General features: G+C 40.9%; 2 protein-coding genes and 1 long non-coding RNA gene across 3 annotated transcripts; 1 reads left to right on the top strand and 2 right to left on the bottom strand.

Annotated features, from left to right (window-relative positions):
* Window positions 1-62,472: 62,472 nt before the first annotated feature.
* On the bottom strand, window positions 62,473-65,351 carry LOC149983262 (uncharacterized). The gene is made up of 3 exons (XR_016496044.1): window positions 65,216-65,351; window positions 63,694-64,410; window positions 62,473-63,559 (listed from the first exon to the last, which is right to left on the bottom strand). It is a non-coding gene; the product is annotated as an uncharacterized LOC149983262 (long non-coding RNA).
* A 65-nt stretch (window positions 65,352-65,416) lies between these two features.
* On the top strand, window positions 65,417-83,126 carry tescb (tescalcin b). The gene is made up of 8 exons (XM_036977428.2): window positions 65,417-66,505; window positions 70,830-70,899; window positions 71,154-71,234; window positions 71,684-71,823; window positions 81,290-81,351; window positions 81,449-81,556; window positions 81,665-81,712; window positions 82,029-83,126. Exons 1-8 carry the CDS (start codon window positions 66,442-66,444, stop codon window positions 82,104-82,106), a joined length of 651 nt encoding a protein of 216 aa, XP_036833323.1. The 5' UTR covers window positions 65,417-66,441; the 3' UTR covers window positions 82,107-83,126.
* Window positions 83,127-100,435: 17,309 nt separating this feature from the next.
* On the bottom strand, window positions 100,436-102,804 carry m17 (IL-6 subfamily cytokine M17). Its single transcript, NM_001195170.1, has 3 exons — window positions 102,702-102,804; window positions 102,138-102,286; window positions 100,436-101,423 (listed from the first exon to the last, which is right to left on the bottom strand). The coding sequence occupies exons 1-3, from the start codon at window positions 102,757-102,759 to the stop codon at window positions 100,947-100,949; spliced, it is 684 nt and encodes a 227-aa protein (NP_001182099.1). The 5' UTR covers window positions 102,760-102,804; the 3' UTR covers window positions 100,436-100,946.
* Window positions 102,805-105,001: the final 2,197 nt, after the last annotated feature.

Below are 105,001 nucleotides of genomic sequence, written 5' to 3'. Positions count from 1 at the left end.
GCAGCGTGCCCAGGAGGAGGAAGTATCCTGAACTTGGGAAGAGATCCTGGATGGGAAGGGATCCTGGACTTGGGAGGAAATCCTGCAGGACAGGATCGCCTTTCTTGGCGGGAGTCGCCTAGGAGCATGAGAGGACAGCAATGTCGTCGACGGAAGCCCGAGAGGCAGCCCCAAGAAAATTCTTTAGGGGGGCACACGGGTTGGTCGGCCAAGCCGAGGGGTGAGTCAGAGACTGTCGATGAGTTATTGGACAAATTGGAGGAGAGTGAACGGAGGGGAGAGTTAGAAACCTTCGAGGAACTGTTGGACAAATTGGAGGAGAGTGAAGAGAGAGAGCTGTTGGTTTGGCGTAGTATGCATGGCATTTGCCCTGAGGAGCGTGTTTGCCGTCCGATGCCACCTGAGTCAGTTCCCCGCACTTGCCCTGAGATGCGTGTCCCCAGCCCGGTACCACCAGTGCCGGCACCACGCATCAGACCTCCAGTGCGCCTCCACAGTCCAGTACGTCCTGTGCCTCCTCCCCACATTCGCCCTGAGGTGCGTGTCATCAGCCCGGTACCATCAGTACCGGTGCCACACATCAGGCCTCCAGTGCGCCTCCACAGTCCAGAGCTTCCGGCGACAGTTCCCAGTCCAGAGCTTCCGGCGACAGTTCCCAGTCCAGAGCTTCCGGCGACAGTTCCCAGTCCAGAGCTTCCGGCGACAGTTCCCAGTCCAGAGCTTCCGGCGACAGTTCCCAGTCCAGAGCTTCTGTCGACGGTCCACAGTCCAGAACCTCCGACGACAGTCCCCGGTCCGGAACCTCCAGCGACGGTCCACCGGTCCGGAACCTCCAGTGACGGTCCCTCGGTCCGGAACCTCCAGCGACGGTCCCCGGTCCGGAACCTCCAGCGACGGTCCCCGGTCAAGGCTCTCTGGCGACGATCCCCGGTCCGGGGTTGTCGCTGATGATTCGCGGTCCGCATCCACAAAAGCGGCGGGATCAGCGTAAGGAGGGGGGACTGCGTCCAGAACCAGAGCCGCCACCGAAGGTAGAAGCCGGGAGTCCGCACCTTTGGGGGGGGGGGGGTACTGTCATGCCCTGACCTTAGATATCTCTGTTTTCTATATATTTTGGTTAGGTCAGGGTGTGACTAGGGTGGGTACTCTAGTGTTGTATGTCTAGGGTTTTGTATGTCTGCGCCTTGGTCCGATCCTTATAACGAACGTGACAATGAGGGAAATTAGTTATGCCTTAATATGGTGAAATAGGGCTCTCTCTCTCACACACACACACACACTTACTGGACTTGTACAATACCAGGTAGTATATATTACTATATAATAATTTAATACTATTACTATACTATGCTATACACAGTACCAGTCAAACGTATAGACACACCTACTCATTCCAGGGTTTTTCTTAATTTGTGCTATTTTCTACATTGTAGAAAGTAGCCACCCTTTGCCTTGATGACAGCTTTGCACACGCTTGGCATTCTCTCAGCCAGCTTCATCAGGTAGTCACCTGGAATGTATTTAAATTAACAGGTGTGCCTTGTTAAAAGTTAATTTGTGGAATTTCTTTCCTTCTTAATGCGTTTGAGCCAACCAGTTGTATTGTGACAAGGTAGGAGTTCTATACAGAAGATAGCACTAGATTATTGCAAGAACAGCTCAAATAAGCAAAGAGAAATGACAGTCCATCATTACTTTAAAACATGAAGGTCATTCAATGCTGTCGTGACTTGACTTTAACATCAATCTGAAGACTGCTATTTATCCAATTAAAACCTCTCTGGGATATGTGGGACAGTAGCGTCCCACTTGGCCAAAAGCCAGATAAAATGCATAGCGCCAAATTCAAATAAATTCCTATAAAAATCTAACTTTCATGAAATCACACATGTAAGATACCAAATTAAAGCTACACTTGTTGTGAATCCAGCCAACATGTCAGATTTCAAAAAGGCTTTTCAGCGTAATCAAACAATGCTATTATCTGAGGATAGCACCATAGTAAACAAAAGTGAGAACACATTTCAACCCTGCAACACAAAACGCAGAAATAAAAATATAAATCATTCCTTACCTTTGACGAGCTTCTTCTGTTGGCACTCCAATACGTGCTTCTACACCTGCATTGCTTGCTGTTTGGGGTTTTAGGCTGGGTTTCTGTGCAGCACTTTGTGATATCAGCTGATGTACGAAGGGCTATATAAATACGTTTGATTTGATTTGATGTCCCATAAACATCACAAATGGTCCTTTTCTTTGATTAATTCCATCCATATATATCCAAAATGTCCATTTATTTGGCGCGTTTGATCCAGAAAAACACCGGTTCCAACTTGCGCAACGTGACAACAAAATATCACAAAAGTTACCTGTAAACTTTGCCAAAACATTTCAAACTACTTTTGTAATACAACTTTAGGTATTTTTTAAAGTAAATAATCGATAAAATTGAAGACTGGATGATCTGTGTTCAATACAGGAAGAAAACAAACTCAAGCATGCTTTCTGGTCTTGCGCCTCTATCAAACAGTACACATGAAGTGACACTCGTTCAAGATGGCCGTACTTCTTCATTACACAAAGGAATAATCTCAACTAATTTCTAAAGACTGGTGACACCCAGTGGAAGCGGTAGGAACTGCAAGCAAGTCCCTTAGAAATCCGGATTCCCAATGAAACCTAATTGAAAAGATGGTGACTTCAAAAAAACAAATCTGAATGGTTTGTCCTCGGGGTTTCGCCTGCTACATAAGTTCTGTTATACTCACAGACATGATTCAAACAGTTTTAGAAACTCCAGAGTGTTTTCTATCCAAATATACTAATAACATGCATATACAGTGCCTTGCGAAAGTATTCGGCCCCCTTGAACTTTGCGACCTTTTGCCACATTTCAGGCTTCAAACATAAAGATATAAAACTGTATTTTTTTGTGAAGAATCAACAACAAGTGGGACACAATCATGAAGTGGAACGACATTTATTGGATATTTCAAACTTTTTTAACAAATCAAAAACTGAAAAATTGGGCGTGCAAAATTATTCAGCCCCCTTAAGTTAATACTTTGTAGCGCCACCTTTTGCTGCGATTACAGCTGTAAGTCACTTGGGGTATGTCTCTATCAGTTTTGCACATCGAGAGACTGACATTTTTTCCCACTCCTCCTTGCAAAACAGCTCGAGCTCAGTGAGGTTGGATGGAGAGCATTTGTGAACAGCAGTTTTCAGTTCTTTCCACAGATTCTCGATTGGATTCAGGTCTGGACTTTGACTTGGCCATTCTAACACCTGGATATGTTTATTTTTGAACCATTCCATTGTAGATTTTGCTTTATGTTTTGGATCATTGTCTTGTTGGAAGACAAATCTCCGTCCCAGTCTCAGGTCTTTTGCAGACTCCATCAGGTTTTCTTCCAGAATGGTCCTGTATTTGGCTCCATCCATCTTCCCATCAATTTTAACCATCTTCCCTGTCCCTGCTGAAGAAAAGCAGGCCCAAACCATGATGCTGCCACCACCATGTTTGACAGTGGGGATGGTGTGTTCATGGTGATGAGCTGTGTTGCTTTTACGCCAAACATAATGTTTTGCATTGTTGCCAAAAAGTTCAATTTTGGTTTCATCTGACCAGAGCACCTTCTTCCACATGTTTGGTGTGTCTCCCAGGTGGCTTGTGGCAAACTTTAAACGCCACTTTTTATGGATATCTTTAAGAAATGGCTTTCTTCTTGCCACTCTTCCATAAAGGCCAGATTTGTGCAATATACGACTGATTGTTGTCCTATGGACAGAGTCTCCCACCTCAGCTGTAGATCTCTGCAGTTCATCCAGAGTGATCATGGGACTCTTGGCTGCATGTCTGATCAGTCTTCTCCTTGTATGAGCTGAAGGTTTAGAGGGACGGCCAGGTCTTGGTAGATTTGCAGTGGTCTGATACTCCTTCCATTTCAATATTATCGCTTGCACAGTGCTCCTTGGGATGTTTAAAGCTTGGGAAATCTTTTTGTATCCAAATCCGGCTTTAAACTTCTTCACAACAGTATCTCGGACCTGCCTGGTGTGTTCCTTGTTCTTCATGATGCTCGCTGCGCTTTTAACGGACCTCTGAGACTATCACAGTGCAGGTGCATTTATACGGCGACTTGATTACACACAGGTGGATTGTATTTATCATCATTAGTCATTTAGGTCAACATTGGATCATTCAGAGATCCTCACTGAACTTCTGGAGAGAGTTTGATGCACTGAAAGTAAAGGGGCTGAATAATTTTGCACGCCCAATTTTTCAGTTTTTGATTTGTTAAAAAAGTTTGAAATATCCAATAAATGTCGTTCCACTTCATGATTGTGTCCCACTTGTTGTTGATTCTTCACAAAAAAATACAGTTTTATATTTTTATGTTTGAAGCCTGAAATGTGGCAAAAGGTCGCAAAGTTCAAGGGGGCCGAATACTTTCGCAAGGCACTGTATTAGCAACGGGGCCTGAGTAGCAGTCAGTTTACCTTATTCATCCAAGCTACTCAATACTGCCCCCCAGTCCAAAAGAAGTTCAAGCATTTATTACTCGACATGAAAAATACATACTATGGCATATCTTATCTTCTGGGGATGAGTAGCAGGCAGTTGAAATTGGGCATGCTTTTCATCCAAAATTCCAAATGCTGCCCCCTATCCTCGAGAAGTTTGAACTAACTATGTTTAATTGTTACGCGATTAAATTAATAATGTAACAATTAATTCATAAGTATCTGGGGCACCACGAGAGCGGTTCTTTAAAGAGTTATCTTCTCCCGAATTAAACTCTAAAAGGGCATTACCTATCACATCTATAAACAGTCAACTTATTAATCATAACCTCGTATCATATGACCATTCTGAACAGTCGTAACCTCCATGGATCTGCAAAAACCAGAGCCTTACTTATGATTCACTACATACACACTCTGCACTAGCTATTGACTGTAATACACTGAAAACAGGTCCCTAGCGGAATGACAACAGTATTGATGCTTTTTAAAGGAGCGATGGAGAGGGAGAGAGAGGTACAGAGAACTTAACATTGGTACACTCAGAAACCACTCTCGTCTACAGTAACCACATACTTTGAACACGAACTGCTGCCCACTGAGTAAGAAATCATGAATGTTTTTACGTGAAATGCCTGAGTTTGCTGGGGGTCTCTTGGTGAACAGGGCAGCCTTGGAAAGGGGGTTGGGCCTTTTCGTGGCACACTTGTAAGGTTCTAATTGAACGAAATGGTTACAACAAGTCTTCTACTGTTATCCTTCTTTGTAGTTGTCTGGTAGCCGGGGACTTGTTGTGTAGTCCTGAACCGAACTACAGAGTTGACTTTCCTTCCATTCACTCTTGAAGAGGCTTCTTTGAAGATAGGCTAGCCAAACGTATTGATGGTTTGAGCAGAGTAACAGGATGATCCTACTTAAATTTTGCTTTCAAACAGCTAATCAGCCGTATCAATGGTTGTCTGGGAGGTGAGTTTATTGTCTCCACCTTGTGTTGAGATTCAAAATTCAAACCACTTTAAATGTGCAGCTGCAGCCTCACTCTTTTCTGGTCTTTTCTTAACCAATTATGTATATGCTCAAAAGGGGCTCCCTGGCCTCACTCCAGGCGGTAACTACTCACTGTGCAAAGTTAGGTTAAAAAAATAATCTTATAGCTTCTCAAATCACATCTGACTCTCTTAACAAAAACACGTTCATAATTTGTCATTATTACATGCACAACACAGAGTATGGAAACTTCATATATGTAGTGTCTATACTTTCCAAGTTACAGTATTTCCTTTATAACATTTTTAATAACATCACAAAATTACAAACAAAATGACATTAGTGTTCTATTTATCACCTCTGACCATTCCTCACGATTTAAGTCAGAAATATTGTTCCAGTATTCGCTTATTCTCTTACGAGTTAGAGTTTCAGTGGGAAAAAGTTTGCTTTGGTGAATCTTGACAGCGCAGATCTGAATCTTCTCCCTTGATTTACAACAGGCCGGTTGTTAACCCGCCTAGTTCTTTCCTTCCCGCTCTAGGGTGAGAGGGGGTCTGATTGAAGTTATTCATTGCATACCTGATTTGACCCATTTGTATTCTCGTGGACAGTCAAGACAATGCGGAACATTTCAAGAACTTTTAAAGTTTCTTCAAGTGCAGAATAGGTTCATGAGAGTTACCAGCCCCAGAAGTTGCAGCCTATACAAATTCTTCACATCTCAACATCAACTGTTCAGAGGAGACTGCGTGAATCAGGCCTTCATGGTTGAATTGCTGCAAAGAAACCACTAATAAAGGACACCAATAATAAGAAGAGACTTGATTGGGCAAAGAAACACAAGCAATGGACATTAGACCGGTGGAAATCTGTCCTTTGGTCTAATGAGTCCAAATTTGAGATATTTGGTTCCAACTGCCGTGTCTTTGTGAGATGCAGAGTAGGTGAATGGATGATGTCCGCATGTGTGGTTTGTACTGTGAAGCATGGAGGAGGAGGTGTGATGGTGTGGGGGTCCTTTATTGGTGACACTGTCTGTGATTTATTTAGAATTCAAGGCACACTTAATCAGCATGGCTACCACAGCATTTGTCAGCGATACACCATCCCATCTGGTTTGCACTTAGTGGGACTATCATTTGTTTTTAACAGGACATTGGCCCAACACACCTCCAGGCTGTATACGGGCTATTTCACCAAGAAGGGGAGCGATGGAGTGCTGCATCAGATGACCTGGCCTCCACAATCACCCGACCTCAACCAAGTTGAGATGGTTTGGGATGAGTTGGACCTCAGAGTGAAGGAAAAGTAGCCAACAATAGCTCAAAATATGTGGGAACTCCAGAATGCGAAGCTGCCATCAATGCGAAGGGTGGCTACTTTGAATAATCTAAAATCTAAAATATATTTTGATTTGTTTAATAACACTTTTTTGGTTACTACATGATTCCATATGTGTTATCTCATAGTTTTGATGTCTTCACTACAATGTACACTACCGTTCAAAAGTTTGGGGTCACTTCAAGATGTCCTTGTTTTAGAAAGAAAATATCATTTTTTGTCCATTAAAATAATATCAAATTGATCAGAAATACAGTGTAGACATTGCAAATGTTGTAAATGACTATTGTTATCATTTTAAAAGGTAAATTGATCATTAGAAAACCTTTTTGCAATTATGTTAGCACAGCTGAAAACTGATGTTCTGATTAAAGAATCAATAAATCTGACCTTCTTTAGACTAATTGAGTGTCTGGAGCATCAGCATTTGTGGGTTCGATTTCAGGCTCAAAATGGCCAGAAACAAATAACTTTATTCTGAAACTAGTCAATCTATTCTTGTTCTGAGAAATTAAGGCCATTCCATGTGAGAAATTGCCAAGAAACTGAAGCTCTTGTACAACGCTGTGTACTACTCCCTTCACAGAACAGTGCAAACTGGCTCTAATCAGAATAGAAAGAGGAGTGGGAGGCCCCAGTGCACAACTGAGCAGGAGGACAAGTACATTAGAGTGTCCAGTTTGAGAAATAGACTCCTCACAAGTCCTCAACTGGCAGCTTCATGAAATTGTACCCGCAAATACTCCAGGATGCTGGCCTTCTAGGCAGAGTTCCTCTGTCCAGTGTCTGTGCTTTTGCCCATCTTAATCTTAATTTTTCTATTGGCCAGTCTGAGATGTGGCTTTTTCTTTGCAACTCTGCCTAGAAGGCCAGCGTCCCGTAGTCGCCTCTTCACTGTTGACGTTGAGACTGGTGTTTTGCGGGTACTATTTAATGAAGCTAACATAATTGCAAAAGGATTTTATAATGATCAATTAGCATTTTAAAATGATGAACTTGGATTAGCTAACACAACGTGCCATTGGAACACAGGAGTGATGGTTGCTGATAATGGGCCTCTGTACGCCTATGTAGATATTCCATTAAAAACCAGCCGTTTCCAGCTACAATAGTCATTTACAACATTAACAATGTCTACACTGTTTCTGATCAATTTCATGTTATTTTATGTTGTTTTCTATCAAAAACAAGGACATTTCTAAGTGACCCCAAACTTTTGAACAGTAATAACAATATTTAATTTGTAGAGCGTATATCCCACACTCAATGCAGTATTGTACCCACAAATTGGTTCCCATGATTGAGTCAAAACTTATCAATAACTGATCAGCGGTCATAACAAGAAAATCCACTGTGTGTTTGAACTTTTGACTGGTACTGTACATATATATACACGGGACAGTACCTGGCTGTATTGCAAAGTGTTGGTTTGTATTATTTAGATTAATAACGACAGGAAGTTGATGTGTGATATTCCGAATGTTAGCACACATAATGAGACTGGAATTACATTAATATTTAATCAACTAGGTGATGAAGGGAAGTACAGCATGAGTTGTGTGTATCCAATGTCAAACAGATCGTTACCTTGAATTTGACAGAAGATATTTGTCTCACTGTCTGTGGCAGACAGGTATAAACACTGCAACCTAATCCGTAACCCAGGGTTCCCCAACTGGCGGATTGCGGGCTGTATTTGGCCCACAGGTGGTTTTATTTGCCCTCCCAAGTTTTCTGAGCAAAAAAATAAACATTTTTTATATTTTTTATTGTTGGACATAAAAGACTGTTAAACCACAGGAAATCAGCTCCAACGCATAATAGAGAGACATTTGATCGTATACAAACGTAAGCAAGGTTTGAATTGATTATGTTTTAGTCAAACATTGTATCTGTTTGGGCACCATTGGTCAATTTGCAGTCGACAAATTATTTGCAAGCATGTTCCAGCCCCCCGACCATCCACTCAAGAAAAAAATGGCCCGCGGCTCAATCTAGTTGATGTTCCCTGCCCTAACCCTTCTCTTTTATTAGTGCAAAACACGACAAAATATGATTTGTGTGCCTGTGCCTGTGTGGATTTATATGTTGCTTGAAAAACTCCAAACATGCCTTCTCTATCTGTGTTCTACAGAGTAGAGCATCTAGCAGTGTAGCCTGTTTTTCTGTTTGTGAAGGGCACACAGACACTCTGTATCCAATTAGGTTACCTTCTGGAGCTTTCCAGTACGCTCACTGGGAAAGTCAAAACAGCATAGATACATAAATTACACAGTCCTTTTCTGCTGCGCTCCTGGCACTTGCCAGCAATGCACAGCCATCAGAAATGTCTTCGACAGTGCAATGGAGTGTTCAGTCTATTCAAAACAATGACCTTCTAGATTCAAAACACTAATACACTTGAATGTCAGCTAATAATTCACGCCGTTTATTTGCAGGATGGACCAACATGAGTATAGTGGACTACATTTTAAGCAATATTATCACTACTGTTTTTCGATTTTGGCATGATGACTTTCACAGACTAGTCTGGGATGAATTATTAAAGTCTAGCATCAGTGGGTGAAACTCAGGGTAAAATCCATTGACTGGTGCAGCCAGAAGACAAGCATGTCTTGTTTGTGCTGTTTCAATGATCTAAGTATTTTGTCACAGATCTTAGACACAAGATAGTGTCTTTACCATCAATGCAACTTAGATAATTAACGAAAATGTATCATCAATGAGGTGGTGTAGAATGCTCCAAGTTAATGAGCAGGTTTGTAAATCTTTGAAGAACAACAGAAGACTTTCAATTGAGATTCCTGATGAAGACCGGTCATTATCCTATGAGGAGAAATGATAACTGAGGATAAGCAAGCACAAGTTATTCTTTTCACCACACTCTCATTTGGAGTGAGGAAGGAAATTGTCAGTTCAAGATGACCTAGAAATGTTAAAAAAGTGACATATGTTCAAAAATGTCATTGCATGTATGTTTGGACCTATCAGCATTATAATTCAAATACATTTCACACTTATCATGCGTAGTCATTATGAGTCTGTGAACAATATAGTAATGACCCATTCAGTTGTTTTACTTTTTGATGGTTAAATCTTGTGACAATGGTCCTTGATAATACCTTTAGCAGAGCCTGACAATCTGATTGAAATCTGATTGGAATGTAAAAATTACCATGAGTAATAAACCAAAGGGCAAAACTTGATTAATTCCAAATTATTCAGAAAGACAGTGGAGTGCCTCTGGTGAACAAGCCATCGTGAACTGAAATTGTTCAATGTAGGCTTATAGCAGGTGTTAAAATATTCATGTTTTTTTTAAAGGCAATCAAAAAGTGTTCCATTATTTCCTGAGGTGACAGGAGCTGCCACACCGAGAGGCATCTCTATTACTGTGACTGCTAATAGGGCAGTCTCCTCTTTGACATGCCAATGGGGCCATAGAATGACAAGCGTTGGCATTTGTGACAAAGAGGAAAAATTATTTTGGAGAGAAGCAAAAAGACAGGAAGGGAAGAATGAAAGAATGAAAACAGGACAGATGAAGATATGTCACTTCCTTCCAGTCTGACCGACATAAGGGAAAATGACACCTCAAGGGCATCCTTGTGGGTTTCTTTATGAAAGTGCTGTTACTTGTCAACAAATCTCATCCAAACAATTATATTTCCACACAATTGGTTTTCAAACGTTAGTCCCCTCTCTGCAGTCTCATGCAGTGACTCATACTGGTAAGATTCCATGGTGACTTTAGTAGTAATTCCAGGTAAAGGCTCTCAGTCAGGTCAGTGTTATAGTTCTATTATTACAGTACAGTTATTCAGTACAGTGTGTCTCCAGCGGTTTCTACTATTATTCATTCACTGGGAGAAGAAAGAGGACACTCCACTCTTCCACACTTTTGTGTTCTGACATGACTATTTTTCACCATCAGCAAGGATGACTGATGCAGAGTTGAATGTGCGTGGTATGAGTGTTTGAGTTCCCACTTAAAATGGCCACCTTATCTGGTTTGACTCATCCTGAAATCCATTGTCTATCAAATGGATTTGCATGATAAACAGGCTTTGGCACCAGCTTATGTTACAGCATAAGTATTGATTTTCATTCTGCAGACCCTCTGTGTGAAGAAAGAGATGATACGCCTGGTTTTACATTAGTTTGAGATGCACAATCTGTCACTGAGCATTATCCTAGGGTGGAGCATAATCACAGGATATCTGGCTACAGTGCCTTGCAAAAGTATTCACTCCCCTTGGTGTTTTTCCTATTTTGTTGCATTACAACCTGTAATTTAAATGGATTTTTATTTGGATTTCAAGCAATGGACATACACAAAATAGTCCAAATTGGTGAAGTGAAATGAAAAAAAAACAATGTTTCAAAAAATTTAACAAATAAAATAAAAAAGGAAAAGTGGTGAGTGCGTATGTATTCACCCCCTTTGCTATGAAGCCCCTTAATATGATCTGGTGCAACCAATTACCTTCGGAAGTCACATAATTAGTTAAATAAAGTCCACCTGTGTACAATCAAAGTGTCACATGATCTGTCACATGATCTCAGTATATATACACCTGTTCTGAAATGCCCCAGAGTCTGCAACACCACTAAGCAAGGGGCACCATGAAGACCAAGGAGCTCTCCAAACAGGTGAGGGACAAAGTTGTGGAGAAGTACAGATCAGGGTTGGGTTATTAAAAAATATCCAGAACTTTGAACATCCCATGGAGCACCATTATTAAAACATTGAAAGAATATGGCACCACAACAAACCTGCCAAGAGAGGCCCATCAAAACTCACGGACCAGGCAAGGAGGGCATTAATCAGAGAGGCAACAAAGAGACCAAAGATAACACTGAAGGAGCTGTAAAGCTCCACAGCTGAGATTGGAATATCTGTCCATAGGACCACTTTAAGCCAAACACTCCACAGAGCTCGGCTTTGAGGAAGAGTGGCCAGAAAAAAAAGCCATTGCTTAAAGAAGAAATATGTGAACACGTTTAGTGTTCGCCAAAAGGCGTGTGGGAGACTCCCCAAACATATGGAAGAAGGTATTCTGGTCAGATGAGACTAAAATTGAGCTTTTTGGCCATCAAGTAAAACGCTATGTCTGGCGCAAACCCAACACCTCTCATCACCAAGAGAACACCATCACCGCAGTGAAGCATGGTGGTGGCAGCATCATTCTGTGGGGGTGTTTTTCATCGGCAGGGACTGGGAAACTGGTCAGAATTGAAGGGATGATGGATGGCGCTAAATACAGGGAAATTCTTGAGGGAAACCTGTTTCAGTCTTCCAGAGATTTGAGACTAGGACGGAGGTTCACCTTCCAGCAGGACAATGACCCTAAGCATACTGCTAAAGCAACACTCGAGTGGTTTAAGGGGAAACAATTAAATGGCCTAGTCAAAGCCCAGACCTCAATCCAATTGAGAATCTGTGGCATGACAAAGATTTCTGTACACCAGCAGAACTCATCCATCGTGAAGGAGCTGGAGCAGTTTTGCCTTGAAGAATGGGCAAAAATCCCAGTGGCTAGATGTGCCAAGCTTATAGAGACATAGCCCAAGAGACTTGCAGCTGTAATCGATGCAAAAGGTTCCTCTCCAATGTATTGACTTTGGGGGGGTGAATAGTTACGCACGGTCAAGTTTTCAGTTTTTGTTTTGTATTATTACTTGTTTGTTTCACAATAAAAAATATTTTGCATCTTCAAAGTGGTAGGCATGTTGTGTAAATCAAATTATACAAACACCCCAAAAAAATCTATTTTATTTCCAGGTTGTAAAGGCAACAAAATAGAAAAATGCCAAGGGGGGCTGAATACTTTCATAAGCCACTATATATCCAATCTGCAGTATTCCTGTTTCATTTCAACCCTACTTACATACACTTCATCAACCCAGGAAGATGTATCCTCATGCCAGTACAATACTTGGAAAACATTCCTATTTTATCTCTTTTTATAAGCAAATTTTTTTGACAATTGCTTTTTCATTCTGTTGCATCCTACATTACAAGCTGTTATCTTCATTGCTCCGTTTATCAGCTCAGAGTTGTTTTTTCAGTGGGTGGTAGATTTGTTTTTTGTTATGATATTGTTATTCACTTCTAAGGAACTCTTGCAGTCCTTTCAACCTCGACAGCTGGTTTACACACTGACCAACTCATCAACCATTAGCCTGGGTTCCTGTCATGCACTGAAGGATTGTCCCTGTTCCTATAAAATAATGTGTTAAGCCCTATTTAAACCACATGAGTGATTTTATTAATTATATCCTGACAATAGAATGATAGTAATGTTTGACTGTAATCTCTTGGAAAAAAAAACAAGCTATTATCACAGACAAAACAGTCTGTCGTTAGGTCCCGTTGTCATTGAGCTCACACCTAATCAACTTTGCTGTTTGCTCAAGGTGCGTAAAGATACAATCCGTCCTATCCATCAGCCAGAAGTCAAGTAATAGTGTCATCCTCTTGCATGTCCTTCATGTCACCACGTGAGAATTACCATTTACATTAATTTGCTGATGGTGAAGAGGCATCCTTCCTACTAGCCCCTCTTACCAGAGGAGGGCCAGGCTCAGGCAGAGTAACATAATTACTGGAGACCCAGACTGCACTTCGCCTTGAGCGTGGGGCAAACAGCCCAGTCACTGCCTGCACTCTGCAGCACAGATACACACACAGACAGGCATACACACATAGAGGCACACATACAGTACAAATGCATATGAGCACACACACATTCATGAATAATCTCTTTTGAACGGGCACACAGGAACTTCATAAAGGTTGAAGAGTTGGTGGCTTCAGCTGGGAATACCAAAAGAATACTAATAGGCCCCTTAGCTTACATAGTTTGAGAGCAACCTGAAGAAGGGATGGGAGGGTCAGTAGCCATAGGAGAGGCCATAAGGGAAACTCCAATAATGTTTTGTGATGGCATTTGAATCATGTCACGCTCCTCACTTCACACTCCCAATTGCAATTAGGTCTTATTCATTTACTATTCATTCAGTTCTCTCCTATATCTCCTCAGCATGCATTATTCAGAGGTCAGTAAAACTGTCTAATGGTGCCACAATAGCCTCCTCATGTACACATGGGACTGATGGGAAGCTATCTGCATTCCCATCATCAGCCACACTGACTGCTCTCTCATTGTCTTTAAATCTAAAAAGTAGCATGGACCTCCTTTCAGTTAGGCAAATGACCTTGGACACAGTTCCATTGAACTATTCATACACATTGATTCCCACATGCTGTTAGCCTGGTTCAGTCAATGAAGTCAAGTGGGTGTATCAGCTATATGACGGCTCATCTCTTCACATTCACAGATCATGCCAAGGCAACAGCATGTGCCAAGAGGTGGTGGCGAAACGTAACTCTTAAATGACCTGTTGCTGCAGCAGATGCCAGGCTTTGTCAGTAACATAAACGCAGGGAAATAACATGGCTTCCGGATTAGACATTCAACATGGATGTTCATGACTAATGGCTGTGTAATGAATGTGTTCCTCCATCCTGTGAGGACAGATAAAAGGCCAACAGAGACAGATAGAGCTTCCAGTGTTAAAGTGTTGTACATATAAAAACATTTCTGAACGCTTTAAAGTAAAACACAGGCACATCTGTATTTACCTCAATCTGGACATTATCTTCTTTATTTTCATGAAATTGTCTTACCATCTCTTCTGTAAAGTGAGGTTTTTGAAACAGGAAATGAGAATAAATAAATGGTTCTGGTTTCTCTAATGTGGTTGACAAGATGGTTTCACACACATACTGTATGATGATATGTCAAGACATGGCTATGTGGATGACACTCAACTACTCTTCTCCTTCCCTCCTTCTGACACCCAGGTGGCGACATGCATCTCTGCGTGCCTGGCAGATATCTCAGCTTGGATGTCAGCCCACCACCTCAATCTCAACCTAGACAAGACAGAGCTGCTCTTACTACCAGGGAAGGCCTGCCCGATCCAAGACCTCTCCATCACGGTTGACAACTCCACAGTGTCCCCCTCCCAGAGTGCAAAGAACGTGTGACCCTGGGCAACACCCTGTCGTTCTCTGCAAACATCAAAGTAGTGACTCGGTCCTGCAGGTTCATGCTCTACAACATCCGTAGAGTACGACCCTACCTCACACAGGAAGCAGCACAGGTTCTAATCCAGGCACTTGTCATCTCCCGTCTGGACTACTACAACTTGTTGTTGGCTTGTGCCATCAAAAACCTGCAACTTATCCATAACTCTGCTTCGCGCCTGGTGTTGAACCTTCCCAAGTTCTTCAATGTCACGTTGCTCGTGTGCACATTCCACTGGCTTCCAGTCGAAGCTCTCATCCACTACAATACCATGGTTCTTGTCTATGGAGCAGCAAGAGAAACTGCCCATCCCTACCTTCAGGCTATGTTCAAACCCTACACCTCTAGTTTCTTGGCCCTCCCACCCCTACGGGAGGGCAGCTCCCGCTCAGCCCAGACTTAGCTTTTCTCTGTTCTGGCACCCCAATGGTGGAACCAGTTTCCCCCTGAAGCTAAAACCTGCCCTGTCCCTGCCCATCTTCCCGAAAACATCTGAAACCCTTTATAGAGTATCTTAAATAATCCCACAGCACCCCACCCCCTCGCATCCCCTCTTCACCCCTCCCCACCTGAAAAGTAAAAGTATTTTGTGAACTAACACTCTCATTTGTCTTTTTCCCCCCTTACTGGCACTGACTTTTCTGATAGTTACTTTATTGAGGGAAAATATATTTACAATCACTGAGATATGTGGTTGTCTAACCTAGCTATCTGAACTAACTGTAAGTTGCTCTGGATAAGAGTGGGATCTCCGCCATCATGTTGTCTGCAAGGCCCACGCGGCAGTTGCATACCGCAGTTTCACGGAGCCCCCGGCGAGTGTCACGCTGGTCATGAAAGTGCACATGCTATCCCTCTGCTTTGTCTCTCCATCAAGAATGCATGCCTGGTACAGGCAGCCTGGACATGAAAACTTCCTGACAGGTGGAAAAGAGCTCTAAGGGGACCCTTCATGTTCAATGGCCAGCCCCTCATGGAAGACTAGTCTCGTCGGGGCACTTGGAGAGTCTGCCTGGAATAAGAAACATGTTCCTGCATCTCTACCATTCTCTCTCCCTCTCTCTATCTCCCTCAATCTCTCTGAGCATTTCACCCTCAAGCCTGACAGGCTTTATGGAATACATTCCACATTCAGACACTCGTCTGGTGCTGCCAGATTACCCTCAAGGTAACACCGTCCTGTTTCACATGGTATTTACCTGATATTTCACATAAATTACTTGGCAACCATGGTTACTTTGCCTTAAAAATATATACAATACATTTGTAAACCATAGAATTAGGAATTCAAAATAATTGAATAGGATATCTATGACGGTAACTACTTGGTAGGGAGTTGAATGTAATGTTTCTTGTTTTAATACAAAAGTGACATCATTACTGTAGGTAAGATTTATGGCATTACCATTTTGCTGTGTAATTGAACAACAAGTAAATAGGGATATCAAAATAAGGATCAGTCAAAATTGAGTAGGTTCTTTGAGGGAACGTTTTGGTAACCTGCCTCAAGGTATAGACACCTCAAAGTTAAATTGTTAGTTTTCATTTGACGAGGGCCATGAGTGTTATTTTCTCTAGCTCAGTTTGTTTTGCTTCTCTGAGATAAAAATATATTGTTCAGAGGCCAACAGCCATGATGTAGCTTGTTTATCTCACTTTGTTGGTTGGTGTATGAACCCTACATTAAGTGTGTGTGTGTGTGTGTGTGTGTGTGTGCGTGGGTGCTTCCTTGCGTGCGTGCGTGTGTGTGTTTCCGTCATCTCTATCTAGCTGTAGCATATAAGCAGCTGTTTTCCCCTCTTTTCCTGCAATGGTGCAGCTCTTCCATCCCTGCCTTTCTCTCAGGTTATGTCAGTCGTAATGGAGGTGTAATGGAAAATCCCCACCTGCCATATACTTTCCACTGAAATTCCTCTTGTGACCTTCTCTGTGAATCCATGTGAAATCCATGGGAGGGAGGGGGGCATCTCTCGGTGGTGAATCCTTGGAGGGAGAGAAGAGAGAGATAGGGGTCTCAACCAGAGGGGATTACGGAACAGGGCAGGCTCTAACGAATGCCCTGACAGATTTGTGTGTGACCCCTGCAGTTGATCTCCACAGCCTCGCCTCTCATCACTACCATGTCACACAGCTCACACTCAGTCTCATCAGTTTTGCATGGCAGCATGCTGGACATTAGGGCCTTGTAAAGTCTCTCAATGCCTCTCCTCCTCTTATGGATCGTGGCTAATGAGTGTGTAGGAGACTCCACGTGCTTTATGAAACTAACCCAGCACATTCAATGAATAGAGGCATATTGATGCAACACAGACAGTGTCTATACTATGAGTTATTGAGACGTTCAGCAATATAAAGTCTCCAGTTCATTCCGGGAAATGATTGTGTCAATAGCTGAGGCAACGAAACATCAACAGTCAGTGACCTTGACCAGTGTGTGTGTCACAAAGCGGCAGCATTAAGTTGCAGACGGCACACTCATCGTTAGGTCTCAGGATGCTCAGAAAGCACCAAGGCTTTTTCAGAACAAAAACTGTTCAATAACTCCTTATGTCTACTGCTGGGTTGTGTGGCACCGTGGAATCCCAGGGTACTTCAGTTTATAGGACTGGAATACACTACACATTATACAGATGTGTTTGTCCGTGTGTCTCCATGGAGGAACCATCGTCCTTTGTCACACAGCGGAAGAAAATCAAAATATTTAAGTCATGAATGCACAATGTGGCGGACATAATTTGCCCATTTGACACAGATATTAGAGACAACAAAACTGCCACAAGGATTTAAAGGATTTCTCTAGTACTGTTTGTGTTAGTGTTTCCGTGGGGATGCTCATATGCAACCAAGGGTCAGGCTGGACATTCAACTAGTATTCCTGTCACATCCCTTGAGGGGACCGTTAACCACTGAGAGTGACACAGTGGTAGGCTGTCTCTGTCGAGTCACTGAACGAACGCCTGTGTGTGACAATCCGTCATGGTAAGAGACACAGCAGACCGGCAGATGCTTGATGGGTGCTGACACTAAATACGCTGTCATTGGGCCAGGAAAGAGAGTCAAGCTCAATTAACCAGCCTCGCCAAAGAGTCAGAGCCAAGTTCACTTCTCCTTGGTTCCTGCCTCTTTGTTTTCTGATAGACTGGAGGAATACTCTGAGTTTACAACACATTAAGAACACCTGCTCATTCCATGACATAGACTGACCAGGTTAATTCAGGTGAAAGCTATGTTCCCTTATTGATGTCACTTGTTAAACCCAATTCAATCAGTATAGGTGACGGGGAGGAGACAGGTTAGAAGAAGGATTTTTAAGCTTTGAGACATTTGAGACATGGATTGTGTATGTGTGCCATTCCGGGGGTGAATGGGCAAGACAAAAGATTTCAGTGCCTTTGAAAGGGGTATGGTAGTAGATGCCAGGTGCCAAGAACTGCAACGCTGCTGGGTTTTTTACACTCAACAGTTTCCAACAGTGATTCAAGAATGGTCCACCACCCAAAGGACATCCAGCCAACTTCACACAACAGTGAGAAGCATTGGAGTCAACATGGGCCAACATCCCTGTTGATCCATGCTCTGACGAATTGAGACTGTTCTGAAGGCGAGGGGGGGGTGTTCCTAGTGTTTGGTATACTCACTGTATGTGCCTGGAGTGTTAGCTACTAACTAAATTGCCTCCAGTGGGTTATATTCCCTGTGTGTTATGTTGTTTATCACTTTTCACATTTTCAAGTGTTTTAATGAGTTAGAGAAGGAAAAGTTGTCACAACTTGAGGTGTTTGGCGAAGCACACTGAATAACTTAAAACAGAAACTCCTGCACACTGGCTGGCATCACTTAAAAACAATATTTTGGTCAGTAGACCTTCATAAGGGTTTACAAGTGTTAGCTTTTCAAGTTTAAGAGAACATGCAGAACTGTGGGCCAAATTCAATTAATCCTGTAGTAGGCTATGTCCCGTATAAATCATTTAGTGCTTGTTGCACATTTCGATGAATGTACTCACCAAAACCATGTCTACAAGGTGAAACAAATAAAGCATGAACAGCAGGACAATATAAACTTGAATTCTCGTAACACAGGGAGAACAGTCATTGACTTTTAACGTTACAGGTTACAGTTTTTAATTGAAGAGGGCCCTGGGTTAGTGAGAGTGTTGGCCTCTGACAGATCCTACTCTACACAAGGTCATGGATAATGGCTTTACCTTTTTTACCTTTTGATCTGCATATTGGGACGTCTTGACATGAACATCCTCATAAGAATGTTGCTTCCTGCGCAAAAAAAAGTGATATTGTGGATAAACCGTTAGCCCTTGGGGATCTTGTCTGCCACTAAAGTCAATTATGTAGCAGTAATGCAACATGTATGGTTGCATTCCCCAGGCAATCAGTCATTGTCCGCAAGAACCGGTTGCACTGTCGGCCTCATTCCACACATCTACCATCCCATTACATCCCAGCCTAGGTGGATATATGCGTAGGGACCATCCCCGCTTCTCCGCTTCCTCCAAGGTGACCCTGTGGAGACGTAGCCAAGGCAACAAGACAGTCCCGTGTTTATTTTTACGATTACACAACTCGATATTATTGATGGAAGCTGAGTCCAAGCACTCATGTGGGATTTCCTGAAGCCAGCATACCTTCGCAGGGGTATAATTGTCTGCATGTGTCCAACTCGTGTAATCCCATGTCCACTCAAATTAGCATTACAGTTGTTATGTTCTTCCTCGAAAATATCAGTTTGTTTCAATGGACGAATATTAAATCATGCCATGTCTGCTGCTCCAACACCATCACGATAGCAGACAGGACATTCTGCTTCCGATATTTGACTTTCAATCTTCATCCATTGCTCACGACTGAGAGAACTTGCACAATACCAGCGCAAAATATTTCAGATAGTTGTGTACGGGACAGTTGGGCTATGTGAGATCCATCCTAGATGAATGCAGACAGATATTCTAATAATGGCGCCGGAAAAGATGGTAGTTAGTTTTATGGGCTCCGAACCAGTTGTGCTATTGTGTGTATTTTCTTTTGCATTATTTGTAACTTATTTTTGTATGTAATGTTTCCATCACATCTCTTATGACTGAAAAGAGCTTCTGGATATCAGAACAGCGATTACTCACCGCGTACTGGACGAAGATTTTTTCTTTAACAAGTCGGACGCAAAGGATTTAGTTCAGACACCCGACAAGGCCCTCATCCCTGTCATTCGCAGGAGAAAGAGAAGGAGATATAGGGGACGTAGGTCGGGGTGCCTTGTAAGGATACGACGGCCTGTGTGTAAGCTACCTCTACTATCAGTCCTATTAGCCAACGTACAATCGTTGGATAACAAAATAGGCAAGCTATGATCACAAATATCCTACCAACGGAACATTAAAAACTGTAATATCTTATGTTTCACCGAGTTGTGGCTGAACGATAACACAGATAACATACAGATGGCGGGGTTTACGCTGCATTGGCAAGATAGAACAGACGCCTCCAGTAAGACAAGGGGTGGCGGTCTGTGTATATTTGCAAACAACAGCTGGTGCAAGAAATCTGATATTAAGCAAGTCTCAAGGTTTTGCTCACCTGAGGTAGAGTATCTCATGATAAGCTGTAGACCGCACTATTTACCAAAATATTTTTCATCTATATTTTTCGTAGCTGTCTATTTACCACCACAAACCGATGCTGGCACTAAGACCATACTCAATGAGCTATATAAGGCCATAAGCAAACAGGAAAATGCTCATCCAGAGGCGGCGCTCTTGGAGGCTGGGGACTTAAACCAGCATGTTAAATGTGCAACCAGAGGGGAAAAAAAACTCTAGACCACCTTTACTCCACACATAGAGAAGCTTACAAAGCTCTCCCTCACCTCCATTTGGCAAATCTGACCACAATTCTATCCCCCTGATTCCAGCTTACACACAAAAACTAAAGCAGGAAGCACCAGTGACTCGGTCAATAAAGAATTGGTCAGATGACACAGATGCTAAGCTACAGGACTGTTTAGCTTGCACAGACTGGAATATGTTCCGGGATTCTTCCGCGTGGCATTGAGGAGTACACCACATCAGTCACTGGCTTCATCAATGAGTGCATTGATGATGTCATCCCCACATTGACCGTACGTACATATCCCAACCGGAAGCCATGGATTACAGGCAACATCCGCACTGAGCTAAAGGGTAGAGCTTCAAGGAGTGGGACTCTAACCCGGACGCTGATAAGACATCCCGCTGTGCCCTCCGACAAGCCATCAAACAGGCAAAGCATCGATACAGGACTAAGATCGAATGCAGTCCACACTGCCCTTTCCCACCTGGACAAAAGGTAAACTTACGTGAGAATGCTATTCATTGACTACAGCTCAGCGTTCAATACCAGAGTGACCTCAAAGCTCATCAATAAGCTAAGGACCCTGGGACAAAACACTTCCCTCTGCAACTGGATCCTGGACTTCCTGACGGGCTGCCCCCAGGTAGTAAGGCTAGGTAACAACACATCTGCCACGCTGATCCTCAACACTGGGCCCCTCAGGGTTGCATGCTCAGTCCCCTCCTCTACTCCCTGTTCACCCATGACTGCCTGATGACACGACAGTGGTATGCCTGATCACGGACAACAATGAGACAGCCTATAGGGAGGAGGTCAGAGACCTTGCCGTTTGGATACAGGATAACAACCTCTCCCTCAACATGATCAATACAAAGGAGATGATTTTGGACTACGGTAAAAAGAGGACTGAGCATGCCCCCATTCTCATCGACGGGGTTGTAGTGGAGCAGGTTGAGAGCTCAAGTTCCTTGGTGATCACATCAGCATCAAACTATCATGGTCCAAACACACCAAGACGGTCGTGAAGAGGGCACAACAAAGCCTATTCCCCTTCAAGGAGACTGAAAATATTTACAATGGGTCCTCAGATCCTCAAAATGATCTACAGCTGCACCATCGAGAGCATCCTGACTGGTTGCATCACTGCCTTCCATAAGACTCCTGAACAGCTAATCACATGGCTGCCCAGACTATTTGCTTTGCCCCCCCCACCCCCTCTTTCACGCTGCTACTTCACCCTGTTTATTACAGTGCCTTGCGAAAGTATTCGGCCCCCTTGAACTTTGCGACCTTTTGCCACATTTCAGGCTTCAAACATAAAGATATAAAACTGTATTTTTTTGTGAAGAATCAACAACAAGTGGGACACAATCATGAAGTGGAACAACATTTATTGGATATTTCAAACTTTTTTAACAAATCAAAAACTGAAAAATTGGGCGTGCTAAATTATTCAGCCCCCTTAAGTTAATACTTTGTAGCGTCACCTTTTGCTGCGATTACAGCTGTAAGTCGCTTGGGGTATGTCTATATCAGTTTTGCACATCGAGAGACTGAAATTTCTTCCCATTCCTCCTTGCAAAACAGCTCGAGCTCAGTGAGGTTGGATGGAGAGCATTTGTGAACAGCAGTTTTCAGTTCTTTCCACAGATTCTCGATTGGATTCAGGTCTGGACTTTGACTTGGCCATTCTAACACCTGGATATGTTTATTTTTGAACCATTCCATTGTAGATTTTGCTTTATGTTTTGGATCATTGTCTTGTTGGAAGACAAATCTCCGTCCCAGTCTCAGGTCTTTTGCAGACTCCATCAGGTTTTCTTCCAGAATGGTCCTGTATTTGGCTCCATCCATCTTCCCATCAATTTTAACCATCTTCCCTGTCCCTGCTGAAGAAAAGCAGGCCCAAACCATGATGCTGCCACCACCATGTTTGACAGTGGGGATGGTGTGTTCATGGTGATGAGCTGTGTTGCTTTTACGCCAAACATAATGTTTTGCATTGTTGCCAAAAAGTTCAATTTTGGTTTCATCTGACCAGAGCACCTTCTTCCACATGTTTGGTGTCTCTCCCAGGTGGCTTGAGGCAAACTTTAAATGACACTTTTTATGGATATCTTTAAGAAATGGCTTTCTTCTTGCCACTCTTCCATAAAGGCCAGATTTGTGCAATATACGACTGATTGTTGTCCTATGGACAGAGTTTCCCACCTCAGCTGTAGATCTCTGCAGTTCATCCAGAGTGATCATGGGCCTCTTGGCTGCATCTCTGATCAGTCTTCTCCTTGTATGAGCTGAAAGTTTAGAGGGACGGCCAGGTCTTGGTAGATTTGCAGTGGTCTGATACTCCTTCCATTTCAATATTATCGCTTGCACAGTGCTCCTTAGGATGTTTAAAGCTTGGGAAATCTTTTTGTATCCAAATCCGGCTTTAAACTTCTTCACAACAGTATCTCGAACCTGCCTGGCGTGTACCTTGCTCTCTGCGCTTTTAACGGACCTCTGAGACTATCACAGTGCAGGTGCATTTATACGGAGACTTGATTACACACAGGTGGATTGTTTTTATCATCATTAGTCATTTAGGTCAACATTGGATCATTCAGAGATTCTCACTGAACTTCTGGAGAGAGTTTGCTGCACTGAAAGTAAAGGGGCTGAATAATTTTGCACGCCCAATTTTTCGGTTTTTGATTTGTTAAAAAAGTTTGAAATATCCAATAAATGTTGTTCCACTTCATGATTGTGTCCCACTTGTTGTTGATTCTTCACAAAAAAATACAGTTTTATATCTTTATGTTTGAAGCCTGAAATGTGGCAAAAGGTTGCAAAGTTCAAGGGGGCCGAATACTTTCGCAAGGCACTGTATCTGTGCATAGTCACTTTAACTCTACCTACATGTATATATTACCACAAATACCTGTGCCCCTCCACATTGACTCTGTACCGGATCCCCCTGTATATATAGCCTTGTTACTGTTATTTTACCGCTTCTCTTTAATTATTAGTTATTTACTATTTTATTTTTTACTTATCACTCATTTTTCTTAAAAATTTAAATTTAAATTTAAATTTAAAATTGTTGGTTAAGGGCTTGTGATGCAGTGAGGGTCTGGAGTCTTGGTTCAGAGAACAGCAGCAGGATAGCACAGAGGAACTATCACACAGAGATGTTTGAGAGTCTGGTCACAACTGTGCTGCTTTGAGTGGCTGGATCAATACCATTTTTGAGACCAATTTTACAGTTCTGTGGGTAGTCAGCCTCTCAAGTAATGAAGCTGTTCACTTCTATGCGGGCTCAACCTCCACTATAGAGAGGAAACAGCATTAATGGCAAAATATTACACAACACTGATCTTTAAGATACAGTTGAAGTCGGAAGTTTACATACACTTAGGGTGGAGTCATTAAAACTTGTTTTTCAACCACTCTACAAATTTCTTGTTAACAAACTATAGCTTTGACAAGTCTGTTAGGACATCTACTGTGTGCATGACACAAGTAATTTTTCCAACAATTGTTTACAGACAGATAATTTCACTTATAATTCACTGTATCACAATTACAGTTGGTCAGAAGTTTACATACACTAAATTGACTGCCTTTCAACAGCTTAGAAAATTCCAGAAAATGAGGTCTTGGCTTTAGAAGCTTCTGACAGGCTAATTGACATCATTTGAGTCAATTAGAGGTGAACCTGTAGATTATATTTGAAAGGCCTACCTTTAAACTCAGTGCCTCTTTGCTTGACATCATGGGAAAATCAAAATAAATCAGCCAAGACCTCAGAAAAATAATTGTAGCCCTCCACAGGTCTGGTTCATCCTTGGGAGAAATGTCCAAACTCCTGAAGGTACCACGTTCATCTGTACAAACAATAGTACGCAAGTATAAACACCATGAGACCACGTAGCCGTCATACCGCTCAGGAAGGAGACGCGTTCTGTCTCCCAGAGATGAACGTACTTTGGTGTGAAAAGTGCAAATCAATCCCAGAACAACAGCAATTAACCTTGTGAAGATGCTGAAGGAAGCAGGTGCAAAAGTATCAATATCCACAGTAAAACGAGTCCTATATCGACATAACCTGAAAGGCCGCTCAGCAAGGAATAAGCCACTGCTCCAAAACCGCCATAAAAAAAGCCAGACTGCGGTTTGAAACTGCACATGGGGACAAAGATCATACTTTTTGAAGAAATGTCCTCTGGTCTGATGAAACAAAAATAGAACTGTTTGGCCATAATGACCATCGTTATGTTTGGATGAAAAAGGGGGAGGCTTGCAAAGCCAAAGAACTCCATCCCAACAGTGAAGCACGGGGGCGGCAGCATCATGTTGTCGGGGTGCTTTGCTGCAGGAGGGACTGGTGCACTTCACAAAATAGATGGCATCATGAGGAGGTAGGAAATTATGTGGATATATTGAAGCAACATCTCAAGACATCAGTCAGGAAGTTAAAGCTTGATCGCAAATGGGTCTTCCAAATGGACATTGACCCCAAGCATACTTCCAAAGTTGTGGCAAAATGGCTTAAGGACAACAAAGTCAAGGTATTGGAGTTGCCATCACAAAGCCCTGACCTCAATCCTGTAGAAGATTTGTGAGCTGAACTGAAAAAGCGTGTGCGAGCAAGGAGGTTTACAAACCTGACTCAGTTACACCAGCTCTGTCAGGAGGAATGGGCCAAAATTCACCCAACTTATTGTGGGAAGCTTGTGGAAGACTACCTGAAATATTTGACCAAAGTTAAACAGTTTAAAGGCAATGCTAACAAATACTAATTGAGTGTATGTAAACTTCTGACCCAGTGGGACTGTGATGAAAAAAATAAAAGCAAAAATAAATCATTATCTCTACTTTTATTCTGACATTTCACATTCTTAAAATAAAGTGGTTATCCTAACTGATCTAAGACAGGGAATTTTTACTATGATTAAATGTCAGTAAATGTGAAAAACTGAGTTTAAATGTATTTGGCTGTTTTATGTAAACTTCCGACTTCAACTGTATATTCATATTTCGATCAAGTTTGCATTTCATGAATTGTATCATTAACTTACTTTGTGTGTATGAATGAGCAACATAAAAAGTGGGTGTGGGTTAGGGGTTGGGTACTAGAGCTAGAGGTTAGTGATAGAAAATGAAGTTAACAGTGAAATGGTTTTAGGTTGGAATTTAAGGTCAAAGCTTTACTCAAAGCCATTAAATCATCAGACAAAACCAGTGAGTTGGAAGAGCTAAGGGCACGCAACATTGCCAGCCCGAAGTATTGATTTCAGTAATGATGACTGGGAGTCAGGCTGGGAGTCACAGAGCAAACTTTTTCTTGCAGCCAAGCAGCCGCTGTAGCAAATCTCAGCCAGTCAAGATTTCAAGAGCAGAAGTGAACCAGATGATCACACTAATGTCAGAGCAGATTTAAAAGCCACTGTCGATGAAGTTCTGCTCCGTAGCTCGTGGTTGCTGAATATTGTTTTGAAGTGCAAACTTCATTGCTTGAAGACTGTATGATTATAATTTTGGTTTGTTTTGCCCTGAACATGTTTACCAACTTCGTTTCCCAAAAGCATCTTAAGGCTAAATTTATCGTTAGAACAATAGGGTCCTATGGTTCTCAGATTAACTTAGCCTTAAGAGGCTTTTGGGGAAACCCGGCCCTCGTCTGATTTAATTAACGTGAAGTCACATAACCCTGAATAAAGTTTTGAATTCCCTCTGGGTCAGGGAATTTGGTCTGTTAGGTCATGTCCTGTCCTTGTCATTGTGTATTCCTGGGAGCGTGTCTAGTGTCTACATCCAACCTGGTCTCAGAGCATTTTGTATTGTTCTGTAAGTAAATCCAAGACACTCCATTTAGTTCATTACGATTAAGGTTAGGAGTTAGGTGAAAGGGTTAAGGTTAGGTTTAGGGGAAGGGTTAGGTAAAAGGGTTAAGGTTATGGTTAAGGTTAGGGTTAGCTAACATGCTAAGTAGTTGCAAAGTAGATACAAGTAGTAAGTAGTTGCAAAATTGTCCATGATGACATTCGAACACGCAACCTTCGGGTTGCTAGACGTTCCTGTTATACGCCTTCCCATCCACCTCAACCAACTACCCTCCTTTTGTTTTTTGCCTTAAGTAAACTTCTATCTTATGTTACCATACCAAATGTAACATATAATTTTAACTTGAGTGTCCTGGATGTACATATACTATGTTACATTTAGTCTGTGAGACCAGGCTGCAACATCATGTCACCTGGATGTCCATCAGAGTGTAATAGGAAGTGACATGGCCTTGACATTGTCTGTCCTAGGGCTATGGAGATGAGAGGCCATGTCATGGGACACTGAACATTGCAGCTACTTTACAAACGGTCAATAAAGGATTCGGTTCAGCTGGTAAGATTCCAGTGTATGGGGTTTTCGCGATCTAAAACAAATTAAAAATATAGAGGAATGTACCCGCACATACATGCACTGAAAAGATGTACAGTAATGGAGAATTGCAAAATCCTCATCACCAGACATCACATGCATGGGTCACCAAAATATACAGGGGTTTAGAATATGACGTTTTTAAATAACATGAGTCAGGTAAGCTATTCGGATATGGATATGATTTGAAAGCTAACAATTACTTAAGAGGGAAGTTATCCACCACAGCAATCTTTCTGATGATTTCCCATGTGTAATGTCCCCCGAGTGAAAATCATATTGGACCTATTTTCTTGTTCCATGTATCCGACTCTCTCTCTAATACACACCCAATTTCATGGAAATTAAAGGGCTGGGTGCCTTTTGAAATGTAAATTGGGTATGCAGATTTGGACTGAATCAAAGTCTATCTCCCCTGTTGACACCGAGTGGAATAAGCTTTTCATGACCCATTATGCCTGTGCCAGTTGCAGACTCCGCACTAATTAACGATGGGTTACAACTCCAGGACATTTTTTTTAGGGAGGAGGTAGCATAGTTGACAGTTATGGCCAAACAGAAAATCAAACCAAGTTCCCCGTTTTGAATACTAATGTTGACCCAACTTTTCCATTAGCTGTAGAGAGGTTTATGAAAGGGCAAAACCTCCTGCTGGAAAGCCAAACTCAATGGGGTAAACCTAATCCGACATAGTGTTAATAAAAAGAGTGGCTTTGTTTTGCAGACCTGTTGTGCTCCCAACAGGTTACGTGACAGGCATCATAAAGCCATGCCATTTGAAAATTGATGTGTCTCCTAATTTGTATGCACACATGCATGTATTCTATTTGTGTCATGTCAATGACGAGCGCGATAATGAGATGCTGACATTTGATGTTGAATTTAATAAGGAGTGACACTAATATTCATGGAACATAATCGCTTCATGAAGTTCATCCTCATCAATGTTCATTTTTCAATATACCACATAATAGAAACTCATTAACATTCAAGACCAGGTTAGTCTCGTGGGGATGTTTGGACACTATGGTGAAAGGGCAAGAGAAGTTGCCCTGTCCCTCATGTCAGACAGGAGCAGAGTGTTGGGAGGCGTGTTATTGAAGCTAGCCGCCACACCAGAGTCACACATAAACCTCCAACCTGCCCTTTGCAGTCAAACATGAAGTGGAAACAAACAGCCAAACACAAGGTCAATGTCAATCCAGTTCACATTGTCAGTGTGAAAGAATGCAGCCGTAAATCTTATCCCGTTAATGAAATCTCCATCTTACGTGACTTGTTAAGATGTTTGATTTGCTAAGATGTTTCCTAATGAATGGTCTGTGATTAATTTAGCAGAGTGTAGTGGTTGCGATAGTCACTGAGAGTGCCGGCGGTATGTCAGTTTGACACTTGATATTCCACTCACGCCACTCTGTTTCCTTCCCCTAAGTGGAGAGAGTTGGCTCCGAGGCACAGAGATATCCAAACTACACAACTCAATGCTTCCCTGCATCTATCAGCAGATATGGCCTGGCCATGGTCTCTGTGTGTTCGCGTGAGCTTATTGGCACAACACAACAGTAAAATCCAGCTCAAATTACAGTTCTTCCACTCATTTTCCTTAGGAGGGAGAAATCAGTAGGCCAATATAGGCATAGGGAGGTACCGCAAGTTAATTACTAAGGCCAGTCGCCTCCTCTGCATTTCAAACATAAATGAGCTAGACAGCTCATTGTTCAGAGAAGAAAAGGCAACTTTACTTTAAGACTGTCCCCCCCTCCAGTCTGGTCTCATAGACTAGACGTAAAATAATACATGTAAATCTGGGACACTAAATATATTATGTTTGGTAAATAAATATATATATATATATATATATATTATGTTTGGTATGGTTACATAAGACCGGTGGTTACTTAAGGCAAAAACAAACAACATTATGTGTGTATCACCTCATGACAGAGTAATTGAGGATCATTGCTATGTGTGTGTGAGCTACGACTGAATCGCTTTTAAAAAGGCTGTTCTCTGTCAACATCTTACACCATGCTCATAAAACCTCACCTGCCTCAATAGTGAAATAAAATTCCTCTCTAATTAGATTATAATATTGTCTTCTTTTTTTAAAGACCTAGGCCAGATTACTTTCAAATTTGACACTTGTGAACTGTTCTTGAAATAAATCCCTTTTTTTCCACCTTTAAACAATGATTCCACGAATGCATTATTCATCTGTTGTTATTAAATGTTTTGTTTAGTTTAGCTACTCCTCTAGGTCTGGTCTGGACATTATACAAACACAAACATTACACGTCAATGATTTTACTCCTTGCTTGAACTAACTCATTTTTAGCTCTTTTGTCTAACTGTTTTGTCTTCCCAGACAAGTCCTGCCCTGCCCTCAGTGGAAATGTTGAGCTCTTCTCCAACACCATCCATCCATGATGAGCCTGTCCTGCACTTAAATCAATTCTCTGAACACCTCAACGCATGCCTCATACCCTCATTCAATCACTGCTGTGATCCCTTGTGAACACTTTGTAAGTAGACCTCTCATTCCCATTCTCCATAATATTGTAACATAAATGTCTTTATTAAATGCTTTAGGTTAAAATAATGCATCTTTGATTACCGCCTCCATGCGGTCCGCGCCTATACCGTGAGTCTCCCATCCTCCTCAATTAAGTCACCAGCCTCCACTGGTCGGGACATTACTCCTCTAGGTCTGAACATTACTCCTCTAGGTCTGGACATTATTCCTCTAGGTCTGAACATTACTACTCTAGGTCTGAACATTACCCCTCTAGGTCTGAACATTACTCCTCTAGGTCTGGACATTACTCCTCTAGGTCTGAACATTACTCCTCTAGGTCTGAACATTACTCCTCTAGGTCTGGACATTATCCAACGAGGGAGAATGAGGACTCTTGAGGGACTTAACTATCATGGTACCGAATCGATCAGCCACTCCCTTATTTCCAAATGGCTTCCAGAACGCTCCAATAAGTCTGTACCATGGAAGGTATACCAGAAGTAGGTCAGGTAAAATCTCTCCTCTGTACCAATGAATTCCCCAGCATTGAGTTACTGTTACTGTTTTAGACCCGAACAATTTCAATTACTGGGTAAAGCAGGATGGGAATTCCCAACTGCCGCCTGTCGCACCACTGCTCCAGCTGGGGAGACAGAGTATCACTCTGGGAGACAGAGGACGAGAGATTACCTTAAGAGAGGCGTTCTAAGAAACTAATCTGCCTCCGCATGCCAAACAAGCCTTGCGATGCCAGGCACAGAGGGATGAATGTGCAAAGAGGAGATTAATATGGCAGTCCCAAGGAAAGACCAGAGCAGTATTTTAATAGCCCACATATATCTAATTCAGGCAGCTGCTGTCCAGTAATAAATCTTCATCCTTGGCTTAAACAATGTCACATCTTAATTGGAAGGGCATTATGGGGAGAATGTAAACATCTGCAAGTCCGAAAATCCCTCTGCTGCACAGTGCTAAATAGCATTGTGGGTATATGACTGAGAAATATGTACAGTGCCTTACGAAAGTATTCGGCCCCCTTGAACTTTGCAACCTTTTGCCACATTTCAGGCTTCAAACATAAAGATATAAAACTGTATTTTTTTGTGAAGAATCAACAACAAGTGGGACACAATCATGAAGTGGAACGACATTTATTGGATATTTCAAACTTTTTTAACAATTCAAAAACTGAAAAATTGGGAGTGCAAAATTATTCAGCCCCTTTACTTTCAGTGCAGCAAACTCTCTCCAGAAGTTCAGTGAGGATCTCTGAATGATCCAATGTTGACCTAAATGACTAATGATGATAAATACAATCCACCTGTGTGTAATCAAGTCTCCGTATAAATGCACCTGCACTGTGATAGTCTCAGAGGTCCGTTAAAAGCGCAGAGAGCATCATGAAGAACAAGGAACACACCAGGCAGGTCCGAGATACTGTTGTGAAGAAGTTTAAAGCCGGATTTGGATACAAAAAGATTTCCCAAGCTTTAAACATCCCAAGGAGCACTGTGCAAGCGATAATATTGAAATGGAAGGAGTATCAGACCACTGCAAATCTACCAAGACCTGGCCGTCCCTCTAAACTTTCAGCTCATACAAGGAGAAGACTGATCAGAGATGCAGCCAAGAGGCCCATGATCACTCTGGATGAACTGCAGAGATCTACAGCTGAGGTGGGAGACTCTGTCCATAGGACAACAATCAGTCGTATATTGCACAAATCTGGCCTTAATGGAAGAGTGGCAAGAAGAAAGCCATTTCTTAAAGATATCCATAAAAAGTGGTGTTTAAAGTTTGCCACAAGCCACCTGGGAGACACACCAAACATGTGGAAGAAGGTGCTCTGGTCAGATGAAACCAAAATTGAACTTTTTGGCAACAATGCAAAACGTTATGTTTGGCGTAAAAGCAACACAGCTCATCACCCTGAACACACCATCCCCACTGTCAAACATGGTGGTGGCAGCATCATGGTTTGGGCCTGCTTTTCTTCAGCAGGGACAGGGAAGATGGTTAAAATTGATGGGAAGATGGATGGAGCCAAATACAGGACCATTCTGGAAGAAAACCTGATGGAGTCTGCAAAAGACCTGAGACTGGGACGGAGATTTGTCTTCCAACAAGACAATGATCCAAAACATAAAGCAAAATCTACAATGGAATGGTTCAAAAATAAACATATCCAGGTGTTAGAATGGCCAAGTCAAAGTCCAGACCTGAATCCAATCGAGAATCTGTGGAAAGAACTGAAAACTGCTGTTCACAAATGCTCTCCATCCAACCTCACTGAGCTCGAGCTGTTTTGCAAGGAGGAATGGGAAAAATGTTCAGTCTCTCGATGTGCAAAACTGATAGAGACATACCCCAAGCGATTTACAGCTGTAATCGCAGCAAAAGGTGGCGCTAAAGTATTAACTTAAGGGGGCTGAATAATTTTGCACGCCCAATTTTTCAGTTTTTGATTTGTTAAAAAAGTTTGAAATATCCAATAAATGTTGTTCCACTTCATGATTGCGTCTCACTTGTTGTTGATTCTTCACAAAAAAATACAGTTTTATATCTTTATGTTTGAAGCCTGAAATGTGGCAAAAGGTCGCAAAGTTCAAGGGGGCCGAATACTTTCGCAAGGCACTGTATATGTGACTTAAATGCAACATATCTGGTACAAAGAAAGAAAGAAAAAAAACAGAATGCAGAAGAACAATTGGTCCCAATTTATTTGGATAATCCGGATTTAAATGCGCTACAGATGGTCATACTACACTATAAGAACCAAAGTATGTGGACACGCCTTCAAATTATTGGATGTGGCTATTTCCACCACACCTGATTCTGACATGTGTATAAAATTGAGCACACAGCATGCATTCTCCATAGACAAACATTGGCAGTAGAGTGGCCTTACTGAAGTTACTGAAGTGCTCAGTGACTTTCAATGTGGCACTGTTTGTCAGTTTGTAAAATTTCTGCCTTGTTAGAGCTGCCCGGTCAACTGTAAGTGCTGTTATTGTGAAGTAGAAACATCTAGGAGCAACAATGGCTCAGACGCAAAATGGTAGGCCTCACAAACTCACCGAACGGGACCGCCGAGTGCTGAATCACATAAAAATCGTCTGTCCTCGGGTTGCAACACTCTCTACCGAGTTCCAAACTGCCTCTGGAAGCAATGTTAGCACCTGTTCGTTGGGAGCTTCATAAAATGGGTTTCCATGGCCAAGCATCCACACATAAGCCTAAGACCACCATGTGCAATGCCAAGCATCGGCTGGAGTGGTGTAAAGCTCGCCGCCATTGGACTCTGGAGCAGTGGAAATGCGCTCTCTGAAGTAATGAATCACGCTTCACCATCTGGCAGTCCGATGAAGGAATCTGAGTTTGGCGGATGCCAGGAGAACGCTACCTGCCCGAATACATAGTGCCAACTTTAAAGTTTGGTGGAGGAGGAATAATGTTCTGGGGCTGTTTTTCATGGTTCGGGCTAGCCCCATTTAGTTCCAGTGAAGGGAAATCTTAACGCTAAAGCATACAATGAAATTCCAGAAAATTCTAACTTTGTGGCAACAGTTTGGGGGAGGCCATTTCCTGTTTAGGTATGACAATGCCCCTGTGCACAAAGCGAGGTAGATGCAGAAATTACTTGCATTTGGCCTGCATATAGCCCTGACCTCAATCCCATGAAACACCTTTGGGATGAATTAGAATTGCGACTGCGAGCCAGTCCTAATCACCAAACATCAGTGCCCGACTTCACTAATGCTCTTGTGGCTGAATAGAAGCAAGTCCCTGCAGCAATGTTCCAACATTTAGTGGAAAGCCTCCCCAGAAGAGTGGAGGCTGTTACAGCAGCAAAGGGGGGGACAAACTCCATATTAATGCCTATGATTTTGGAATGATATGTTCGACAAGCAGGTGTCCACATACTTGTGTCATGTAGTGTATCAACAAACTATCTGTTCATAAGCAACTGCTTACTAAGGTTACGGATAGGTCAAGGGTTAGGTTTCCAATAAGGGTTAGGGTTAGTGTAGAGGTTAAGGTTAAGGTTGGGGCTAGGGTTAGGATAAGGGTTAAGGTTAGGATTAGAGCTAGTTAGTAGATTGTCAGTTGAAATGGTTAGGATAAGGGTTAAGGTTAGGATTAGAGCTAGTTAGTAGATTGTCAGTTGAAATGTTTCTGAAAGTCGGTAGATAGTCTGTATGGCATCTAGAGATGGACTATCCAAATAAGGTGTCATCGAACAATTTGTAAGCTGGTCCAGAGAAAGACAGATCGAGAAAGAGAAAGAGAGAGACGAGTATTCTAATAGGACAGCCGTGATGGTGGTTCCAGCCTCCAGCATTGTTATTCATGGTCTGGAGTGATTGAGGTACAGGGAGGCATCTCACCAAGACCACATGCCCACGTCCTGAACCTGAAATTGCCATTTGATTCAATGACAGTGGAACGAGATGAGAGTGTAATTAGAAACAACAACGGGAGCACAGCTCGGCAAGGAGATGGGATGGCACAGGCACAGGGACGTCTGCACTCTGCAGAGGTTTGCCACAGGAATGGAATGTGTGTACTCTATCAAATTGCAGATGATTGTATATACCGGCATGTGGCTGAGAGGCTGATGAGGAATTCCATTCAATTCTATCTAAATTCCCCTTCAATGTAATCAGACTACAACACTCACAGGTCCTGAGTAACCAACGTAAATTGTCAGAGAAAACCTTATGCAGTAGCCAATGTCTTATTTCTTACCTAAAGGTAATCATTTGGTGATATTTTACTCTCATCACATAAAATCATCTTGCCGTCTACTAACCAAATGTCCACTACTGTAGAAGAAGTATACTGGAACTAGTATAAATTGAAGCAATGTACTTATTGAGCCATGAAATGGTCACTGGGATTTTCTCCCACACTCCTTCTCACCTAGTGCTGCTGCACCATAATGAGCAGTAAACTATAATCTGGATTTCACAGGTGGTCTACGGTACACAGCGAGAGACAAGGAACTTGGTGACTTGCAGACAGTGACCTGTCAGGGACTTGCATGTTCGGGAGATAAAGACCTAACACAGAGAGTAAAGTAGCAGAGGAGCAGTGAGATGCTGTGATGCTGTTAGAGCCGATTTAGACATATTTGTATAAAATACAGAAAATATAGCTCCATGTATGAGTGTGCATATACATGAAATAGGAATGTATGTAATTAAATATTAGGTACGTACCTTTATGATTTATATTTACCAGATATATTCCTTTGTTATTAGTGTACTTTAGTTTTTGTCTCCCCCTCTTTCCCATTCATTGTATTGTGGTAAGTGTGTTAGTGATAGGAAAAAGGCAGGAAGTTGGGCCTTCGGGGAGAGGGAAGTCCTAGCTAGATGCGAGAGCGGTATAGTCTTTTGAGCATACATACATATACATGCAAACATACATACATAGAGTACCAGTCAAAAGCCACACCTGTTCATAAAAAAAAGCCACACCTGATCATTCAATGGTTTTTCTTTATTTTTACTATATTCTACATTGTAGAATAATAGTGAAGATATCAAAACTATGAAATAACACATATGGAATCATGTTGTAACCAAAAACGTGTTAAAGTATTTATTACTTGACAAGAAAAATACATACTATGGCCTCTTTGTATGTACAGTACCAGTCAAAGTTTGGACACACCTACTGATTCAAGAGTTTCTTTTAATTTGTACTATTTTCTACATTGCATAATAATAGTGAAGACATCAAAACAATGAAATAACACATATGGAATCATGTAGTAACCAAACAAGTGCAAAAGAAATCACCACATTTTTTATATTTGAGATTCTTCCAAGTAGCCACCCTTTGCCTTGATGACAGTTTTGCACACTCTTGGTATTCTCTCAACCAGCTTCATGATGTAGTCACCTGGAATGTATTTCAATGAACAGCTGTGCCAAGTTAAAAGTTAATTTATGGAATTTCTTTACTTCTTAATGCATTTGAACCAATCAGTTGTGTTGTGACAAGGTAGGGGTGGCATACAGAAGACCTCCCTATTTGGTAAAAGACAAAGTCCATATTATGGCAAGAACAGCTCAAATAAGCGAAGACAAACGATAGTCCATCATTACTTTAAGACAATGAAGGTCAGTCAATGCAGAACATTTCAAGAACTTTGAAAGTTTCTTCAAGTGTAGTTGCAAAAATCATAAATCGCTATGAATCGAAACCGGCTGAATCGAAACTGGCTCTCATGAGGACCGCCAAGGAAAGGAAGACCCAGAGTTACATCTGCTGCAAAGAATAAGTTCATTAGAGTTACCAGCCTCAGAATTTGCAGCCCAAATAAATGCTTCACAGAGTTCAAGTAACAGACACATCTCAACATCAACTGTTCAGAGGCGACTGTGTGAATCAGGCCTTCATGGTCGAATTGCTGCAAAGAAACCATTTGTAAAGGACACCAATAATAAGAAGAGACTTGCTTGGGCCAAGAAGCAAGAGCAATGGACATTAGACCGGTGGAAATCTGTCCTTTTGTTTGATGAGAAAATTGAAAATAAGCGTCCGATCCTTATGAGATTAACTTCTTTGGGACTGGGGGGCAGTATTGAGTAGCTTGGATGAATAAGGTGCCCAGAGTAAACTGCCTGCTACTCAGGCCCAGTTGCTAATATATGCATAGTATTAGTAGATTTGGATAGAAAACACTCTGAAGTTTCTAGAACTGTTTGAATGATGTCTGTGAGTATAACAGAAGTCATATGGCAGGCAAAATAATGAGAAAAAAATCCAACCAGGAAGTGGGAAATCTGAGGTTTGTAGTTTTCAAGTCATTGCCTATCGGATATACAGTGTCTATAGGGTCATATTGCACTTCCTAAGGCTTCCACTAGATGCCAACAGTCTTTAGAACCTTGTTTGTGGCTTCTACTGAGATTTTTGGATATAAATATCAACTTTAACTTTAACTTTATCGAACAAAACGTACATGTATTGTGTAACATGAAGTCCTATGAGTGTCATCTAATGAAGATCATCAAAGGTAATTAATGATTAATTTTATCTCTATTTCTGCTTTTTGTGACTCCTCTCTTTGGCTGGAAAAATTGCTCTTTTTCTGTGACTAGGTACTGACCTAACAATCATTTGGTGTGCTTTCGTCGGTAAAAGTCTTTTTGAAATCTGACACGTTGGCTGGATTCACAACAAGTGTAGCTTTAATTTGGTGTATTGCATGTGTGATTTTAATATTTTAATATTCACAGTAATTGCATGTGTAATTTTAATATCTTAATATTCATAGTAATTTATTTGAATTTGGCGCTCTGCATTTACACTGGATGTTGGCCAGGTGGGACGCTAGCGTCCCTCATATCCCAGAGAAGTTAAGTTGATTGGAGAATAAAGTTTGTCAGAAATAAGAAGAATACACTTTTTTTCTCCACCATATCCCTGGATCTCATTGAATGTTTTTGCCGTTTGGGAACATTGAATGTGGACTGTATGCATCTGAAACAACCCCGCTTCAGGCTTGGGCAGTGGCTATGGTCAATTGATAAGGAAGCCACTAGAGGACTCAGAGGACCAGCCTACTAGAGAATCCTCCCTGGAAACCCCAGGAGATACTAATGGTTAGTTTACTACTTTGTTCACACTAACTTCTCTCTCCATTTCTGTGTGTGTATCTCTGTGTATCTCTGTTTAACTGTGTGTGTCTCAACACCTACAGTATGTATTCTCATAAATATAGTCTTTCTATGAATGAAAGTAATATTTCATGAAGAACCACATAACATTTCCTTCGTTCCTCTGACTCAATCTATAAAGCCATACCAAAAGCGACATTCTATTTTAAGCTTTCTTTGATTTTGCAGTGAGAAGGTTTGCTCTTTCCTCGAGGCAGCCCTTCAGGCTGGCTTACTCTTAGAGCCCATTTGAGAAGTGATTACCTTTTTACAGCTCTGCCCTGGTGGGAGAGTGGAGCTGGGATACAGCAGGGTGAACATCGTGTAGGCAGGGGCTCAGTGGTGTAAAGTACTTAAGTAGTACTTTAAAGTATTTTTACCTAAGTAGTTTTGGGGGTGTATCTGAACTTTACTATTTACATTTTTTCTAACTTGTACTTTTAAGCCACTACATTCCTAAAGAAAATAATGTACTTTTTACTCCATACATTTTCCCTGACACCCAAAAGTGCTCATTACATTTCAAATGCTTGGCAAAACAGGAATGGTCCAATTCAAGTACTTATCAAGAGAACATCCTTGGTCATCCCTGCTGCCTCTGATCTGGCAGACTCACTAAACACAATGCTTGGTTAGTAAATGATGTCTGAGTGTTGGAGTGTGGCCCTGGTTATCCCTAAAAAAAATGTTTAAATTGTGCGGTCTGGTTTGCCTAATATAAAGAATGTGAAATGATTTATACTTTTACTTTTGATACTTAAAGGTGTAATATGCATAGTTTGCCTAATTTCAGATGTCACAAAAGAAGCAGTCATTGTGTAGAGAATCATTGTGCCATCTAAACGAATGTGAAATACAAAATATTGTTTGTATTTTCAGCAGTTTGAAGCTAGTGTACAAAAGTAAGACACAAAAACGTAACTTACGAACTGAAAGTATAGAAATAGAGCACCTAGAACAGATCTACCACTTCTTAGACTTGCTTTCAACGAGAATGAAAGATCTATAAACACACATGTATATGTGAATTTGGTCAGGTTGACCAAAAAGTTACATATTGCAGCTTTTTAAGTATATTTTAGGAATTACATTTACTTTTGATACTTATGTATATTTAAAACCAAAAACCTGTAGTATTTTTCTGGGTGACTTTCACTTTTACTTCAGTCATTTTCTATTAAGATATCTTTACTTTTTCTCAAGGTACTTTTTCCACCACCACAGGGGAGTGGTGACAGGTTGGAGCTGGAGCCCTGACACTCTGTAGAGGGCTTTCACTCCTCCATAATTACCCCAAACTCCATTACAGGTGTCTGCAGGAAGGGCAGCAGGAAGCCCCCTAACTCATCTCCTCTCAGGTCACCTGTGAGTGTGGGGAAAGTATCTGGCTGCATTAGTAGGGCTGAGAGGCAGAATCAGAACAGGGAGCACGACTTGCACATTACATAACACCAGAAGCAGCTGCAGTCACCCCTACTGATTTTCAATGCTTACTTTAATACGCACTGAGGAGAACATGCTTTTTAGCTGAATATTTCCTTCCCAAAGCTATTTATGTGGCCGGAAATGTCACGTCTTTAATTTGCACAGTTGGGTTCTGGTGGAGTTGAGATTAGGAGTTTCATTCACATTGCTACAACAGTAGCTATGCTTCGACTAAGGCTATGAGTCAGAAACTCTCATCAAATAGCAGAAGGTATATAGAGAACTCGTATCATCTGCACAGCATTCCCATGTCAGACACAAAAGAATGGTCCTCATTCCTCTCCCCACTCTGTCCCGTTGTCTCTTTTGCGTTGACAGGCTGTCACTGTCTGACAGCTTCCCAACAAGCAGCTCTCTCTGTGTGCTATCAGGGGTTTGTGGTGCATCTAGGGAAGGCTGCTGAGGAGGCAATGGTGTGTGAGCATCTGATTCGGATGTATACCATGGAAACGCAGTGACGTCTGTGGCTAAGTATACAGGTGTTGAAAGTCTCCTCTCCTACCTTCTCCTGCCAGACAGGAGCTCTTATTGGCTCAACAGGAAGGAAGTGATTGGACTTTTTCAGTCTTGTATCTGCTGTCAGCAACAGGCAGAGGTGCTTCTTTGACTGAAAGGCAATGTGTGTGTGCGTGCCTGTGTATGTGTGGGTATGCCTGTGAGTGAAAGTTTGAGTATATCAATTCATTATCCATCAGTAGGGCCAGCTCAGAACAGTGCATCACCATTGTAACGTCTCATAGCTGTCTACCACCCATGTTCCTGCCAGTTATAATAAATTAATTATACATTAGCCAATAATACAAGTGAACAGGGCATGAATATTTGACGATGTTCATCCCTGCTGTGCTGCTATTTAGTGGCATAATGTCGGCAGTTTCATGTGCGGTAAACAATTTCATCTTGCCCCATGCTGGTTATGCACCCCCCATGCTGTTGATAATTGCAGACAATGTGTGATGCCTCTGCACCCACAGCTCAGGAGAGAGGCTGGATACCAGTGCTTGATACTCATTCCCAGTCTCTTTGCTTTGATCTCTTGCTTTCAAGTAGTCAGTACAATAGAGCCCCACAGTGGAGGTGCCATAATACCCATAAAAACTAGTGATCAAACAGGGAAATGGTTTCAATCATTTTTTCCACCATACATTTTTCCCTTTGTGAATTTTTAGAAACAGTTCAAATAAGGGCTGTGTTTCGCGTTGGCTTACCTTGGCGTGACGTTTTGATAACCATGTAAATCTCTCTTGGACAAGGTGACATTCATCAATATATTCGTCTCTATTTACTCTTAAATTTGAAAATGTTAATTAGCATCAAAGTACACCTCATGCAAGACTACAAATCCCTGCAAGCTCCTGCATGTCACCTCTAGCTGACACCTTTGCTAACAGGTATTGTGTCAATTCACAGAATTGCCTATTTAAACATTACTAAATTTAGCTAACATTAGATAGTTAATACAGAGATTCTTACCTTTCCCTTGATTCGGCAGTCTCGTCCAGATCATCATGGCATTTGTAGTTCTTTATGATAGCCACATTAGAAGCTAAGTAGCATTTAATTTTGGGGGGTAAATACAGGTGAATATATTGATACAAATGGAGCTAGGTTTTTTGGTTTGGTATATTGTTACCTGAATTCCTTCCTTTCCTGAATAAAAGTTCTGGTTCATTTTCTTGGAGAAAGGTCCATCTTGGTCTAAACTTTCGTCACTTGTGGGTCATTGGAGTCCCCCTGTGGTAAATTCAATTGATTGGACATGACTTGGAAAGGCACACACACGTGTCTATATAAGGTCCATTAGTTGACAGTGCATGTCAGAGCAAAAACCAAGCCATGAGGTTGAAGGAGGCACAGATCTGGGGGAGGGTGCCAAAACATTTCTGCAGCATTGAATGTCCCTAAGAACACAGTGGCCTCCATCATTCTTAAATGAAAGAAGTTTGGAACCACCAAGACTCTTCCTAGAGCTGGCCGCCGAGCCAAACTGAGCAATCGGGTGAGAAGGTCATTGGTCAGGGACGTGACCAAGAACCCCATGGTCACTCTGACAGAGCTCTAGAGTTCCTCTGTGGAGATGAGAGAACCTTCCAGAAGGACAACCATCTCCGCAGCACTCCACCAATTAGGCCTTTATGGTAGAGTTGCCAGATGGAAGCCACACCTCAGTAAAAAGCACATGACAGCCCGCTTGGAGTTTGCCAAAAGACTCTCAGACCATGAGAAACAAGATTCTCTGGTCTGATGAATCCAAGATCGAACTCTCTGGCCTGAAGGCCAAGCGTCACGTCTGGAAGAAACCTGGCACTATCCCTATGTTGAAGCATGAGGGTGGCAGCATCATGCTGTGGGGATGTTTTTCAGCGGCAGGGACTGGGAGACTAGTCAGGATCTAAGCAAAGATGAATGGAGAAAAGTACAGAGATTCTTGATGACTTAGGACCTCAGGCTGGAGCGAAGGTTCACCTTCCAACCAGACATCTACCCTTAAGCACACAGCTAAGATGCAGGAGTGGCCTCAAGACAAGTCTCTGAATGTCCTTGAGTGGCCCAGGCAGAGCCCGGAATTGAACACGATCAAACATCTCTGGAGAGACCTGAAAATAGCTGTGCAGCAACGCTCCCCATCCAACCTGATTGAGTTTGAGAGGATCTGCAGAAAAGAATGGGAGAAACTCCCCAAATACAGGTGTGCCAAGTTGGTACAGTCATACCCAAGAAGACTCAAGGCTGTAATTGTTGCAAAAGGTACTTCAGCAAAGTACTGAGTAAAGGGTCTGAATACTTATGTAAATGTGATATTTCAGTTGTTGTTTTTTAATACATTAAAATACAAAAATGTCTAAAAACCTGGTTTTGCTTTGTCATTTAATCAATTTTAGAATAAGGCTGTAACGTAACAAAATGTAGAAAAAGTCAAGGGGTCTGAATACTTTCTGAAGGCATCGTACATGTATACACAAATGTGAGTATTCAAAAAGTAAACTACAACAGTGAATATGGGGTATTTATTGTTGCAGTGTGAACATCCCTTATGCATTCGCTATGACTGAAATAAAAAGATTGACAGTCAATTTAAACTGTCCTTGAGCCAAATTCAGTCAGTGGCATCTACATAGGGAACTATACGTACACTTCGTTGTTTCTAGTTCATGATATTATTGAAATCCTTGACTTGATTATTTAGGAGAAAAACACCTGTTAAACAGCATCACGGTATGGACATTCATTAAAAACATACTGTATACAGTGCATCTGTGTTGTATTACACCTATTTGCTTGAATTTACACTTTTCATTTCTAAATACAAAGTTGCCTTGTTATAATATTTCACTTGCAATACTCAAAAGTCTGTTTTGCTATCTATTACACTAGTTTTGGGAGGCGGCCAAGGGAATTGGCAGCTGTTGGTGCTGCGGATTATGGACATAATGTAAAGTACAGACTTAACAGGTGGATATGAAAACGGCACGTTTGTGGCAAGAATCATTTTGAAGGCTAAAGATACGATTCATTTTAAATGAGAGGACGCAGACTCTCACCTACTGACATTACAAATGGCTGCTTCAAATCCTGAGTAATGGGTCTGCAGCGGTAAGCACAGACATGGAGTCGGGGGAGAGTAAGGAACAGGTGGTGTATATTGTGGGCACCTGCCTTCTGTCGGTTTTGATTTGATAAGGGCTTGACAGTGGCCTACCCATGGGGCTCGAAGTCAGGGCTGTAGAGGGGAAGAGGTGAAGGCTACAGACGGACCCAGCAGGGTTCATCGGCCATCTGTACCTTTCCTCCATCACAGGAGTGACAGATCTAGAGGAAGAAGGCAGGTGTAAATCTATGGAAGGGTGAGAGGCCAGGGTAGAGGAAAGAGACACAAAATAAACAGGGAGAATATCTGGGAAATAGAAGGTTAAAGGTCGTAAGTTAAAAGTGTATATGTTCCTTAGTAACTTGTGCTGCAGTGCTATTTTAGCAAAGAACAATCGTATCTTCCCCTATCTTTCACTTCAAGCATGTTTTACTGCCATTTATCATCACTTGCCGTACAAAAGCGGTGCAAAACATTTAATCAGTGCTACTGAATACATTGACATGATTAAATCATAGTTGATGATAGTATTTTTCATTAACTGGGAGTGTTTCCAGGAGCTTGAAATATGATACGGGCCTCAAAAACCAGCATCATAATAAATAGATAATAGTTCCTCAACAATGCACCATGCTTCAACGCATCAATGATGAAAATGACGATTACTAACTTCTTGACCCACTTTTTATTTAATGCTTGAACATTCTTCGATTTATTTAGCTGTTATGTGAAAGATGAGTTGCTATCGATGAGAATCCACTAACTTTATTCTTCCCCAGAGTTAGACTCCCTAATTATAATGTCCTGTCAGTAATATAGCTGATGCTACAGTAAAACACCCACAGAAGACCACTATTAAGTTTCAACAATAGCCACACTTCAAGTGCAACTGCAATATAACATTTTAGTACACAGGCGATGGAGTGTAATGGCCAGACTGAATATGTGAATGTGACATATCCCCAATGTGTCTGTTTATGGAGATAAATTATGCCATTCTCACTGCTTTCATGTTTCCATTGGCAGCATTCTAGGAAGAAAATCCCTTCCTGCACAGGTTGGATTAGCCTGAGCAACAAAACATTTCTAACTCAAATGAAAAATGAGTTTCTAATTGTTTTCCCACATCACGCTTCTCCAGGTCTGCCTTGCCCTATAAGAATTCAATTCCTTTCTGTATAAAATGGGAAATGAACAGTGACGCATGGAATGAAATATGCCAGTTACATACCAGGAAGGTTTAATCCGTCTGTACATTACTGCACACAGAGGTACACAAGCCACCATGAGTCATATTTTACACACTGTGGGTTCCCTCTGCACATCATTGAGGACATTCTCACAAACCCGCCATTCTTAAAATGCAGCTATTTAATCGCATTGTTAGGAGACCTTTGCTGACAGCCTAATGGAATCTCTTTCTCTCCCTTTGTGACACTGAGCAACGAGCTGTAGAACCATGCAAATGCATCTGTATACCACAAACAGCCTTTGGATTGAGTCATTTTCATTTTCCCTCTTTGATGTGACGGAGCAGGGAAATCAACCCGTGGCTGCCTACATATAGTACATTAGGTTGTGAAGGTCATTCCTATACATTATATTGCTTACTGACTAAGCCAAGCATACTGTACTTCAGCGCTATTGCACAACACTATGGCTAATACAGCATGAAAATAGTAGGCTACGTAAATAATGAACCTTCTATGAATGCATTTCCAAGCAATCAAATGAATCATTGTTTATCCCCCAACCAGTCCCCCCTCGGATATTGTTGTCGAGGTGAATTAATTTGGCATGGAGAAAACACTAGTTTGTCAGGCAGAGCTCATCTGGGTATCATGGGGGAAAACTGCAGTTTGTAGAACAAGATCAATGCCATTGTGTGTGTGCATACGTGTGTGCGTGTGTGTTTGAGTTAACTGCTTTCACCCCGGAAACCCTGGAATAGTCAAACCTGATATTTTCCTGCTATTTCAATCACAGGGAAGAGGGTCAGAGAGGGTCTGCTGCTGTCTTACACCATCTCTCTCTCATTTGTCTATCTTTCATCTCACCCTCCCTTGCCCTCTCTCCCTCACTCTCTTTTCCTCCCTCTTTAGTAAGGAATAGAGTTTAACTGGGCAAACTATTTGCATTGAAAAATTCCAGTGATAACCTTAGAAAGACTTAATTTAAGATAATTAAACACAAATCTGGATATACCTATGTAATCATATTCATGTACTATTAATGTACTATTAATGTTAAATCTGTATTATGTTCGAGTTGTCATTGAGATAATCACATTCGGAGATGTTTTTGAGCTGTCAAATGTCCTGTATGGCCATGTCTAGACTTGACAATTAAGTATTCTGTTCATTGAGATCTGATAAAGGAATTCCGAACCAGTTATGCATCTACACCTACGTTTAAATGTGTCTACCGTGTCAACAGCGTGTCCGGATTGCCTTTTACAGCTCTATATTCAAATACCAGTATGCATTCTAAAAACAGTAGCTAACCTCTGCAGCTAGCCAGCAAGCTAGCAAGCAATGCTAAAGGGATTACAAACGGGTTAGCATAACTTTAGCCAAAGAAAAAAAATGTTATTCTAAATATTAGCTAGGTGGCTTGCATTTATGAGGCCAGCAAATGCGTTCCTCACAGGCTAGGGACATATTTCCTCCAGTGTTATCATGAAAAGGTGCCTATCGGTTCCAAAACACACATCTTCTGGAGACTTGTGCTGATGATGTCGCCCACTGTATGTGCTTTCAGTAACCTGCTAGCATCCAGACTGAGGAGAAATCCACACACAATGCATCCCTGACCACCTCCTGAAGTGGTCAGCCAGATCTGAACACAAAGCGACTTTTGTGCATCTAAACATGTCTTTTCAATGCAACATTCGTATTGAAGTGTCAAGTGTAGACACAACCTATGTGAGTAATTTAAAAAAAATGTTAACTTTATTTAACTAGGCAAGTCAGTTAAGAACAAATTCTTATTTATAATGATGGCTTACCCCGGCCAAACCCAGACAACGCTGTGCCAATTGTGCATCGCCCTATGGGAGTCCCAATCACAGCCGGATGTGATAGAGCCTGGATTTGAACCAGCGACTGTAGTGATGCCTCTTGCACTGAGATGCAGTGCCTTAGATCGCTGCGACACTCGGGAGCCCAGCTTACATTAGATGATTGATAGTCATGCACATTGTGTAGTAAGCACTGACACCGTGATTGCAAACACTATCCAATCATGTTCTAGAGAGGGTGACTGGAAGGTTAAAGTCATTAATAACTGTAACGTTACCCATCCCCTACTCCCAACTCATTCAGTTACTAGTCATGGCTCAGTGCTCTGGTCACTACTTTGAGGAGAGGCCAGTGTGATCAGGTAATTTAACACCCCCAGGCTTCACCCTTTAATGAGTTTTCAATCTGATCTCCCAGGCTGGTTAGAGGGAAAGTCATTTTGTAACTTTTAAGTTCCAGTACAGCTCTTGACATTTTTCTATCACGTCAGGATCTCTAAGATATTAATAGGCTTTACACAGTCAGCTTAAATTCTGAGATGAATAAATTGTGTTAGCTGAGATGCTTACATTGCAATTGCAGCTTTACTCGTATTACATTTGCAAGCCTAAAACCCCTATCAATATCACAACACAGTAGAGTTTTTTTCAGTGAGCATTGCATATACTTACTTCTAATCCCCACTGATGCATATTACAGTAGTGTAGTGGAGATATACGCCGAATCAATTAATAAGGCTCATGGAACAGATCAGAATGTTTAGCTGAAAATGTTGATACAATATTATTTCTTCACATTTTAAGTTCAGCTATGCGCACACGGCGGAAGGTCTACCCATGAATGTTCCAAAATGCAATTTTCAGGAAAACGCAGTTCTAAAATGTGCACCACACATGTGAGTGGGTATGGAAATATCTGTTAGAAATTTAGAAAACCAATACAAAAGAAGAGCACATATGAGGAAGTATTTAAAAAAGATTTCCCTCAACAATTATACTGTACTACAGCGCTATTGCATAACCTGGTTGGATTTTGTCTTTGCTATTTTAAAGTAAGGTAAGACATGGCTCATAATATGAAGTAAAACGTCCAGGTATCAAACAATTAAGCAACAGAAAAAAATATAGTGATGCTAATAATAGACCTAACTGTCTTCTGGTAGATGGAAAGGCTTTCCCAAAATCTTCTCAATTAAATGTCAACTAGCTACAAAGTAGAATGATACAATTATTATTTGTATCAATCCAGTGGCCATTTGTTTTGCAAACTCCATCTCATGTTCACTACAGTCCTAGATTTTTCCCACTTTATGGGGGGAATAAAATCTGAAAACTATGAATTTCTGACTCAGTTGAAAGCCTCATCCATCTTTTTCTATAGTAGACCTACCATAAGCCCACGTGGACAGTGCAGCTTGGGTTGGCATGACTGTGAAAGACTAATATGGGATTTACCATTTTAGGTCATTCAGAGTATCCCACTGTTCTCATACAACTTTTCACACAGGCAGCCTTTACTTCGCTAGGCGGGCCATTTGGAAAATTTTCAGGCCTCAGAATTATACCTTCATTAAATTTCTCCAAGACATTTATTTCCCAACTCTGAACAACAAACAAAGGATTTGACCTCAATTATAAAAAACAATCTGCTCAACCTGCCTCATTTTGGGTGTTCACAACTGGCCATCGGTCAACTTTCCATGCGTCTCACACCACACCTGTTCCTGTATGGGATGAAGTGAGAAGGAGAGAGGGAGAGACAGAAAAGGACAGAGAGAGATAGACACAGATAACGAGAGAGATGTTCTGTTCCTCGGCACCCCCAGGATGTCCTCTCTCTCTCTCTCTGAGCAGCTGTTGTCTGAGAGCTAGAGGCAGGGCTGCGGCGCCCTGTCAACTTATTTTCCTGTGAAAGCCTTATGCATGCAAAACAGTTACACACTGCCCCCCCCTCCCTCTCTCTCTCTCTCTCTTGCATGATGTCACATTCTCTCATTATACACACAAGCAAAACATAGGACATTATTTAGTGCATGAGCCAGACACAAAAGCAAATAGGTGAAACCACTCATTTATCAGAACAAATTGACTATGTATTAAATAGACAGCACCTCTAAGACATTTCCCGAAAAATAAGAAAATGAATGAATATGTTCGAAATTGATTGATCTGTGCAGCTTGTAATGTTCTCTGCTCCCCTCAGCTGTCAGAAGCCATTTGCAAGAGGAGAATTAAACCATGTCAAACTATTCTCCGGGCTTCAAGGTACCAATTTAAATGGAGTCTCTCATTGGTACGAACTACACCAGTCATGCATATGTATGAAGTTAAAATACAAGGCACCAGATATTGACTATAACCACTATTGTGTCCATTTCACCATTTGTTTTTACACGTTTGGGGACTTTTCCGTTTTTGTTTTGTTTTTACGAACAGGTGGTGTGTTTAGTGTGTATATCCATACGAGTGATAGGTTACTGCATGGAATTTGTAAGGAGTGCTTTATAAAGGCACTGTGAGCAACAAGTGGTGTAGTTGCAGTAGAATATGAACTCGTGATTTCACGAGGTTGGATATGTTCAGAGCTCATACACTGTGTGAAAAGCTGAGTTTCTGGGTGAAATCGGATCTGCTATATTTCTATGAAATTTCCTACCCATTCCTGCAAACTCCCGCGTATCCCCAAACACTTGCGTGATAGGGGAATTTCGGGGATAATTTCCAATTATGCATTAATACATTTCCGAAAATTTCCAGACTTTGCTAGTCACGTAAATGTTCAACGGCTACAGGCGCGTGACTCCCTATTTCGTCATGTGTTGGAAGAGAAGCCAACTCTCAGTATCTGCATATTTATCCTGTTTTCAGGTTTGTAACATTTATAAGCATAGTTTAGTTCTCAAAATCAAACGGTTATGAGTATTCTAGACATTTTGATGTATAATTTAAGTGCTTTTACCAAGTGAAAAACTAGTGAGCTAGCTAAGCTAGCTAACTTTGTATGTAGTTAAGTTAATGAGAACAAGATGGCGTCTTGGGTGATTTTTATTTCTGTTATAAATATTTTGGTTCTTAAAATGTTTTATTTCTTACAAAGAATGGCTCAAATTAAGTGTAATGACATGTGTACATATGAACCATGCAAATTCTATGTATTTTAAAAGTTTACTTTTCATATATTTTTTTCATCTTAGTCACATGCGAATTGCTAAACACAAATGTTAGCTAGCTCAGCGCCAGGTGCTAGTTAGCCTACATTTTCCCCTATTAGCTAGCTTGTGTTGTTACTAGCTAGCTGTTCATATTTTTATATTACATTTAATACACAACACTCATATAATTTGCTTGTACAATTAGTACTGTATAGAGTGAATGAGATGTACTGTTTTTGCCCACAATGCATGGGTGTGATAGCTGCATACACATCTACTTAGACAAGGCTGTGTTTATGCATGAGAAAAAGAGTGAAACTCTCAAAGTTATGTTTAATGGCCTTTTTACATTCGATAGCAACAACATAAAATGTACCTTTTACTTATACCCATTGCACTGTCTTGTGCCACTTATTATGAATATGTGAGGTGGGCATATGTCTCAGGCTTACATGAGAACATAGGGGACACAATATTGGAGAAACATGCAAAGAAGTGTTGCCAGAGAAAAAGGCAGGTAAGCCTTTTTGTACATTTACATTTAATTAATTTAGCAGATGCTCTTATCCAGAGCGATTTACAGTAGTGAATGCATTCATTTTCGTACTATGTCTTACTGGTCCCGCCGTGGGAAACTAACCCAAAACCCTGGTTTTGCAAGCGCCATACTCTACCAACTGAGCAAGTAGCTTCTGTGCACCTCTAGGTCTATTACTCCTGGTCTTAGGAATGCAAAGTGGCCCTATTACATTTTTTGAAGTTATATATTTGAGTCTCAAGAGAAGAATGAAAACAGACGTTGCTATTGCCCCCCGTTCCATTAATAATCATTGATTGGTGTACTTGTTGGAACACTAATTGCCTCTGTATCAAAACTATATTGACGGTTTTACTGAAAATAGCAGAAATCATAAGCTAGGTACAAGTTTTGGAAAAGATTATGTTTACTACTCTAGTCTACATGCCTGTAGCTCTGTGCACTGCCAGTATCATATGCATAACTTTTTGCATATCTTGTTTGATTATAATGACCTTTTGGTAGGTGTTTGTGGGGGATACATCCAGTGCAGAGCCAAAGGCATGTGGAGCCCCTTTCAGCTTTTGTTTTCAAAATAGTCCAATAATCTCAGTAGTTCCACAAGATATCAAAAGTTGTTTGGGTGAACTACCATCAAGGCCAGAGTGATATATGTCAAAGGTTGGAATTCCTCATTATCTCTCAATCTGGGGTTGGTGGGGCTTTAAAGTTCAGACTTGAATTTTATGAACATGCATGACTTGAGACTGATGCATTTGTTTACTATGTTCTGTTGTTTTCTCCATTTTTTGCTTCTAGAGGCACGGTTGAGAGCGCTTGCAGAGGATGAGAGAGACATTTGGACGGGAGTTAATGTTGACCTGATGAGTGATGAGGAGCCTGAAACTCTTTCTAAAGACTGTTGACATCTAGTGGAAGCCCAAGGAACTGCAATCGGAGAGGTTTTCCCTTCATATTAAACATGATAGCCATTGGAATCAGTGGTGGGCTGAAACTTTTTTTTCTGGATGGTTCGTCCAGGTTTTCACCTGCCATATCAGATGTTATACTCACAGACAAACTTTTGAGTGTTTTCTATCCAAATCTACCAATTATATGCATATCCTAGCTTCTGGGCCCGAGTAACAGCCAGTTTACTTTGGGCATGCTTTTCATCCAGACGTCAAAATACTGCCCCCTAGCCCAAAGAGGTTAAAGAGATGGGTGGGACTAAAGCTTAAGACGGTGTACACAATTCCGAATGGGTGTAGACAAAGGAGAGCTCTCAAGTAGTTGTACCAAAACATTCAAAAGCCATTTTTTCAAAAGTGAGGTGACAAGTTTATCAACTTTCAAAGCAGAATGACTTTCCCATTATTCCTCAACTGTAGTGTATGATATACAATTTTCTAGCTCTGAGTGTCTACTTTTATCCAATGTAAAAAATCACCATTTACAATTTTGCCTGTCAGTCACCCTATGTGTTTGAATAAAATCAACTATATGCAATGAACTTGTCTGATGCTTAAAGCTTACGGTTTGATGAAATAAAGCAAATGCATCACGAGGGCACCAGAGATCTAGATAACAAGAAGAAAAAAACCTTAACCTGACCCAACTACTCTCCTCCAGCTCCTGCTAGCTTTCACAGATTCTGCCATTACTCTCCTGAAGTTGCCGTGGCAACCTGTCTCATGCTGAATGCCAATTTATCTTACCATTTATACCAATCTGTGTGCCAGTTATGGTTTATGCACATTTTCTTGAAGATCTCAAAATCATTGTCATGTGGTTAATCAAAATCTAAATGAAAATCTTAAAAGTAACTTTTATTGCCGTTGCCAATAAATAAATAAAAATCCTACATAAAGCCAACAAAAAAAACATTACAGCCTGCAGGTAGAAAATGTGCTTTGGCAACGTGGGTGGGGTTATATCCTGCCTTTTTGGCCCTGTAAGGGGGATATCATCGGATGGGGCCAGTAGTTTATGTGTCGGGGGGCTAGGGTCAATCTGTTATATCTGGAGTATTTCTCCTGTCTTATCCGGTGTCCTGTATGAATTTAAGTATGCCATCTCTAATTCTCTCGTTTCTTTCTTTCTCTCTCTCAGTGGACCTGAGCCCTAGGACAATGCCTCAGGACTACCTGACATGATCACTCCTTGCTGTCCCCGGTCCACCTGGACGTGCTGCTGCTCCCATTTCAACTGTTCTGCCTGCGGCTATGGAATCCTGACCTGTTTACCGAACGTGCTACCTGTCCCAGACCTGCTGTTTTCAACTCTCTAGAGACAGCAGGAGCGGTAGAGGTGCTGACCTGTTGCACCCTCGACAACTACTGTGATTATTATTAATTGACCATGCTGGTCATTTATGAACATTTGAACATCTTGGCCATGTTCTGTTATAATCTCCACCCGGCACAGCCAGAAGAGGACTGGTCACCCTTCATAGCCTGGTTCCTCTCTAGGTTTCTTCCTAGGTTTTGGGCTTTCTAGGGAGTTTTTCCTAGCCACCGTGCTTCTACACCTGTTTGGGGTTTTAGGCTGGGTTTCTGTACAGCACTTAGATGTCAGCTGATCTAAGAAGGGCTATATAAATCAATTTGATTTGATTTGAAAAAAATGTACATCCTATAAATCACATTGGCTACACATGTCCTGTCGGCAACAAACTTGAAACATTGTATCAACTATTAAGTTGGGTCCAACCCTGAGCTAGCGAACTTGCAACATTGTATAAAAAAAAAATTGTGCCCTGTTCTACTGCTTGAGCTCCTGAATATTAACTCAAAAGTATTGTGGAGCTCCTGCACCTAAATATAAAACAGTATCTGCACCACAAATGAGTACCGGAACATATTTTCGTCCAAGTCAAGCACTGATAAGAAGTAATCAGGTAGGCCTATTTTACGACGTTTCCACTGGATCAGAGCATGACATTTTTCGCTTTCACACTGAGTTGTTATCAAAAGTCAAAAAGCTGGAAAGATTTCTCAGGTAGCCAATAGGCCTATTTCTATGCGTTCTTACTCAACATTGACAGGAGCGCTCAAAACAAAAGAAAATGACTAAATTCACAAAACTTTTAAACGGAATGAAATAAACCAAAACGTGTTTCTCACAAGTGTAGCATAGGTTGTGCACTCTGCAAACAATGTGTCCACTCAGACAATGAGAACGGGAAGACTAGAATAATAGTATTGAATGCATTAAAATAATTACAGTAACCAATTTAACAAACATTGTAGATTAGAAATGATAAGAATTAACGGTAAATGTACTACTGGTGATATATGTAATACACTAACTATCAAACGCAAACAATTCACAGAAGTTGTGAAACAATGAATGTGAACAAATTGGTGGGAGCAGTGGTGATTTTAGCATCTAAAATGTTTTTTTAGATGCATGCCAGCAAACCCACTACACAACGCAACACTAAACAATACATGAATTGCACTTTAACGGTGAAAAAAGGTGCCCACACTTTTAGGGCCTACATAAAGCTGTCGACCAGTCAACTAATTGGGGTCAGTCCTAAAGCAGAGTACTGGCAGAAGTCGTCCAGCTTGGCCCAGGTCATGTCTCCATGTTGGATAATTTAGTTTCAGGCCCTGCTTAGCCTAAATTATCATCCTTCAAGAAGTGATTAAGTGGATTTGTATGTTTTATTCAAGGAAATAAGAGATGTTTAGCGATAGCATAGTATAGCGATGTTGTGAGATGCTGGGAAAACTTTGATAGTGGTGGGGAAAAAAATCTGAAAAGGTGTAGGCACCCTGATATGGTATTTTAATAATACTAAAATAAAATAACAATTATTCCTTTATCCATAATTCACTGTAATTAATGCATTCAATAATTCATTGTGTATTTAATATACCAGTGACAGCCACTAAGGCAAGCTAGCAGTGACTAGCATTCAGTGGGGGTGAATAAGCATGCGCAGCCTTGAGCAATCAAACAGTAATTGACTGACATTTCGAGTGTAGCGAAATGCTTGTGATTCTAGTTCCGACAATGCAGTAATAACCAACAAGTAATCTAACTAACAATTCCAAAACGACTGTCTTGTACACAGTGTAAGGGGATAAAGAATATGTACATAAGGATATATGAATGAGTGATGGTACAGAGCAGCATAGGCAAGATACAGTAGATGGTATCGAGTACAGTATATACAGTGCCTTGCGAAAGTATTCGGCCCCCTTGAACTTTGCGACCTTTCGCCACATTTCAGGCTTCAAACATAAAGATATAAAACTGTATTTTTTTGTGAAGAATCAACAACAAGTGGGACACAATCATGAAGTGGAACGACATTTATTGGATATTTCAAACTTTTTTAACAAATCAAAAACTGAAAAATTGGGCGTGCAAAATTATTCAGCCCCTTAAGTTAATACTTTGTAGCGCCACCTTTTGCTGCGATTACAGCTGTAAGTCGCTTGGGGTATGTCTCTATCAGTTTTGCACATCGAGAGACTGAATTTTTTCCCATTCCTCCTTGCAAAACAGCTCGAGCTCAGTGAGGTTGGATGGAGAGCATTTGTGAACAGCAGTTTTCAGTTCTTTCCACAGATTCTCGATTGGATTCAGGTCTGGACTTTGACTTGGCCATTCTAACACTTGGATATGTTTATTTTTGAACCATTCCATTGTAGATTTTGCTTTATGTTTTGGATCATTGTCTTGTTGGAAGACAAATCTCCGTCCCAGTCTCAGGTCTTTTGCAGACTCCATCAGGTTTTCTTCCAGAATGGTCCTGTATTTGGCTCCATCCATCTTCCCATCAATTTTAACCATCTTCCCTGTCCCTGCTGAAGAAAATCAGGCCCAAACCATGATGCTGCCACCACCATGTTTGACAGTGGGGATGGTGTGTTCAGCTGTGTTGCTTTTACGCCAAACATAACGTTTTGCATTGTTGCCAAAAAGTTCAATTTTGGTTTCATCTGACCAGAGCACCTTCTTCCACATGTTTGGTGTGTCTCCCAGGTGGCTTGTAGCAAACTTTAAACTACACTTTTTATGGATATCTTTAAGAAATGGCTTTCTTGCCACTCTTCCATAAAGGCCAGATTTGTGCAATATACAACTGATTGTTGTCCTATGGACAGAGTCTCCCACCTCAGCTGTAGATCTCTGCAGTTCATCCAGAGTGATCATGGGCCTCTTGGCTGCATCTCTGATCAGTCTTCTCCTTGTATGAGCTGAAAGTTTAGAGGGACGGCCAGGTCTTGGTAGATTTGCAGTGGTCTGATACTCCTTCCATTTCAATATTATCGCTTGCACAGTGCTCCTTGGGATGTTTAAAGCTTGGGAAATCTTTTTGTATCCAAATCCGGCTTTAAACTTCTTCACAACAGTATCTCGGACCTGCCTGGTGTGTTCCTTGTTCTTCATGATGCTCTCTGCGCTTTTAACGGACCTCTGAGACTATCACAGTGCAGGTGCATTTATACGGAGACTTGATTACACACAGGTGGATTGTATTTATCATCATTAGTCATTTAGGTCAACATTGGATCATTCAGAGATCCTCACTGAACTTCTGGAGAGAGTTTGCTGCACTGAAAGTAAAGGGGCTGAATAATTTTGCACGCCCAATTTTTCAGTTTTTGATTTGTTAAAAAAGTTTGAAATATCCAATAAATGTCGTTCCACTTCATGATTGTGTCCCACTTGTTGTTGATTCTTCACAAAAAAATACAGTTTTATATCTTTATGTTTGAAGCCTGAAATGTGGCAAAAGGTCGCAAAGTTCAAGGGGGCCGAATACTTTCGCAAGACACTGTACATATGAGATGAGTATGTAAACAAAGTGGCATAGTTAAAGTGGCTAGTGATACATGTATTACATAAGGATACAGTCGATGATATAGAGTACAGTATATACATATGCATATGAGATGAATAATGTCGGGTAAGTAACATTATATAAGGTAGCATTGTTTAAAGTGGCTAGTGATATATTTGCATAATTTCCCATCAATTCCCATTATTAAAGTGTCTGGAGTTGAGTCAGTGTGTTAGCAGCAGCCACTCAATGTTAGTGGTGGCTGTTTAACAGTCTGATGGCCTTGAGATAGAAGCTGTTTTTCAGTCTCTCGGTCCCAACTTTGATGCACCTGTACTGACCTCGCCTTCTGGATGATAGCGGGGTGAACAGGCAGTGGCTCGGGTGGTTGATGTCCTTGATGATCTTTATGGCCTTCCTGTGACATCGGGTGGTGTAGGTGTCCTGGAGGGCAGGTAGTTTGCCCCCGGTGATAAGTTGTGCAGACCTCACTACCCTCTGGAGAGCCTTACGGTTGAGGGCGGAGCAGTTGCCGTACCAGGCGGTGATACAGCCCGCCAGGATGCTCTCGATTGTGCATCTGTAGAAGTTTGTGAGTGCTTTTGGTGACAAGCCGAATTTCTTCAGCCTCCTGAGGTTGAAGAGGCGCTGCTGCGCCTTCTTCACAATGCTGTCTGTGTGAGTGGACCAATTCAGTTTGTCTGTGATGTGTATGCCGAGGAACTTAAAACTTGCTACCCTCTCCACTACTGTTCCATCGATGTGGATAGGGGGGTGTTCCCTCTGCTGTTTCCTGAAGTCCACAATCATCTCCTTAGTTTTGTTGACGTTGAGTGTGAGGTTATTTTCCTGACACCACACTCCGAGGGCCCTCACCCCCTCCCTGTAGGCCGTCTCGTCGTTGTTGGTAATCAAGCCTACCACTGTTGTGTCGTCCGCAAACTTGATGATTGAGTTGGAGGCGTGCGTGGCCACGCAGTCGTGGGTGAACAGAGAGTACAGGAGAGGGCTCAGAACGCACCCTTGTGGGGCCCCAGTGTTGAGGATCAACGGGGAGGAGATGTTGTTGCCTACCCTCACCACCTGGGGGCGGCCCGTCAGGAAGTCCAGTACCCAGTTGCACAGGGCGGGGTCGAGACCCAGGGTCTCGAGCTTGATGACGAGCTTGGAGGGTACTATGGTGTTGAATGCCGAGCTGTAGTCAATGAACAGCATTCTCACATAGGTATTCCTCTTGTCCAGATGGGTTAGGGCAGTGTGCAGTGTGGTTGAGATTGCATTGTCTGTGGACCTATTTGGGCGGTAAGCAAATTGGAGTGGGTCTAGGGTGTCAGGTAGGGTGGAGGTGATATGGTCCTTGACTAGTCTCTCAAAGCACTTCATGATGACGGAAGTGAGTGCTACGGGGCGGTAGTCGTTTAGCTCAGTTACCTTAGCTTTCTTGGGAACAGGAACAATGGTGGCCCTCTTGAAGCATGTGGGAACAGCAGACTGGTATAGGGATTGATTGAATATGTCCGTAAACACACCGGCCAGCTGGTCTGCGCATGCTCTGAGGGCGCGGCTGGGGATGCCGTCTGGGCCTGCAGCCTTGCGAGGGTTAACACGTTTAAATGTCTTACTCACCTCGGCTGCCGTGAAGGAGAGACCGCATATTTTCGTTGCAGGCCGTGTCAGTGGCACTGTATTGTCCTCAAAGCGGGCAAAAAAGTGATTTAGTCTGCCTGGGAGCAGGACATCCTGGTCCGTGACTGGGCTGGATTTCTTCCTGTAGTCCGTGATTGACTGTAGACCCTGCCACATGCCTCTTGTGTCTGAGCCGTTGAATTGAGATTCTACTTTGTCTCTGTACTGACGCTTAGATTGTTTGATAGCCTTGTGCAGGGAATAGCTGCACTGTTTGTATTCGGTCATGTTACCAGACACCTTGCCCTGATTAAAAGCAGTGGTTCGCGCTTTCAGTTTCACGCGAATGCTGCCATCAATCCACGGTTTCTGGTTAGGGAATGTTTTAATCGTTGCTATGGGAACGACATCTTCAACGCACGTTCTAATGAACTCGCACACCGAATCAGCGTATTCGTCAATGTTGTTGTCTGACGCAATACGAAACATGTCCCAGTCCACGTGATGGAAGCAGTCTTGGAGTGTGGAGTCAGCTTGGTCGGACCAGCGTTGGACAGACCTCAGCGTGGGAGCCTCTTGTTTTAGTTTCTGTCTGTAGGCAGGGATCAACAAAATGGAGTCGTGGTCAGCTTTTCCGAAAGGGGGGGGGCAGGGCCTTATATGCGTCGCGGAAGTTAGAGTAACAATGATCCAAGGTCTTTCCACCCCTGGTTGCGCAATCGATATGCTGATAAAATTTAGGGAGTCTTGTTTTCAGATTAGCCTTGTTAAAATCCCCAGCTACAATGAATGCAGCCTCCGGATAAATGGTTTCCAGTTTGCAAAGAGTCAAATAAAGTTCATTCAGAGCCATCGATGTGTCTGCTTGGGGGGGGGATATATACGGCTGTGATTATAATCGAAGATAATTCTCTTGGTAGATAATGCGGTCTACATTTGATTGTGAGGAATTCTAAATCAGGTGAACAGAAGGATTTGAGTTCCTGTATGTTTCCTTCATCACACCATGTCACGTTAGCCATAAGGCATACGCCCCCACCCCTCTTCTTACCAGAAAGATGTTTGTTTCTGTCTGCGCGATGCGTGGAGAAACCCGTTGGCTGCACCGCCTCGGATAGCGTCTCTCCAGTGAGCCACGTTTCCGGGAAGCAAAGAACGTTACAGTCTCTGATGTCCCTCTGGAATGCTACCCTTGCTCGGATTTCATCAACCTTGTTGTCAAGAGACTGGACATTGGCAAGAAGAATGCTAGGGAGTGGTGCACGGTGTGCCCGTCCCTCTTTTTCGGAGTCGCTTTTTTGGGTCGCTGCATGGGATCCACTCCATTGTCCTGTTTGTAAGGCAGAACACAGGATCCGCGTCGCGAAAAACATATTCTTGGTCGTACTGATGGTGAGTTGACGCTGATCTTATATTCAGTAGTTCTTTTCGACTGTATGTAATGAAACCTAAGATGACCTGGGGTACTAATGTAAGAAATAACACGTAAAAAAACAAAAAACTGCACAGTTTCCTAGGAACGCGAAGCGAGGCGGCCATCTCTGTTTGTGATGCCTCTGCTGGTTTGGAAAATGTTTTTAATGGTTTTGTATGCGGGGTGCTGTCCTCAGATAATCGCATGGTATGCTTTCGCCGTAAAGCCTTTTTGAAATCGGACAAAGCGGGTGGATTAACAAGTTAAGCTTTTAAATGATGTAAGACAATTGTATTTTCATGAATGTTTAATATTACCATTTTTGTATTTTGAATTTCGCGCTCTGCAATTTCACCAGATGTTGTCGAGGTGGGGCGCTAGCGGCACGTCTAGCCCAAAAACTGTTTACAGGTATATACACGCCCATGCAGGTCCTCGCACAAAAGTGGTCCGTTATCGGAGACATACGGGACATGTTTCCGATGCCGTACACGGCTGGACACTTGCCACAAATTTTCAGAAATTGCATGTTTTTGGAAAAGTGCACCGGATTGTTCAACCCGTAAATGTGCCTTTTCATGCAGTGATACTCTCCACTCTTTGACCTGCCCCCTCTAATGTGTTCTCTGTTCCACTGAGAGTATAGGCTAATTTAAAAAAACATTTGCCAACAGGGGGGCATCCATAAATGACTGAGGAATATAATAAAGAACCTGTTCAAACGGACATAGGAGCTAAATATTTAAACGGTAACCCACTGTAAAATTCATATGTGCTTGCATACTGAATTACTTATTGCTTACATTCTCCTGCATAACATACTGTGCTATGATTGGTTAAGACCAATCATGAGGTCATTGCAGTTCTTCATGGCCTGAGACAGGAACATGCCTGAGTCTAGCTAATAAAGTATAGCGAGCTTATAAAGATCCTGTCATCCTGCATTTTATTATTATGTACCATGTTGCAATAACAAGACATCCGCCTCTGTCTCAGAATGAGATGGGAGATGGTGAAAATATGGATTTGTAAACTTTCTGTTATTAAGCAACCAAGGAGATGTCAGTGTTGGGTGCCTGTCGGCTGAGGGGATTGCAGTCTTGAGCCAGGCTGTAATCTCAGAACCATGACATTGTGTAATAGCTCCCACTATTGAGCTTTCAGATTTTTCAGATTGGCTTTTTAATTTCAAGTAAATAAGTGTATGAGATTCTAGATAGCGAGCAGGCAGAGTTATCTTGTCAGAAGCACAACATTTACAATGCACTCACGCTGTCTGTGGCAGGTTTGGATTGGTTATTTGCTGTTTGTACAACATTTCCCCATCTACATTCAACATGCACACAACAGCAATGGATATGTATTTTTTTTTGAAGTTCAAAATCTCCTTCATACAGAATTACAATCTTACCTTTCCCTGTGGGTAAACTGTTGCCAAATAAGCTAGACACAACATGGCACTTAGTGTGCACCTGTTCCTTAGTTAAGTGGCAGCTAGACTCATTCATTTAATATTTGTTAATGTGCATAAGAAAAAAGTGTCTGTTTAAACTGTCATGAATGATCATAGATGCGTCAGTGACTAAAACCATCAGCATCAGTAGCCATTATGTAAAACCCACACACTGCTTTCTATTTGACACTAACATGTTACAACAGTGTAACAATAGCTCACAACATGCTTATAACGCAACATACTGTATGTATAGTGCTCTTGTATAATAAACAATGTCTTTATAAAGGTATAAAATACATACACAAAACCTGATGTGCCTCTGTGAAAATGGCTGAGGGTCCAACAATGCCATCTACTGTACATGTAATTACTTTTCAGGTCATTTGGTGAGATGGGTTCCAGAAAATGCTTTCTATAGTTAAATAACTGCTGCCACCATGTGGTATCTCTCAATAAATACATGTTGAAACAGAGAATACAGAGAAAAGTGTGGTATATTTTTGCTCTCCCTATTACTAAAGAATAAAAAACGAATTAATTTTGTGAAACACTTCACATCTATTGTAAATACTTCTAAAATAAAATATTATGTTATAAGGGGTTAATGGTTTATTTTATAAACTATCCTACAAGTGCATCTTGTATCTGTTCCAAAGATGATGCATTATGAATGATGACTGCAGCATGTCAAGGTCACCACAGTTCCCTCATTCACTGTGACAGTGCATTTTGTGGCGTAAGCTTGAGTAATAGAAAACATTGTGGTTTCACTGAAAAAAAATAATTCATCAGATTTTGTTCAATAGTGGTAACATACGTTTATGTAGGCTATAGGCCATAATGGCTACTGCATATTTCACCCCAAATAGTCAAGTAACAAGTAATCAGTCAGTCCAAGTCTCAACCACCCCAATAGCCTACTCTGTCTAGATAACAATGTGAAGAAGTGTTTTACTCACCAATCCTTCAACTGGGGCCTACTTATGTTGTCTTTAATCATGACGTTATTTTGGGCAATTATTTGGCAATTAAAAAAAGGCTGTAACTTTATTAGTACTTCCTCTGTAATCCGCCATGGTCCTCTTTTTCTTCTATTTTCAGTTTCTTAATTTTTTCTGCTTTCTATTTTCCTGGTTTCAACCTGGTCTCAGAGCATTTTGTATTATTCTGTATGTAAATCTGAGATACTTCATATAGTATGTTATGTTATTAATTTGTGGATGTCCATGACCTATTACGTATTACAACTCGTAATACAGTACCAGTCAAAATTTTGGACACACCTACTCATTCAAGGGTTTTTCTGTATTTTACTATTTTCTACATTGCAGAATAATAGTGAAGACATCACAACTAAGAAATAACACATATGGAATCATGTAGTAACCCAAAAAGTGTTAAACAAATCAAAAGATATTTTATATTTGAGATTCTTCAAAGTAGCTACCCTTTACCTTGATGGCAGCTTTGCCCCACTCTTGGCATTCTCTCAACCAGCTTCATGAGGTAGGCACCTCCAATGCATTTCAATTAACAGGTGGGCCTTCTTAAAAGTTAATTTGTGGAATTTCTTTCCTTCTTAATGCATTTGAGCCAATCAGTTGTATTGTGACAAGGTATACAGAAGATACTGTAGCCTATTTGGTAAAATGCCAAGTCCATATTATGGAAAGAACAGCTCAAATAAGCAAAGAGAAATGACAGTCCATCATTACTTTAAGACATGAAGGTCAGTCAATCTGGAACATTTCAAGAACTTTTAAAGTTTCTTCAAGTACAGTCGCAAAAACCATCAAGCGCCATGATGAAACTGGCTCTCATGAGGACCGCCACAGGAAAGGAAGACCCAAAGTTACCTCCGCTGCAGAGGATATGTTCATTAGAATAACTGCACCTTAGATTGCAGCCCAAATAAATGCTTCACTGAGTTCAAGTAACAGACACATCTCAACATCAACTGTTCAAAGGGGACTGCGTCAATCAGGCCTTCATGGTCGGCTTGCTGCAAATAAACTACTGCTAATGGACACAAATAAGAAGAAGAGACTTGCTTGGGCCAAGAAACACGGCCAATGGAAATTAGACTGTTGGAAATCTGTCTGTTGAGTCCAAATTTGGCATTTTTGGTTCCTACCGCCGTGTCTTTGTGAGACGCTGAGTAGGTGAACAGATGATCTCTGCATGTGTGGTTCCCAGCGTGAAGCATGGAGGAGGTTTGATGGTGCTTTGCTGTTGACTGTCAGTGATTTATTTAGAATTCAAGGCACACTTAACCAGCATGGCTACCACAGAATTCTGCAGCGATACGCCATCCCATCTGGTTTCAGTTTTTCAACAGGACAATTTAACCAAAGAGAGTGAAGGAGTGCTGCATCAGATGGCCTGGCCTCCACAATCACCTGACCTCAACCCAATTGAGATGATTTGGGATGAGTTGGACCACAGAGTGAAGAATAAGTAGCCAAGAAGTGCTCATCATATGTGGGAACTCCTTCAAGACTGTTGGAAAATCATTCCAGGTGAAACTGGTTGAGAGAATGCCGAGATTGTGCAAAGCTGTCATAAAGGCAAAGGGTGGCTACTTTGATTTGTTAACACTTTTTTGGTTACTACATGAATCCATGTGTTATTTCATTGTTTTAATGTCTTCAATTTTATTCTACAATGTAGAAAATAGTAGAATAAAGAAAACCCCTTGAATGAGTAGGTGTGTCCACATTTTTGATTGGTACTGTATATATGAATTTGCTAAATGTGCAATATAATAAGAATTTGCTAAATGTACAATATGTTACGAATTTGCAAATCGTACGATATGTCGAATTCTAGCTAGGTGGCTAACATTAGCTAGCTCGCTAACGTTAACTAGGTTAGGGGTTACAGTTAAGTTTAGGAGTTAGGTTAAGGTGACCAGATTTCTGAAATTAAAACCGGGGACATTTCCAGTTCGGCGGTCAATATATCATTAAAATATCCAATGTTATTATCTATGAAATAAAAAAAGGGAGACAATTCCGGTTTCATGTATTTAGTCTAACAGGCACACTGTGATAGAAAAAACAACTATATTACAGAAACATTACAGACAAGACAGAACTGTCCAATCTGAACTACCAGTGGTCCTGGTAGTCTGGGTAGAATAAGAGCAGAAGAGAACATGAGCAAAATTGAAAGAAAAAAAACAGACAATAGTATATGTGAAATACTTAACAAAATAAAGAAATAAGATGAGATTGGTAACTACGTAATATACTTATACCAACCTAATCTGAATATTTCTCAGCAGAATGTATCTTCTTCAGGATTGCTATGTCTTTGGCCAGCTTCTCCATGAACTCCTGGCAGAGGAGGTTGAAGTTTATCTTCACAATAAGCATAGCCTTGATGGTAGGAACAGTGAACCTATTTCTTGCTGCTGTCCATAGATCATTCATTTGGGAGAACACTCTCTCGACTGGTGCACAACTTCCAGGTAAGCACATGACAACAGACGCTAATCTAGCCAGGTTAGTGTGTGGGATGTTGTTCTCTTTAAAGTGGGTAACCACCGTGCTCCATCTCTGACTAAGCTATGTCTCAGATGTTTTCCATTCTTCAAGCGATCCTGCCTTTAGGAACTTTTGCTGGCCAGTAATCTCGTCAAACAATGCATCCTCATTGATGGTCACATTTGGGCATTTTCCCTGCAGTGTGCCTGCTGCCTTCTGGAGCTCTTCACGCTAAGGTTGCCTTTTTAAAAAGGAGACAATGTAAATCTTTTAGATTATCGGTGTGCTTTCACCATGCTTGCAAGTAGTTCACAGCCGTAGTGAAGAATGATTGGGATGTTTTGAGAAAGCTCTCTTTAGACATTGCTCCAGTTTCCTCTAGCTCTCTCAGAAGTCCTCTGACCAAAACTGGAATAAGTTGTCATCACGTCTTGCAGTCAATTTTGCCTTAATGTTTCTCAGAATTGCAGCTGACTCCACAGCACAGCAGTCCTGGCCTTCAAGCATCTTGATTGTGTCACTGAATACGGTCAGGTTTCCATGGACAAAGGCCAGCCACAGTTCAGTCAGTGGATCTTTGAACATTGTTCGCAGGACAACAGGGCATTTGTCTTCAGAAAGAAAAAAGGATTTCAATAGCACATACATTTTCAGCACTCTTTCTAGAGCCGGGAACATGGACAGCCAGCGAACATTTCTGTGTCCTAAAAAAAGCTCTTCAGTCTTTCTACTCCAAGGTACTCACCATCAAGGGGAATCATATCCAAAGCTGTTCTGGCCATGTTATGAATGATGCGGGCAGGATAACCTAAGCCAATCACCTCCCACTTCAGAGCATTTTTAACTTTGGTATGGACATTGACCCTCCCCAGCCTATTCAGTCCTCCAAAGTTGGTATTTGTGTTGTCGGCAGAGAATGCCACGACTTTGTTTTCCAGGTTACATTTTTGGATGACCACCAGGACCTCAGCTGCAATTTCCTCTGCTATTTCTCCTTTCAATTCAACCAAATCAAGCAGGTTTGTTTTCACAGATGTGTTGCCATCATATATCTTACAATATCTGACTAGTATTGGCAGCAGCTTTACATGTCCATGATTGGACGCATCAATGGACAGGGACACAAATTCAACCTGGTCTAGGTCCTGTGTTACCAAAGTAGTTTGCCATGGTGTAAACACGTTACTCGCTATGGCTTCACATTTTGTCCTAGCACATGTAAACTTCGGCTCATAAAGCTTCCGTATCAGTTGTGCTGTGCAGCCCAGAGATCTGTAACTATGATTGTGTTGCATAGTGTGGTATGCAAAGACATCCCTCCTGCACAGTTAAATCATACTCTTCTTGGGAAGGCTCTACCTTCTTGAAGAATGTGGTGACAGAGAGCATACCAACACGGGCAATCAGAGAAGATTTATGCTTTTTTGTCTGTTGATGTTCTACCACTGCCGTTCTTCCCCCGCTGCCAATTGAAAAAGAGGAATTACAAAGGGTGCAGTTAACCATTCTATCGTCTTGACCTGAGCATATAAATGGACATTCTCTCATGTTGTCATTAAAATGGCATTTCAGTTTCTTGGAACGAGCCATTGTACCTCCTCTGTCTGCTCTTCTTCACTCTCCTTGTGTCACTCTTCTTACTCTCTTAACTTTTTCTTCTCCTCCAATCTTTCTCCTCCTCTTTTCTTCACTCCTCTTCCTGCTCTTTTTTCCTTACCTTCTCTTTACCTTTCCACATCACTCTTCCATACTCTCCTCGCTTCACTCTTTTTACTCCCTTAATCTTTCCTTCTCCAATCTTTAATAATAAATTGTACACTATTAGATAAAATACTTTGGTTAACAGATTCCCATTGCATGCCTCATTTTTGTATTTTATCTCAAAAACATTGGTTGGAATAATACATTGGCAGTCTCTGTAATCATATCTTATCTTTCCTCTAACTCTTTCACGCTTCTTCCTATCCAGTCTTTGTCCTCTCCACTCTCTAACAGTAAACATTATGCTAATGTTAACCATGAAAATTTCAAAATATATTTTCACACTACTTATTATAATGCCAAACCATTAAAATTGTAATCTACAAACGTTTTTTAACCTAGCTACTATGACAGTAGCTAGCTAACCTAACTAGATAACTTAGTCGACATAGCTAATGTTAGCTAACATAACCTATTTAAAACCTTATAAAGCAGATCATCTATCTATATAATAAATTGTGACATTATAACCTAATTAGCTAGTATCTCAAATGATTGTAACTTACCTGGCTTGAAAAGACGTTTGTGGTGATGTTGTCGATTCACTTGACACTTGCTAGCTTCTGGCTGAGTTTTCCACATCAGTTTTCTCTAAAACTAGCGCGAGCAAGTAGTTAGTAGAAGAAGAGGGAATGAAGATGATATGGTGAGCAGCCCCCTCTGCTGGATAAAATAAGCATAACGCGATTGAGACGTCAACCGACAGACTCTGCTGTCCGGTCTTTCTTGCCACGTAAAATATTATTTCACTTTGCAGTCTGTTTTTAGCGCAGTTCCAGTCGGGGACAGGCCACCAAAAACGGGGACGTCAGGTCACCCTAAATTAGGTTAAAGTGTTAAGGTTGGAGTTGGGGGAAGGATTAGCTAACATGCTGAGTAGTTGCAAAGTAGCTAAATAGTAGTAAGTAGTTGAAAAGTTGCTAATTAGCTAAAATGCTAAAGTTGTCAGTGATGAGATTCGAACTCGCAAAATTTGAGTTGCTAGACGTTCGCATTATATGCCTACCCATCCACCCTGACCAACCACCCTACTTTCATTTTTGCCTTAAGTAACCATCTGCCTTATGTAACTACACAAAACATAACATATCATACATACTAAATGTAATGTCTCAAATTTACTCACAGAATAACACAAAATGCTCTGAGTCTTCTCCCCAAGAAAACAGAACTGCTATATATTCCTTTTAGGAAGGTTTGGCTTAAAGGTAGACTTTAGAGGCACAACATTGGTCAATTTCAACAAACGTTTGGAATATGGAAAAATATGGAATATTGCAGGGTATTTTATATGACTGGGTTACATTACAGAGGACTGCAGGGCAAGTGATATGAATGCAGCTCATGTAATAAAGCGTTAAACATTGAATGTCGTACTGTACTACAATGTAGCCTAAGTAGGACACTGCTGACTGTAGTATGAGAACTAGATCACAGGAATCTAAATAATGCACTGTTGAAGAAAGTGTTGTGTCGTTGGATAGCCAAGTTGCGGAAGTGCGCGCTCAGCAGAGGCTGGCAGCTTGAAATGCATTTACATTAGGACCTTGCGCAGCCTACAGTACATATCGACCTGTAACATGATTTGTTGTTGGGGATATGATAATGAAAGAATATCTATTCCACTGAACTGACACCGTTTCGAGTTCAGTAGCCTACCTGCGTTGTCCTGAGCGAGACCAATCGTTATTTTCATGCGTCTGGATTGGTCGGCTGGCGCGTTTACAGAGTTATGGGTGCATTACAGTCGTTACCTGATGAACCCGAATACAGAGATCTCTCAGAAAAGACCGGCTGTGAGTATTACGTTGTTTTCCTGTAGGATACGATTATAATTGTTGAGAATAATCATATTTCTGGGTTTATGTAATCCTGCGCTAAAGTGTTTCATTATTGTGAAATGAAACGCCCCACAGTACAGGATCCCCATAACAACGTCATCTTGTGTGGTAGGTGTTCTGGGGGCTATTTACAGAGCAAAACAGCATGAGTTATAGATTGCTGTAGGCGACAGCACTACTGGATGAGAATCTTTACAAGTAGCCTATTACAGTGTTTTCCCGAATGCCTTGCTAGGAGAAGAGCTACTGTTATACCCCTGAAAGGGGGGGAATATAGAAATGAATCACACAGAGGTTGCTTCAGCTTCACATCAGTGTAATTCATATTTTGCATAAAATCATCAACAATTTACAATTCACATGCATTTCTCAAGTGCACAACTAAATATATTCTTTACATTTGTATAGCTTTTACTATTGTTCAGTAAACCAGCATGCTACATTTATGCTACATATGTATTCTTATTTATTATCCCTTTTTAAAATGACATTATCAAATGCAATGGCAAACCTTTCAACATTTTTAAATGCATGACACATGCCTTTATGAATTATCACTATTAACTATCCTTGTACCGTTTCTATCTTTATACCATTGTTATACATTTTATCCCTATATAAACTCACTTCAATAAACAAAGACAACATGTATGAGCATGTATAAATTCATCTTAGTGCTCTACTTTGCAATAACAACATAATTCATCTTCACATTTCCCAAAAGTTCTCTCTCTCACCCATTCACTAACACACACACACACAGGAGATGAGCATGGTCCTTCCCAGCTAGGTAGTTTATGCTTGTGGCTAGAAACTTCAGCGAGAATTTGAAACTTGGCTACCATAATTGGGACTTGGGAGAGTGTTCAGAATCATTCCGTAATTCTTCAACTAAAATGTAGACGTTAATGCCTTAGTTGTACATTTTCAGTGAAAATCACTGCAATAAATGTGCTTTAGCTGTCACCCAGGCCTTATATTGGCTACTCTATCTAGCTACTTCCCTCTCTTTACTGCTGGACAGCAGTTCTTGAACAAGTAAGTGGAAGTGAAGAACACTGTGCCCTGTGTTGTTGCGGTGCCGGCTTGCAGCACAAACTCTCCCCAATGTAGTTGTGACATCGAGATGGTTACAAATTATTTATTGTGTAGGCTGCTATCCTATTCTAAATCAAATCAGTGGGATGGACAAATTGGCCACGTTAGCTACTGCCGGCGACATGTGATACAGTTGCCCAGTGGGAAGCAGCTCACGTTGGCAAGTACCTTGATACACCGTTGCACTGGTCATTCTCATCGGCTTGTTGTTACATTAGCTAATTGGCAGGTCAAGGTGACAAATACTACAAGTTATTTCTCCCATTGAAATAAGCATAATTTTATTTTAACTAGTGCCATGCTGCTGTTCTTGCCAGCATAAACTATACTGAACAAAAATATAAACGCAACATGGAACAATTTCAGTTACAGTACATATGAGGAAATCAGTCAATTGAAATAAATTAATTTGGCCCAAATCTATGGATTTCACATGACTGGGAATACTGATATGCATCTATAGGTCACAGATACCTTAAATAAAGGTAGGGGCGTAGATTAGACAACCAGTCAGTATCTGGTGTGACCACAATTTGCCTCATGCAGCGCACCACATCTAATTTGCATAGAGGTGATCAGGCTGTTGATTGTGGCCTGTGGAATGTTGTCCCACTCCTCTTCAGTGGCTGTGCGAAGTTCCTGGATATTGGCGGGAATTGGAATACACTGTCGTACACATCGATTCAGAGTCAATGGGTGACATGTCTGGTGAGTATGCAGACCATGGAAGAACTGGGACATTTTCAGCTTCCAGGAATTGTGTACAGATCCTTGTGACATGGGGCTGTGCATTATCATGCTGAAACATGAGGTGATGTCGGCAAATGAATGGCACGACAATGGGCCTCAAGAGCTCGTCACGGTATCTCTGTGCATTGCAATTCCCATCGATAAAATGTAATTGTGTTCGTTGTCCATAGCTTATGCCTGCCCATACCATAACCCCACCGCCACCATGGAGCACTCTGTTCACCATGTTGACATCAGCAAACCACTTGCCCACACAATGCGATACACATGATCTGTGGTTATGAGGCTGGTTGAATGTACTGCCAAATTCTCTAAAACTGTGCTGTGTCACGACTTCCACCAAAGTCGGTTCCTCTCCTTGTGATTGATTAGCATATTGCTTGCTGGTACACATTATGATACTATATTATTATTTTCGTTACGGCACTAAGGCACATTTCATTATATCACACTATCATGTCTAAATTAAAAGCAGAACAAGGAGAAGACTGTTTGTGTCACGACTTCCACCGAAGTCGTTTCCTCTCCTTGTTCGGGCGGCGTTCGGCAGTCGGCGTCACCGGTCTTCTAGACATCGTCAATCCACTTTTCATTTTTCATTTGTTTTGTCTTTGTTTTGTCATTTGTTTTCCTACACACCTGGTTTTCATTTCCCTCATTATTTGTTGTGTATTTAACCCTCTGTTCCCCCCATGTTTTTGTGTGGAATTGTTAGTTGTAAGTGCTTGTGCACTTGTTTACTGGTGCGCGACAGGTTTTTTGTACCCATATTCTGTTGTATTTTTATGCTGTTGGTTTTTGGATTAAACTGCTCCGGCTACTACCTAGTTCTGCTCTCCTGCGTCTGACTTCCCTGCCACCAGTTATGTACCCCTTTACAGTTTGAGCAACTATGGAATGTCCTTGTGACTAAAGTCAGATGAAAGAAATGAAACTTGGTAATGGTATTAGACCAGATGAATCTCCTATATTTATTTAAGGGCTGTATTCTGACATGATGATAGAAAGACACTAGTGTAGGCCAGATACTGTATCTCCATGCAGTGGCTATAAAATATTCAAACTGCAAATTGCATGTGTAGTAGCAACGTTTTTCTCCGGGTATCTTATGTACGTTTACAGTGTAGGCTTGATTGAACCACCATGAATAATATATTAGATATTGTGTTTACAGCTTCAGAAAAACCTTGCAAGCAATGAGGCCATGAACAAAGAGGCTTTTTTTTCTCTGTTTCTAACATTGTCTGAAATCCCCACCCTCAGTGAGTTTCCTCATACCACTGGTAATCCAATATTAGCTCATACTAGTTTGCCCATACAATAACCTGAGGAATGTATTGTTTGTACACACTGAAAAACACTCACTCACTCACTTTGTCTCAATCACTCGCTCACTGATAAACACTCACTCGCTCTCAACTCAAATATTGTGGCGATTGTTCGACATCAGTCCTTATTTGAATTAATTTAAATACTTTGAGCTTATCCCTACTGTTCAGCCAGAACATTTTTTTTTCTCTCAGACTACATGTAATATATAGTTTATTTAAGTTACATTAGAAATACACATTTAATAACAATGTATTTCTCTATACTCTATGCACTCACATAGACAATGACTGTCACGTTCTGACCTTAGTTCCTTTGTTATGTCTTTGTTTTAGTTGGGTCAGGGCGTGAGTTGGGGTGGGTAGTCTGTTCTTTTTTCTATGTTGTGTTTATGTGTTTGGCCTGGTATGGTTCTCAATCAGAGGCAGGTGTCGCTCGTTGTCTCTGATTGAGAATCATACTTAGGTTGTCTTTTCCCACCTGTGTTTTGTGGGTGATTGTTTTCTGTTTAGGTTGTTTTCCCTGACAGAACTGTGCGTGTTCATTTTCTCCGTTTTGTCATTTTGTTTGAGTGTTTTTTTGTGAACATTAAATATGAACAATTTCCACGCAGCGCTTTGGTCTCATTCTAACGACGATCGTTACAATGACAATGGGAGAATGCAAAGTGAAATAGTTTTTACATCTGAATATATACTTTTCACATGAGGAAAGATGGCATCAACTGAAAATAGAAGCTGAATAGACATTCAGCACTGGACTCTGCTTACACCGTGTGTATAATGTGTTAGGCCTGAGGATGTCAAATCAGGCAGCCTGAATGATACATTAGAGATCAGAACAGGACACAAACATAAATTGTAATTGCAAAGATTATAAAACAATTGTGTTCCATTAACAGCATTACTGTGCAGTTTGTCATGGTTTCCTGCCCATTCAGTGGTAACTGATGTGCTGCCTGGCATTTTGCTAATTGGAGATGCCTCTTGAAGATGCACATAATTTCCGCTCCATCCATCTAGGCCTCTAACCTGCTGTGGTAGGTTGGCAGGATGTACCTCTCTGTCTTGGACTCACGACAGTCCCTTTTTTTGTTCCTCAGTTTCCTTCGAGCAGATTGGAATCCTGCATAAAAGATTCAAGCAGTTGAGCCACAATGAAGACACGCTGAGGTAGGACTCTCATTTTTGGCATACATACACATCCTAACACACTTTATTTTTTAACTTGTGCTGTTGTTACTTTTGGTTTTTTAGACACACATGGGTGTAATCCTGGCATAATGCATTTCTGATTAAGTGGTTCTTCCCATCTCTTTAGCATAAACCAGCCTAACAGGTTTTGTTTTGCCTTTTGTTTAGCGGGTGTTATAATTGACCCGCTTCCTGCTGCAAACCTAATTATCTTCTTGTCTTTTCACTTGTAGACGTGATGACCTCAACACAATTCCAGACCTGTCATGCAACCCGATCCGAACCCAAATTATAGAGGCCTTCTTTGACAAAAGGTTGGTGTTTATCATGTTTATGTTAAGTACCTCATCAAGAACAAGACTTAAGGTTAACTGCTCTCAATATGCCCACAGCTTTAACCTACATAGTATGATTTTCATTATACAGTAAGTTTGGTGGTTCCTCACAGGATTAGTCAAATGTGAGCCTGGTCCAGAAACAACCCCTAGCTACCCCTATCCACTAGCATTTGTGTAGATCGGAAAGGATGGAATATATATAATCTATATGGCAGTCATACAACCTAAGATATCAATATACAAGTTGGAGCTATTACCATATTGTATACGGTATCCATTTCTTTCACATTTATGTGACGTGCCTAGGATGTAGTGCCTGTGGGTTGTTTCTAGAATGACACATGGTTACTTTCTAATGAACATTACAGAAAATATATGTTTACACAATGAAGATATTTATGTTCCTTGCTCGTATGCCTCTATAGAAACTTCCATCAGAATGGTGAGGGGACTGTCCAGGAGATCAGCTTTGAGGAGTTCCTGGTGGTCATGTCCCACTTCAGACCTCCAGCACTGGACATGACAGAGGAACAGAGAGAGATTATCAGGAGGGAAAAACTCCGCTGTGAGTGCCATCATTAAAATGTTACTGTATGGTGGTGTTAAGATAGATGTATTGCAGATCAGTATCATTGGAAAATGTTACACTACATTGAAATGGATACTCAACATTATTGTTAGCGTGTGTACTTACTACAATGACATTGAAATCATTGGTTGTACAAGATACTGTACACGTTTGAGGTGTACTATGGCTCACACTGTGACTGGAATCAATAATGGGCACAATAATCTGTCAACTTTCTGACCTTTACAAAATGGATTCAGCAACTTCTCATGGAACAATAGGGACTGTGAGGGCATACACACACACAGATACACTCGAACGCGCACATTATTTTATAGTTGTATTGTTGGTGTCATTTTGTTGTTGTATTGTTTGTATAGCGTTGTATTTTACATTTGTGTGACTCTCCTTGTCTATTAGTTGTCGTGGAAATTCAACACAGGGACACTCAAAGTCAATATTAAATGAATCACTCTTTATTGTCAGCGAGCTGGGCGTTCTGCCAAAAGGTCTGAGGAGGGGGTCATGACTGTCTCCCCCTCTTATCTCTACCCAGCACCTATAGGAACCAATGATTGAGTGAGACAAGATGTACAATTCAAGGCTGTCCCCCCCAGTCTATAAATTTTTCCTCCACATTCCCTACTTTTATCACTTCTATGATAATAATTGTTAAACATGTAATGAGAGACACTTTCTAACCCTTCATTCAGGGTTATGCAATCTAATTAGTATGGTCATACTATCATCATAATAACGGTTATATTTTTATTAACAGGATTGAATTTATAAAAAATACACACACATACACACCATGTTAATAACACAATTATGCAAACTTTTTAGCAATTTGGGATCCTCAACTCCTGAACAGGGATTCCAACCAAGTTGCAAGCTACCATTCTGGTTGTGGGGAATTATTCTTAGCTACAGTGGCAATGTATTCGGTGAGGTCAGTCATATTAGAAGAGTGATCTGGGACAAAAGTACAGCATTCATCGCAAATGATTGGACGAGTGCCCCCTTGACCTGCCAAAAGATAGTCAAGAGCCTCTCTGTTTTTCAGAGCCAATTTACGCAATTCTTTTAGTTCCCCATTCAATTGTTCCAGGGCAATTTGGTCATCCCTATATCCATCACGACTGGTCTGCCGACGTAATCGTCCGAGATGGTTTCAACAGGCTCTTCCATTGCGACGTCTCCGGCCCGCTAGCTGTCTGAATCGCTGTGTCTCCAGCTCGCCTAGCATAGTAGCGACTACTAAACGGCTCCCTGACTCGCCTATTGCTACTCTTTGGACCCTATGATCACTTGGCTACACATGCCTCTCCCTAATGTCAGTATGCCTTGTCTATTGCTGTTTTGGTTAGTGATTATTGTCTTATTTCCCTGTAGAGCCCCCAGCCCTGCCAAATATGCCTTAGATAGCCATTTTGTTCTACCCCCCCCCCACACATGCGGTGACGTCACCTGGCTTAACTGATGCCTCTAGAGACAAAACCTCTCTCATCGTCACTCAATGCCTAGGTTTACCTCCACTGTACTCACATCCTACCATACCCTTGTCTGTACATTATTCCTTGAATCTATTCTTCCACACCCAGAAATCTGCTCCTTTTACTCTCTGTTCCGAACGCACTAGACGACCAGTTCTTATAGCCTTTAGCTGTACCCTTATCCTACTCCTACTCTGTTCCTCTGGTGATGTAGAGGTTAACCCGGGCCCTGCAGCCCCCAGCACCACTCCCATTCCCCAGGCACTCTCATTTGTTGACTTCTGTAACTGTAAAAGCGTTGGTTTCATGCATGTTAACATTAGAAGCCTCCTCCCTAAGTTTGTTTTATTCACTGCTTTAGCACACTCCACCAATAAAGGTTTCCATCCCCAACTACAACATTTTCCTTCAAGATAGAACTGCCAAAGGGGGAGGAGTTGCAATTTACTGCAGAGATAGCCTGCAGAGTTCTGTCATACTATCCAGGTCTGTGCCCCAAAAAATATAACTTCTACTTTTAAATCCACCTTTCTAGAAACAAGTCTCTCACCGTTGCTGCTTGTTATGGACCCCACTCAGCCCCAAGCTGTGCCCTGGACACCATAGGTGAATTGATTGCCCCCCATCTATCTTCAGAGTTCGTACTGTTAGGTGACCTAAACTGGGATATGCTTAACACCCTGGCCGTCCTACAATCTAAGCCCTCATTCTCACACAAATTATCAAGGAACCTACCAGGTACAACCCTAAATCCGTAACCATAGGCACCCTCTTAGATATCATCCTGACCAACTTGCCCTCTAAATACACCTCTGCTGTCTTCAACAAGGCTCTCAGCAACCACTGCCTCATTGCCTGCGTCCGTAATGGTTCTACGATCAAACGACCACCCCTCATTACTGTCAAACGCCCCCGCTTCTCCTTCACCCAAATTCAGACAGCTGATGTTCTGAAAGAGCTGCAAAATCTGGATCCCTACAAATCAGCTGGGCTAGACAATCTGGACCCTCTCTTTCTAAAATTATCCGCCAAAATTGTTGCAACCCCTATTACTAGCCTGTTCAACCTGTTCGACCTCAGGCAGTCTCAATGGGGGTGCCACAGTGTTCAATTCTTGGGCCGACTCTTTTCTCTGCAATTATCAATGATGTCGCTCTTGCTGCTGGTGATTCTCTGATCCACCTCTATGCAGATGACACCATTCTGTGTACATCTGGCCCTTCTTTGGAAACTTTGTTAACAGACCTTCGAACAAGCTTCAATGCCATACAACGCTCCTTCCGTGGCCTCCAACTGCTTTGAAATGCTAGTAAAACTAAATGCATGCTCTTCAACCGATTGCTGCCCGCACCCGCCCGCCCGTCTAGTATCACTACTCTGGACGGTTGAATATGAATATATGAATATTGAATATGTGGACAACTGCAAATACCTAGGTGACTGTAATCTCTCCTTCCAGACTCACATTAAGCATCTCCAATCCAAAATTAAATCTAGAATCGGCTTCCTATTTCGCAAACAAAGCCTCCTTCACTCATGCTGCCAAACATACCCTCGTAAAACTGACTATCCTACTGATCCTTGACTTCGGCGATGTCATTTACAAAATAGCCTCCAACACTCTACTCAGCAAACTGGATGTAGTCTATCACAGTGCCATTCGTTTTGTCACCAACGCCCCATATACTACCCTCCAATGCGACCTGTATGCTCTCGTTGGCTGGCCCTCGCTACAGATTTGTCACCAAACCCACTGGCTCCAGGTCATCTATAAGTCATTGCTAGATAAAGCCCTGCCTTATCTCAGCCCACTGGTCACCATAGCAACACCCACCCATAGCACTCGCTCCAGCAGGTATATTTCACTGGTCATCCCCAAAGCCAACACTTCCTTTGGCCGCCTTTCCTTCCAATTCTCTGCTGCCAATGACGGGAACCAATTGCAAAAATCACTGAAGCTGGAGACTTATATCTCCCTCTCTAACTTTAAGCATCAGCTGTCAGAGCAGCTTACCCATCACTGTACCTGTACACAGCCAATCTGTAAATAGCACACCCAACTACCTCATCCCCATATTGTTATTTATCTTCTTTCACTTTTGCACCCCAGTATCTCTACTTGCACATCATCACCATCTGCATGTCTATCACTCCAGTGTTAATGCTAAATTGTAATTATTTCACCTCTATGGCGTATTTATTGCCTTACCTCCCTACTCTTCTACACACACTGTACGTATATTTTTTCTATTGACTGTGCGTTTGTTTATGTGTATCTCTGTGTTGTTGTTTTTGTCGCACTGCTTTGCTTTATTTTGGCCAGGTCGCAGTTGTAAATGAGAACTTGTTCTCAACTGGCCTACCTGGTTAAATAAATGTGAAATAAATAAATAAAAATTCCAGGAGGTTTGTAGTCTTAAATAAAGCCTTCAGAAGTTCTCATTATTTGGAACGGTTATCATAGCTGTCACCACAAACCCAACAGGGCAAGCATTTGATCCATTAAGATTCATAGTACATTATTGGTCATAATCTTAAAAGTCATTTTTCCTACCAATAACTTTTGGAGCACTCAAGGCCTGCGTTGGTCCCTTTGGCTCAGGACTCCTTCTACAATTACCATCTTCTGGGCCACTACTCCAGGCCTGCGTTGGTCCCTTTGGCTCGGGACTTATCTCAGCCTTATAGAAACATTCTGTCTCAGAGACAGGCCCATACCGACACTGTATGTACGTTTATATTGACATACAGTACACAGTGCATTCGGAAAGTATTCAGAGCCCTTGACTTTCCCACATTCTGATACGTTACAGCCTTATTCTAAAATTAATTGGATCGTTTTTACCCCCCCAACAATCTACCCACAATAATGACAAGGCAAACAGATTTGTAGACTTGTCCCTCCTACGTTGTCTTGGCTGTGTGCTTAAGTTCGTTGTCCTGTTGGAAGGAGAACCTTCGCCCCAGTCAGAGGTCCGGAGTGCTCTGGAGCAGATTTTCAACAATGATCTCTCTGTGCATTGCTCTGTTCATCTTTCTCTTCGATCCTGACTAGTTTCCCAGTAACAGCTGCCGAAAAGAAATCCCACGTGATGCTTGCCATTCAGGCCAAAGAGTTCATTCTTGGTTTCATCAGACCAGAGAATCTTGTTTCTCATGGTCTAATTGTCTTTAGGTGCCTTTTGGCAAACTCCAAGAGAGCTGTCATGTGCCTTTTACTGAGAAGTGACTTCCATCTGGCAACTCTATCATAAAGGCCTAATTGGTGGAGTGCTGATTGGTGAAGATTCTCCCATCTCCACAGAGGAACTCTGGAGCTCTGTCAGAGTGACCATCGGCTTCTTGGTCACCTCTCTGACCAAGGCCCTTCTCCCCCGATTGATCAGTTTGACCGGGTGGCCAGCTCTAGGAAGAGTCTTGGTGGTTCCAAACATCTTCAACCTCATAGCTTGGTTTTTGCTCTGACATGCACTGTCAACTGTTGGACCTTTATATAGGCAGGTGTGTGCCTTTCCAAATCATGTCCAATCAATTGAATTTATCAAGTTATCAATCAAGTTGTAGAAACATCTCAAGGACATTTGAACATCTTGGCATCTTGGCCATGTTCTGTTATAATCTCCACCCAGCTCAGCCAGAAGAGGACTGGCCACCCCTCATAGCCTGGTTCCTCTCTAGGTTTCTTCCTAGGTTTCAGCCTTTCTAGGGAGTTTTCCTAGCCACCATGCTTCTACACCTGCATTGCTTGCTGTTTGGGGTTTTAGGCTGGGTTTCTGTACAGCACTTTGTGACATCAGCTGATGTAAGAAGGGCTTTACAAATAAATGTAATTGATTGATTGATGATCAATGGAAACAGGATCCACCTGAGCTCAATCAAGTCTCATAGCAAAGGGTCTGAATACATATGTAAATAAGGTATTTCTGTTTTCTATTTTAAAATACATTTGCTAAATTTCTAAAAAACGTTTTTTGCTTTGTCATCATAGGGTATTGTGTGTAGAGTGATGAGGAAAACATTCTATTTAATACATTTTAGGATAAGGCTGTAAGTAACAATGTGGAAAAAGTCAAGGGGTCTGAATACTTTCTGAATGCACTGTATTACTTCTACCAATATTCTTAATGCAAATGTCAAGACAAATGTCAATGGGAATAACAGCACACAGTTGAATCCATTTTTGCAAATTGGCTTATACTCCCATATCATCTTACCGATCTCACTGCAGAGTTACATTGTCAACGAGTTAGAGGGCTAATCCTTAGGGAGAAGTCCCGACCATCCAGCAGACCCAATGTGGTGAGATTTGTGTTGACAACACAAACAACAATGCACACAAAACAAACAAAACAACAACAACAATACACTTCTACCCTTTTGAAACGACTCACATCATGATTCATGCATCTCAAAAAAACAACAACAATGCCGGTTAAATCAAAATAACAAATACAATTTGAATTACAACCCTTGGTTACTCCATCTTAAAATAATTGTATCCCATAAGGTAATTCAAGGAATAGTAAAATAGACTAGAGAAAGGTTTCCCTCGTTCAGGGGCAGTGCTCTCGCCCTATCTCTCTCTTTATCGTGGTTCGAATCGCACATAAGACTATTGATAAATTAAAAACTTCTTTGTAATTACCAGTTTTTACATATTACATTTAAATATCACCCAATGTATCTAGCCTTTCTAGTGGGGGTGATCAGGCCTCACCAGAAAGTCAGAACAGACGTCAAAGGTCATTAACCTCTCTGGGATATGTGGGGGCTAGCGTCCCACCTCGCCAACAGCCAGTGAAATTGCAGTGCGCCAAATTCAAAACAACAGAAATCCTATAATTAAAATTCCTCAAACATACAAGTATTTTACACCATTTTAAAGATAAACTTGTTGTAAATCCAGCCACAGTGCCCGATTTCAAATAGGCTTTACGGCGTAAGCACACCAAACGATTATGTTAGGTCAGCACCTAGTCACAGAAAACCATAAAGCCATTTTCCAGCCAAGGAGAGCCCTCACAAAAGTCAGAAATAGCAATTAAATTAATCACTAACCTTTGATCTTCAACAGATGGCACTCACAAGACTTCATGTTACACAATAAATGTGTGTTCTGTACGATAAAGTAAATCTTTATGTCCAACAACCTCATTTGAAATTGGTGTGTTATGTTCAGAGATGCATTGTCTCAAACAAACATCCGGTGAAAGTGCAGAGAGCCACATCAAATTACAGAAATACTCATAATACACATTGCTAAAAGATACAAGTGTTATGCATGGAATTTTAGATCCACTTCTCCTTAATGCAACCGCTGTGTCAGATTTCAAAAAAGATTTACGGAAAAAGTACACCATGCAATAATCTGAGTACAGCGCTGAGACAACAAAACAAGCCATACAGATATCCGCCATGTTGTGGAGTCAACAGAAGTCAGAAATAGCATTATAAATATTCACTTATCTTTGATGATCTTCATCAGAATGCACTCCCAGGAATCCCAGTTCCACAATAAATTTTGATTTGTTCATTAAGTCCATCATTTATGTCCAAATACCTCCTTTTTGTTTGGGCGTTTAGTACACAATCCAAACTCACAGCGCGCAGGCAAGTCCAGGTGAAATTTCAGACGAAAAGTCATATTTCAGTTCATAGTAACATGTCAAACGAATAATAGAATCAATCTTTAGGATGTTTTTAACATTAATCTTCTATAATGTTTCAACCGGATAATTTCTTTGTCTGTCGAAATGCGATGGAACGCAGCTAACTCTCACGTGTGCGCGCGTGATCAGCTCATGGCATTCTGCCAGACCCATGACTCAATCAGCTCTCATTCCCCCCTCCTTCACAGTAGAAGCATCAAACACGGTTCTAAATACTGTTGACATCTAGTGGAAGCCTTAGGAATTGCAATATGACCCCATAGACACTGTATATCATTCAAACTGTTTTAGAAACTTCAGAGTGTTTTCTATCCAAATATACTAATTATATGCATATTCTAACTTTGAGGACTGAGTAGCAGGCAGTTTACTCTGGGCACCTTTTTATCCAAGCTACTCAATATTGCCCCCCAGTCCCAAAGAAGTTAAGGTGCATCCTTTCTAACCAATTAAAAACCCACTAAAACCTAAATATAAAGACCCCACACAATAAATCAAACACAGTTTTAACGCCACTAACAAATATTCATAACAGGTGGGCTGTGTGTGGGTGCTGGTGTGTGGTAAAATGTATGGTAAAAACAAACAAAATGTCCAGGCCTTACTTAATTTGGGAACTCCTTTAACAGCCAGATCCGGGTACCTTTTATATTGTATAGTACACGGTCTCAATAACAGCTCTCCTAAGGCACCTGCCTCAGGAAGCCTTTCAAGGGGAGAGATACAGAATCATTGGTAAACATGTATATAAAAAAAACTTGTTAGCGCACATTCCTTCAGTCCTGGAAGAAAGAAAATAAACATTTACTTAGTTTTCACTATGCTACATTTTAATCTGTCCTACAAATTCTTAGTCCTAATCAAGTTTACTGCATTTTGGGCAGGAAGTCTTGATAAAACCATGTGTGTACAGAATTATACTTCAGACACATCAGATGATACAGTGTCCTGTTAAGCTGAATAGACACCTTCTAAAGTAAACAATCCAAAACCCCCTTTTTTGTAGTCTTATCATTTTGACCTGTTGCATTGACATATGTCCTGTACTGACTGTCCCTGTAACATCAACTAGTCAAAATATGAAATCTGTTGTTTAACAAATCTGCTAGGACATTCAAACTTTGGTGCTGGCTTATCAGCTCAATATTCGGTACTAAAACTCGGTAATCTCCCTTATTACTTCATTTGCATCTTGAATGATTCTTGTCATTACTTCCTATGCACCATATGTATCTTCAACATTTTTCTTTCTGCTACTTCCTATACATAAACAAATTACACCTCATGCTCAATAACACCTCGTGCTATTAGTAGTGGCTGCAGACCATGTAGACACTTCTCTTATAAATGCCTACAGACAGCTGTCAGCGGGGCTTTATTGTGGTACCGTTACTTGCCCTCACTCTAGTCTTCTCTTAAGACTAGTTCTAGCCTCAAGACTAGTGGTACAATTTTGTTTAGTTTTATTTTATTTTTAATTATACAAATTAATTTAAATTGACTTACTAAAATTCAGATGACATGTCCCTCAGAGGTTCACAGATCAGGTATCTTCTCCCGGGCAGCTCTCAATAAAAGTCTGGTCTGGGAGGGTCCACGTTGTCTTTGGTCAGACGGGAAATTCAGTTACGCTTTCTCACTGTCTCCCTTGTAGACCTTCACTGGGATGCTCCACAGGTGGAATCACTGATCAAATTGTCATCGAAATTCAACACAGGGACACTCAAAGTCAATTTTAAATGAATCACTATTTGCTTTGCCGGGGCAGTCCCGTTACTTCTCTTATATACTTCTTACACAGACAAGCTACATAGGCATGGTACATAGGGTTGGTTCCTGCGTGTGTCTGGCACCGTCTCATATCTTAACTTATAGAACATATTCTGTGCATTCTTCCAAAGGGGCTGGGGGGGGGGGGGGTTCATGACAGTCTCCCCCTCATATCTCTACCCAGCACCTACAGGAACCAATGATTGTATGAGACAAGACGTACAATTCAAGGCTGTCCCTCCAGGCTATACATTTTTCCTCCACACAGTGTATCAGTGTTTTGTTACTTGTCATGTTTTGTGTTTTTTGTGGATCTCAGGAACAATGCACAATGCACACAGAAGCTGCTGCTTCTGCAAAAGATAAATCAACAAACAATAACAAATACTGTATATCCCATAATATACAGCATTACTCAGCAAATGCATTACAGCGATGCCTCGTGACACCTGCAGACCTTTGTTAAGGAAATATTTGTAAAGACAGACCAACAGAAAAGAGTTTAACACTTTCTTATTTTTCCCCCAGTCCTATTTAACATGCACGACACAGACAATGATGGAACAATCACTCTGGAGGAGTACCGACATGTAAGCCACTGCCTAGGCCTATCTCTCAAGTACAAACATACACTATCTGCCTATCACTGTTGTAACCATGACTGCCTTGCCCCTGTATGTACTGTAGGTAGTGGAGGAGCTGCTGTCTCGGAGTGGAGCCCTGGGGAAGGAAACGGCTAAAGGCATAGCAGACGCTGCCATGCTGGAGGTAGCCAGTATCTCCATGGGTCACATGGTACGGCTGCTTTATAAACATTATATTCCTCACTCTGAGTGTTAGACCTGGAACCTATTATTAGTGTTTTTATTATTATATTCAATTAATCTCATTCTTCATTCTCAGGAACCAGATGAGTTTTATGAGGGGATCACTTTTGAACATTTCCTAAAGGTTTGTAATACAACATTATTTTGAGTCTAAAAGAAGTCATGGCTTTAGCTTTTCTTTTTCAATGGTTTTGCAAACGAACACTGTATAGCTTCAAAATATGGTTAAAACTTTCATTTTGATATGATGGATGGTCTGTCCTTGCATCCATTGCTCTGTCTTAGAATTTTAAAGTGGTTACATTTCGCCAGCCCCATCCCTCTGCTGTTTGCCAATAGCAGCACAATTGTTGTCTTGTTATTAGAGTACACATAGTTGAAGGCATCATAAGAGTTTAGTAACTATGTAATATACTGGTAGTAAAACAATTTATTTTCAGATACTGAAAGATATTGAGATTGAGACAAGAATGAACATTCGCTTTTTGAATATGGACACGACGAACCTGTGCAAGTGAGGATCTTCCACCTTTTTTATTACTATGCAGCACCAGCACTCTTTTATGGTTTTTATTTAGTGGCCAGTTAGGGCACACTTTAAGCAGTGACGTGCGGTTGGTGTCTGGGTAAGCACTGGCTGTTATCAAAGCCAGATTTACTCACAAATAAACCTTCATGAAACCCAAGTTCACCATACAACAGATAGCTCCAACAACCAGTTGTGACACAGGCTATTAACCAAAATTGACAACAATGTTCACCAAAATGTGACCAACCGGCTCGATTCGGTCTTATGTATCAACATTTTAAATGGTGTTTTTTACATTGGATAAAAGTAGAGACTCAGAGATCTAGAAAATTGTATATCATACACTCCAGTTGAGGAACAATGGGAAAGTAATTCTGCTTAGAAAGTTGTTAAACTTATAACCCCACTTTTGAGAAAATGTCCCTTGAATGTTTTGGTACACCTACTGGAGAGCTCATCTTTGTCTACACCAATTCAGAATCGTTCACACCCTCTTAATCCTCAGCCCCACCCATCTCTTTAAGGATTCACATGTGAGGCCATGTGCTAAGCAGAGTGAGTAGGGTAGTGTACTAAACAACCAAAGCTTTCAAGACTTAAGGCTGGTTTACACTACGTCTAGCGTCATGCCTGTAGACAGTTGTCGCAGTGACATCATGGACATTCTATTGTCGTCCCACAACAAACTTGTCATTGTTGTTATGAAAAAGTATAAGGACAAAACTGACAGGCTGCATGATATCAGCAGCCTGGTGGTCCAAAATAGCATAACTGGTGTATTTTAACACCAATAAATCCATCCGCTTAAAAATTTATTTAGTATATGTCAATCTAGCAAACCAGACAACTAAAACCAACTTTCTAAACAATGTTGTGGTTTGTTTCTTGCTTGTTAGCCAGCTATCTATCGTTGAGTTAGCTGGCTAGCCAGTTCAAATAATGACCATATCATATTGCTGACAATGTCTTTACTTTAACTAATTTATATTCTTTATTACAGGAAAATAAACTCACAACAAGATCATTATTTGCAAGTTAATGGTGAGCAGAAAATAGCTTAACCAGTTAGAGCTCTAGGGGCGCTATTTCATTTTTGGATAAAAAACGTTCCCGTTTTAAGCGCAATATTTTGTCACGAAAAGATGCTCGACTATGCATATTCTTGACAGTTTTGGAAAGAAAACACTCTGAAGTTTCAGAATCTGCAAAGATTTTGTCTGTAAGTGCCCCAGAACTCATTCTACAGGCGAAACCAAGATGATGCATCACCCAGGAATTAGCAGAATTTCTGAAGCTCTGTTTTCCATTCTCTCCTTATATGGCTGTGATTGCGCAAGGAATGAGCCTACACTTTCTGTCGTTCGCCCAAGGTCTTAGCAGCATTGTGACGTATTTGTAGGCATATCATTGGAAGATTGGCCATAAGAGACTACATTTTCCAGAGGTCCGCCCGGTGTCCTTTGTCTAAATTTGTGCGTAATCTTCAGGTGCAGGCATTTTCTCCTGGGATTCAGGAGAGAAAGCATGTTTCCAAGAACGATGTATCAATGAAGAGATATGTGAAAAACACCTTGAGGATTGATTCTAAACAACGTTTGCCATGTTTTCAGTCGATATTATGGAGTTAATTTGGAAAAAAGTTTGCGTTTTGAGGACTGAATTTATGGATTTTTTTTGGTAGCCAAATGTGATGTATAAAACGGAGCTATTTCTAATACACAAGGAATCTTTTTGGAAAAACTGAGCATCTGCTATCTAACTGAGAGTATCCTCATTGAAAACATCAGAAGTTCTTCAAAGGTAAATGATTTTATTTGAAGGCTTTTATGTTTTTGTTAATGTTGCGTGCTGGATGCTAACGCTAATGCTAACGCTAAATGCTAACGCGAAATGCTAACTCTAGCTAGCTACTTTTACACAAATGATTGTTTTCCTATGGTTGAGAAGCATATTTTGAAAATCTGAGATGACAGTGTTGTTTACAAAAGGCTAAGCTTGAGAGATGGCATATTTATTTCATTTCATTTGCGATTTTCATAAATAGTTAACGTTGTGTTATGCTAATGAGCTTGCTGATAGATTTACACAATCCTGGATACAGGGGTTTTTTCATAGCTAAACGTGACGCAGAAAACGGGGCGATTTGTCCTAAACAAATAATCTTTCAGGAAAAACTGAACATTTGCTATCTGAGAGTCTCCTCAATGAAAACATCTGAAGTTCTTCAAAGGTAAATGATTTTTTTGAATGCTTTTCTGTTTTTTTGTGTAAATGTTGCCAGCTGAATGCTAATGCTAAATGCTACGTTAGCCATCAATACTGTTACACAAATGATTGTTTTGCAATGGTTGAGAAGCATATTTTGAAAATCTGAGATGACAGTGTTGTTAACAAAAGGCTAAGCTTGAGAGCTAGCATATTTATTTCATTTCATTTGCGATTTTCATGAATAGTTAACGTTGCGTTATGGTAATGAGCTTGAGTCTGTATTCACGAACCCGGATCCGGGATGGGGAGATCAGAAAGGTTAAGGTTGTGAGTGTGACAAAATAAAAGCAGGGCATTCTACTGGAGAATTTTAGAACTCGAACACTGTCTCATTGGCCTAATGTTATATCCTAATTTGACTTTGGTGCAGGTCATTTTGTTCTTCACCTTACCGTCTCTTGTAAACGCACACTTTATCAAATAAAATCAAAGTTTACTTGTCACATGCACAGGATACAGAAGGTGTAAACGGTACAGTGAAATGATTACTTGCATAGTGGAGTTTTTTGTTTAGACATGTAGCTAACTAGTTAAACAATAAACCATAATCCCAACTCATAACGTTACTACCCTGCATGAATCTGCTGGTAGCTAAAAACTAGCCAACTAGGTTCAATATTAGTTAGCTCGCTAACATTAGGCTATAACTAGCGATGCAAATGGCTCTTAGATACAAATAATATTACTACACAGATCATACATGTAACGTAACCTAGTGAGCCAGCCAGCTAACGTTAGCTAGCTAGCTAACAGTACACTTTAACTTGCAATGAAAATTACTTTCTGACAAAATTAGAAACAGTTCATTTCTGAAAATGTAGCTAGCTAGACTCTCTTACCCATGTACATGGATGAATGCTTCTCCCTCTCACGAATGCCATAGTTTCTCTTAGTTTGAAGATGTAATCCGGATACTGGTGTTTTATACAACATCCTTCTGTGTGTTCTATTTTTGACTCCCTCCGCATATTTGCTATCAAACGGCAGAATTTCCTTCTCCTTAGCTATCATACTCTGCATTCACCGGACATTCCACTGATTTCAAAACGTGGTCCTCCAGAAAGTGGAGCGCATTAGCAACACTTTTGTAGTTCTTCGTGATATCTTTAAAAAAAGTTGCGTTAGAAAGGATTACCTACACATACTGAGCAGCTTATGTTATAGACAGAAGTGTGCTACATGGCAGAACAATCTGAACTCATCTCTCGGAATGTCCAGTCCATCCATTATCTCAGCCAATCCTGGCTAGCGGGAAGGTTCCTGGCTTTTTCCGTGGCTAAACCAACTAAGCTCGTAATTTAACAATTGTATTTCGTATTTACAGATTGCATACAAGTTTGTTATTAAGGCACATGAAAGTTCACATGTCCCAGAAGGCATTTCTGCCCAAAAACACATTTTGATTAAAAAAATGTAAACATTCAAATGCCACTCCTGTGAAGTAGTGACACACAACATACGCCTAGTTAACTGAAACGAGTCACAAATGTAAATACCTATGTAGCCAAGATACGATTGCGACATATTTCATATCATCTGACAAAATGATGCACTGCTCAACTCAAAAATAGACCTATCTAGCATCCACAGTTACAACTGGTAGGTGGCACTAAAAGACCAATATATGGACACATTTCATCCGATTAATTTGCAACACTAACTCCATCGCCTTTCACAATGGATTTACAATTCTTCCAATGTGCTTCTCGCACAAACACACACACACACACAATAATATTACCATGTGAAATATTATTACACACACACACGTATATAATAAATAATAAATAACAAAATGTTTATATCAACAATCGAAATGACTGAAAAATGCATTCAAACGGTCGTGTGGGATACACATCTCCAAGGCCTCCTTCGGTTCCAATTTCACATTGACTCAAAAAGTAATTCCCATTACGTCCACAAAGCTAAAGCAAATGTCCAAGATGTCTAAAAGTCGGGGTAAAACGTCCTAATTGGTACAGCCCAGTACTCACTTTTCGCCTGCCTGACACATGACACCTGTCATGCCACGTCTTGTAGAGATCATGTATGCTGCCTCTATATGGTCTTAACTTTCATTTTAGTTGACATTCCACTCTTTGAACCCTCTAAACAGTGCGTTCCATTATTTCAAATTGTTTGAGGCGCAGTAGAGTGTCAATTTGTCAGGTTATTTTTGCTAGTTAGCTAGCTTTGTTCAGTTCAAGCGGTGTGAGCGTCAAATTATGTAGACATGTCCAAATGCACAGTTTACCCCAGGCAATACCCACACAACATGTTTAGGCAATACGCATCCGTAAAATATGAAATCGGCTCAATACAACACATGAAGATACTTCAAGCTAGGCAAAGCAGCGATGCCTAAGCTGACCCTGTCTATTAACAGTGACTGGAGGAAGGCATGAATATCCTAGCGCCTTTCCTGGGTTTTGCATAAAAAACACCAGATTCACTGAGAAAAAACATGAACAAAAAAAAGAATGAAAATGTTTTATACAATTAGTTTTTTTTATTTGGCTTTTCATTATCACAGGGTCAACAGGGCCTACCCTGACTGCACGTCGCTGACTAAGTACACTGACAAACTATTAGAAAGCTCTGTTTGTGGTTTGGTTTTGGGTTGTTATGAGCTTTTGATCGGGGGAAGATTTAAGCTTCTACTGTCTAGTAGCTTCTGACACTGTTATGTTTTTACAAATGGACTGCATTGAAAATATGAATGAGTAACTATGCAAATATACACAGATTAACAGTTGGTATGTTATGAATTTAGCATGCAGTTTTAATGACAACCTGTATCTGTCACAACATACCTTTTTATGCAAGAATATAAACAATGCACTAAATGTTATCAAACAATAATCAATTCAATAGCAAAGCAATAAACCAGTAATAATATCGCAATAAAGCAATAGCCAATCATGCAGCGCTATGATTAAAGTGCATGCAATTCATCTCCTATTATACTGTATCTATGGCACTGTGTGGAATGAGCAAAAACAAATTGCACAAGGAAAACCAAGAGCATGCGGCTTCTGTCTATACCATCATGCACACCAAAATTGTTGTGCTGCCACTGCCATCAATTTGGAATCAAAGGTTAGATTTCCATATGCATTAACAAGTTACTGACCAATAGAAACAAAGTACTTATTGCCGTTGTGATGTTTGACTGACCAGCCTAGCATACTGGTATACAGTATAGCATACTGCAAATGTACTTGAGCTATGGCAACACCCTCCTGATATTGAAGATTGTTCTTTCAAGTCAAATGTGCATCCGACTTTTACAAAGAATGAAACTTACACAGACAAGCATTTGTTGACTGTTAGAAATGGGAACAATGTTATCCCCCATATATGAATGTTAGCTACGCATGTTAGCTGTCTTTGTATTTGAATATACATACATCCATATACTGTATGTTTGTACTGTAAAATAAAATATTTTCATTCCTTTTTTGGGATGTTATTGTAGCGAGGAATAACGTAAATGATGTGACCTTCTCTTTTTATTGGGATAACATTAAAATAGAACATGTGTATGATTTTGGTATTAATTTGAATGATGATGTAGGAATTGCAGCATTTTTTTTAAACTCTCGTACATCCTTGGAGAGAGATCAAGAATGAAACTTGAATTTGCTTTGAGCTTAATCAACATCAAAGTGCATTTATGTAATTAACCTTCTCACAAACCATCAACTTTCACATACCTCATATACTGTTTTTCCCAGACATCAGTTAAATCATTACTCCCTCAGTCATAGTGTTTATGCTGTGGTGAGGGTGGTCACCCTTACCTTAGCCAAACATGACAAACACACCACAGACCTCACTGCCCATCTAAACTAGTTTCCATTCAACTCAGGTTGTACTCTCATGGTCATCATGCTCTTGCAGCGACCAGCCGCAAAGTGTTTCCCTGTCTGTGTTTGTTATTTTGCATTTGACCAGTTTTAGATCATCTGTTTTAAATCACTGAATACAATGACCTAGTAGATCAATGAAATAGAAAGAGCAGTGTTGAACTCTTCCTCTATTTCCTTTCGGGAACATGGCGTTAGCAGCGTTGTTTTTATAGTGGACGGGGTTTCACCTGGCACAAATTTTTCAAGAACTTCCCCATTCTTAATCAATGGATCCAGTACAGCAGGAAGTGTTCTTCTCCAATGGAATAATCCCCAGAATGCCAATCCTCCCTTGGATCTAATCTACCCAAACCTTGATGCATTTGATTATAATAATGGTCAATGGGATTCTACCAGCAGGCTGCTGGCGGGCTACACCGCAACATGAGAAAGCAGGGGAAGAGTGGAGTCCGGGAAAGGGCAAAGCGCCAATCTGTCACGCATTCTCCTGCCTTCTATCATTCTAGAAAATGCCCAGTCTCTTCGCAAAACTGATGAACTGCAAGCCCATGTTAGTTTCCAACATGAATTCAGAAATGCCTGTATTCTGTCTCTTACACAGACATGGTTTAAGAATATGGACTTGGACTGTGAGTTGGTGATTGACTGGTTTGGGGCACCTATATGCTTGGACCGAGAGGCCCGAGGTTACCGAGGTTACCGGTAAGACACTGGGTGGTGGAGTGTCTTTATGTGAATGAGCGCTGGTACAAAACTGTAGCCTACTGTTTAGGGGAAAACTATGCACGAAGGATGACGAACTGCTATACGTGTGTTTGGGCCGCCACCATCTGCCCCAGGAATTTCCTTAAATATTTCTCACTGTTGTTTGCATTCACCCGAAGGCAAATGAGAGTAATACTCCAGGCGACGCAGAAATTACAAACTAAATTTCCAGATGACCCGAACATCATCCTTGGGGACTTTTCATCAGTACGTCACATGCCCATCAGAAATAACAACATCCTGGTCTTATGTTACGGTTATTTTAAGGGAGCGTATAAATCCCCCCCTACCCCAGTAATGGGCACAGCTGACAACAACTGCATTGCCCTTATGCCGGTGTATCGCACAGCCCTGTGGAGGGGTAAAGTGCTTACATAGCGGATTAAGAACTGAACTGAGATTCCTCCCTGACCCTTCAGGGGTGTATTGAATGAGTGTACAGACTGGGACATGCTTAAAGAGTCGTGCTGATATTGACGATCTCACTGATGCTGTTAGCTCCTGGGTTTCATATTGTGAAGATGTAGTCATCCCAGATAATGTTGTGAAGGTTTACGTACCCCAATATTAAGTCCTGGATTAGAAAGTCTGTTAAACAGTAAGATAAATGTTAGTATGGAAACCTTCAGGAGAGCTAAACAGGTGTACAAGGAAACAATTGAAAGAGAACTTGGTAACAATTTAGTCTCTGCCTGGGATAGTATGAAAACTATTGTGGGGATAATAACATTTTTTTTAAAGGTGTCACTAGATGGCTTTAATTCTGACAATCAACTGGCACAGGAGTTTTACCCCGGACCAGACAATATAGGCAGCCGTCTGCTCACCTCCTGTGCAGAGAAACTAGGCCCTATCTTTAATTATGTCTTTAAGTCGCTCAGCCAGCAGAGGGTGCCAAATCTATGGAAACAGTCTACTGTGATACCAGTCGCCAAGAACAACCACCCAAAGGTTTTTAACGACTACAGACCAGTCACCTTGACTTCCTTGGTCATTACGTCCTTTGAGAAACTGATTAAGAAAGCGCTTCTGGACAAGACACAGCACCTTCTTGATCTGTTTCAGTTTGCATATAAGGCTAAGTGGGGTGTACAGGATGCTACTGTCACCCTAACTGACCTTCTGTGCAAACATCTAGGGTAGGAAAAAAAAAACGAATGGAAATGTTTTATTTGTTGATTTCTCATCTGCTTTTAACACCATTCATCCCCATCTGTTTGTGAACCAACTCACTAATGCTTTTGGTGTAGACTCTCATGTAGTGGGTTGGACCTCAACTTTCTAACCAGCAGAACCCAGAGCGTGAGGGTGAATGGATGCCTGTCAGGGGAGCTGTCATCATCAACAGGCTCACCCCAGGGATCTGTCTTCTCATCACTCCTCTATACCCTGTACACTGATGGTTGTCGTAGCCAGTACGAGAACTGACACGGAAGTCCCCCTACCTACAGAACATTATCATCAAAGGACAGGACAGTGTAGACAACTACAAGTATCTTGGCACAATGATAGCTAAAAGTGGGCAGGAAAGTCCAGCAGAGTAGTCTGTCTGACCTGTACAAGAGAACAGATAAGTGGTGATGAAGGCAGAATCCATCCTGTCTGACTGTGCCCATCCCCTACACCTTGAGTTCCAGGTCCTACCCTCTGTCTCCCGGTGTAGATTCCCCACTGTTAATACTAATAGGTACAAGCACTCTGTCACCACAATAGCCATTTCCCTTGTGAATATAGGGAAGATAATGAGGTAGGCTAGGGGTGATTTTGAGGATGATGATGGTAAAATGTTGTTGATGATGATGAAGGTGATGTTGCCGTTGTTTTTGGGGTTTTGTCAGCACAAGATGTTGACATGATGACCTAATATAGGGAATATAGAACACTTTACTTATTAGACAACTTTGGCTCACTGTACTTTTGTGCTTCTGATAATGTTGGTCACTAGTAGGCCTACTGTATATATTAGAATTGATGGCTATTAGTATTGATGGACCAGCTAGACCATTGTATTCACTAGAACTGTCTGTCATTGTAATCCATGTGGATTTTATATTGTTTGTTCAATGTTGTTTTTAATTCTCCTTTGCTGCAAAACCAATTTCCCTCTGGGACAATTAAAGTTGAAACTTGAACATACTGACCTAATTGTATTGTGCATGCATTCTTGTAAATGAACAATGATTTACCATCGTTGACTGTAATTTGCTTTTATTTGTTTTCAGCACAGTACATTACATTTACATAAACAACTCCCAAAGGGGAATACTCCTGCAGACTTCCTGGTTCTCCCATAAAATTTGCCAAATTTATCTGAAGGGAGTTTTTCTGTCTGTTCTTTGTGAGCTGACTGACTTTTAGCTGACTGTAGCAGCTTTCATCATCCTCCCATTTTCCCTGTATATATATATGACCTTTCACCTCATCTTGGATATAGAAAATAACATGATAAATAGAAAGCTTAGGTTCACCTAAAAAGGATGATTATCAAGTCTGTTTCAATCCCAAAGGGAATCTATGTTAATGACCTTTTATTCCAATGATGTTTTAGGATTTCAGATGTTGCTCAGACTTACCCACTTGTCTCTTTAAATAAAGTTCTGGGTTAAAACAGGGAACTTGATTCATGACCTAGAGTGTATCCCTCCTCAACTTCCAGTTTTGCATGAGCTCGTGATCTAAGGAAAGCCTAGAATATTTCTGATGGTATTTGTCTGTACTGCTTATTTGGATTGTTTTCGACATATGCTCACTGTTACCAAACTGTTACATTCATTCATTCATTCATGTCAACTGCCAACACGTTTACTTAACAACCGTTATCCACCCAAGTAACACTCACAACATACTTTGGTTGTAATTGGCACCTGATCATGTAAACTGACAGTCCATTGATAATTAGTTTGACATCGAATGTTTGAATAATCATGGAACTCTTGTATTGCGCGCCAGTACAGATCTCCCTCATATGCTGTAATGCAGATTATCATTACATCTATATGAACACATCACCCCAGAACACACAGATAATCTGACCCATACACACCCACACCTTGTGACTGGCCAGACAGAAGCCCGCCAGTTTCACAGAATCTTTCCAATCAGATGCTGTGCTGTCTTCAAGACATGCGTCATTGTGAGATGAGATCACAGACTCAGTGTCTCAATTGCTTCCTGGTTTAGAATAATCTCTCATGTTTGGACCACTGGGTTGAATTTTTGCAGTGTAAGGTTAACATCATAGACTTTACTTGAGCACATCCTGTGAAAAGCATTATGTGAAATTAGCTTACAAAACTATAAAAGTGACTCAGATTTTATCAAAAGAAATTCATTTTAAAATCTCACAGTATTTATGACCCTATTGTACAAAAATACTGCAGAGCAATATTAACACGAGTTAATACATTCTCCACACAAACATAATATACAGTGGGGCAAAAAAGTATTTAGTCAGCCACCAATTGTGCAAGTTCTCCAACTTAAAAAGATGAGAGAGGCCTGTAATTTTCATCATAGGTACACTTCAACTATGACAGACAAAATGAGAAGAAAAAAAATCCAGAAAATCACATTGTAGGATTTTTAATGAATTTATTTGCAAATTATTGTGGAAAATAAGTATTTGGTCAATAACAAAAGTTTATCTCAATACTTTGTTATATACTCTTTGTTGGCAATGACAGAGGTCACACGTTTTCTGTAAGTCTTCACAAGGTTTTCACACACTGTTGCTGGTATTTTGGCCCATTCCTCCATGCAGATCTCCTCTAGAGCAGTGATGTTTTGGGGCTGTTGCTGGGCAACACAGACTTTCAACTCCCTCCAAAGATTTTCTATGGGGTTGAGATCTGGAGACTGGCTAGGCCACTCCAGGACCTTGAAATGCATCTTACGAAGCCACTAATTTGTTGCCCGGGCGTTGTGTTTGGGATCATTATCATGCTGAAAGACCCAGCCACGTTTCATCTTCAATGCCCTTGCTGATGGAAGGAGGTTTTCACTCAAAATCTCACGATACATGGCCCCATTCTTTCTTTCCTTTACACAGATCAGTCGTCCTGGTCCCTTTGCAGAAAAACAGCCCCAAAGGATGATGTTTCCACCCCCATGCTTCACAGTAGGTATGGTGTTCTTTGGATGCTACTCAGCATTCTTTGTCCTCCAAACACGACGAGTTGAGTTTTTACCAAAAAGTTATATTTTGGTTTCATCTGACCATATGACATTCTCCCAATCTTCTCCTGGATCATCCAAATGCTCTCTAGCAAACTACAGACGGGCCTGGACATGTACTGGCTTAAGCAGGGGGACACGTCTGGCACTGCAGGATTTGAGTCCCTGGCGGCGTAGTGTGTTACTGATGGTAGGCTTTGTTACTTTGCTCCCAGCTCTCTGCAGGTCATTCACTAGGTCCCCCCGTGTGGTTCTGGGATTTTTGCTCACCGTTCTTGTGATTATTTTGACCCCATGGGGTAAGATCTTGCGTGGAGTCCCAGATCGAGGGAGATTATCAGTTGTCTGGTATGTCTTCAATTTCCCAATAATTGCTCCCACAGTGGATTTCTTCAAACCAAGCTGCTTACCTATTGCAGGTTCAGTCTTCCCAGCCTGGTGCAGGTCTACAATTTTGTTTCTTGTGTCCTTTGACAGCTCTTTGGTCTTGGCCATAGTGGAGTTTGGAGTGTGACTGTTTGAGGTTGTGGACAGGTGTCTTTTATACTGATAACAAGTTCAAACAGGTGCCATTAATACAGGTAACGAGTGGAGGACAGAGGAGCCTCTTAAAGAAGAAGTTACAGGTCTGTGAGAGCCAGAAATCTTGCTTGTTTGTAGGTGACCAAATACTTATTTTCCACCATAATTTGCAAATCAATTCATTAAAAATCCTACAATGTGATTTTCTGGATTTTTTCCCTCATTTTGTCTGTCATAGTTGAAGTGTACCTATGATGAAAATTACAGGCATCTCTCATCTTTTTAAGTGGGAGAACTTGCACAATTGGTGGCTGACTAAAAACTTTTTTGCCCCACTGTAACTGCGTACATTAATTATACTCCCAATGGAAGTTTCCTACTTGGCACAAACTGGTTGGATCAACTTTGTCCAACTTAATTTGTCAACGTATAGTGACGTGGGATCTACATGGAAAATACATTACATTTGAAAAAAAAAATCAACATAAACTGTTGTTTTAAGGGTGAAATTTCAACTACAGGATTATGTCATCATGGTAACCAATTTTCAGCATAGGCAACCTTGTATAAAATATGTTGAATTTATACCTTTGAAACAATGTCAGATCTTCAACGTTATATCCACTATCAGAATGAAATAATACATCTGGGCAGCACATAGTAGTTAATTTATCTACAGCTATCAATCTGGTCTCCCTTCCAGGGTTTTAACTTAGGCTGTCCCTGCTTAGCTTTGATATTTGTCACTGACTATTACCAATGTGCTATTGTGAGAATAATTATTAAGAGATCTCTTAACAACTAAATAGATTCACTGTTGCTTGAAGTCATTCCAAAGGGTAGGTTTAACAGAGCAAATTAAATGTAACCGTACTTTGTTATACACTGAGTGTACGAAATATTAGGAACGCCTTCGTAATATTGAGTTTCACCTCATTTTGCCCTCAGAACAGGCTCAATTTGTCAGGGCATGGACTCGACAAGGTGTCGAAAGCATTCCACAGGGATGCTGACCCATGTTGACTCCAATGCTTCCCACAGTTGTGTCAAGTTGGCTGGATGTCATTTGGGTGGTAGACCATTCTTGATACACACGAGAAACTGTTGAGCGTGAAAAACCCAGCGGCGTTGCAGTGCTTGACACACTCAAACCAGTACGCCTGGCACCTACTACCACACTCCGTTCAAAGACACCTAAATATTTTGTCTTGCCCATTCCCCCTCTGAATGGTACATATACACAATCCATGTCTCAATTGTCTCAAGGCTTAAAAATCATTCTTTAACCTGTCTCCTCCCCTTAGTCTACACTGATTGAAGTTGATTTAACAAGTGACATCAATAGGGGATCATAGCTTTAATCTGGATTCACCTGGTCAGTCTATGTCATGCGGTGTTCCTAATGTTTTTTATTTTATTTAGTGTATATCACTAATGACACTATTTGCAAAACATTAAGAACGTTGTAGAGTCCATTCCTCCGCGACTAGAAAGTGTTCTTAATGTTTTGTACACTCAGTGTAACATGTGCGAAGTCTTCAACAGCTATTGCTTAAATTCAACCCAGGGTTCAGCTAAAAATAGACAATAGATATACACCTAGGGTTTCAAGCTTTGGCAGATTTAAAATGTAACCTTAAAGTCAATAATTCATATGTTGGATTCACGTCGCCAGCTCAACCAAAAATCTAAGTTAAAGAATAGGACTTAATCAGGTCAAACTTGATTTAAAATGCATTTGAAGTTTGATTTGATTTAATCCTAATCTTTAACTTAGATTTTTGGTTACGATGGAGACGTGAATCCAACATATCATTTATTAATTTGTAGACAAACTGGATATTGAATTATGTTTAGCTGTCAGTGCCACAAAATATAAACATTTTAAGGAGATGTATCTTCTGCTTGGATAGCTCCATCTGTGTAGTTTGATGTTATTTAGTGCTATTCTTTAACTTCGATTTTTGGTTCAAATGGAGATGTGAATCCAACATACAGTGGGGAGAACAAGTATTTGATACACTGCCGATTTTGCAGGTTTTCCTACTTACAAAGCATGTAGAGGTCTGTAATTTTTATCATAGGTACACTTCAACTGTGAGAGACGGAATCTAAAACAAAAATACAGAAAATCACATTGTATGATTTTTAAGTAATTAATTTGCATTTTATTCTATTACATAAGTATTTGATCACCTACCAACCAGTAAGAATTCCGGCTCTCACAGACCTGTTAGTTTTTCTTTAAGAAGCCTTCCTGTTCTCCACTCATTACCTGTATTAACTGCACCTGTTTGAACTTGTTACCTGTATAACAGACACCTGTCCACACACTGAATCAAACAGACTCCAACCTCTCCACAATGGCAAAGACCAGAGAGCTGTGTAAGGACATCAGGGATAAAATTGTAGACATGCACAAGGCTGGGATGGGCTACAGGACAATAGGCAAGCAGCTTGGTGAGAAGACAAGAACTGTTGGCGCAATTATTAGAAAATGGAAGAAGTTCAAGATGACGGTCAATCACCCTCGGTCTGGGGCTCCATGCAAGATCTCACCTCGTGGGGCATCAATGATGATGAAGAAGATGAGGGATCAGCCCAGAACTACATGGCAGGACCTGGTCAATGACCTGAAGAGACCTGGGACCACAGTCTCAAAGAAAAGCATTAGTAGCACACTACCCGTCATGTCCAGGCCCATCTGAAGTTTGTCAATGACCATCTGGATGATCCAGAGGAGGAATGGGAGAAGGTCATGTGGTCTGATGAGACAAAAATAGAGCTTTTTTGTCTAAACTCCACTCGCCGTGTTTGGAGGAAGAAGAAGGATGAGTACAACCCCAAGAACACTATCCCAACCGTGAAGCATGGAGGTGTTAACATCATTCTTTGGGGATGTTTTTCTGCAAAGGGGACAGGACTACTGCACCATATTGAGGGGAGGATGGATGGGGCCATGTATCGCGAGATCTTGGCCAACAACCTCATTCCCTCAGTAAGAGCATTGAAGATGGGTTGTGGCTGGGTCTTCCAGCATGACAACGACCCGAAACACACAGCCAGGGCAACTAAGGAGTGGCTCCGTAAGAAGCATCTCAAGGTCCTGGAGTGGCCTAGCCAGTCTCCAGACCTGAACCCAATAGAAAATCTTTGGAGGGAGCTGAAAGTCTGTATTGCCCAGCGACAGCCCCGAAACCTGAAGGATCTGGAGAAGGTCTGTATGGAGGAGTGGGCCAAAATCCCTACTGCAGTGTGTACAAATCTGGTCAAGAACTACAGGAAATGTATGATCTCTGTAATTGCAAACAAAGGGTTCTGTACCAAATATTAAGTTCTGCTTTTCTAATGTATCAAATACTTATGTAATGCAATAAAATGCTAATTAATTCTTTCAAAATCATACAATGTGATTTTCTGGATTTTTGTTTTAGATTCCCGCCTCTCACAGTTGATATATACCTATGATAAAAATACAGACCTCTACATGCTTTGTAAGTAGGACAACCTGCAAAATCGGCAGTGTATCAAATACTTGTTCTCCGCACTGTACACTACCGGTCAAAAGTTTTAGAACACCTACTCATTCAAGGGTTTTTCTTAATTGTTGTACTATTTTCTACATGTAGAATGATAGTGAAGACATCAAAACTATGAAATAACACATGGAATCATGTTGTAAGCAAAAAAGTGTTAAACAAATCTAAATATATTTTATATTTGAGATTCTTCAAATAGCCACCCTTTGCCTTGATGACAGCTTGGCACACTCTTGGCATTATCTCAACCAGCTTTACCTGGAATTATTTTCCAACAGTTTTGAAGAAGTTCCCACATATGCTGAGCACTTGCTTGCTGCTTTTCTGTGGTCTGACTCATCCCAAACCATATAAATATGGTTGAGGTCCGGGGATTGTGGAGGCCAAGGTCATCTGATAGAGCACTCCGTCACACTCGTTCTTGGTAAAATACAGTGTCTTGCGAAAGTATTCGGCCCCCTTGAACTTTGCGACCTTTTGCCACATTTCAGGCTTCAAACATAAAGATATAAAACTGTATTTTTTTGTGAAGAATCAACAACAAGTGGGACACAATCATGAAGTGGAACGACATTTATTGGATATTTCAAACTTTTTTAACAAATCAAAAACTGAAAAATTGGGCGTGCAAAATTATTCAGCCCCTTTACTTTCAGTGCAGCAAACTCTCTCCAGAAGTTCAGTGAGGATCTCTGAATGATCCAATGTTGACCTAAATGACTAATGATGATAAATACAATCCACCTGTGTGTAATCAAGTCTCCGTATAAATGCACCTGCACTGTGATAGTCTCAGAGGTCCGTTAAAAGCGCAGAGAGCATCATGAAGAACAAGGAACACACCAGGCAGGTCCGAGATACTGTTGTGAAGAAGTTTAAAGCCGGATTTGGATACAAAAAGATTTCCCAAGCTTTAAACATCCCAAGGAGCACTGTGCAAGCGATAATATTGAAATGGAAGGAGTATCAGACCACTGCAAATCTACCAAGACCTGGCCGTCCCTCTAAACTTTCAGCTCATACAAGGAGAAGACTGATCAGAGATGCAGCCAAGAGGCCCATGATCACTCTGGATGAACTGCAGAGATCTACAACTGAGGTGGGAGACTCTGTCCATAGGACAACAATCAGTCGTATATTGCACAAATCTGGCCTTTATGGAAGAGTGGCAAGAAGAAAGCCATTTCTTAAAGATATCCATAAAAAGTGTTGTTTAAAGTTTGCTACAAGCCACCTGGGAGACACACCAAACATGTGGAAGAAGGTGCTCTGGTCAGATGAAACCAAAATTGAACTTTTTGGCAACAATGCAAAACGTTATGTTTGGCGTAAGAGCAACACAGCTGAACACACCATCCCCACTGTCAAACATGGTGGTGGCAGCATCATGGTTTGGGCCTGCTTTTCTTCAGCAGGGACAGGGAAGATGGTTAAAATTGATGGGAAGATGGATGGAGCCAAATACAGGACCATTCTGGAAGAAAACCTGATGGAGTCTGCAAAAGACCTGAGACTGGGACGGAGATTTGTCTTCCAACAAGACAATGATCCAAAACATAAAGCAAAATCTACAATGGAATGGTTCAAAAATAAACATATCCAGGTGTTAGAATGGCCAAGTCAAAGTCCAGACCTGAATCCAATCGAGAATCTGTGGAAAGAACTGAAAACTGCTGTTCACAAATGCTCTCCATCCAACCTCACTGAGCTCGAGCTGTTTTGCAAGGAGGAATGGGAAAAATGTCAGTCTCTCCATGTGCAAAACTGATAGAGACATACCCCAAGCGACTTACAGCTGTAATCGCAGCAAAAGGTGGCGCTACAAAGTATTAACTTAAGGGGCTGAATAATTTTGCACGCCCAATTTTTCAGTTTTTGATTTGTTAAAAAAGTTTGAAATATCCAATAAATGTCGTTCCACTTCATGATTGTGTCCCACTTGTTGTTGATTCTTCACAAAAAAATACAGTTTTATATCTTTATGTTTGAAGCCTGAAATGTGGCAAAAGGTCGCAAAGTTCAAGGGGGCCGAATACTTTCGCAAGGCACTGTAGCCCTTACACAGCCTGGGGGTGTGTTGGATTATTGTCCTGTTGAAAAACAAATGATAGTCCCACCAAGCCCTTAACAGTTGATGTTAAGATGTGTCTGTTACTTGAACTCTATGAAGCATTTATTTGGGCTGCAATTTCTGAGGCTGGTAACTCTAATGAACTTATCCTCTGCAGCAGAGGTAACTCTTGGTCTTTTATTCTTGTGGCGGTCCTCATGAGAGCCAGTTTCATCACCGAGCTTGATGGTTTTTGTGACTGCACTTGAAATTTGCCAGATTGACTGACCTTCATGTTTTAAAGTAATGATGGACTGTCGTTTCTCTTTGCATATTTGAGCTGTTCTTTCCATAATATTGACTTGGTCTTTTACCAAATAGGGCTATCTTCTGTATACCACCCTACCTTGTCACAGCACAACTAATTGGCTCAAACGCATTAAGAAGGAAATAAATTCCACAAATTAACTTTTTAAGAAGGCACACCTGTTAATTGACATTTATTTCAGGTGACTACCTCACGAAGCTGGTTTTGAGAATGCCAAGAGTATGCAAACCTGTCATCAATGCTAAGGGTGGCTATTTGAAAAATCTCAAATATAAAATGTATTTTGATTTATTTAACACTTATTTGGTTACTACATGATTTCATATGTGTTATTTCATAGTTTTGATGTCTTCACTATTATTCTACAATGTAGAACATAGTTTTAAAAAATACAGAAAAACCCTTGAATGAATAGGTGTTCTAAAACTTTTGACAGGTAGTGTATAAATTATGAATTTGTAGACTAACTGGAATTAAAGCTAGAATAAGTCAGTGGAACAGGTGGAACTATCCAAGCAGAAGATACATTTCCTTCAAATGTTGATATTTGGTTGCATCACTTACAACTGGCAATACAGTTCAAAGCCAGAATTTAAGGCTGTCTTACAAATGAATGTAACAGTATTGATACAAACTTAAAATGAGCAACACATCCACTGCCACATTGAGGTTACTGTAACCATAAATGTCTTCTATAATCATCGAAAGCATTCATGTTCAAGATAGTATGCAAAGGTCCCAGGTCAGTGGAGATCTTCACAATTGCTATTTGAATCTGCACAAAATCTCAAACAGCATTGATTGCTTGCACTATGTACTTTTAATGTAATCTCAGCTGCAAAACACTTCATTTGGTTGCGCTATTAGATGAAGCACAGTGATAACACATTAAGTTGTTGCATAAATACAAAATATCTGACATTTTATTCCCATTTGAACTTTGTTGTGCTATATAATGGTTGAAAGTGCAGCGATAATACATTTACATGACAAAAAAATAATAATCTGACATTGTTTTTCAATGGAATTTGGTTGCGCTTTTAGATGGTGGAAAGCATATCGATAACACATTGGGAATACAACAGAATTCTGGCTGTCTTTTTGAGTGGAAGAATGAAGATTGAAATCTCATTGGTTAACATCTCAACCAACTTTACACAAACGACGACGTTCAAATGACGTGGTATGCACAGGGGATTATTGCTGCCACTGAAAAATATTGGCCTGCCATTTTTTCTTTCAGTGGCAGCAATAAGCCTCCATACCTTCAAGTGTACAATAAATAATAAATAAAATAAATAGAAGGTCAGCCTCAGAACAGTGCATTTGTGTCTGCAAATGTTATCCTCCTAGTGCACACTTGGCTCTTTAGGGTCCTTAGTTCACGTGTGACCCGTGACAGGAACGCCTTGAATCTCTTAAGAACCACACAGCCATAGACCTTCTGCTGGAACACGTTCTGGGATGGGGGTACTGAAGTCGGTCCGTCTACAGGTTCAGGTGGGATGGGCAGGTTTGGAAAGAGGGTTTGGTAAATGCAGTTTATTTGGTTGGCCAGACCATTGGTGCGGTTATGGGCAGTAGAGAGTTTGCTCAGCAGTGAGCAGGATGGTGGCTGTAAGTCTGTCTGTTGCTCAGTGACCCTCTTCAGGTGTGGTAGGAAAGCCTTACAGTGGGAGTAGATGCTCAACATCCGCTCTGAGGGGTCAAGGCCAGAGATGTTTGGGTCAGGAACGTTGTTGATTGACATCTGGCAGAACAGCTCTGACATGTCTCCTTGACTGAGCTTCTGGAGATCAATGAAAAAAACATCAAATTACTGGAAGTTCTTGGAAGCCCTTTTACAAACTCCAACAGGTAGCCTATAATCCATTATAATTTGGCCATAAAATAGCTTAAAAGTAGTTTTACATTTCCCATTAGACTGTGGATGATTCCATAATATACAGTTGAAGTTGGAAGTTTACATACACCTTAGCCAAATACATTCAAACTCAGTTTTTCACAATTCCTGACATTTGATCCAAGTAACAATTCCCTGTCTTAGGTCAGTTAGGATCACCACTTTATTTTAAGAATGTGTCAGAATGTCAGAATGATAGCAGAGAGAATTATTTATATCTGCTTTTATTTCTTTCATCACATTCCCAGTGAGTTAGAAGTTTACATACACTTGTGTCTTGCACAAAGTAGATGTCCCAAACGACTTGCCAAAACTATAGTTTGCTAACAAGAAATTTGTGGAGTGGTTGAAAAACAAGTTTTAATAACTCCAACCTAAGTGTATGTAAACTTCCAACTTCAACTGTACATGTCACCCGAGGCTATAATTAAGCCAATCAGCCAATCAGCATTCAAACTGGTTACCAACGTAATTAGTAAAAATACATGTTTTGTCATTTCCGTGGTATACAGTCTGATATACCACGGCTGTCAGCCAATCAGCATTCAAGTCTCAAACTACTCAGTTAAAATACTGAACAAATATTATGCCTTGACTTACGTATGTTTTTAAGAGGTCCACAGATTCCTTGTGTATGAGTTTGGTTAGCTTCAAACTTCTTTGTAGGGAACTCCCACACGGTTGCTTCCTACATACTACTCCAGCACTCACTGAATCAATGGCAGCAACCAGTAACAGAGAGAGCAATGCTGAGAAGCAAGGTGAGACAATTAAAATCACCACACTAACACCTATATCACAGACTTTAGCATAGTTGCATGACAATCTAAAATAGAAGTATGAAATGTATTGCGATAAGTAGCTGTGGTAACAGTTACAGTATTTAAAATGTCTATATAATGAGTAAAGGACACAATAAAAGTTGAGACGACACATACTTAGTTTGCACCTATGCATATGAGTACAATCATTCATACACACACACAAAAAAAAACATTATTCAACATTTGCACATCATCATTCATTTAATGTCGGCACATTGATGTTCCATAAATACATGTGACATTTCAGCAAGTACAGTACAGTATCCACATGGTTGAATAAATAGTTATTCACCGTATATGAAATATAGCAATAATGGTTTTATAATGTAATTTTACTTACTTCTTGCTGCTTGTGATATGGTCAGCTGAGGACACATATTCTTTACATGACCACTCATTTCCCATACAATCACACAGGCCAAGTGTTAGACACAGACTAGTCATGATCACTCCCCTGAAAAACGTTTTAAAAGACTGAAACCACGCATTTGTCATTGGAGGAAATGACGTGCTCAGCTCTTTCTTTGTGAAGCAACTGCATTTCCCAGATTTGTTTTTCAGACCTGAATTGCTTTATTTGATATACCAAATCTAAATGTATGTGAATGCTCACCCTTGTCTGTTCTCTGAGCTCACTCCCACAGGGTTCACAGATACCAGATGTATCTACATTATATATTACAGCATTGCAGGTATATTCATTTGTATATTTGGATTTTATTATTATTATTTTTTTTTTTTAACCTTTTTTTTAAACTAGGCAGGTCAGTTAAGAACAAATCCTTATTTTCAATGACGGCCTATGAACAGTGGGTTAACTGCCATACATTTACAAACGGTATAACTGTCAACGGATTACAATCTTTGAGTTGAGGTAGTGTACTGTAAAAGCTGTGCTAACAAATTCATATAATATCCTATGCATATGTGAGGTCATTTGTTTTATGCCAGTCACAAGAGGTCAACACACAATTCATTGTAGTAGTGCTGTCGCCTCCTAGAGTAAGTGGTTGTGAAGTTTTAAAAGAAGTTCATGCAGTGTTGCAATCTGTTCAGTTTGGGTATCATATGATGTCGTTTTAAATTCCTTATGGTTTTTATAAATTGTTTATTTAACCTTTATTTTACTGAGACCATGTAACGTTTGTCATAGGTAGAAGAAGAGGAGGACCAATGCACAGCGTGGTAAGTGTCCATATTCTTTAATAAAGTAATTGAACACTGAACCAAAACAATAAAACGACAAATGAACAGTCCTGAATGGTGCTGAAAAAACACTGAACAGAAAATATATCACCCACACCACACAGGTGGGAAAAGGCTACCTAAGTATGATTCTCAATCAGAGACAACTAACGACACCTGCCTCTGATTGAGAACCATACCAGGCCAAACACAAAAACAATCCACATAGAAAAAGGAACATAGACAACCCACATAACTCCCGCCCTGACTATACAAAAACAAAGACATAACAAAAGAACTAAGGTCAGAACGTGACAGTCCAAGGTCTCTTTTACAGATTAGCCCTGAATTACATCAAATAGAGACATCAAAATATAGAATGCAAGCAGAAAGAAAAAAACGGTAATCAAAACACATTCATCAGTAATAAGGTCCTCAATGAGCTTTCTGAATTGCCTTATTGGCACCAAAGAACATCAAATTTAACAACATTTTGAAGATTGTTCCACAAATAAGGTGTAAGAAAACGAAAAGCTGATTTACCTAACTCAGTAGAGACCAAAGGAATGTCCAGAGTTAGCCATCCGTGAGACCTGGGGTGGTGACTCGAATGTCTAAAGTTTAGTAATGATGTTAGATACAGTAGGACTTTTTGTAAAAGGGCTTTATACATGAAAACATAGCAATGTATCAACCTACTTGACATCAAAGAGGGCCAACCAACTTTCTGGTAGAGAATACACTGAGTACTAAAATTGTCGCCTGTAATAAAGTGCAGTGTGCTGTGATAAACTGCATCTACCGGCTTTAATGGGGTGGGAGCTGTGTTCGCATAGACGATTTCGCCATAGTCTAGCACTGATAAGAACGTCAACTGAATAATCTGCTTTCTACTATTTAGCGAGAGGCAGGACCTATTTCTATAGAAGAAGGCCATTTATATTCCCAGCTTCTTTACTAACTTATCAATATGCTTTTTAAAAGACAGTTTTCATCTATCCAGATGCCCGGATATTTGTAAGCAGGGACACGATTAGTATGGACACCATCCAAAGTACATATGGTTAAATCATCAAAGTTATTTTTATGCGCTTTAGAGAACAACATCAATTTTGTTTTTTATATTATTTAACCTTTATTTAACTAGGCAAGTCAGTTAAGAACAAATTCTTATTTACAATGACGGCCTAACAGAAGGCTAAAGGCCTCCTGCGGGGATGGGGGCTGGGATTAAAAATATAGGACAAAACACACATCACGACAAGAGAGACAACACAACACTATATAAAGAGAGACCTAAGACAACAACATAGCATGGCAGCAACACATGACAACACAGGATGGTAGCAACACAACATGACAACAACATGGTAGCAACACAACATGGCAGCAGCACAACATTGTTGGACACAGACAACAGCACAAAGGGCAAGAAGGTGGAGGCAACAACACATC

The sequence above is a fragment of the Oncorhynchus mykiss genome, chromosome 5 (genome assembly GCF_057628025.1).
Source record: "Oncorhynchus mykiss isolate SJ-2025 chromosome 5, ASM5762802v1, whole genome shotgun sequence".
Classification (NCBI taxonomy): Eukaryota; Metazoa; Chordata; class Actinopteri; order Salmoniformes; family Salmonidae; genus Oncorhynchus; species Oncorhynchus mykiss.
This window is presented reverse-complemented; position numbering and strand designations above follow the sequence as displayed.

What these genes read in the sequence shown, in the direction of transcription:
- tescb (XM_036977428.2), top strand. Translation starts at nt 66,442, where the DNA reads ATGGGTGCATTACAGTCGTTACCTGATGAACCCGAATACAGAGATCTC. An exon ending in CACAATGAAGACACGCTGAG is followed by an intron (nt 70,900 to 71,153) that starts GTAGGACTCTCA and finishes TTTCACTTGTAG; the next exon opens with ACGTGATGACCTCAACACAA. An exon ending in GTATCTCCATGGGTCACATG is followed by an intron (nt 81,557 to 81,664) that starts GTACGGCTGCTT and finishes CTTCATTCTCAG; the next exon opens with GAACCAGATGAGTTTTATGA.
- m17 (NM_001195170.1), bottom strand. Translation starts at nt 102,759, where the DNA reads ATGAGTGGTCATGTAAAGAATATGTGTCCTCAGCTGACCATATCACAA. An exon ending in CATATCACAAGCAGCAAGAA is followed by an intron (nt 102,287 to 102,701) that starts GTAAGTAAAATT and finishes CTTGCTTCTCAG; the next exon opens with CATTGCTCTCTCTGTTACTG. An exon ending in TGGACCTCTTAAAAACATAC is followed by an intron (nt 101,424 to 102,137) that starts GTAAGTCAAGGC and finishes ATTGATCTCCAG; the next exon opens with AAGCTCAGTCAAGGAGACAT.